Source organism: Panthera pardus, unplaced genomic scaffold (assembly GCF_024362965.1).
Source record: "Panthera pardus isolate Hobbes unplaced genomic scaffold, ASM2436296v1 HiC_scaffold_16, whole genome shotgun sequence".
Classification (NCBI taxonomy): domain Eukaryota; kingdom Metazoa; phylum Chordata; class Mammalia; order Carnivora; family Felidae; genus Panthera; species Panthera pardus.
Genome location: NW_026526721.1, coordinates 154,980,778 through 155,124,956, shown reverse-complemented (window position 1 = coordinate 155,124,956; position 144,179 = coordinate 154,980,778). Strand labels below are relative to the sequence as shown.

The window sequence follows — 144,179 nt, the reverse complement described above, 5'->3', positions numbered from 1 at the left end:
TATACAGTTTGGGCAAGAAGACCATAAAATGACTTTTGTCCTTCTCAGTGTGACATATTTAGAGTTTATGACATTGTTGCATTGTTACATGCTAACCTCGACCATTTGGTTAAACCTGTGAAGTTTCTCCAGGTAAAATACTGTCTTCCTCTCCTGTTCAGAACTATCTTGGAGTAGATACTGCAAGATTATCTAAATATCCTTTTTCTCCTCAAATTTTGCCTGCTAATTTTACCATCCACCTTGTCTGCAAGGAATTAATACAGTGGTACTTGCCTACTATTGAGTTTTCTATTTCCCTCTTCTTTCTACATCCATCAAGTGGATTTTTCTGTAAGAATTTTTTCTCATTTATTTATGTCAGTCTAGATTCGTAATAGTTATGTTATGGGTTATAATCCAGCACCATCATTTATTTATTTTAATGCTCAAATTGTTCTAGCTTTGGCCATTCAGAACTTGTTCTGTTTGGTTCCTGCGTCTTCTTGAGAATTCCCTTCCAGTTTTCAGCCCTTCCTTACTTCTGGCACCACAAAATATTCCAGATTCATCTTATTTTTTCCCTGCCGCAAACCTTGAATCAACCACTCTCCAAGGAATCCTGGTCCTTTTACTGAAGAATGCTGTATAGAGACCGATATCTGCGTGCTAAGTGTGCTCATTGCTACTGGGATCTCATTGCTTCTAGGCTCTTTCCATGGGAAAAGATGTAGGAAATTCACGTATCTCTACTAACCCATGCATACATACATATCTGTATGACCCTATCTGTATATGTATTTTAAGAGGTGCCCGAGTGGCTTAGCTGGCTAAGCACCTGACTTTGGCTCAGGTCATGATCTCACGAATTTCAGAGTTTGAGCCCCACATCTGGCTGTCTGCTGTCAGTGTGGAGCCTGCTTGGGATTCTGTCTCCCTCTCTCTCTGCCCATCCCCCACTTGTGTTTTCTCTCTCTCTCTCTCTCTCTCTCAAAAATAAATAAACGTTAAAAAAAACCCACATGATTTTATGCTGATACTTCTGATTCCAATCCAAAACTAGAGGGTTTCTTATTTGTAACTTTTTTTTTCCCAGTGGTGGGAAACCAGGCTCTCCATTGTATACAATATTCTTACTTATTTACTCATAAAGTACACATAAAGTTGTGTCAGAATTGTTAACCCACCTTTGGAAAGCACATTTATTATCTAGATGACAGCATTTATGTAGTTCTTTCTTGTCTTTAACCTTGTATTATGCAGACAAGATCCTGTTTTCCAAGGTTCTTTTCTTCCTCCCCCCTTCAGTGGGATTTTGTGTTTTATTTACAATACAGGTTCATGCGTTACTGTTTGCATTACATCTTGGATTCCCACCACATCCTCATTATAACTTGTTTATTTTTTGGAGGGGAAAATGTGAAGGGCTTGTGAAGCATTACTATCGTTCTGTAACAAAAAGATATTCTCGAAGGAGTATAACTCTGTCCTCATCTGTATTACTCCATTCCTATTCTTCTCTCCTTTTTACCCCTTTCCAATCACCCCTTGTAGCCAATTTCTTTCTTTTTTTTCTTCATGCAGCTGTTTTTTAAAAAATAATATTTCTATTTTTAAAGTTTATTTATTTTGAGAGAGAGAGAGTGTGCAAGAGGGAAGGGACAGAGAGAGAGAGAGGGAGGGAGGGAGAGAGAGAATCCCAAGCAGGCTCTGCACTGTTAGCACAGACCCCAATGTGGGGCTCAAACTCACGAACCCTGAGACTGTGACCTGAGCCGAGATCCAGCATCAGACGCTTAGCTGACTGAGCTCCCGAGGTGCCCCTAATTTCTTAAATTTCTACACATTCCCTCCCGTTTAAATAGTGTAATATGGGAATGTGTCTGAGGTAGACTGTTAGCCACCTCTCCCAACTTGTCTTCATCTTCCAAAGTCATATAATTTCTGATTTTAGCTTATCATAAAACTGCTTGGATCAAACATTCCCATTTTCCCAGTCTCCCATGCAGCTAGATACAGTCACATGACTGAGTTCTTGCCAATGAGATGCAAGGAGTTAAAGTCATATGGCAGTTTTTGGAAAACTGCTTTAAAAGACTGATATATGTTTCTCTCTCTCCCTCTCTCTTTTCACCCAGTATTTTATCCTTGTGCCCAGAATGTCAATGTGATGGCTGGAACTCCAACAGCCATCTTATACCATGAAGACAAAAGTCTTGGGATGGAGGAGTGAAAAGTTTGAAGAGCCTCTGTTCCTGATGATATCTTAGAGTCTCTAGACTGCATTTGTGTATAGATGTATATGTTCGATGATGAAACCTTATCACATGCAAGGCTTATGATTCATTTTTTTAAAGCATTTATTTTTTTATTAAATTTTTTTTAATGTTTATTTATTTTTGAGAGAGAGACAGAGCACGAGCGGGGGAGGGGTAGAGACAGAGGTAGACACAGAATCCGATGCAGGCTCCAGGCTCTGAGCCGTCAGCACAGAGCCCGACGTGGGGCTCAAACTCACAAGCTGTGAGATCGTGACCTCAGCCGAAGTTGGACGCCTAACCTACTGAGCCACCCAGGTGCCCCGGTTATGTTCCTGCACAATCAATGATAGTTGAGAAGTTCCGTGAACCTTCCACAACAAAGCAGGCTGTTCTGCCCACCGTACACATGAGTTCTGGGGCCTCATTTTCTCACCCACTGCTTGTCAGGTATATTGGTGAATGTCAATAGTTGGTTCCAAATGAAGGAAGCCAATCATCCCACTAGGCAAATCCAACAGTTTTTTTTTTTTTTTTAAACATATCCAGGGGGTCCAGAAGGATATGAGTTGAGTCTGGAAATAGCACATTGATCAGCAGCATTCTTTGGGATAGAGTGAGGTGCTAGCTTCAGAACCTAAAAAATCTGAGGATAGATGCGTGTGCTGGTGGGTTGCCAATGGAAAAGTGCCGGTAAGCCAAGGTCACATTAGGCCTTCCAGAAGCTCCACTGCCCCTCCTAGGCCCATGCCTCCTGTGTGTATATATCAGCCTGGATATGTGCAGGGCCAGGTGACCCTCATTAAACCTGGGGTTAAACAATATACACTAGGGCTCTGGGGCACTCCTCAAGTACCCTCAGCACAAATAGTCTTCATTCATGACCCTCTCTGACTTCAGGTCAATACAGCTGGTCCAAAACATTCTTGAATTAAGAGCTGGGGGCCCAGAATAAGGCTCAGTGCCTGTGGCCTCTGGATCATCCAACAGATTCTTAGGCCAGAAGAATGGCCTGGTTGCAGGGATGCGGGGTCAAACCTAGAATCATCACTCATGATCTCTATTCTCAAGACATGCCTCCCACAACCTTTGTCCATTTCTACAGAAACTGCTAACACCCGCATGGTCCTCAGCTGTCTACATACTTCCCACATATGTGGCTCTCGTTGCAGATGCATTGGATGGTACCAGTGTAGACCTTTGACTTTGCCTACCCACCCCTAACTTGAAAACATAAATTTACCATCGACCACTAGGTGGCACCCTATCCCAAACTACCGGATACCACACCAAGGGTAGGCATTTTAAGACCCCATTCTTTGAGAATGCCTGATCTGACCTCCCTCTGGAGTGTCAAGGTTAAACAATGTGAATCCAGTCTCAATATGAATTTAAAGAGCCTTATAACAAGTAACCATCTAGTGAAACTGGTTGTGGTCTCTCACTCTGTTCCTCCCTTATTCGTTCTGTATCGTTTACTATATGACTTTTTTTTTTTCCTTATGACTTACTTCTATCTGGACTCATCCACACCAATCTCATGTGTGTCCTCCTTAGTTCAGCTGGTTTAGTGTCAGAACTTGGCCAACTGGGAGTGGCCTTCTACCTTTTGCCCTTTCGTTTGTCAGTAAAACAGAAGAAAGAACAACAGGACCACAAATCTTTTCCCTTAGGCAAGTATAGGGAGGCCAAAGCCATACTATTTAGAGCAAGCAATGCCAACCGAAATGAATCAAGGTACTTTCTCTTGTAGGTAACTTTGTATATATATATATTTTTAATTTTTTTTAACGTTTATTTATTTTTGAGACAGAGAGAGACACAGCATGAACGGGGGAGGGGTAGAGAGAGAGGGAGACACAGAGTCGGAAGCAAGCTCCAGGCTCTGAGCCATCAGCCCAGAGCTGGACGCGGGGCTCGAACCGTGAGATCGTGACCTGAGCTGAAGTCGGACGCTTAACCGACTGAGCCACCCAGGCGCCCCCTTTTTTTTTTTTTTTATATGTATATATTTTTTTCTTGTAGGTAACTTTGAATGTTCTGGTTCCTTGTTACTTTTACCTTCCTTGGATGATTGTCACCATGTTTCCTAAGCCCTACACGCAGCTGGACCTTGCTCAGGTGCACCGTAGGCTGGGAAATCTGACCCACTGGTCCTCCATCTTGTCCCATCGCACTTGCAGACTGAGAAGCCTTGCCGTCTGATTTCCTGTTTGTTTCATGTCCCTGTCATTCTTGACTCAAGGCATTTTCAGCCCACGGTATATATCAAGACCCCTGTTTGAACTGTACACTCTGGGAAGGCAGACTTCTTTTTTTTTAATATTTTAAATGTTTTTATTTGTTTTTGAGAGAGAGAGAGAGCACGCGCATGAGCCAGGGAGGGATAGAGAGAGAGAGAGAGGGAGAACCAGAATGTGAAGCAGCTGTCAGCACAGAGCCCGACATGAGGCTCAAACCCAAGAACTGTGAGATGACAACCTGAGCCAAAGTAAGATGCTCAACCGACTGAACCACCCAGATGCCCCTTTAAAAAATTTTTTTAACGTTTGTTTATTGTTAGACAGAGAGTGTGTGCAAGTCAGGGAGGAGCAGAGAGAAAGGGAGACACAGAATCTGAAGCATGTTCCAGGCTCTGAGCTGTTATGACAGCATAGAGCCTGACACGGGGCTCAAACCCACGAACTGTGAGGTCATGACCTGAGAAGTCGGAAGCTTAACCGACTGAGCCACCCAGGCGCCCCTCTCTTTAGCTCTTTTGAGAGAAAACTGAAACTGAGAAACCAACAAGCTAATGAAAAGATACTTAAGGTTCATCTACTTTTGGTTTGTGGGATTCAAAGCAATTCTTGTTTTCTGATCGCAAACCTCAGGTTTAGCTGTAGATAGTCATTGGTACCCACGATGCAGGAACAACATAAGGCTCTGCTTTATTCAAAGTTTGGCAAATAAAATGACAGTGGCTGAGGTCAGGTATGTGAAGTCACTAGGCAAGCTAGCCTGTCACCTTGACCCAGGGCAAGAATAAGGTTGGCCCAGTGATGATATTAGGAAATGAAAAGCAACAGGTCAATTAAAGGAACTGTGGAAATAAAACAACAAAGGGAATGCAGGAAGATTGGGAAGTAACGGCCAGAAGGACACGTCCAGAGGCGCCTGGGTGGCTCAGTCGGTTAACCGTCCTACTTGGGCTCAGGTCACGATCTCACTGTTCGTGGGACGGAGCCCTGTGTTGGGCTCTGTGCTGACAGTGTGAAGCCTGCTTCAGATTCTCTCTCCCTGTCTTTGACCCTCCCCCATTCATGCTCACTCTCTCTCTCTCTCTCTCTCTCTCATAAATAAATAAACATTAAAAAAAACCAAAAAAGTACAGGTTCAGCATAGTCCCGGAGAAGCAAATGTCCCAGATCCTCTGATGTGGTTGCCCTTCTTTGTGGCTGATACATTATTATGGCTGCTATTTTCACCTAGGCCTCCTTTTCTTTATCTGTGAAATAAGGGGGTTAAACCGGACAGTGTAGGGAGAAATGTGAAAGACGGTTGAACCAGAGCAAAATGATTACTGGGCGCGTTCAATGGAAAAACAGGCAGGTGGGGTCTAACCCCCCTTCTGGGTTATCCAATTCTGTGAAGCGTCTGTGCTTTTCATTGTCCTTGAGCTGTTTTGTGTCTGTGAATTGTAGATGGCTGGGAATAGCGCCAATGGCTCTTGTCCACACACACGCAGATACATTTTGATACGTGGAAATACCATAGAATTCCCTTTCGCTTTGAGTTTTTCCAACTTTGCACCATCTGTAAGTCCCTCTCAGCGTTATTTATATGTGTGTGGATCTTTGAATTTGAACCACCCGTAATGTCTTAGTCGTCCAACTTGTCAATGAGTTCACTATCATCTCTGACCTATTCTAGTCTGTCTGCATGACAGCCATGAATTTATCCTGTTTAAAAAACGATCCATTGGGGCGCCTGGGCGGCTCGGTCAGTTAAGCGCCTGACTCCTGATCTCGGCTCAGATCACGGTCTCACGGCTACTGAGTGCGAGCCCCGCGTCAGGCTCTGCACTGGTGATGCAGAGCCTGCTCGGGATTCTGTCTCTCCCTCTCCTCCCTGCCCCTTCCTCACGTGTGTGCTTTCTCTGTCTCTCAAAATAAATACATAAACAAACTTCAAAAAAGAGATAGATGAAAAACTATCCGTGAACAACTGCCCAGAAGTCCAATGATCGCAAGTTATTTGGTCAAGAAACCACACATCCACTTTGCGCACGGTTACAAATACAACTATAAGTATAATTATCGCCGGGAATATAGACACAAAAGATTAAGTGCCACAGAGCAGTGGGTTTGCCAGATACTTTAGGTGTCTGCCTTGCGTTGTGTACAAGCTCGTGGTTCAAGGTGCTTTCCAAACCGAAGTTTTTTAGGCCCGGCTTGTACCTGAGGTTATTCAGGGTGAAGAGCCTCTTCCATCACAGAAACTCTTTGCCTCAGCCACGCTTTCGTAAGATGCCTTTGTCACGTGCCATACGTGTCCGCTTGGGGCTTTCTGCAGAGAGAAGTGACTGTGGCTTACTGCCCGGAGCGGGCTCAACCAAGAAACCATGGTGGAGTGGGATTTGGGGTGGGCGGGCTGGACAGGACGTGTACACGTGGGAGAAGGAATTCTGACAGGAGTCTTCACAAATCTGGAACAAATCTTAACTCCGTAGCTGATTCTATGATCTGAAGCGAAAGAATTTTTATAGACGCTGGGTATCTCAGCCTGATTCCCCTGAAGTCAGGCTTCGTCATTAAAACTTATGTGTAAGTCACTTATCTGGGAATGTGATCCTAGGCGAGGGATGGAGGAAAAGCCAATACCTGTGCTCATTTGTGCACGTTAGGGCTTGGAACTGGACAGATGGGACCGTTCTGTGCAAGGCCCCCCCACTCCCAGCCCTAGCAAGACAGCTGAGATTTCTCCAGCTTTCTCTTCAGAGGGAATATGTGCATTTGTGTGGCTCATGGCTTGAATGAGGCAGGTGCTCAGTTGTGGGCCCAATAGCCCATTCTGCAACTAAGCCTCTCCCTGTAGCTGGCCTACTTCAGATGCTTGGCCCACCCTGCCACCATGCGTGCCCGGTCACGTGCATGCCCAGCTAGCCTTGGGCTCTCAGGGCCCTCCAGGCATCTGGGGCTCAGACAGTCCTCCAAAACCACCTAGCTTCTGGGGAGGTGGGTGCTCCCACCCAGAGAATATTTCTGAGGCAGCAGCTTTAAGTGGTGATCGTCAGTCCCCATTTGGACTCCCGCTCCCAAGCTTCCCCAGGCATCGAAGCTCCCCGATGTCTGTTACTAGAGGGTACTTGAGTATCTCTCCTGCCCAGCCTTGAAAGGCAGTCCAGACTCCTCCAGCTATGTCTGCAGGGGAATATACACACGTGGGTAGGTTAAGGCATGAAGCCAGGTACCCCTAACAGCCCCCTCCGTTAGCTGGCCTCAAGATACACGGTCCTGTTCCAGGACCCTGGCCGCCCTAACCTGTGCAGCCTGTACATGCACAGTATGTGTTCCATTAGTCTGGCCAGGGAGCTAGGACCCTCCAGACCTGTGCACCTCGTGTCAGTCGAGAATCGCCTGCACACCTCCAGGGCGAAGAAAATGGGTATTAAGCTATTTTGTTTGGATGGTTCTATATATATCACGTGGGTCCATCTGGTCTCGTGTGTCATTCAGGGCCAAGGTGTCCTCATTGATTTTCTGTCTGCACGATCTATCCACTGATGTGAGTGGGGTGTTAAAGCCCCTACTATTATTGTGTTAATGTCGACCTCTCCCTATATGCCTGTTAATATTTGTTACAAATTTATGTAATTACACGCTCCTGTATTTGGTACATTGATCCTTAAATTGTTATATCCTCATGTTGGCTCGACCTCTTTGTCATTAGGTACTGCCCCTCTTCATCTCTTGTCTTTATCTCCAAGTCTATTCTGTCTGATAGAAGTACTGCTACTCTGGCTTTTTTTTTTTTTTTTTTTTTTTTTTTTTTTTTTACTTCCATTTCCAGGGACTGTCTTTTTCTGTCCCTTTACTTTCAGTCGGTATGTGTCTTTACGTCTGAAGTGAGTCTCTTACAAGCATCGTACGGATGGGTCTTGGTTTTTATTTTTTAATCCATTCGGTTACCCTCTGTTCTTCATTGGAATATTTAGACCATTCGCATTTAAAGTGACTATCGAGGGGCGCCTGGGTGGCTCAGTCGGTTAAGCGTCCGACTTCGGCTCAGGTCATGATCTCGTGGTCCATGAGTTCGAGCCCCGCGTCGGGCTCTGGGCTGATGGCTCAGAGCCTGGAGCCTGCTTCCGATTCTGTGTTTCCCTCTCTCTCTGCCCCTCCCCCGTTCATGCTGTGTCTCTCTCTGTCTCAAAAATAAATAAACGTTAAAAAAAAAAATAAAGTGACTATCGATAGGTATGTACTTATTGCCATTTGGTAATTTTTTTCCTGGTTGGTTTTGTCGTTCTCCTCTGTTTCTTCCCTTGTGATTGACGACGTTCTCTAGTGTTATGCTCAGATTTCTTTCTCTTTTTTTGTGTGTGTATCCACTATGGGTTTTTGACTTGTGTTCCCTTGAAGTTTATATATAACATCCTTACTATATAGCAGGCTAAATTAAGTTGACAGTTGCTTACATTCAAACACATTCTGAAACCACTACATTTTTACTGCCCCCTTCCATGTTTTATGTTTATGATGTCATGTCTTATATTATTTTGTGAATCCCCTAATATTTTAGACATAACTGATTTTACTACTTTTGTCTTTTTATCCTTATATTAGTTTTGTATGTTTTTGATCTACTACTTAACTGTTTGCTTTTACTCATGCAGTTTTTTTCATTTCACAATTTTCTTCTAATTATGGCCTTTTCCTCTTAAAAAAAACTCTCTCTGACATTTCTTGTAAGGCTGGTTTAGTGGTGATGAACTCTAACATTTACTTGTCTGGGAAACTCTTTCCTTCAATTCTTTTTTTTTTTTTTTTTTTTAAGTTTATTTTTAAGTAACCTCTACTCCCAACGTGGGGCTCAAACTCATGACACTGAGATCAAGAGTCGCACACTCCCCACACTGAGCCACCCCGGCAGTCCTCCCCTTCAATTCTGAATAATTTTGAGGTGTGTGGGTGGCTCAGTTGCTTGAACTTCTGACTTCGGCTCAGGTCGTGATCTCATGGCTTGTGAGTTTGAGCCCCGCGTCGGGGGTCTGTGCCATCAGCGCAGAACCCGCTTTGGGTCTTCACTCTCCCTCTCTTTCTGTACCCCCCCCCCACTTGTTCTCTCTCTCTCTCAAAAAATAAACTTAAAAAAAAAAAAAACCTCTCAATTCTGAATAACCTTGCCAAGAAGATTATTCTTGGTTCTATTTTTGTTTTTGTTTTCCCATTCAGCACTTTGTCTTATCTTTTTTTTTTTTTTCAAGTAGGCTCTACGCCCAACGTGGGGCTCAAACTCATGACCCCAAGATCAAGAGTTGCAGGCTCTACCAACTGAGCCAACCAGGCGCTCCCTCCCCCACCCCATTCCGCACATTGAATATATCATGCTACTCATTTCTGGCCTCCAAAGTTTCCGCTTAAAAATTAGCTAATAGCTTTATGGGGTTTTTCTTGTACATAAGTAGCTGCTTTTCTTTGGCTGCTTTAAAGATCCCCTATCTCGAATCTTTGACATTTTAATTATTACGTGTTGTGGTGTGGTCCTCCTTGGATTCATCTTGTTTGGGGTTCTCTGTGCTTCCTGGACCTGGATGTCTGTTTCCTTCTGCAGGTTAGGGAAGTTTTCAGCTATTATTTCTTCAAGTAAGTTTTCTGTCCCTTTGTCTCTTTTTTCTCCTTCTGGGACCCCTATAATTACAAATGTTAACATACTTGATGTTGTCTCATTTAAAAATTATTATTTATTATTCTTTGCTGTGTACCTTGATACTTTCCATTACCCTGTCTTTCAGATTGTTGGTCCACTTTTCTTCATCCTTTCATCTGCTGCTGATTCGTCTAATGTATTTTTCATTTTAGTGATTGTACTCTTCAACTCTGGTTGAGCCTGCTTGGGATTCTCTCTCTCCCTTTCTCTTTGCCTATCTCCTGCTCACACACTCTCTCTCTTTCAAAATAAATAAATAAACATTAAAAAAACCCTGTTATGCTAATATGACAATTGAGATCTTTCTACAAATAATATAACCAATTTAAAAGATCCATCATCTGGCCATTGACAAGTAGGACCTTATTAATCTCATTAGTGACTCAAAGTAATAAGCTTTTTTTTTTTTTTTTTATGGGAATGCCCAGATGCAAATTTCCAGGCTTAGACCATTGCTACAAGAGGTGTCTCTGGAGAGGGCATAGGGGATGCAACCCTCATGATCCAAAAGTTTACTCCCCCAAAGAGCATAAAAAAATGAAGGCCTTTGGGGCACCTGGGTGGCCCAGTCCATTAAGCATCCAACTCTTGATTTTGACTGAGTCATGATCTCACAGTTTATGGGTTTGAGCCCCATGTCAGGCTCTGTGCCGACAGCACGGAGCCTGCTTGGGATTCTCTCTCTCTCCCTCTCTCTCTGCCCCTCCCCTGCTCATGCTTGAAAATCTCTCTCCCTCCCCTGCTCATCTCTTGCAAAAATAAATAAATAAACCTAAAAAAAAGATAACGAAGGTCTTCATTACAAAGGCAGTAAGGGTGATGCATTGAAAATGGTGTCTCTGGTCGCCCATGAAAATGTGAGACACCTCCAGTCACAGACCTGCTAATATGTGTCACTGAGCAGGTGCGACTGGAATGGGACTTTCCAGTACTAACAAGCAACAAATGCTGAAACGACAAAGGTCCCTTATGGGCTGGGACCTCTTATGACAGACTCCCCTGAGAGTTGGCACAGCCGGGCAAAGACAGTGCTGTGTTTAACTGCACATCTTGGAACCCTAGTCTATTGACAGGCCACTAAGGTGCATGCCACTAAGTGCACCCCACTAAATACCCCCCACAGATGGTAGAGACAAGCGGGAATATTTTCACCGGTCACAAAGCCAAGCTTTTAGGACATGAAACAAGATGACAGGAGATACCTCATCTGATTTTCACATAGAGGAGCCGCTGCAATGTTTACCTAAACAGATGCTGCTCTGATGAGAACTGTAAATGCACCTGTGTGTGAAGCCAGCTTGAACATCAGGTTTATAGGTCACACGCCTATGTTTTCCCCCTATGGTAGTTCCTTCTCATGACAAACATACACAAGACAAAAACAAAGAAAAATGGTGACCGTTGCTGGGAGGGAATGGGTTAAGTTAAACCAAGAGTAGTCTCCCAAACTTAGCAGAGTCACTAAGCCCAAGGAACTAGTTATGCAATTATTTTTCCCTACTAATCTAAATTCAGAAATTGAGGGGGGAAAAGTCTCTCACCAATCTTGCCCCATTAGACCCTCAGGCTGACATCTGGGAGGCTGACACGATAAGGATTCTTACCTTCTGCTGGCTTTTGTCAGATGTCCTGGGTCTCTCAGCTACAGCAGTGTTAAATTCATCCTGCTGACTATGCCATCTGTTGGGGAAGAAAATTTGTCTCTACTCTTCTAGATCCTTCTAGCTGATCTATGAATCAAATTGACATAAGACAAATTAAGAGGAGAAAAAAAAAACCACATTTAAATACCTGTGCACGGAAGCGCAATATTAAAATTGAGACCTAAAGAAATGACCAAGGCAGGCAAAATTCCTACTTTTAGACAAAGAACCGATAGAACTGTGAGTAATTAACAGGACAAAGAAAAGTTACTTCAAGAGCTCAATTAGTAAGGGAATCAAGGGAGGTGCCTGGATGGCTTAGTCAGTTAAGCATTTGGCTTTGGGTCGGGTCATGGTCTCCCAGTTCATGAGACTGAGCCCCACATCAGGCTCTGTACCATCAGCACAGAGCCCCACATGTGCGGAGCCTGCTTTGGATCCTCTGTCTCCCTCTCTCTGCCCCTTCACCCCCCTCAAAGATAAGTAAGCATTAAAAAAAATAAGGGAGTCTAGGGGGGCCTGGTGGCTCGGTAGGTTAAGCCTCCAACTCTTGATTTTTGGCTCAGGCCATGATCACACAGTCGTGAGACCGAGCGCTGTGTCGGGCTCCACACTAGCCATGGATCCTGCCTAGGATCCTCTCTCACTCCCTCTGCCCCTCCCCGACTCATGCTCGCTTGCTCATGCGCGTGCATGCTCTCTCTTTCTCTCTCGCAAAAAAGAAAGGGAATCTAAACTGGGTTTGGGCTGGGGTAATAAATTAGTAAAAGTAATAAGGTTTATCTAGCCTTCTCAGCTCTGAGTGCTCTATCTCTGGAAATAAGGATGTGTCTTTACCTCTTGGTACAGGAAGGGTACGTTTCACAGGGGAGATTCATTTCCTGCTTTCTAGAGAAAAGGGGGGCGGAGCGTATTCTTGCATTGACTGTGTGAGTAACTTTAATTCAAAATAATATGCCATCGTGGCATATTCTAGGGTGCCCTGCCATCGGCCCCCACATAGGCATTTGTGGAGGTTAGGGCTTGGAATTATCCAGATTCCTTGGACCCACAATACACCACTCCTGTGTCTGGTTCTCTCAGCACTGGCCCTGTTTCAGGTCCCTTGCTGAACCAATCCAAGTGGCCCATGCTTACACAATATACATCAGCCACCCTTGGCAGTGTGGACACTCCAGGCCTCTGGAGCTCAGGCTGGCTCCCACCAACTGCATAGCCTCCAACCGGGAGGGAGCCCAATTCCAGAAAAATCTTTTTAAGGCAGAAGCTTTATTTATTTATTTAATTAAAAAAATTTATTTATTTTTGAGAGACAGAGAGAGAGAGAGAGAGAGAAAGACAGAGTGTGAGTGGGGGAGGGGTGGAGAAAGAGGGAGACACAGAATCCGAAGCAGGTTGCAGGCTCTGAGCTGTCAGCACAGAGGCCGACTCGGGGCTCGAACTCACGAACCGCGAGATCATGACCTGAGCCGAAGTCGGATGCTCAACTGACTGAGTGAACCAGGCACCTCAAGGCAGAAGCTTTAAACTGGCAACAGTCCGTATTTGGAGTGGCTTCCTAATGAGGTCTGTGGCTTCTCCAGCAATCAAGGCTCCCAAGTGTCTCTTGGTGAAGGGTACCCGAGTTAGCCAGCCCAGCTTCATCTTAGCAAGGCAGCAGTTTCTTCCAGCTGTGCCTTCATGGGGAACAGGCACATGTGTGGGGGTTTGGGCTTGAAATTGGCAGGTTCTTTGTACTGTCAACAGCCTGCTCACATGACCTGGCTTCTACTGAGACTTTCACTGTAAGAGGTCGTGGCCACCCTGAACTATTTTTTTTTTTCTTTTTAAAAAAAAATTTTTTTTAACATTTATTTATTTTTGAGACAGAGAGAGAGAGCATGAATGGGGGTGGGTCAGAGAAAGAGGGAGACACAGAATCCGAAGCAGGCTCCAGGCTCTGAGCTGTCAGTACAGAGCCCGTCGCGGGGCTCGAACCCACGGACTGTGAGATCATGACCTGAGCCGAAGTCGGACACTGGACCGACTGAGCCACCCAGGCACCCCTTTTTTTTTCTTTTTTAAAAAAAATTTTAGGGGTGCCTGGGTGGCTCAATCAGTTGAACGTCTGATTCTTGATTTTGGCTCAGGTCATGATCCTGGAGTCATGGGATTGAGCCCTGCATCAGGCTCTGCACTGAGTGTGGAGCCCGTTTGGGATTCATTCTCTCTCTCTCCCCCTCTAAAATAAAATGGAAAATTTAAAAACAATTAAAAATTGTTTTTAAAGCTCTCTGCCCAGCATGGGGTTTGAACTCGTGACCCTGAGATCAGGAGTTACATGCTGTATGGCCTGAGCCAGCCAGGTGCCCCTACCCTGAACTATTGATGCACACATGTGAAGAATGTACCCCATCAGCCAACCTTAGGTAACCAGGACACGACAGACCCGTGGAGTTCAGACTGGTCCTCATCTGCCTGCCTAGCCTCCAGGGGAGAGAGAGCACAACCCCCAAACCTTTCAGAGGCGTTAGCTTTAAACTAGCAACAGTAGAATCATTTTGCCGGGTACCTGATGAATTCCTGTGCTAAGCAGTCATCAAGGTTCCCAGGTGTCTCTTAGTGAAGGATACCCCAGCAGCTAGAGAGGCCCCATCTGAGCAAGGCAGTCCAGACTCTTAAGCTTTACCTTCAGGTACAACGTACATATTTGTGTAGGTTAGGGTTTGGAATGGGCATATGTCTTGTATCCCCGATTACGACCAACTGTGACCTAGTCTCTTCCGACACTTGCCCTGTTTCTGGGCAACAGATGCAGGAAAAACATTTGATAAAATTCCACATCAATTATGATAAAAACTCAGCAACCTAGGAATAGAGGGGAACTTGCTCAATTTAAGAGCATCTGCAAGAAATGTACAAATGTTATTATACTTAAGTGGTGAGACACTCAGAGTTTTCTTACTATGATCAGGAATGAGGCAAAGATGTCCTCCATCATCATACTTTTCAACATCATCATGGGAGATGTCAACAACATTTTGGAAGATGGAAAGTGGATAAGCAATGATAACTGACTTAGAGAGGAAATCCAAGGTAATACACTTAGAGAAGAAACAAATCTCAGTTACATCCCAGCAAGTTCTTATGTGGATATCAACAAAGTGATTCCTAAATTTACACGGAGGGCAAAAGATCCAGAATAGCCCACTCAATATTAAAGGGGAAGAATGACGTTAGAATACAGACACTACCCAACAACTTCAAGACTTAATGTAAGTCTACAGTGATCAAGACAGTACGGTATTGGTGAAAGAACAGATCGGTGGAACAGAATAGAGAGCCCAGAAAATGACCCACATAGTCAGTTGATCTTTGACAAAGGAGGAAAGACAATACAACAGAGGAAAGAGTGTCTCCTCCATAAATGGTGCTGGAACAGCAGGGTATCTATGTGCAGAAAAATATGTCTAGACACGGACCTTACACACTTCACACAATTAATCAAAAAATGGAACATGGAACTAAATGTAACTATAGGCATACCTCATTGTATTGCTCATTGCTTTATTGTGCTTGGTAGACATTGCATTTAAAAAAATTTTTTTTTTCATGCTTTTGTTTATTTTGGAGACAGAGAGAGACAGAGCATGAGCAGGGGAGGGGCAGAGAGAGAGGGAGACACAGAATCCAAAGCAGGCTCCAGGCTCCGAGCTGTCAGCACAGAGCCCGACGCGGGGCTCGAACTCACGGACTGTGCGATCACGACCTGAGCTCAGGAGTCGGACGCTCAACCGACTGAGCCACCCAGGCACCCCAACACTGCATTTTTTATAGATTGAAAATTTGTGGCAACGTTGCCTAACCAAGTCTATCAGTACTTTTTCCCCAAAGCGTTTGCTCACTTTGTGTCTCTGTGTCACATTTTAGTAATTCTCACGATATTACAATCTCTTCTGTTGTTAGTATATCTGTTACGGTGATCTGTTATCAGTGATATTTGATGTTACTATTTTAATTGTTCTGGGGACCAGAATATAAGAAGGTGAACTTAATAAATGTTGTGTGTGTCGTGACTGCTCCATCAGCCAGCCACTCCTCATTTCCCTCTCTCTCTCTCTCTCTCTCTCTCTCTCTCTTGCCCCTCAGGTCTCCTATTCCTCCAGGCACAACAGTTTGGAAATGAGGCCAATTAATAACCCTACAGTGGCCTCTAAGTGTTCAAGTAAGAGGAAGAGTTGCTGTCTCTCACTTGAACTCAAAAGCTAGCAATGATTAAGCTTAGTGAGGAAGGCATCTCAAAAGCTGAGAACGAACAAAAGCCAGGCCTCTTGCACTGGCTAGCCAAGCCACGACTGCAAGGGAAAAGTTCTTGAGAGAAATTAAAAGTGCTACTCCAGTGAACACACACGCTAAGAAAGTGAGACAGCCGAATTGCTGATCGGAGAGAAATTGGTAGTGGTCTGGACAAAATATCAAAGCAGCCACAACCTTCCCTTAAGCCAAAGCCTCATCCGGAGCAAGGCTTCAACTCTCTTCGATTCTAGGAAGGCTGAGAGAGGTGAGGAAGCTGCAGAAGAGAAGTCTGCAGCCAGCAGAGGGAGGTCCATGAGGTTTAAGGAAGGGAGTGGAGTCCATAACCTCAGGGTGCAAGGAGGGAAGCAGCAGGTGCTGACGTGGAGCTGTAGCAAGGGACCCAGAGATCTAGCAGGCAGGGCTGCGCTTCACAGCCTCAGAGGACGCGCTGACTCTCCCGTCAGGGGCTAATGCAGCCGGTGACTGTAAGCGGAAGGCAGTGCCCGCTCACCATCCTGAAAATTCTACGGCCCTGGAGGATTATGCTCAACCACACTGCCTGTGCTGTAGAAATGGGGCAACGAAGCCTAGATGGCAGTACATCTGTGTACAATCTGATTGGTTGGAGATTTGAAGCCTACTGTTGAGAACTGCTCTGCAGGAAGGATTTATTTCATCATGCTCCTTGACAGTGTACCTGGTCACCCAAGAGTTCTGATGGAGGCATAGCAAGAGATTTTAATTTTTTTCTTGCCTGCTAGCTAACACAACATCCCTTCTGCAGGCCATGGAAAAAGGAGTAATTCTGACTTTCAAGTTTTCTTATTTAAGTAATACATGTTGGGGCGCCTGGGTGGCTCAGTCGGTTGAGCGTCCGACTTCGGCTCAGGTCATGATCTCGCGGTTTGTGAGTTCGAGCCCCGTGTCGGGCTCTGTGCTGACGGCTCAGAGCCTGGAACCTGCTTCGGATTCTGTGTCTCCTCCTCTCTCTGCCCCTCCCCTGCTCATGGTCTGTCTCTCTCCATCTGTCAATAATAAATAAACATTAAAGAAATAAAAAAAAAAAAAGTAATACATGTTGTAGCTTGCCAGAGTCGCCATAGTGATTCCTCTGATGGACCAGGGTAAAGTAAACTGGAAAGGATTCACCGTTTTTTTTTTGTTGTTGTTTTGTTTTGTTTTAAAGTAAGCTCTAGGCCCAACATGGGGCTTGAACTCATGGCCCTGAGATCAGGAGTCACGTGCTCTACAGACTGAGCCAGCCAGGTGCCCCAGGATTCACCATTTTTTTTTTTTTAATGCCATTAAGAACATTCGTGATTCGTGGGAAGAGGTCAAAATATCAACATTAACAAAGAGTTTGGAAGAAGTTGATTCTAACCCTCAGGGGTGACTTTGAGGAATTCAAGACTTCAGCGGAGGACATGACTGCAGATGTGGTGGAAACAGCAAAAGAACTAGAATTAGAACTGGAGCCTGAGAGGAACCCTTTTGCACTGCTGGTGGGAATGCAAGCTGGTGGGAATGCAAGCCAGTGGGAATGCAAGCCGGTGGGAATGAAGCTGGTGGGAATGCAAGCTGGTGCAGCCACTCTGGAAAACAGCATGGAAGTTCCTCAAACAGCTAAAAATAGAACTACCCTAGGACCCAGCAATTGTACTACTAGGCATTTATCCAAGGGATACAGGTGTGCTGTTTCGAAGGGACACATGCACCCCCACATTGATAGCAGCACTATCGACAACAGCCAAAGTATGGCAAGAGCCCAAATGTCCATCGAGGGATGAACGGATAAAGAAGATGTGGTCTATATATACAGTGGAGTGTTACTCGGCAACCAAAAAGGATGAAATCTTGCCATTTGCAACAGCATGGATGGAACTAGAGTGTATTATGCTAAGCGAAATTAGCCAGTCTGAGAAAGACAAATATCATATGACTTCACTCATACGTGGAATTTAAGATACAAAACAGATGAACATTAAGGGAAAGGAAGCAAAAATCACATAAAAACAGGGAGGGGGACAAAACATAAAAGACTCTTAAATACAGAGAATAAACTGAGGGTTGCTGGAGGGGTTTTTGGTGGGGGTATGGGCTAAATGGGCAAGGGGCATTAAGGAAGACACTTGTTGGTAGGGCACATGGGTGGCTCAGTGGGTTAAGCATCCGACTTCAGCTCAGGTGATGATCTTGCGGTTTGTGAGTTCACGTCCCACGTCAGGCTCTGTGCTGACAGCTTGGAGCCTGGAGCCTGCTTCGGATTCTGTGTCTCCCTCTCTGCCTCTCCTCAACTCATACTGTCTCTCTCTCAAGAATAAATAAACTTAAAAAAATTTTTTTTTAATAAAAAAGAAAAGAGGAGGACACTTGTTGGGATGAGCACTGGGTGTTATAGGTAGGGGATGAATCATTGGATTCTACTCCTGAAATCATTATTGCACTATACGCTGACTAACATGGATGTAAATTACAAAAAAAAGAAAAAGAACGAGAAGAAAGAAAGGGAGCCTGAAGACAGGACCGACTTCCTGCCTGCAATCTCATGATAAAACCTGAGCCGATGAGGCGTTGCTTCTGATGGATGAGCCAAGAAAGCGGTTTCTCGAGATGGGATCCTCTCCTGGTGAAGATGCTGTGAAGACTGTTGAAATGACAGCAAGGGATTGAGACTATCACAGAGGCTGGGTTGATAAAGCAGTGACAGGGTTTGGGGGGACTGACTCCAGTTTTGAAAGGAGTTCAAAATGGTGGGTAAAATGCTATCAAGCAGCGTCCCGTGCTATGGAGAAGTCATTTGTGAAAGGTCGCGGCACACTTCCCTGTTGTCTTAGTTTAAGAAGTTGCCACAGCCTCCCCGGCCTTCGGCGAGCACCACCCCGATCGGTCAGCAGCCATCAGCACTGAGACGGGATCCTCCACCAGCAAAAAGATTGTGACTCACTGGGAACTCAGAGGCTCTGCGGCATTTTTCTTGTTTTTTGGCAATAAAGGTATGTAGACTGTTTCTTTGAATATCATGCTATTGCATAGGCCGCAATATAGCGTAAACAAATCTGTTATATGCACTGGGAAACCATAAATTCTTTTGACTACCTTTACTGTGCTATTTGCTTTATTGCAGTGGTATGGAACGGAACCCACGCTATCTCTAAGGTATGCCTGTAGATAAAACTGTATCTAGTCAGTCCCCAAAGTGAGAACTTACGCCAGCCCAGAAATGACAGAAAATTCGAACAGAATTCCAGCAAACTGATCTGGACACAGAAACCCCAAGCCTGTTAGATTTATGGACCAAAGGAGGAGAGAATTTGATCCTCCAGAAGCAGAAACTGTACATCTTGGGCCCCTTACCGCTGATGTTAAAACTTAACACCTTAGATCATCTGGAGAAAATAATACTAATTTCAAAGGGTTTCATTTGACCAATAGCAACAATGTGGACAGGAAGATGGCCTACACTTCACATATCATACCTTAAAATATCTCCATGGAAAACACCAGGAGGAGTAGTAATATAATAATGAAATTAGGACTATTAACTATTATGACAGGGACAGACACATTCACCGCTACCCGCAGAAGGGACGGAACAGTTTTTGAAAGGCAGTCTGAATGTACTGCAGTCTTATGTACTGTATTTACAGGCCATAGAAACATAGAAGTGACTGATACGAACAGCTGAGGAAATAAGTCAAGATTCCATTTGTGTACATAAAGATAACAGGCCTCCACCGAATGTAAATAGACCGTGGCGATCACCTTAGACCACACAGACCTGAGGCTACAAGGTGCTACCGTCAGTCAAAACCATTTAGGACTCCACCTTGCGAAACAAATTATGAAAAGACAAACCCAGTAGAAACCCCAGAAACTACTTACAGTGGCAGAGAAATAGAAACAACCGATCTTTTAATGTAAATAGGCCTAAAGAAAAAAGAAACACCTGTCAACCCAGCAATCCATTTACTGTAAATACTAACCCCTTTATAAAGCCAAATCCCACTAACAGATAAGTCACCAATAACTGAAGGAGAGAAAACCCCAGGGGACCCTCAGAGGGACTCAGCAGTCTCTGTCTCCTGGCTAAAGCCAGAAACATCCGTCCATGTTACAGTAACCGTATCAATAGAAAACCCTCTTGTAAATAAAAATACTACTTATACCACTATGCTGCTAGATACGGGGCCCAAGTAACAATGATACAAGATATCCTACTGATTTAGAACATTTTACCAATAAAAATGAAATACCTAAAGGACTGAGAGGTATTTAGTGACAGATTCGATTCCTAACAATTGATGACAGACCCCCCATGAAGGCTAAACGCCTTAGAGGTCCCAATTTAGGAAACATCCTTGGAAAGCATGTAATAGGACATATTTAAATTAAGGAAAAAATTAGTGTGCCTACAATTTCACCATAGAACAACCCGGCTGGCCTGTGAAAAAGCCAGATGGGTCCTATTGGTTTACAGTAGCTTATATGATTTTAAACAAATGCTCTCCCCAAATTGGAGGAGTACCCCCGGATACAGGTGCTATCATAACCAAGATCACCACTGGATCTGGAACTTACTACATACAGGGTGATATGATAGGAAAAGATAGGATAAATTAGAGAGGGAAGGGATAGGACCTGAGGTCCTGGGTGGGGAAAAACACCTATTTTGGAACAATGCTGGGAGTAGGTCTGAACACAGTAAACCCCCTCAGGCTTAAGGTTCCTCTTCAGAATGTAACAGGCCCCACCTACTCCCCCTGAGGCTTCCCTCAGGAATTTGACAAAAGACCTAAGTGTGGTCTTAGGCCACCTCTCATAATGGAATTGAGCCAATCAGGGATGGACCAGCCAGCACCTCGAGCTACCAGGCCAATAAGGGTAGGACCTGAGAGGGAAGGGGGGGGGGGGGGTGGTTAAGGGGTGAGGGGTGAGGGGTGGGCTACCCAAAACCTTATAAAACATGGACCCTTGCTTAATGTCCTGGGCATTCAAAAGAGCTTTCCTACTATTCTTGCTTTTTTAAAAAAAAATTTTTTTTTTGTTAATATTTATTCATTTTTGAGAGATGGAGGGAGACAGAGCATGAGTGGGGGAGTGGCAGAGAGAGAGGCAGACACAGAATCCAAAGCAGGCTCTAGGCTCCGAGCTGTCAGCACAGAGCCCGATGTGGGGCTTGAACTCACGAACTGTGAGATCATGACCTGAGCTGAAGTCTGACACCCAACCGACTGAGCCACCCAGGCGCCCCTATTCTTACTTTCTAATCTTACACCCTAATAAACTTCTGCCTGCTGCTCATTTTATGTCCACCTTTTCATTCTTCGAAGGAGCGAGACAATGAATCCCAAGTATCATGGCAAAAATGATCCTGCAACAGTGATAGACTTCTCTGACATGCTGTTTGCTGTTGTAGTTGATGAGAAGAGCCAACCCATGACTAATCACATGGGAAGGCAGACAACGTGGGTTTACGAGGTTGCCTCAAGGACACCTTAACAGCCCAGTAATATAAGCCACAATTTCTAACACGACATCCTACGGTTCTCCTAAAAATACAACACACACACACACACACCAATATTTCCTATTTGATGATATTCCTATTTATGGTGATAACTTGGAAGAACAGACTAGGGTCAAAACCGTTAATTGAATTTCTTACGGTAGCAAGATGGACCATCGAGCCAGGTAGGTACAAGGACCCCACACTAGAGTAAAATTTCTAGGTATAATTTAGTCCTCTGAAGGCAGAAAAATATCAGTTCAATCATAGGCCCAAATGATAGGAACATTTGGATATTGGAAACAGCACACACTACATATGAGGGTAATATTAGAACACAGTTATGAAAAAACTAGGAAAGGTAGGGTATTTAGGGGAATATTCAAGAGCCAGACTTGCTTTTCAAATGATAGCATTTGAAAAATGCTATCACACCTTTAACACACCCACCCCAGCTAATGAGGATTCTAAACATCCACTGGAGTGCCTATACTCTTACTTGGGGGGGGGGGGGAGGAGGAGGAGGAGGAGGAGGAGGAGGAGGAGGAGGAGGAAGAGGAGGAGAGAGAGAGAGAGAGAAGAGAGAGAGAGAGAGAGAGAGATTCTCTCTGGGATTCTAGGCATTCTTATCCACTGGATAATGCCTCAAGTAAGTAAACAAACTTAAAACAGTATGTGTGGGAAAATCCCATTTTGTTTGTGTTTTTTTGTTAGTAGGATCTTTTTTTTTTTTTAATTTTTTTTTTTTTAACGTTTATTTTTGAGATGGAGAGAGACAGAGCATGAACAGGGGAGGGGCAGAGAGAGAGAGAGAGAGGGAGACACAGAATCTGAAACAGGCTCCAGGCTCTGAGCTGTCAGCACAGAGCCTGACGCGGGGCTCGAACTCACGGAGTGTGAGATCATGACCCGAGCTGAAGTCAGACGCTTAACCGACCGAGCCACCCAGGCGCCCCAAGGATCTTTTTTATTCAGGAAAAACAAAACAAAACAGTTTTCCAACCACACGGAGGAGGGGTATGGGTAGAGGGAGGTGTCTGTCCATCCAGCCCCAGCCCCCAGCTCATGTGGGGTAATGGCCCCCCAAATAACAACGGTGCGTGTGTATGGGAAGGAGAGGGGTGAAAAAGCAGTAGGGAGAGGTGGGGGAAGGAGACGGACGGACGAGGTCAGTACCGGGAATGCTGCCGGGCGGGAGGCCATTTCGTAACATTTCTTGTCGATCGCACCACCCTGGACACCCTTGCCCCTCAGCAGGATGGGCGTCTTGGAAGTCACGTGACAGTGGTGTTGAAAGTGGAGTTGTGCAGGTGCTGCTGGTATGAAAACCCACGGGAAATCCCCTGTCCTGCAGCAGCGAGTCCAGATTGAAAGAACATTTCTGGCTCCCGGGTGTCAGCCTATTCACGAAAGAACCGGACTGGTCCTGGCCGACCGGGACACCAGTCTCAGCTGGCATGATGTTGACGGATGTTTGGTTTTCCCAGGACGGTGGCCCAGACCGAGGGCGACTCCTCATAGCCCACGACGGCCTTGTCCTGACTGGTGCCGCCTGCGGTGAGGTCGTGGATGTGGGTGTTCACCCACCTTGGTGCTGCTGCTGGGGCCCCCCGGGCGGGGCTCTCGCTGGGCTGGGGGGCTCCGGCTGGCAGCGGGGGGGGGGGGGGAGGCTCAGAGTTAGGGACTGCCCTACGTCTACAGACCGGCTCTGCTCATTGAGCCACAGCCCTCGCACTGCCCCTGAAATCCCATTTTTGTATATAATAAGCCGCTCAGCAAGGTAGAATTTTGTTTTAATTAGTAGAGAAACTACCATTTAAAATTAATAGCCGTGGGGCACCTGGCGGGCTCAGTCGGTAGAGCCTGCAACTTGTGATCTCTGGGTTGTGGGTTCGAGCCCCTCTACATTTTGTGCAGGGACTACTAAAAACAATAAATACGTAAACTTGAAAAACAAACGGACAGCTGCATCTCTGTTAGTCGGGGTCTCCCACTACTCCTTTGTTCTGGAAGGGGGATTCCTTTCAATTAGGTGGAGTCAGGGAAGCAGGGGAAAGGTGGAGCTGGCACCCTGGGGGGTGGTCGAGGCTGCTCCTCTTGTCCTGTTCTTTGGTACAAGAGTTTGCTGGGAGAAGGTTTGCAAAGTTTCCCGAAGACTTCTGGAGGCTTCTGGGAGGTGTTCAATGTGACACTTTATACGTTGTGAAAGGATCCCCACCTTCCGTCGCTTTTGTGTCGGTGTGAGAACACCTAAGTTGTCTCAGCAGATTTCAACTACGTAATACGGAAGTTTAAACCATAGGCATCATGCCGTCGCTACATCCTCGGACCTTGTTCCTCTCCTAAGGGAAAGTTTGTGCCCTTTGCCAAGCTGCCCTTATCTCCCCCCTTCCCAGCCTCTGGCAGCCACTATTCTACTATGTTTCTACGAGTTTTGCCTTTTAATTCTTTTCCTGAGTCCACACATAAGTGATACAATGCAGTGTTTGTCCTCCTCTGTCTGGTTTATTTCACTTAGGGTAATGCCGTCCATGTTCACTCATGTTGTTGCATGTGGCAGGGTTATCTTCTTTTTATGGCTGAATATATATATATATATACACATATATATATAATTAAATATATTATAGATTATCTTATTTAAATATATAATATATATTTATTTTATAAATATAAAATATACATAGAAAAAGGTATTTATAAACATTATAGGCATAAGATACTAGACACTTAGGTTGTTTCCATACCATGCTGCGATGACTATTGGGGTACAGATACCTCTTTGAGCTGATGATTTTGTTACTTCGCATACATGCCCAAAAGTAGGATTGCTGGGTCACAGGGTAGTTCTATTTCTAACTTCTTGCTGAAACTTTGTTTGGTTTTCCAGAGTGGCTGTACCAGTCTACACCTCCAACGAATGTGCAAGGGTTGCCTTTTCTCTACATCCTTCTAGCATTCAGTATTTCTCGTCTTTTTGACAATAGCTGTTCTAACAGGTATGGGACGATATCTCACTGTAGTTTTGATTTGCATTTCCCTGATGATTAGTGAGCATCTTTACATATACCCATTGGCCATTTGTATGTTTTCTTTGGGAAAATGTCTATTCAGGTCTTCTGCCTGTTTTTTTTTTTTTTTTTTTTTATTGAGTTATCTGTTTTGCTTGTTTGTTTTTGCCATTGAGTTGATGAGTTCCTTATATATTTTGATATTAGCCCTTATTGGACATATGGTTTGTAAATATTTTCTCCCATTCCAAAGGTTGCCTTTTAGTTTTGTTGATGGTTTCTTATTCTGTGCTTTTAGTTTGATATAGTCTCACTTCTTTATTTTTGCTTCTGTTGCCTTTGCTCTTGGTGTCCTGTCCAAAAAATGATCACCAAGACCAATATCAAGGAACTTATCTCCTATGTTTTCTTCTAACAGTTTTATGGTTTCCAGTCTTTTTTTTTTTTTTTTTTAATGTTTATTTATTTTTGAAACAGACAGGGACAGAGCATAAACGGGGGAGGGGGAGACACAGAATCTGAAGCAGGCTCCAGGCTCTGAGCCGTCAGCACAGAGCCCGACGTAGGGCTCAAACCCACAAACCGCGAGATCATGACCTGAACTGAAGTCGGATGCCCAACCGACTGAGCCACCCAGGCGCCCCCTATGGTTTCCGGTCTTAAATTCAAGTCTTTAATCTGTTTTGAGTTGATGTTTTTGTATAGTCTAAGATAGGGATCTAGTTTCATTCTTTTGCAGGTGGATATATGATTTTCCCAACACCATTTATTGATGGGACTATCCTTTCCTCATTGTATATTCTTGGCTCCTTTGTCAAAAATTAATTGACCAAATGCAAACAGATTTATTTCTGTGCTCTCTATTATGTTCCATTGATCTATGTATCTGGTATTTATGCCAATACCACACAGATTTGATTGCTATAGTTTTGTAATATAGCTTTAAATCAGAAACAGTGATGCCTCCAGGGGCGCCTGGGTGGCTCAGTTGGTTAAGCTACTAACTCTTGATTTCAGCTCAGGTCATGATCTCATGGTCTGGAGATCAAGACCCTGTAACTGGGCACGGAGGTGGAGCTTTCTAAGGATTCTCTCTCTCCCTCCCCCTATCTCTCTTAAAAGAAAAGAAAAGAGGGGCGCCTGGGTGGCTCAGTCGGTTGAGCATCCAGCTTCGGCTCAGGTCATGATCTCACAGTTTGTGGGTTCGAGCCCCACATCGGGCTCTGTGCTGACAGCTTAGAGCCTGGAGCCTGCTTTGAATTCTGTGTCTCCCTCTCTCTCTGCTCCTCCCCCACTCATGCTCTGTCTCTCTGTCTCCTTCAAAAATAAATAAAAACATTTAAAAAAAGAAAAAGAAAAGAGAGAAAGAAAGAAAGAAAAGAAAGAAAGAAAGCCTCCAGCTTTGTTCCTTCTCCAGATTTTGGGGGTTATTTGGAGTCTTTTGTAATTTCATATGAATTTTAGGATTATTTTTTCTATTTCTGTAAAAAATGCCATTGGAATTTTGATAGATTGCATTAAATCTATAGATGGCTCTGGGCATTATGGATATTTTAATGATACAACGCTTCTAATCCGTGAACACAGGCTAGCTTTACATTCTTGCATGTCTTCTTTACTGTCTTTCATCGGTGTTTTATAGTTTTGAGTGTGTAGCTTTTTCATCTCCTTGGTTAAATTTATTCCTAAGTATTTTATTATTTTTGATACTATTGTAAATGAGATTGCTTTCTTAATTTCTCCCCAGTAGTTCCAATAGTGTATAGGAATGCAATTGATTTTTATACATTTTGTATCTTGCAACTTTATTAAATTGTCCATGTTTCATTCTTTTTTTATTATTTTTTTTAATGTTTATTCATTTTTTGATAGAGAGAGACAGAGCGTGAGTGGGGGGGGGGGTGGGCAGAGACAGAGGGAGACACAGAATCCAAAGCAGGCTCCAGGCTCCGAGCTGTCAGCACAGAGCCCCACGGGGGGTTCCAACTCACAAACTGTGAGATCGTGACCTGAGCCGAAGTTGGACGCTTAACCGACTGAGCCACCCAGGCGCCCCTCCATGTTTCATTCTTAAAGCCAACTATAAGCAAGGCTAATCCTTTGGGTTGTCTTCCTGAGCCTACCATGGAAGGACAGAAACATACAGTACATATGATGTACTGTGTATACCTGTTAAATACATACGTAGTAGAACCTATAGTGTATATATATATATATATGTATATACACACACACACACACACACACACACACACACACACACTATATATATATACACTATGAGCACTTACAAGTCAATAAGAAATGAGTAACCCAATAGAAAAATGGCAAAAGGCTAAAAACAAGCAGCTAACAGAAACAACAGAAATAACTAACACTTAAAAAGAGTTTTTATTTCATTCATAAACAATTTAATAAACATGACGATTAAAAACATAGAGAGATGCTACTTTTCATCTAACAGGTTAATAAACAGCAGGATAAAATTGTCAAGACTGCTAAAAATTCATGAACGTTTTCCAATTATTTTTTGTTTATATATTATTTAGTTTAAGGTGGATTCATTTGTGGGTAATACAAAACCCAACTCAAACAGGTTCAAACAACGGGGATTTGCTGGGTGGTGGACCGGATCCCAGAGACAGGACGGGCTTCAGCTCTGGTTTGATTCAGCAGCGCCGTGACGTCATCGGTTTCTTTAGAATTCTCCTCTCTGACTTCTGGCATGTCAGTTTCATCCAAAGGCTGATTCCCCATCAGGGTCCCAAGATGGTTACCAAAAACTCCCCAAGTACGGTCGACACGTGCATTCTTTATGCCATCGGGCAACTTTGAAAACCTTTCTACAGGGAGTTCTCCTTGATCGGCAAATCCTTAATTCACCAATACGGAGTCCAGAAATTCTGTTTCCCAGCCTCCCTCGCAGCTCTGCCGATGCCCTTCTGGACATTCACGTGCAACTTAGTGACACGAGGCTGCAAGAACCATGCAGAAATCCTCCAGGTAAGGGTGGCAGCACTAGCTGCACAGGCTACGGTTGCAGAGGCTCGGCAGGGGGGGGACCCTAGGGCCCAGCACCCCTTGCCAGTGTGGTACTTGTGCTCAGTGGGCCAGCAGTTTCTCCAAAACTCTGGAACAGTTATGCAGTAGGATGTAGTCTGCTGTATCCCCCTGAAGCCTGATTCTCGGGCCTTCCCAGGGACTCTCTCAACTCCCTGAAATCCTTTAACAAATTCCTTTTCTGTTTAAACTACCCACAGTTCATTTCTACTGTGCAAGAGGAAGAACTCTGACATACAGAGAAATGTTCCCTCATCACGTCTGGGGAAAGGAAGGTCAGAAATTCTCTCGAAGGAGCCAGATGTGGGGCACCCGGCTGGCCGAGTTGGTTAAGTGTCCAATTCTGGCTTAGGTCACGATCTGGCGGTTCCTGTGTTAGGCTGCCAGGTGGGGCTCTGCCATGTGGGGCTGGCTGCACGGAGCCTGCTTCAGATTCTCTGTCTCCCTCTCTCCGCCCTCCCCTGCTTGCACTCTCTCTTTCAAAACTAAATAAACATTAAAAAAAAAAAAAAGAGCAAAATGTTTCCTTCTCTGATGCCTCTGGCAAACCTTTTTTCTCAAAAGCCAGAATTGTGTTTTGTTTTGTTTTTTTTCCCTGGATTACTGGGGCTCGAGGATGGGATTGCACTTATGATGTAAGGCTCAAGCCACGTATCTATCCCTTAAGGCTTAAGACGAAGGACAAAGAGAGACGAGTGAGAACAGCCAGGTGACGATCAGAATATTAAAGAAGGATGGAAAAGTGAAGGCATATGGGAGGGAGGCGGGCCTTGAGGTCTACCAGAAAAAGCTGATCTTAAACCCCTTAGTTGTATCCGTACCCGGCTCTTCACACATATATTCCTCTTGGGTGCTCCCATCTCTGCATGAACACTTGTCATGTTGCTGGTCACCACTTGGCACTTCTGGAAACAGTCACCAGGACAGAATGCAGCTTCCTCTTTCTGTGGTCCGAAGAGGTGTGAGTGAGGGGCCAGTTCCTTGTTTCCTCAATCTCCCTTTGGTAAGAGTTGGGGCAACGAAAAGAATGACAATGCCTTTCTCCTTAGTTTAACGGAAAAGTCCTTATGAAATTCAATGCTCATTGTTGTACTCTATTTCCCGATTCTTGTCCCCTATTTTTAGGCACCCACCTCTCTCAACAATGCTTCTTTCTCCCCTCTCAAAGCCGGTCTTCGTTCATTCTTTGAAACAGCCCACCCCTTCCGACGGATTGGACTGTATTCCCGGCAGTGTCCTCACAATTCGGAGCCTGTTCTGAACAGTACCTTTCCCAAGAGTGAATCTCACCCTTGGTACTACTGACATTTTAGGCTGGGTCGGTTTTGGCTGTGGGGCCCAGTACTGTGCATGTAGGTAGCATCACTGGCTTCTACTCTCCCCTCCGGATGCCAGCAGCATCCCTCCCCCGTCATCCTCCGCCCCCTCGAGTTGTTAAAACCCAAAACGTCCCAGACACTGCTGAATGTTCTCGGGGGGACAGAATTACTTCTCCCTGAGAACTATACACAAATGCCCTGGGGAGTAAGAGCAGTGAAGTCCTCTCATAGTCCGAGTGACCGTGGGGAACTGGGACTAGCCAGGCCCCACACAAACTACAAAGTGGGTGAAAGAACTCACTTCTGGGACTTGTGGATGAGTCACTTTGTTCTCTTAAAGGTGCTGGAGGTTACTGTTGAATCATCAACTCCCAAAGACGAATATTAATTTTCATAGAGTACAGCCTGACATCAAAGTGGAGTATACTTTTTCATCTGCCCTAGAATTTGCAATGCCATGTCGCTTTTTTTTTTTTTAATTTTTTTTAACGTTTATTTATTTTTGAGACAGAGAGAGACAGAGCATGAACGGGGGAGGGTCAAAGAGAGAGGGAGACACAGAATCTGAAACAGGCTCCAGGCTCCGAGCTGTCAGCACAGAGCCCGACGCGGGGCTTGAACTCACTGACCACGAGATCACGACCTGAGCCAAAGTCGGCTGGTTAACCGACTGAGCCACCCAGGCGCCCCAAGGCCACATCTCTCTTAATGAGGCATTCCACATTATTACTTTTAATCGACCTACCTTGCTTCCAAATGTATCTTCTTCGGATCATTCCTGGGCAAAATTCCTTTTAATTCCCTTAGATTTGGCCCAAAGAGTCGAAATTACTTGGAAATTTAATCTTGTAGGTTTTTTTTTTTTTTTTTTTTTGATGGTGGTTGTTATTTGGCGTATGGTACATATGTATTGGCACATGAATTTTAGGTTGTCTTATACACAGTTATTAAAAACTTTTAATTGTAGCCTTTATTTATTTATTTTTTTTTCTGGAAAACGTCATCCTTTAGTATGATGAAGTGTCCTCCATTGTGTTTAAGTCTTTTTGGCTTGCATCGTCCGACATCAAGATAACCACCTTTGCATTCTTATTGTTTCACTTGTCTTGTGTATCTTTGTCTGGTCTTATTTATCCTTTCTGAATCACTTCGTTTAAGTGTATCGCTTCGAGGTGACTTTTGAGGCATCATAAACCATACCAGAACTTAGTGGCTTAAATCAAGAGCCATTCAGCTCATAATTCTGTTGTTTGGTTGGCGCGTGTTATCTGGGCTGGCTCGGCTAATCTCTGCTGGGCTTGCTCATGTGTTTGAGGTCAGCAAGGGGGCTGGCCGGTGGCTGGATTCTCTGAGATAGCTTTGCTCACACGTCTAACAGCTAGCTGGTTGTCGGCTAGGCCTGGGAGAGTGACTGGGCCATGTGTCTTTCATAATCCAGCAGGCTAAACTGCACACTCAGAAGTCACAGGGTTTCAAGTGTAGCACGAAGGGACCAGCCCTGATGACCGAAGGGTCACTTGCATTCCAACTGCTGATGCCCACTGGCCAAAGCAATTCACAGCAACAACCCAGACTTAAGGGATGGAGGAAAAGACTCCACGGCTTGATGGGAAAGATTTCGCACACGGCAAAGTCACAGATGAAGGGAGGGTAAGAATTTGTGGCCAATTTTATCATCTATCATATCTAGGTTTTCCTTTGCGAGTCAACATAAAAGTCTTCTCCTTTCAATGGTTGATTTAAACCCAATTACATTTATGATTGTTATGTTCAATGTCAATTTTGTCACACTTTTCAGTGCTTTACTTGTTAAGTGTATCATTATTTTTACTGTTTTTCCCCATTTGGCCTATTTGCTCTTTTTAATTTTCTTCCTCCTTCCTTCCTTCCTTCCTTCCTTCCTTCCTTCCTTCCTTCCTTCCTTCCTTCCTTTTCTTTTTCTTTCTTTCTTTCTTTTCTCTTTTCTTTCTTTCCTTTCTTCCTTCCTTTTCTTTCCTTTTTCTTTCTTTCCTTTCTTTCCTTTTCTTTTCTTCCTTCCTTTTCTTTCCTTTTTCTTTCTTTCTTTCCTTTCTTCTTCCTTCCTTCCTTCCTTCCTTCCTCCCTCTCTCTCTCTCTCTCTCTCTCTCTCTTTGAGAGACAGAATCTTAAGCAGGCTCCACATCCAGCCTGGGACCTGCTGTGGGGCTTGATCTCATACCATGCATGCAATCATGACTTGAGCAGAAATCAACAGTTGGATGCCCAAATGGCTAAGCCACCCAAGTGCCCCTTCTTTTGGTGTTTATGCATATATTTTACCTTATTTATTTATTTTGTATTACTTGATTTTATTTTACACTAGGTGGTGGGCACAAAGCAATCCTCTTAATAAAGTTGACAATTAGCTTCACTCAGAACATTTTTCATAATGCACATTAAAAAAAAAGTATTCATCTAACAAATTGTTCTGCAATCCAAATATACAATAGCTTGGAAAACAACATTTAGAAAACAAAAGCCAATGTAAAAAGACAGATGAAAACAACTAGAGCAGTACAGGTTTTATATGGCTCTGATCTTACAGTTTCCTTGCTGCATCGTCAATGTCAGAAATCTGTTCCTTCAGCTGGCTCCATTGCTCAGGATTTAAAGAAATACCTTTTCTTCCTGGTTTCATTTCACCTTCCGGATCCACCCAATATTCTCTCACATCAATTAGGACTTTCCCTTTAAAGTCTGGAACACTGACATACCTCGTTTTCCCAATCTGAAACTAGTTATCATCTCTGCTGCTGCTCTGCTTAGAGGATGACAGGGCTCTTCACGTCTCACCAGTCTTTGGCTTTACAGGTTTTTCTGGAGTAACTTGCTTTTTCTGCTTTAACTTTCTGTCAACCTCACTGTCAGAATCAGTGCCAGAAAAGCTTGCAGAAACAAGTTCCTTTGGTTTAGGTATCGCCCCGCTCTTGCGGCCGAACAGCCTTCTGCTCACTTGCTTGTAAGTCTCTTTTAGGTAAGCTTTAGATCAGCATGGAGCCCAACGTGGGGGTTTGGGGGTTGAGCTCACGACCCTGAGATCAAGATCTGAGATCACGACCCTGAGATCAAGTGTGTATACACACTTGAAGGTTTACCTTTTTACTAATGCCTTTTTCTTAATTATTTGGTCTCCTTTTTCCTTACTTCCTTCTGCTATTTGGTTTGTCAGGTTTAAATGACATTTGATGGTATCATTTAAATATTTTTTGATTTCCATCACCCACTCACCAATCAGATTACGTATTCTACTTTTCCTTTCTGATATTTGCAATGTACTATGAAATAGGTCCAAAAACTAAGATAGATTAATGGACAGATGGACAGAGGGATGATTAGATAGATGTGTGATAAAGACAGATACATGTCATAATAAGATGTTAACGTTAGAATCTTGTGGTGGATATGTAGGTGTTCTCTTTAAAATTCTATACTGTTTGGGGCGCCTGGGTGGCTCAGTTGGTTGAGCGTCTGACTTCGGCTCAGGTCATGATCTCACGGTCCGTGAGTTCGAGCCCCGCGTTGGGCTCTGTGCTGACAGCTCAGAGCCTGGAGCCTGCACCAGATTTTGTGTCTCCCTCTCTCTCTGACCCTCCCCCATTCATGCTCTGTCTCTGTCTCAAAATAAATAAACATTAAAAAAAAATAAATAGGGGCGCCTGGGTGGCTCAGTCGGTTAAGCATCCGACTTCGGCTCAGGTCACGATCTCACTGTCCGTGGGTTCAAGCCCCGCGTCGGGCTCTGGGCTGATGGCTCAGAGCCTGGAGCCTGCTTCCGATTCTGTGTCTCCCTCTCCCTCTGACCCTCCCCTGTTCATGCTGTCTCTCTCTGTCTCAAAAATAAATAAACGTTAAAAAAAAAATTAAAAAAAAATAAAATTCTATACTGTTTGAAAATTTAAAAATTAAAGCGTAGGGGTAAAAGAACCTAGGAGCCAGCCTGATGGTGTTTCCATTGGCCAAATCATTTTTTTTTTTTCTGTACCAGTAATAATTTATTTTTTTCTTTTTTATTTTTTTCCAATATATGAAGTTTATTGTCAAATTGGTTTCCATACAACACTCAGTGCTCCTCCCAAAAGGTGCCCTCCTCAATACCCATCACCCACCCTCCCCTCCCTCCCACTCCCCCTCAACCCTCAGTTTGTTCTCAGTTTGTTTTTTTTTTAATTTTTTTTTTAACGTTTATTTATTTTTGAGACAGAGAGAGACAGAGCATGAACCGGGGAGGAGCAGAGAGAGAGGGAGACACAGAATCGGAAGCAGGCTCCAGGCTCCGGGCCATCAGCCCAGAGCCCGACGCGGGGCTTGAACTCACCAGCCGTGAGATCGTGACCTGAGCTGAAGTCGGACGCTTAACTGACTGAGCCACCCAGGTGCCCCTGTTCTCAGTTTTTAAGAGTCTCTTATACTTTGGCTCTCTCCCACTCTAATCTCCTTTTTCCATTGGCCAAATCTTAAACAAAATACAGTATCAAAATACATAATGATAGGAATAGAATAGATTATAATCTATGAGTCCATGATGATATGAACAAATTTATAACTGAATGAATAAGTAAATAAATGGGAAAAAAAAGAAAACTCTCCTGTAAACTTACTTACAGAATAATGCCAACTAATAAATATGGGAGGAATGAGGGATAAGAAAATTTCCATTTTGCAATCATCATAGCAACAATAGGTTCAGGGAAGAATCATCAAAGCAAGAAAAAAAATCAGTGGAAAAATGTTTAAGGAGGAACAATATATTTATACAGTCTCAAAGTATAGTCCCACAAATTACTTGTTAATTACAAAGAGAAAATGACTTTTCCAGGAAGAAAAATGGTGGACATCACCTTCAAAAATTAGCATTTAGGGGTACCTGGCTGGCTCAGTCGGTAGAGCGTGCAAGTGTTGATCTTGGGGTTGTTAAGTTTGAGCCCCATGTTGGGTGTAGAGATTTCTTACGAATAAAATCTTAAACAAATTAGGGTTTATTACGACTGTAAAATTTGTTAATAGCATACAAAGCTATGCACTATGATGTATTTCCTTACTTGCTCAGTCTTTTTTCTTAGAGTATCACTGCCATTCTTTTCTTCTTCCTGATATACTTTTTTCTGAAAGCTCCATCATATCAGGTATTGTATCTAATCCCACCAATCTTTCTTTTTTTTTCTCTTTGGGACCTTCCTTCTGGAGGCCTTCATCCTCCTGCTTCAATCTGGCCTGGCTACTCTTTAGGTCTGTTGCACCACTGCCCTTTTAGGCCTTCCCTTAACTGTTCTCTTCTTATAAGCCATCCTCTGTGAGAGTAGAATCAAGACCTCTGTAAATATATACAATGCATTGATCGATTGGCTGCAGAATGCTCTTGATTTAAATTTTGCTTGGCATACAGTAGGAACTCAGAGATACTTGCTGAATGACTTAGTAGGATCATCCAAACGTTACAAATGCTTTGTATCATGAAATTTACAGGTTTGTTTTTTAACACATGGTCATAAATATTAAATAAGCAAAGACAAGAGAAATTATGCATACTTTGCGTATATGCATAATTTTCTTACAAGGAACTCAAGTTTGTTTAGTATGAAGAGGTCCTAGTAACACTTACTGATTGCTCTCTGAATCTGAAACAGAGCTAATGAACGCTGCAGGGAACAGACGAGACACACATTCTTGTGTAGCTGTAAAAGCAAATTCACAGCAAAAGTCAGGGTGACGGGGTGATGGTGTTCCTTGCTCAAGTTGAAATGCTTAAACAAAGATTGGATTTTAGTGAAAGTAGGAGTCTTGAAACATGCCCTCAGTGTTCAGATACTCATAATTTTCAGCTTTCCCAAAATACTTACTTCTATTCATTTTTTTCAAAATAATTCTGATACTTTATCCTTAGAAGTTATCTTACCCACGTAAAGTGACTCTCGTCTAGGAGAGACACTAGTGGCAAGAGGCAGTAGTTATTTAAATAGCTGTGAATGGTATCAGAGAACTGGCAACTGATGGAAACACGAACAGCAGTATTTGGGATGAGAGAGAGGGCTTACCTAGGGAGTAACTGGAGATAAAAGGTTTAATAGTTTCCCTATTTCTCTTTAAAAATTTTGCTGCTATGTGGACAAAATTTACATACCCATATGTGACACATGAGTAATTTTCTTTTTTTGCATACGTGTTGCATTTTTTGGAAAGTTAAATATGCAGATTAAAGAGACAAATATTCTCTATTACATGTTGCAAAAAAACCAGTGCTCCTGCCCCACACCATTTTCTGCTTTCCATTCCTTACACAGGAGACGTAACGTGACATCCTTGCTGCTCTTGATTTCGTCTGTTTGTTTCTACTTCTATCCTATCCTTGAGGCCCCTGTCCCTTACCTACGCAACACTCTAGAGTGTGGAGTAAGGAAGTAATGACATCTCGTTTACCTTCTGCCCTTTACCCTCTCACTCTTCCTCTCAGCCCCCAAAGCGCTTCTCTTTCTTGCAGTGCACGAACTTTCCTTACACCAAACCCTTGTCCTATTTACCCTTTCATTCATTCATTGTAAACACTCTCTTTTGTGGCCTTATGGGCTTGGTTTATATCAGCCTCTTTCCTCCCAAACAAAGCTGGACTCCTCCCAAAATAACAAGTGCTTACCTTCCGGCTATTGTCTCAATATGGACTTCAAAAACTCTTATTTTGAAATTCAAACCTGTTTTCATCGGGTTTGCTCCTTCCAAAGATGCAAGTATTTCCACTGGTTCAATCGGTGGGGTGACGATGGGCCCACCAGAACTATAGATTATCAGGGAGAAAAATCTACTGATTTAACATCCCCCCAAAACATTACACTGAGGCTACTATACTCTAATAATGCATTTTATGAAGTTTCATTACACAGATGGAATATCAATATTGCCACTAGCAAGTTCAGAAGCAGTGAAACTCATCCTTGGAATGCATCACCAGTGCTCCTTAACATCCAGCCCTCCCTTCCTTCCTGGGCACCAAGAAGACTATCCTTCCCAGTCCCACTGCATTTTGATGGGGCCAGGTGAGAGGGTCTAGCCAGTGAAATGTGAGTGGAAGTGACGGCTGAGGCAGTGAAAAACTGCTGTGTGATGCCGTAGATTTCCTCTTCCCCTCTGAAAGTGGTGTCTCATGTTGAGATAATTGAGTTACAAGATCAAAGTAGTCTGGATCACTAAGACGCTTCTTGGAGGACAGCGACCCTGGAGAGTTTACGATGTTAAGATACTGAGATTCTGGAATTGTTTTTCAGTGTTTACAAAGCAACTTTATTGATGTGTGAACATGCTTGACAGAATATGAAGAAAAGAAAAAAATAATGAGATACAAAATTGCACACACAGAGACATGAGAATTATCCAAAGAAAATATATGTGCAGAGAAGGAAGTGCAAAGAATTTTGCTTAAAGAAAACATCCAGCTTGTGGAATCGCAGCGTTTTATTTTACATGTGATTCTTCAAATGTGCCAAATTTTCTAGAGAAGGCATGTTATGCTCTGAAGACAGAAAAGAGAAATGTTTTGAAATGACACTAGAAGAGCAGGGGGGAGGGGGAGGAAAAGAAATGGATGAAAGCTGGAAAAGAGGCATGGAGGAGTATACTGGAAAGGGAGAAATTCAGGCCACTTCCCCGAACACTGCACTCACCGCAGGCTCTGTGCCAGGCACAGCACAGGCCCCGTGGCAAACAGAAAATAAGAGTATGAGGACCACCACCACCCCTGGAGCTTTGGTCTGGGGAGAGGCTGGGAAATAGCAGCCTTCCGAGTACCTATGCTGTGTGCCCGAGCCAAAGGGAAATCGGGGGCTGTGGGGAGGTGGGGTGTAGGGAGATGCAGGAAGGCTTCCTGTAGGAGGCAACTTGAGCTGTCTTGAATGAGCTCTAGAAGATCGCCTGGTACAGGGAGGATGATGAGAAGGAGTGAATGAGAGGAGACAGACATCCCCGAGGAGGCTAGTTGTTGAATTTTGTCACAAGAGACAGTTATGAAATTCGTTATTATCAGAACACAAGCATATGCCATCCTTCCTTGGCCACTGGCCTACTGCTTAATTAATGATTCTTGCCTAACTAACTACGCTGGCTTATTATCAAATTAATGAGGGTACCTCTTATTGAGAAAGGTTGTCATTTTGATAGTAGAAATCTAAATTTTTTTTTTACAAGCCGTGAAACTTTAATTTACTCATTCAAAAATATTTACTGAGTGCCTACCACGTGCCTAGTGCTGGATATAACAGTACTTAAAAAACAAAACAAAACATTTTTGCCCTTACAGAGCTTATATTCTAGTGGGGAAGTCAGACAAATATTAAATCAACAGCAACAAAAATACTTCCTAGTTAGGTAAGTGTTTTGAAGGAAATAAACAATGGCTGAGTTAGACAGTAACAAGGGGGGAGTAATGGGGAGGAGACATTTCAACCTACACATGAAGAAAGTGGGGAGGAAGTTGTAAGTCATATGAGGAAAGACAGATCTTAGTGATTTTGAGAACTGAAATAAGACCAACGTGACCGGGCAGTAATAAATGAGGAACAAGTGGCAACATATGAAGTTGAAGAGATACGCAGAAATAGATCATGCTGTGGTAAGGAGTTTAGATTTTATTCTAAGTTCCATCAGACAGGATCGCCTTATCTTCCCTTGACCAATGCTGCGCAGTTAACTACATCTGTGTTCATTTCCCACCTGCCTCAACAAATGATTTATCCCACATCTTTCTGATGGTTAATCGCCCCCTTCCACCCTCCGTGTTATGGTTGCCCTTTCCTCTCCTCTTTTCATGCACTTTGCTTCTCGGGCTCTTCTGAATCCCCAGTGCATCAGTTCTGTGACCCAACCTATAGGATAATCTATCATCTTCAGTCTTAAAAATACACCTAATCTGATACTATCCTTCCTAATTGATAGCTTCTGACCTATTTCTATTTCTTCGTGTTCCTTTATAGTCCCAGGGTTTTAAAAATCAGCTGACTGCTGATTCCCAAACAAGACCTCTCCCACAAGCTCTAATCCCATATACCCAGTTGCCAATTTATTGACTCCACTTGAACGGCTGGGTACAAACACTCCCGATCCCCTCCCCCATCAGTGGATTATACATCAGTTCTCCTTGTATCAGTAAATGATTCTACTGACCACTCAGAAGTTCAGGCACCAAAACCAGGTGTCATCCTTGATCACTCCCTTCTCTTCACCTTCCTATCCTGTTTATCAGTAAATTCTTCAATTTGTAACTCAAAAACACATCAACTTAGCTCATTCCTGCTAATGTTACCTTTCGTGATCTCGTTTGGATTTCTGAAACCATCTCATGATTTACTTCTCTGCTTTCACCTTGCCTTTCTTTAATGCATTGTCTACATAGCAAAGTGGTTGTTTTATTTTAACCTAGAATCTTTTACTAAAAAGATGAAAATTGTAGGGGCGCCTGGGTGACCTTTGGCTCAGGTCATGATCTCACGGTTTGTGGGTTCTAGCCCCTTATTGGGCTCTGTGCTGACAGCTCGGAGCCAGGAACCTGTTTCTGATTCTGCCTCTTTCTGCCCATCCCCCATTTGTGCTCTGTCTCTTCCTGCCTCTCAAAAATAAATAAATGTTAAAAAACAATAAATGAAAATTGTGGTAAAATAAACTTTTATAACAAAAGTAGTATGTATGATGGGCAAAACCCATAAATATAGAGAGCTGATGGGGGGGATGGGGAAAATGGGTGAAGGGCCATGGGAGGAGAGGAGACATAGGCTTCCAGTTATGGAATGAATAAGTCACAGGTATAAAAGGTACAGCATAGGGGACAGAGTCAACGGTATGATCATCGCACTGTATGGTGACAAGCTAGCGACACTTGTGGTGAGCACAGCATAATTTGCAGACTTGTCAAAATCACTATATTGTACACCTGAAACGAATGTAACATTGTGTGTAAGCTATACTCCAATATAAAAATTAATTTAAAAAGCTTCGCAAAACTCAACCATTATAAAAAAAGGTACACAATAAAGAAAACAAAAATATACATTTCTACTTCTAAAGATTAAACTGCTAAAACCTTCCAGCATAATCCTAGATATTTTTTGTAGTACACAAATACACATATATGCATTTTGTAACCAAAGTGAGATACCGTAACATACATACTGTTCCGTGACTTGCTCTTTTCAGTTAATAATCTCCATCTTTCCATGGCAATACATTTGCATCTTATATTCAGTCCCTCGATATCGAAATTTCTTCAACCGTCCTGAAAATGCATTTTGTAGGGAGCCTCTTCGTACTAGGATTCAATCTGCTCTTATGTACCCTAAATTTTTTTGTTTTTTCATACAGCAGTGGCTTTTTTCATAACGATCCATCGTTGAAGAGATGGAGCCGGTTGTCCTGCAGAATATTCCACCTCTTGGATGTTTGGTTACTTCCTATGGATCATTTCGTTTGCTCCCGTATCCCCTGTATTTCTAATAAGCTGTTTGTTAGGTGCAAAGGCTTGATAGACTCAAGTTACACATTTTTGCCTGGAATATATCATAGATGATATTGTATACTTCATGCTACATCCCATCAAGAGATACGACATCAGATTGATGCACAGGGTGGCCTTTTTAAAACGTAAACCGTATCATGTCGATATCGCCTAAATCCCACTTATGGCTTCCTTGGCATTTATTCCGTAATACAAATTCTGTAACTTGGCCTACAGGTTCTGAATGACTGATGCTTGCTTACTCTTCTAACTTTATTTTATCCCATTCCCTGTGTGGTTTTTAAGTTTTTGCCACCGTTTACTTCAACTTCCCGAACAAGGGAAGTGTTTGCTTCCTGGGGACTTGGCACTTGCAACCCCATCGGTGTGCGAGATTCTCCTTTGCCACTCTTCCCCTCTTCTAATGTCAAGCATCATCTCAAAGTGCAGGTCGTTTTCAGTTGACCCCAGAGAAGCCTACTCTGATCGTCTTGTTTAAATGAGGTTCTTCCAAGGGACCCTAACACCCTACGCTCCGAGCACCCTGTTTTTCCTACCATACTCGGGACACTTTGTACACCTTAGTTTCTGTGTCCTTACCTGCCTGTAAGTTGCATTGCACCGTGGCAGGGACCTTGCCTATAAGGCTCACTGTGCCCTCAGTCCTGGTGTATAGCAATGCGTGGCGTGAACTACCATAGGTCACAACTACCCCGAGGCTGCAACGTCTCGGACAGGTCGCCGCAAACTCTCGTAGGGGCCAGTAACAACACTTCACCGACAAGTTGCTCGAGTGGAGGCATCGTGGCTTTTCCGTGAAGGCGCCGCAAGCAGCGCGCTGGAAGGAGAGGCTTCCGCTTGCGAAAGAAAAATCCAGCCCCCCGCGGAGACGCGGGCGCGGCTCCGCGGCCCCGCCCGCCTCACGTGACTGCGGGCGGCGCGCCCCACTGCGCCTGCGCGGGAGCTCCCGGAAGTGGCCGGACCCACAGCTCGGGCGGAGAACCCGTCCGTCGGTTCGTCGGTCCGCCGGTCCGCCAGCCGGGTCGTCCGCGCGCCTCGGCCCTCGTCGGCGTCCCGCGCGGCCTGTGCGGCCCGAACCGCGGCCGAGGTGCCCGCCATGGCGACGTTCATCTCGGTCCAGCTGAAGAAGACCTCGGAGGTGGACCTGGCCAAGCCGCTGGTGAAGTTCATCCAGCAGACGTACCCGAGCGGCGGCGAGGAGCAGGCCCAGTACTGCCGCGCGGCGGAGGAGCTCAGCAAGCTGCGCCGCGCCGCGCTCGGCCGCCCGCTGGACAAGCACGAGGGCGCTCTCGAGACGCTCCTGAGGTGGGCCCGGGGGCGAGCGGTCGGGGGGTGGTCCGCGGCCCGCCGCCCCCGCGTCCCCCTCCCCCGCGTCCCCCTCCGCCCGTGCGGGGCCCCTCCCCCGCCCGCACGGCCCGGCCCGGCCGCCGCGCCCAGGCTGGGCCGGGCGCGTAGGTGTGGCCCGCATTCCTCCTCGGTGAGCTGGAAGCGGCCCCGCGGGCCGCCGCTCGCCCTGCCCTCCCGTCCGGCCCGCCCGCCCGCGCCGGCCCCGGCCCCGGCCCCGGCCCCGGCTCTGCTGGGACTCGGGCCATCGGATGCCCGGCGCGAACGGGGTTGCCCGCGTGCCGCGCGCTCTCGCCGCATTTTCCCACGAGTAATTGCCCCCACTTTTTGGGGGGTCTCCGAGACACCGCCCTTCCCCCCATTTTTGCGTCGCCGCGCAACTTTCCGGCCGGGTTAGGATTTCCTAACCGTAGTCGTTTGAGGGAAGTGGGAGAATTGGGACACTGGGTCGGACGTCTAGGACTGACCGCGTTATTGTCACTCGGCCTGAGCCACCTTTTTGAGTTCGTTATAATCGCACGGCGGAGAATTCCCAGCGTTAGGAGCTGCGGTTATTTGAAATTAAACTCGAGAGGTTGTTGAAAATCAGTTTTTTTTTTTTCTTCCCCGAGCAGGTAGGCGCCCAAGGGAGTGAATTTGTTATGCTAACAAATGCTTGTGCAGCTCATGCTGTATTTAATGAGGGTTCCGTTTGCGGTACTTTTTCGGATCGGATGACAACGTTTTCATGTAACTTAGCGGTTCAAAATGTGCTTTTGCCTACCTTTGAACAGCCTCGTTTCTTACGTGTTACATATTCTCCTTGTCTCACCGGACAGACACAGCTGTATTAGGATGCAAGGAGAAGCCCTGGTTAAACTAGTTTATTTATTTGTTCTGGTATCTGAAAAGTGTAGGGATAGTGCTTCTTTAGGTTTAAGAACCACTTAAGCCTAAAGAATCTTGCACCCATGATGATTCCCTTTTAGGTGAATTTTGTTTCTGTATTGGGAGACATGCCCCCCGCCCCCCCCAGCTCTAACTGTGGTTACAATGGTCCGTAATACATAAATAAGAGAGTGCTTTTCTCCTTCTCTCTGGCGAAGTCCATGGCAGGCCTCTGATTGGGTTGGCTCTTGCCCACTTATGAGTGGAAATGTACTAATTTGCTTGCCCTTGTGTGAGTCACCCTCTGCTATAACTTTTCCATCCCACATGGATCAAAAGAGGTAGTAATAGGGACTGGGGGAGGGCTGGTTCCTCCAAGGGAGGATACTGAATAGATTGCCCAGAGAGATTAGGACCCTTTGGTGTCCTTTTTTTTTTGTTTGTTTTTGTTTATTTTGAGCGAGCACAAGTCGGGGAGGAAGAGAGAGAGAGAGACAGAGAGACAGAGAGAGAATCCCAAGCAGGCTCTGCACTGTCAGTGGCAGAGCCAGATGCGGGGCTCAAAGTTAGGAACGGTGAGATCATGACCCCAGCCGCAACGTAGAATTGGATGCTTATCTGACTGAGCCACCCAGTGGCTCAGTATCATTTTTAAAGATAGGACTGTCGGGTTGCCAAGATCATTAGTTTGAGACTTAGTAGGAGCTTTTTGTTAAGGTAACCTAGGAATTCTTAGTCATTGTTTTTAGAACTAACTTACTTAAAAAAAAAATGCAAAGTGAGTTTTTAAAAAGGGCATTTGTTTTGAGAGGCAGAGGAGGGGCAGAGAGGGAGAGAGAGAATCCCAAGCAGGCTCTGTGCTGTCAGATCAGAGCCTGAATTCAGGGCTTGATCTCCTCCCACACTGTGAAATCATTACCTGGGTGGAAACCAAGAGTTAGGTGCTTAACTGACTGAGCCACTCAGGTTCCCCTCCAAAGTGATTTTTATGTAGACCAGAATAGTATTTAGTGAGGATTTTCCATTAGTAGTATTAAGAAAGCAAGGGATGTGGCGTAACAAACACTGTGATAACAGATTTGTTAAATAGATTGTTTGGTCCCAGCTCTTAAGGAGCTTAGAGCTTTCAGAGGCAATTGGTGCACAATTTCAAGACTAACAGACAAGAGGGGGGGCCTGGGTGGCTCAGTCAGTTAAGCATCCAACTGTTGATTTCAGTTCAGGTCATGGTCTCATGATTTCTGAGTTGAAGCCCTGCATCGGGCTCCTCACAGACAGAGCAGATGCTTGGGATTCTCTCTCTCTCCCTCTCTCTCTGCCCCTCCCCTGTTTCTACTCTCTTTTTCAAAAAACTTAAAAAAGACTAACATACAAGAGGGAGTAGTGGATAGTGGTTGTGATAGAGTTCTGCTGTGAACTTTTAAAACTTCATTCATTTGTTCAATCCTTATTTTTTTAGGCATAAATGTGAGAACTATTCCTAGGTACTAAGGTCGTTGCAGAGATCGTGTCTTTGAAACTAACCGTGTTTCATCATCATCTCTATATTATTCTCTCCTAGCCCTTTCATTCAACAACTATATTTTTTTCACTTGCCCTTCTAGTGTGCTAGGATAGGCTAATAGATATATACTACAGTCTATTAAATTTTATGATGCAGGTGTATATAAAAGTTCCTTGGGTATATATGCTGTAAAAATCAAACAGTTGTGACATGTTCGTTCAATCAAGCAAGCAGAATATCTTTATTTTTTAAAAAAATGTTATTATTATTTTTAAGTAGGCTCCACACTCCACATGGGGCTTGAACTCATGACCCCGAGATCAAGACTCACATGCTCTACCAACTGAGCCGGCCAGGTGTCCCTGGAATATCTTACTTTGTTTGTTTTTAAAGTTCTTCTATTTTGGTAGAGACAGCGCAAGTGGGGGAGGGGGCAGAGGTCAAGGGAGAGAGAGCATCCCAAGCAGGCTCCGTGCTGCCTGTGCAGAGCCCAACGTGGAGCTCAAACTCAGGAACCTCGAGGGGGAGGAGGGAAACTTCAGATCTCAGTGTGTGTGTCTTTTTGCGGCAGTCAGTTTTTTTTTTTTTAAAGAGAGAAAGCTTCCGGTCTCCTTCCATGAAAAAGCCTGGTTGTCAGCTTTCTGAAATTTGACCAAGGGGAAACGGAGGTTGGGGATTTCAGCAGTCATACATGCAGTCTTTTATGTCATCTGGTTTAGGGTGACACCTGTATTAGGCTTGGATTCAGCTGCATGTAGTAGATCCCAAGTTATCAGTTCAATTATGATTTTCTTCCGGTGAAGAGTTGGTAGATAGGTAGTTCTGGTCATCCGAGGCTGGTGTAGTGCTTCTGTGAAGTTCATCAGGCTCCGGCGGCGTCCGGCCGTCTGCTCTGTAAAGCCTAGAGTCTTCGTTCTCAAGGCCCAGATAGGAGTCATACCCAAGTTTCAGATCGTAGGAAAGACGGGAGAAAGGCAGAGGGCTCAGTTTCCAGAATATTTCCTGGAAGCTGCCCCCTAGCACCTTGCTCATGTTACTGGCTTTTAGCGTGTGTCCACATCACAGAAGGGTAGGATAGAAAAAGGGAGCTTTATTAAGGGCAGCCACATACCCAGCTGAAATGTGGGGTTCTATTAGTAAGGAAGAAGGAGACAGAGTGATGCAGGCATTTAGCACTGCCAGCCATGGCCTCTCAGTCCCCATCCTCCCCACTTACTTGTGCTTGATCCCCCAGCTTCGCTGTGTTTGACATCCTTAACATTTTCCTCAGTCGAGGAGTTGGGAGCCTGATGGTTTCTTTCAAAGATTTTCAACCATTCCTTCTCTTCCCAGACTCATACTGGATTCCTTTTTTGAGTGGTGCCTCCTGTTTCTTAATTTAGATCCTTTCTGGCTTCTCCGGCATGATTTGGCTTCTACTTTGTTAGCTCCCTCTCCTCTAGGCAATTAGAGTTTCAGCTTTCTCTCTCTGCTTCATTCCTTCACTCCTCATATTTTAGAAAATTTCCTGAAACCTCTTGTATGCTATTGGGCCGTTTCCCGTTGTCTTTGTCCTTGTGCATTGACATCTTGAAAATTTTTTATTCTTTTTTTTAGTGGAATTTTGGGAGGGAACAGAGAAGGGTGTTGATTCAGATCTCCGGTTAACTGGGAGAGGGTTGTTTATATTTTCATCTCTCCACAGTGGTTTTATTAATTTACCTTCCCAGGGCGCTGGGTGCCTCAGTTGGTTAAATGTCTTACTTCAGCTCAAATCATGATCTCACGGTTCATGGGTTCAAGCCTCGCATCAGGCTCTGTGCTGACAGCTTGGAGCCTGGAGCCTGTTTCAGATTCCGTTTCCCTCTCTCTCTGCCCCTGCCCCATTCATGCTCGCTCTCTCTCTCTCTGTCAAAAATAAATAAACATTTAAAAAAAAAACTTGACATAATTTACATTCCCATCAACACCTATGTGTGAGTTTTTTATTCCTCTGCATTCTGGCTGATACTTGCAGGTTAATTATTTTTATTTTTTTATTTTTTAGGGAGAGAGAGCAAGAGAGAGCACGAGTGGGGGAGAGAGCACGAGTGGGGGAGAGGGGCAGAGAGAGAGAGAGAGACAGAGAGACTATCTTAAGCAGGTTCCATGCTCAGCGCAGAGCCTGATGTAGGGCTTAATCCCACAACCTTAGAATCATGACCTGAGCCAAAATCAAGAGTCAGATGCTCAACCAACTGAACCACTGGGTGCCCTGTTAGTAACTTAAATTATTGCTTTTTGCTAAACAATGGATGAGAGATAGTACCTTGTTTTCCACTGTATTGCCCTGATTTCTCTGAGGTAGAGCATCTTACATTTACTGGTGTCACTTAATTTCTTTTTCTGTGAATGGCCTGTTCTTTTTCTTTGCCCATTTTCTGGGTTGCTTGTTTTTTTCCTTACCTGATTTTTAGGAGTTTTTTTTACATTTTCTGGTTGTTTATTCTTTTTCCATTATGTGTCTGTGTCTTATTTCTTAATTGTGTTTATGATACCTTTTGTCAAACGGAAGTTCTTGCAAAATGTTTTTTTCATAATTGATAGTTGCAATTTTTTCTTACTCTTAATGTGCATATGTTATGTGTGATTCCCCCCTTGATCAGATTTGCTAAGGGTTTGAAGCTACCATTTTTTTTTTTTAAAACCAAGTCTGTTTTCTTAATTTCTTTTTTGTGTTTTGGTTTCTTCACTGCCTTTGTCATTCACTTTTGTTTTCTCTTTCTTATTGTATTGAATGATTAGTTTCTCATCATTTTTGTTTTTCTCATACATTTATTTTAGGAGTGTATGCTTTTTCTCAGTCTACTTTGGCTGCATCAGTTGGTTTTGATATTAATATTTTCATTGACATTTATTTTTAAATAGTTTGTAATTTTAGTTTTGTTTTCCCTAACTTGAGTCATTTATGTACATTTCTGTAAAAATTCTAACTGTTATTCTCTTGTGGGTTAGTGTTTAGTTTGTTGCGTTATGGTAGTATTTTCATTTGTAGTAAATAAAGTTGATGGAACTAGTCTCATAGTTTCTGAATTTTTTTCAAGCGCTAATGTTTTTTATAGATCAGGAAAAGAAAATGTTGCTGTTCCACTTTACTTCACAGCTGTTGCTAACATTCTGATTGTTGGTTTGGGAGTGAGGATATTAAGATAATTTTAGCACTAATGACACTCCTACAGATTTGTTATTCAAATAGTGTGGAGGAAGTAAAGATATGTAATAGTTGGCCCTTGGTCTCAAGGAATATCTGTACTTGGCAGACCTTGATTTGGCTCAGTAATTTTATTCTGCGTAGATGAATAAACATAATTTAAAGGAAGATTTAAAATCCGATTTGTTTTTCTGTATTCTCACTTCTAATGTTTCCTAAATAGGAAAGCTTGTCAGGACAGTCTTCATTCTGTGTAACCTTAAGGAGAATCTTGTGCACACAGAAGGTTTAAGCCCGCACAGTTGACTCTGTGGCAGAATTAAGCTAAGATCCAGACCTCTTGACTCCCTGACTAGTTTTTACTATACTCTGCTGCAAAATGCTTCATTAATGAGTCTCCATGTGATAAATTGGGTGAAGAAAGAAGTGTGAAATAAGGTTCTGGAAGGATCTATGAACTCTGACCAATACGCGGTCCAACTCTTCGCATTCTCTTGTTTCTCTTTCTGGTTGGCGGTTGGGGGTTGCACAGCCCTAAGTACTGACTGGAGCCGTACAGGTCATGAGAATTTGCACTGCACTGTCACTTTGGCTAGTGTGGACTGGTTCTCAATCTCCATGTGTTCCCCCTAAACTTCTTTCTTTTAATTATTTTTTTAGTGTTTTCTTTTTGAGAGAGAGACACACAGAGGTGAGCGGAGGAGGGACTGAGAGAGAGGGCGACACAGTCTGAAGCAGGCTTCAGGGTCCGAGCTGTCAGCACAGGGCCCGACGTGGGGCTTGAACGCACCAAGCGTGAGGTCATGACCTGAGCAGAAGTCGGACGCTTAACTGACTGAGCCACCCAGGTGCCCTGTCCCACCCACCCCTGAACCTTAAAACTACAGTTTCCAATCGAGTCTGTCTTTGGTATGTTCAAAGAAATGAATTCATTTCCTAGGTTTTTTTTTCCCCCATGAGATTTGAGAAATTGAGCTATTGGATATTTGCTGTAGGTGACTGGGTTTTATAAAATACCGAAGAACGTATAAAGGCAGTTCTGAATAGTTGCAAAATAATGATCTGCAGCCACCGTTTGTGTCACATGTACTATGTATCAACACTATCCTAAGAATCTAGTACGGTATCTTTTTCTCATGCTTAAATGAGATATTACCTGACATCAGGAAGGGTTTGGAGAGGTTATTCATAACTTGCACACAGTCACACAGGGGCGAGTTGGCGGACTTGGGTTTCAAACTCAGGATTGTCGGACTTGCAAGCTTGAGATACGCCCACTGTGACATTATACCTCTTAAATGTGTTTGAAATTTTATAGTTGATTAAAACATTACTTCTTTCTTTCTTTTTTAATGTTTATTTATTTTTGAGAGAGAGACAGAAAGTGAGTAGGGGAGGGGCAGAGAGAAAGAGGGAGACACGGACTCGGAAACAGGCTCCAGGTTCTGAGCTGTCAGCACAGAGCCTGACGTGGGGATCGAACTCACAAACCGTGAGATCGTGACCTGAGCCGAAGTCGGATGCGTACCCGACTGAGCCACCCAGGCGCCCCAAAACATTACTTCTTTCTTTTTTTTTTTTTAATTTTTTTGTTAACGTTTATTCATTTTTGAGGCAGAGAGAGACAGAGCATGAACAGGGGAGGAGCAGAGAGAGAGGGAGACACAGAATCTGAAACAGGCTTCAGGCTCTGAGCTGTCAGCACAGAGCCCGACGCGGGGCTCGAACTCACGGACCGTGAGATCATGACCTGAGCCGAAGTCGGACGCTTAACCGACCGAGCCACCCAGGCGCCCCTACTTATTTCTAAAATATTAAAAGTACATACGGATTCTTTGCAGCATTATTTCCCATAATGCTCTTTCTGTCTGTCTGTCTGTCTGTCTGTCTTTCACCAACTTTGTAGCATACTGGCGTTCCTTCTTCCTACTTGTGGAAAACTCGCAGCAGAGGTCTACTTGTTAGAGGTATATCCTAAGCTAGAATCTGCTGATACAGTAAAGCATATTTAAGTGATAGAGAGGTGGGTAGATTTTCTTGTTTCTGCCCTTGTTCCCTCTGTAGAGAATTTTGAGACCTAAGATTTAGGCTGAATTACAAGGGATAGTGTGATGGAATTATGTAGAAGGAGTAGTTCGTTGTATTTCGTGTTGTAGGAATAAGTAGCATTTTGCCTGTGGTAACTACAGTTAGCGATGGCTGCTTTCTTTGAAAAGCATTAGTTGAGCGGCGCCTGGGTGGCTCAGTCGGTTAAGCGTTCGACTTTGTCTCAGGTCATGATCTCATGGTTCATGGGCTCAAGCCCCACGTCGGGATGTGTGCTGACAGCTCAGAGCCTGCTTTGGATTCTGCGTCTCGCCTTCTCTCTCTCTGACCCTCTCCTGCTTGCACTCTCTCTGTCTCTCAAAAATAAATAAATGTTAAAAACAATTAAGAAAAAAAAGCATTAGTTGGTTTCTGTTGGGGTTGACTCCATAGGAGTCAGATATTATTTCCAGTGACTGTCCTCCCATAGTACTTATTTTAAATTACATCACCTGTCCTGAGACAGCTATTTTACTTTGAGGATTCCATCGCGTAGCTTCTAGTGTTTCAATATATGATATAAATGTACTTTTTCCCTACACAGCTTAAGTTTTGAGAGTCGAGCCCAAAAGCTTTGAATAGAGATAGCTATAAACAATTCAGGACATTCTGTTTAGCCGCTCCCCGCTGATCCATTTGCAGAGGAAGTAGCTTTATCTCCTACTACTTCCTTTCTTGCTTACTGTAGAGGAGTCAGCAAACCAAGGCCTGGTCAGCTGCCTATTTTTGTATTGTTCATAGCCACCACTCTGAGTGGGTCGGGGCTGTGAGCCTTGGAGACCTAGCTGGCGTGCTCCCCTCTCTTCCATCGTCCCCTTTCTTCCCAGTGCCTGCCTCCCTGGCCATTCATTGGCTGCACCTCACTGCCGCCCAGGGTTAGCTCTGGGGCCACCTACACTTGGCAGTGAATGTACAGTCTCAGGCTGGGAGTTGGTGACTCAGCACATTGCTTGTCTCCAGCAGCTGAGCCAGCTGCTCAAGTTGAGATGGCCGGGCTTTCTGGGAGAAGAGGAGGGCGTGCTGGAACTTGGGTGTCACTGAGGCAGAGAGTGAAGGTGACTGTGTTGTGACTGCCCACCCCCTCCCCTGGGGCCCTCTCAGCCAGACCGGATACTCTTCCTTGGAGAATGAATCTAGCTAATGACAGTTGGGCGGCTGTGTACCTAGAGTGCCCTCCATCTGAGATGGCCCAGGTCAGGGAAGAAGCTTACAGGGCTGGCAGGAGTTTTCCTTCTTGTTGTGTCAAGACCTGCGTATTATCTTGACTTTGCCTTTTGCTTGGCGAAGCCGACAATAGCCCTTCTCAGAAACAGTTGCTCTGTCAGCCTTGTTGCTGGGCCTTGCGTGCTGTTGCCTTCTTTTGTCTCCAGTCCTTGGGACCTGGCTGGTGTCTCCTTGTGGGCTGCGCTTTGGTAGTTCCTGTTGGTTCACAAAACAGAGAGTCTTGGGTTTTACTTTCCAGAGATAAAAAAGGTTACTTTTTAAAAATTGGCAGCTTAGTGACATATCTGGGGCTAGCAATTAAATAGCAAACAGACGCATTCTCTGCTCTCATGGAGCTTAGAATGGTTTGAGAAAAAAGATACCATACATAATTCCGTAAGTAGGTATATTACAAACTGGTAAGTTCTATGGAGGACGAATTCAGAGGCCCGAGAGATTATAAAGGGAGAGTTTAAACTCCTGGTTTAAAACAGGAGTTAGGTTGACCGTCCTCCTCAGTTCTGCCACCACTGTGGAACAAACAGCCGAGTTACGCTCCCCCCATCTCCTGCCTGGGTTACTGTAGTAGCCTCCTGACCCACCTCTCGCCTTTGCTCTTGCACAGCTGCAAGCCCGTTTTCCACGCGGCGGCGTGGATGGTGACTGTGCAAACAGATGAGCTCGTGGTACTCTTCTGTCCAGACTCTGATAGGTTCCCCTCTTCCTCCGTATGGTAGAAACCGAAAGTCTTACGGTTCTGCTCAGAACATCATTACTTCTTTGATTGCATCTTCCACCATCTTCTGTGCTGGCCCTGTGACCATACTGGCCGCCTGGCCGTGGCTGGGTGTTTTCGGGCATATGCTCTTGTCCCAGTTTTTGGCACTTGATGGCCCCACGACTGCTAATCTTTTACCTCACTTACCTGCTGGCCTCATCACATCACCTCCTTCATACCTTCTCTATTATCTGTGGTTTTTGAAATTGTTTTATTTCTTCTGTGTGTCAAGTTATCACATGTTGTGATTGAAGACCACAGTCCTCACCCTGTGCAACACCTTATCCTTTTTACTTTTTTCTCCATAGCACTAATTACGGTCTCCTGTACTGTATTTTGACTTATCTATTTTGTCTCCCCCTCTACAAGTAAAGCTCTACAAGGGCTCAAAATTTTAAATGTTTGTTTACTGCTGAATTTCTATGTCCTAGAACTGTGTTTGGTACATGGTAAACTCTTAGTGTATATTTTTTGAATGAATGGGTGAACGAACAAATGAGGGAAGGCTTTTTTGATGGTACATCAGCCTAGATAAGAAAAGCAGGAAATCGTGATAGGAAAAGTGTCCAGAGAGGGGGAAAAAAAAACAACTGGTGGAGGCCCTGAGCCAGGAGAGAGCATAGACTAATGAATAGAACGTGTAGTGAATATTCTCAGATGAGGCTGGAGAGGTGGATGATGGCTGGATAATGCCAGACCTTGTCAAAAATTGTGGATGAAATTTTAAGTATGATAGGAATGAGTTAAAGCGTTTCAACATTTAATAATTCAGAGTTCATTTTTTTTTTTCAGAGTACGAGAATGTTTTAGGTACAAGAATATTCTACATGACCACGGTACAGCTTTCAAAATTGGGAAGTTAGCATTGATTGAATATTACCGTGTAACCCATAAAATGCATTCAAATTTTGCTAATTGTCCCAATGATATTTTTACGGGCTCAGGATCTCATCCAGGATCCTTTGGCATTTAATTGGTTCTTTAGTCTGCTTACGTCTGGGGCAGTTCCTCAGTTTCTCCTCGTTTTTCACAACCTTGACATCTTTAAAGAGTATAAGCTGCTTACTTTGTAGAATTCCCTCGGTAAGGGTTCGTCTTATTTTTTCTTAGGATTTATGCATTTTTGGGCAGCAGTACCACCAAAGTGCAGCTGGCTTTTGTTTTTGGTTTTGTGCATCTCAGGAAGAACTTGATGTTGTTTGGTGCCATGTGTTTAACTTTCATGATTTGATCAAGATGATGTCTGCTGGGTTTCTTGACCTTACAGTTGATGAGTATGTTGAACAAATTAGTAAGTACTTTGTGGGGAGATACTTTGAATCTTTGTAATACCCTGTTTCCATCAGACTTTCTTGTGTTAGCATCCATTGATATATCTTAACTGAAACAGATACTCTGAAAGGTGCCGTGGTGATTTTTCCAACTCTGTTATAGCTTCTAGTGTTACGAGCTGCCGTTGTACAGTAGGGCTTTCCCTATTCATCTCTTTATTTTGTTTGCTTCAAATTGGTGTTCTTATTTTTCTCAATGGGTTATGATTTGTTTATTTCATTTAATTTTTTCTGGACTTGGCTAGCAGGAGCCCCTTAAAGCTAGTTCTTACGTCTTTTTGACACGTCCTCGTTTTTTGAGTACTTCCTTGACTATCTGACATAGCAAGATGTTTTAGGTTTGATTCTTGAATTTTCTCCGTCTCCGCCATGGAATCTGTCGTTTCTTGAAGGAGTGTTGGCTCCTAAAGCAGAGAATTATTCATCTGGGCTCTAGATGTGCTTATGCCACCAAGGTGTTATTGCTTCTAGGCCCTCTGAGCATATATGTTTAGGAAATACACTCACACACACATTTATACCTGTTTTTGTATTTCTCCACTGTATATACATGTGTGTGTACGTGTGTGTATTTTTGTTGTTGTTTAGTTTATTTTTGAGAAAGAGAGAGACAGAGAGGGAAAGTGTGTGGGAGCCAGCAGGGTAGGGGTAGAGAGGCAGAGACAGAGGGAGACATAGGACCCGAAGCAGACTCTGCACTGACAGTGGGTCTCGAACCCATGAACCGTGAGATCATGACCTGAGCCGAAGTCAGACGTCCAGCAACTGAGCCACTCAGGCACCCCTGGATTTCTCTACCATATTAGAAAATCACACTGATACCTCCAATTCCAAGCAAAAACTACAGAACTTATTCTAGCCATTTCTCTTTCCGTATTTGTAACTCTTTTCTCTGACAGTTAGAAATTAGTGTCCATTATCTTCATTGTGTTTACTTAATTGCTCAGATCTTGTTGTTTGTAACCAAACCTGTGGCCATGTCAGCCAAAAACTTGGTCTCACACGTGTTGCCCCTCCCCCTGGAAGATTGGCCTCAGAAACAGTCATTGGAGTGATAGCCCTGAAGAAGGTGGGGAGGGGAGGGGAGGTAATAAGGGAAGGAGTAAGGGTTAGAGAGGCCAGTTAGAAGGCTTTGCCTTGGATATCCCCAATCTCTCATGTTAGCTCAAAGGTCAGCCTGATGAGGAAGAAGATTGCTTCTTGTTTGATGATTGTTCTGGCTGCTGTGTGGAGAGTAGACTGAGAAGAATGACAAATGACTCAAGGAGACTTTGTGATTAGTCTACTTTAAAGGGAGGGTAGAAGTTTTTTTTTTTTTTTTTTTAATCTAATTCCAGTTTAGTTAACATTCAGTGTTATATTAGTTTCAAGTGTACAATATAGTGATTCAGCATTTTTGTACATTACTCAGTGCTTATCAAGATAAATGTACTCTCAATGGGGAAAAACTGAGAACTTTTCCCCTAAGGTCAGGAACACAGCACGGATGGCGACTCTCACCACTTCTTTTCAACGTAGTACTGGAACCCTAGCCACTGCAGTCAGACAACAAAAAGATACAGAAGGCATCCAAATTGGTAAGGAAGAAGTAAAACTTTTAACTATTTGCAGGTGACATGATACCATATATAGAAAACCTGAAGGACTCCATCAAACAACTGCTAGAACTGATCAACGAGTCTAATAAAGTTGCAGAATACAAAATCAGCATACAGAAATCTGTTGCGTTCCTATACACCAGTAATGAAGCAGCAGAAAGAAATTAAGAAAGCAATCCCATTTACAATTGCACCAAAAATAATAAGATACCTAGGAATAAACCTAACCAAAGAGGTGTAAGACCTGTACTCTGAAAAGTATAAAACACTGATGAAAGAAACTGAAGATGACACAAATGGAGACATTCCATGTTCATGGATTAGAAGAGTAAATATTGTTAAAGTATCTATACTACCCAAAGCAATCTACACATTTAATGCAATTCTTATCAAAATACCAGCAGCATTTTTTATAGAACTGGAACAAATAATCCTAAAATTTGTATGGAACCAGAAAAGACCCTAAAAAGCCAAAGCAATCTTGAAAAAGAAAAGCAAAGCTAGAAGTATTACAATTCAAGTTATATTACAAAACTTAGTGATCAAAACAGTATGGTACTGGCATAAAAATAGACACATAGATGAATAGAACAGAATAGAAAACCCAGAAATGAACCTGCAGTACATATGACCAATTAATCTTTGGCAGAACAGGAAAGAATAATGGGAAAAAGTCTCTTCAACAAATGGTGTTGGGAAAACTGGACCACTTTCTTATACACAAAAATAAACTCAAAATGGATTAAGGACCTAAATGTGGACCTGAAACTATAAAAATCCTAGGAGAGAACACAAGCTGTAACTTCTCTGACATTGGCCGTGGCAGCTTTTGTCTAGATAGGTCTCTTGAGCCAAGCGAAACAAAAGCAAGGATAAACTATTGGGACTACCTTAAATAAAAAGGTTCCACACAGTGAAGGAGACAACAAAACCAAAAGGCAACTTACGGAATGGGAGAAGATACTTGGAAATGACATATCTGATGAAGGGTTAGTATCCAAATGTATAAAGAACTTCTGAATCTCAACACCCCAAAACAAATAACCCAGTTAAAAGATGGGCAGAAGACACGAACATTCTTCCAAACAAGACATGGTGATCAACAGATACATGAAAGATGATCAACGTCACTCATCATCAAGGAAATGCAAATCAAAACCACAATGGGATATCACCTCACACCTGCCAGAATGGCTAAAGTAAAAAACAAGAAATGGCAGGTAATGGCAAGGATGTGGAGAAAAAGGAAACCTTTGTGCACTGTTGGTGGGAATGCGAACTGGTGCAGCCACTGTGGAAGACAATATGGAGGTTCCTCAAAAAGTTAAAGATAGACCTACCATACGATTCTGTAATTCCACTACTGGGTATTTACCCAAATAAAACACTAATTTGAAAAGGTCTGTGCATTTTCTGTTTGTTTAAACATAATTTGGGGCGCCTGGGTGGCGCAGTCGGTTAAGCGTCCGACTTCAGCCAGGTCACGATCTCGCGGTCCGTGAGTTCGAGCCCCGCGTCGGGCTCTGGGCTGATGGCTCGGAGCCTGGAGCCTGTTTCCGATTCTGTGTCTCCCTCTCTCTCTGCCCCTCCCCCGTTCATGCTCTGTCTCTCTCTGTCCCAAAAATAAAAAAATAAAAAAAAAAACAAAAAAAAAACCATAATTTACAATGGCCAAATTACAGAAGCAGTCCAAGTGTCCATCAATAGATGAATGGATAAAGACGTGGTGTGTGTGTATATATTGCCCAGCCATACAGAAGAATGAAATCTTGCCATTTACAATGACATGGATGGAGCTAGAGTGTACAATGGTAAACGAAAGAAGTCCAAGAAAGACAAATACCATGTAATTTCACTCATGTGCGGAATTTAAGAAACAAAACAAATGAGCAAAGGAAAAAAGAGAAACCAAGAGACAGACTCTTAATTGTAGAGAATAAACTGATGGTTACGGGGCGGGGGTGAGGGGGGATGTGGGGGGTGGGTGAAACAGGTCACGGGGATTAAGGAGTGCTCTTGTGACGAGCACTGGCTGATGTATAGAATTAGCGAATCACTATATTGTACGCCTCAAACTAACACAACACTGTATGTTAACTGGAATTAAAATAAGAATAAAAAAAATCAAATGTACTCTTTTTTAATCCCCTTCACCTACTTCACCCATTTTCTCACCCACTTCGCCTCTGGTAACCATCAGTTCTCTATAGTTAAGAGTGTGCCTTTTGATTTGTCTCTTTTTTTCTTTTTCATTTATTATTATTATTATTTCATGTTTATTTTTGACAGAGTGAGCAGGGGAGGAGCAGAGATAGAGGGGGACAGGGGATCTGAGGCAGGCTCTGCACTGACAGCAGAGAGCCCGTTGTGGGGCTCAAACTCACAAACTGTGAGATCATGACCTGAGCCAAAGTCGGACACTTAACTGAGCCACCCAGGCGTCCCTCGTTTATTTTGTTTCTTAAATTCTGTTATTCTGTTTTGTAAATTTCTTAAATTACTGCCCATGCTCTCTTCTAGGATTTTTATGGTTTCAGGTCTCACATTTATTTAGGTCCTTAATCCATTTTGAGTTTATTTTTGTGTGTGGTATAAGAAAGTGGTCCAGTTTCATTCTTTTGCATGTTGTTGTCCAGTTTTCCCAACACCATTTGTTGAAGAGATTGCCTTTTTCCCATTGCATATTCTTGCCTCCCTTGTTGAAATTAATTGACCATATAATCGTGAGTGTATTTCTGGGTAGGGTGGAAGCTTTGATGAAGGGTGTGACAGTGGAGATGGGCAGAAGTGGAGATGTCCAAGGCATATGTGAAAGTTAGTAAACCTGTTTTTAAATAGCAGTTTATCAGAGATGTTAATTTGCTCAATGGATATAAACAGTTGCCTTAATAAGAAGTAGTATTTTAAGAAATACTTTGGTTCTGGGCAGATGTTAGTTTCCTTTTAGCCAATACACTTGGTATGTATTTTTCTTTAGTGGTGAGTATGAGTTTTTTGTTCACAAATTTTTTTATTGCATGCATTTCACATTCTCATTTACACATTAAAAGATTATGTTTATTAACTTTAAAATGGCTGATTGAATTTGATTTGTGGGCTGCTCAAAGTAAGAGTGAATAATTTTTGTGTACTCATAAACTAGTTGTGTATATGTAAATGTATATAATATTTAGCTTTGGTAATTATAAATTTTCCTTTTTTTCTTCTTTTTTTAGATATTATGATCAAATTTGTTCCATTGAACCCAAATTCCCATTCTCTGAAAATCAGGTAAGTTATTAATTTTAATTTGTTTTGAAGTTATATGATAATAATGGCAAACACCCATTTCTTCCGACACATGGTATCATTTAAAAAAAAAATTTTTTTTAACATTTATTCATTTTTGAAAGACAGAGACAGAGCGCGAATGGGGGAGGGCTAGAGAGAGAGGGAGACAGAATCCGAAGCAGTCTCCAGGCTCTGAGCGGTCAGCACAGAGCCTGACGCGGGGCTCGAACTCATGGACCCCGAGATCATGACCTGAGCCGAAGCCGGCTGCTTAACTGACTAAGCCACCCAGGCGCCCCATGGTATCACTTTTTAAAATAAATGGTGCTTCTTCCCTATTTTATCTTTCTGTAAGACCTTTTGATACAAATTAGAAGCTTGTAAGCCCATCTGATGAGAATCTATATCTTTTGGAAGAGTCTCTTGGAATTCTGTTCCTGTTCATGTCATTCCTTAGTAACTTTTGGGTTTATGTGGAGCATTGGACTGCATTTTTTCCCCCTGTATTTTATATCAATAGGATCTGTTGACTGATTAACATAGTCTGTGATGTCCTTCCCTTTGTGTTACACAGAATAAAAAAGGAAACTGAAGTATTAGTCTCAGTGTCTGTGTTTTAAAAATTGACACAAATTATATTTGCATATAAAGTTGCAAGTGCTGTTATGATTAGATGTTATACTACAAGAATATTTGCTTTCGTTTAAAGGCTAGATACTAAAAATGCTGATGATTTCTCACAGTTTTGTTTGAGAGACTTGTTAAAAGTTTTCAATTTGTGTGACATTTTAAGTTTCAAAATACGTAGTTTATGGAAAATGCTTTAAACATTCTTGTAAAATTTTTACAGGTGATGTAATATGTTGAAATTTGCTTTAAAATACTCAAGGAGGAAAAAGTATGTGTGTAGGTTTGGGAGGGGACATGGAAAGTGGGAGTAGGTGAATCAAGACATTCAAAAGGCTAAAACTGTGATGGCTGTATGGTGTTCATTCTGTTATTCTCTCTAGTTTTGTGTGTATTGAAAATTTCTCTAATCCAGAGTTAACAAAATTTTTGCTTGGGATTGCAATACATAATTTAAAAGAGGTAAGTTGTTTTTAACCTTTATATGTGGAATACATTAGAATCAGAGTGAAATCGCTTTTTTTTTATTAAGTAGACTTTTAATTTATGTATAGCATACGTACAAAAGTGAATATCATGTTTATAGCTTGAATCTTTATAAAGCGAATACACATGTATAAGTACAACCCAAATCAAGAAATAACATATTATCTCATTCCCCCAAAGGTAACCCTTCTCCTTTTGTCATCAGGGAGTACTTTTTAATTTTATATTCAAGGAAACCTTTGCTTCTCTTGGCTTATTTGACAATCATTTATTAAGTGCCTGTTCTGTTCATGCCGTTGTGTGTTGTAAAGATGAGTAAGGTAGTGTTTTCTGGAGAGGACAATATATGCACAATTACTGAGGCAGAATGACCACTGGAAATATCATAGTGCTAGTATTTTACTTTTAAAAAAGAAAACTCTGTGGTCCAGGAAAAGGGAAAGGAGTTAGTTGTCTACAGAAGATAATGTTTTGACAAGCTTTAGTCCTTTTCCTCATTGTGGATTTTTCTTCAAGATAGACCTAATATTTAATGAGAAGCAAGAAGGTGAGATAATTTTCTCTTTGCTCTTTTTCTATCAAGATCTGCTTGACATTTACCTGGAAGGATGCTTTTGATAAAGGTTCACTTTTTGGAGGATCTGTAAAATTGGGTATGTAATGACTTTTTAAAAAATGATAAGACACTTGGGCTAAACACGTTGTATTATTTTAGGCTTTAAAAATTGCTCTCCTGACAGCTTTTTGTAAATAATAAAAATGTTTACATTTTTTTTTTAAATTTCAACTTTTAATGTAATTTCCAAATACTTGTAGAGAGCCTGTGCCTTGCCAGGCACTGTCCTAGTTATAAGAACAAATGAGACAGTTGTATTCAGTCTGTTTAGGAAAACAACTGATCATTCCAAAATATAACGGATAGTCTATGAGGATATGCACAAAGTAGTGAGCCCGTAAATGAGGAAGACAGGAATTCTGCTTGTTGAAAGTAAGCTGTGTTCAGGTTAAGCTCTGAAGGATGAATTTGGTTTTCCCAGCTAAAAAGTAATGTTACGGGTAGACCATTATAACCAAAGGTCAGAAGAACGAAGGCGGGTTGGCAGGTTAACCACCGTGTGCATTAATTTTCTTGTTTTTGAAACGGGGAATACATAGTACTGTGAAATACTGTTTATCTCATTTGGGCTCTTGTGTGGATTAAATGGGTGGATACGTGCAGAGTCCTTAGGAGAGTGTGCAGTGAATATTAGCTGCAGTAAGTGATAGGAATGTATTTTATTGTAAATAAGTACACGTAACACATGTTTTATGGTACATATGCATTATAGAGAATACGTAATATAACATATAGTATATGGTACAAATTATGTATGATGCATACTAATAAAATTATCGTTAAGGCTTGAAACCATAGGTTGAATTGAGGATTATGGAGGGTGAAGACATTGGAAAGCAGATTGTGAAGAGGTGCGAATATACTATGCATGTGTACTCTTCTCTCTTACGTGTTAATAGCTAGAATTTATTGAGTACTTACTCCACCTAGGCACTGTGGAAAGGGCTTCACATATATTATCTTCCTGAATTCCCCAAAAGCCCAATGAAGAAAGGCACTGTTATTACCAGTTGAACACACTTGTTTAGAAAGATGAAGGGACTTTCTAAGTCATAAGGGAAGGATTTGGTGAAGTGGGATGTGATTCCAGAAAGCCTGACTCCAGGTCCTAGAGACGAACAGACCAGTGAGGAGACTGGTGACAGATGAGATGAGAGAGGGTGGTAGGTGTGGGTCAGAGGAGAAGGAGGGGATTTGAGCGACGTTTCAGAGTTGAAACTGACTGGATCTGCCGAATGTCTCTCAGAAGGAAGAGGAGTAGTTGAGGGTTGACTCTAAGATTTATAACTCAGTTTGACTTGTTGGATATTCCTTCCAGAAGGCAATTTGAGTTTGACTTTTGTATGCTGTGTGTGGGTAGAATTTTTTTCTTTTTTTTTTTTTTTTTTGGCATTTGGAAACGAGATTTAAAAGTCCAGAGTGGTAGAGATGTAGATTTGGGAACAGTTATCGTTAAATGATAATAATAAATCTATTTCCTCTGGTAGTCCGTAGATCGGGAAAAGTGTGAAGGCCAGAGCTAGGTGATAATAACGTTCAAAGGAAACAGGAACAGGTTCCTGGGAATGAGGATGAGAAAAAGCTTTCAGATCTCAGAGGAACCAGAGAAGAATAGAGGCACGGCATTGAGTGCCAGAAGGGTTGCCAAGGTCACATAGTCCGGTGGTTCCTGAACCTGGCCGCATGTTAGAATTACCTGAGGAAAATGTGAAAGGTACACATGTAAAGATACAGAATGCCAGATGTGATAGGAAGAATTTCCGGGGTGGACCACTGGAATTGGTACCCTTGAAAATACCTCCAGGTGATTTTAGTATCTATCCAGGTTGGAACCTCACTGACAGAATCGTTGTGGCAGAGGTCAAGTCACATAAAGTTGGAGAAGTCAGTGGATTTGGTAATGAAAGAAGTTTCACTAGGGGCATGCCCCTACATCAGGTTGAGGGGTGGACCAGAGGTGAGGAGATGGGAACTGCAAATGCGGATTGCTCATCTTAAAAGATTTTCAGTAAGGGTTTAAGGACAAGGCATTATGCTGAGAGGGAGACCAGGTCAAGAAAAGGATTTTTCTTTTTCTTTGGCATTTGCAATGCCACGTTGCTGGGCTGAGAGCAAGGAGCAGGTGCCAGAACTAGAAGATACTTAAGTGAGATAGGTTCTTCCTGGCAGACGTGGGAAGCAAAGGACTTAACATAAATAGAGCAGGACATAGTTCATCAAGGCACTCCGGTAGCAGATATTGGGAATTAAATGTCCTTCAGTTGGGAATGCAAGCTGGTGCAGCCACTCTGGAAAACGGTATGGAGCTCCTCAAAAAACTAAAAATAGAACTACCTACGACCCAGCAGTTGCACTACTAGGCATTTATCCACGGGATACAGCTGTGCTGTTTCAGAGGGGTACGTGCACCCCAATGTTGATAGCACTGTCAACAATAGCCAAAGTATGGAAAGAGCCCAAATGTCCATCGATGGATGAATGGATAAAGAAGATGTGGTCTGTATACAGTGGAATATTACTCGGCAATCAAAAAGAATGAAATCTTGCCATTTGCAGCTACGTGGATGGAACTGGAGGGTAGTATGCTCAGTGAAATTAGAGAAAGACAAAAATCGCATGACTTCACTCATATGAGGACTTGAAGAGGCAAAACAGATGAACATAAGGGAAGGGAAACAAAAATAACATAAAAACAGGGAGGGGGACAAAACAGAAGAGACTCTTAAATATGAGAACAAACAGAGGGTTACTGGAGGGGTGCTGGGAGGGGGGATGGGCTAAATGGGTCAGGGGCACTAAGGAATCTACTCCTGAAATCATTGTCGCACTGTATGCTAACTAATTTGGATGTAAATTTTAAAAAATAAAAAATAAAATAAAAAAAATGTCCTTCAGTAATGTCTTGGCTAAATAAAGCATGGGCTACCCACTCATTAGAACATTGTGTAATTTTAGGATACCAAGAACGAGAGTGCAAGTATATTTTTGTTCAAGTGTAAAGCTTTGTCCTGTTTCTCGGTGCATATGAAAGTGATGTTTATGGTATATTGTAGTCTGTTCAGAGTGTGCAATAGCATTATGTGTGGGAAACAATGTATATAACTTAATTTAAAATTTTGTTGCTAAAAGATGCTGTCATCTGAACTTTCAGGGACTTGTGATCAGTGGTCACAGATCACCATAACATATGTAATAATGATGATGCAAAAGGTTTAAGTCCTGTGAGCGTTACCAGAATGTCGCACAGAGATGCCAAGTGAACACATGCTGTTGGACAAAGTGGTGCTGGCCGATTTGCTTGGTGCGGTTGCCACTGCCTCTCATAAACGAATGCGGTTGTCTGCAAAGTTCAGTAGAGTGAAGCACAGTAAAATGAGGCGTGCCTCGATTTGCCTTTTGAGATCTGCGTATTTATTTCACTTAGCACAGTGCCCTTCGGGTTCGTCCGTGGCGTAGCATGTGACAGGAAGTCGTCCTTTTTGAGGCCGAATGATACTCCGTTACGTGTTTCCCCATCAGCGGACACTTGGGTTTCTCCCAGCTTTTGGCTACGAACGTGGGTGTGAACATACCTTTCTGTGACTGCTCTCAGTTCTTTTTGGAACATACCCAGAAGTGGAATTGTTGGATCCAGTGGGAGTTTTATTTCCGAGTGTTTGAGGAACGGCCATACTGCTTTCCACAGGACTGCAGCGTTTCACCTTCCCAGCAACAGCTCACAGTGGTTCCGGTTTCTCCACATGCTTGCCAACAGTTGTTATTTTTTGTCGTTTCTGTTCCTGATGGTAGCTGTCCCAGTGGATGTGAGCTGTGTGGTTTCCTGATCAGAGCTGTATTTTAACTACTTGCACAATCTAGCCTTCTGATGGATGTCTCGGGATAAGGGTGTGAGACTTGGAGGTGCCTGCCTTGGGTTAGGTTTGTCACAGGGAAGAACTGACTTACTGGCTTGAATGTGGTGAGAAGATATATGTGTGTGTACACACACACACACACACACACACCAATCTTCTGTAAAATTTTGAGAGGTGATGGGAAAACAATTTATTTGACTTTCAGTGAGAGTTGACATGAGAATGACTTTTCATTTGGAACCTAGTAGCATTGTGGACGGAAAGGAGAGGAAAGAATAACTCCTTGATCTTTTGAATTTTAGATGATGGGATTATCGTTGTGGAAATAAATAAATTGCTGCCTGGCCGGGCAGCATTGGAAATATGGGTACTATTATGGGTGAGAAAACAGGTCTGGAAACTTGTTTTTGTGAGAGCCGGTGGGAGAGATTTCATAGTATCTATCTTTGAAACATTTATTTCCTTTAGAGAAAATAATCTGATAAATTTTTCCTTCTTAATTTTTTACAGCTCTTGCAAGCTTAGGATATGAAAAGAGCTGTGTGTTATTCAATTGTGCAGCATTAGCTAGCCAGATTGCAGCAGAACAGAACCTGGATAATGATGAAGGATTGAAAGTCGCTGCTAAGCATTACCAGGTATGCAGAACAGTAACCACATAATCAACACTAACTTGGATTAAATTGCAACTAACTTGTACTTAGGCTTATAGATGTCTCTTTATACACAGATACGTCCTTGAAAAGTAATGTACTTTTTAATGAATTGATTCACACTTTTGAAATCCCTAAACTATTTACCTATAGACCAGCTCTGTTTTTCCTCACTGTTGTATACCTAGCACCTAGGACAGTGCCTGGCACATAATAAAGGCTCAGTAAATGTTGGGAGAATAAATGATTGAATGTTTGAGATGAAGTTCTTGGTTAAGTCCCTTTTAAATAATTGATCTCATTAAAAAATTTTGTACAGTTGACCCTTGAACAGCGTGAGGGTTAGGGGTGGTGACCCCTTGCATAGTCAAAAATACACTGTAACATTTGACTCCCCTGGAACGCAACTACTAATAGCCCACTGTTGACTGGATGCCTTACTGATAACATAAACAGTTTAATAACATGTATTGTCTGTGGACGCCTGGGTGGCTCAGTCAGTTAAGCATCTAACTCGTGATTTTGGCTCAGGTCATGATCTCAAGGTTCGTGAGATCAGGCCCCGTGTTGGGCTCTGTGCTGACAGCATGGAGCCTGCTTGGGATTCTCTCTCTCTCTCTCTCTCTCTCTCTCTCTCTCTCTTTCTCTCTCTCTCTCTTTCTCTGCCCCTCCCCTGCTCACACTTTCTCTCTCTCTCTCTCTCTCTCTCTCAGAATAAATACACTTAAAAAATTAAAAAAACCTGTATTGTGTACATTTTATGTATTTTATATTGTATTCTTACAGTAAATATGTAAGAGAAAATACTTTTACAGTACTGTGCTGTATTTATTGAAAAAAAAATCCATGTATAAGTGGATCTGCGCAGTTCAAACCTCTGTTGTTCAAGGGTCAGATGTACGTTATTTAAATATATTTTTTCTTAAGAGACACAGCTAATATTTTACCATTGTCACCAAAGTTAAGGCCTCTTAGTAAGAAACTTCTAACTCTGGCTTGTGGAGAGGGCATATTTACATGTGGTCAGATATGTCATGTTCTCAAGCTAGCTAAATTTGGATTTTGGGTACTGTCACTAATACGGCGTCTTATTTGGTGGCAGTGTATTATTTACTCAGCTTTTCTTTTTCTTTTAACGTAAAGAATAAATGATTGCTGTCGAATGATCTAGTTCATGCTTTAGATTGTGTTACAATTTACAGATGTGCTCACATACAGTATTTGACTCTCAGATGAACCTCGTGATGCGTGTTGTATGTGTAATGCCTCCCCATTTGACACACAAGGGACTCAAAGGCCAGCGTGTTAATAAAGTGGTCCGTTGAGGTTTCAGGTTCTGATTCTAAATTTTATGGAATTCCAGAGGTGCTTCCTGTCTTCCATGGCTGTGGAATTTGCTTGTCCCAGAGGTGGAGTCTGATTTTTCCTGTTGTTTCAGTTTACAAGTGAGATTAAGAATGCTCTTCTAAGAAAGTGAGAGGAAGATGCATTTTAAGCAAACAACGCTCCAAATTGTGGCTTGCCGCGCAGTTTTCAGTGGGCATGGATGACAGACATACTTTTCTTTTTGAGCCTCTAAAGGGCCAATATTTTAAAATGTGAAAATGAAGTCAACTTTTCTGTTAACTGTAACTCAGCTAATTGGCATGTGATGATAAATTCCATTCTGTGAGTCGCCTTTGCGATTCGCAGCAGGCCACCTAGTGTGGTGGAAAGGGGGTGGTGATAGCAGAAGACTTAGATAGGCTTGTCTAGGCCGTTTGCCACCAGGAAGCTGTGTACCCTTGGCCGTGTTCTTCAGTGACCTTTGCCGGCCTCTCGTTCCACGTTTGGGACAGAGGCTGGGTCCCTTGCCGTTCCGGTCTGTGATTCTCTCGGTGCATTTAAGCAAGGTCGGCTCGTCGCTCCGTGCAGATACTCCAGTTTCATGCTACCTCGTGACTGCAGAAAACACGGCGTTCACTCTAACACACGATCTTCAGTAATCTCGACGCAGCTCCTCCGTATAACCCACATCTTCTAATCCCAGACGGATTTCTTTCTTTTTCCCAGGATCATGTGTTCCATAAAAGCAGTTATTATGGGTGAACCTCAGCAAAATACATTTCGGAATAAAAAAATCTGATGGGGATCACTTCACCAGGGACCTTTGAAAGCCAAATAGAAATCGTTATCAATGGATAGTAAGTGCTGTTCCTCAGATCACCTGTGCTATTTGAGGTTTCCCCTAAGTACAGCGTGTTTAATTGTGGGACAGATGGAATTGTTTGGGACCAAAGCAAGATCATTTCGGTACTAAAAGCTCCTTAATAATATTTCATCCCGACCTCTATTCTCATATTAGCCTTGGGGAAATATATCTAAAAATAAGTTTAATTTGTCCCATGAAGTTGCTGTATGTTTTGCTGCGGTTTACTCTTAATCTTAGTTAAATCTGTTCCTGTATAGTATTTTGGAAAAATACCCTTATTGTTTGTAGGTCATATGTTTTAGATCTGTAACAATATAAAAATTTAAGTATAGTAACTGTTCAACTGAATTAACATTTGAAATGATTTGTGTGTAACAGTAGAAAGTTAAGTCTTGCTGAGTTTACATAGATTTTAAAGAAGTTCTTTTTCTCCCCCTCTAGTTTGCTAGTGGTGCCTTTTTACATATTAAAGAGACAGTTTTATCTGCCTTAAGTCGAGAGCCTACGGTGGACCTGTCTCCAGATACTGTTGGGACCCTCAGTCTTATTATGCTGGCACAGGCCCAAGAAGTCTTTTTTTTAAAAGCCACAAGAGGTAATTCCGGTTTTTTCTCTATTTTGTTGCGTGTGAAGAGAAGCGATCAGCTTTTAAAATAGGAAGACAAGTGTACAAACTTGTGATCTCAGAGTTCATACTAAGTTATGATGTGTCGGATTATTTTATATATATTTTTTAATTACAATGGCCAATGTCCTATTTTATTCCAGATAAAATGAAAGATGCCATCATAGCCAAATTGGCTAATCAGGCCGCAGATTACTTTGGTGATGCTTTTAAACAGTGTCAGTACAAAGATACTCTTCCCAAGGTCAGTTATTGTTTTTGCAAATACTTGGTTATTTTGCATGTGGAAATACTTAGAGGTTTTTGTATAGAAGAAAAACGTTGCAAATTATGTTTTATAAAAAAGAAACTTGAAGTTTTAGGAGAGGCATTTGAAGAACATGTTGGTAGAAATAATTTTTTATTTAAGAAGCATGAAAAATTCTTTTGTATTTAAGGGGTGCCTCTGTCTCTACTCTTTACTGAACTTGTTTTTCCGAACTTCTTTCTGGAAATTTTTGAGCCTCTGCCTCCAGTAACTTTGTCACATCAAGGCACTGTGTGATTCTGGTTCATGGGCAGTCTGCCACAAGCATGGATACGCGTGCATGTTGAGTATTTGCACTTTTAATTATTGTCCTGTTTTCTTAGAGATGAGTCTTAAAGCACAAAACAGACATAAAGACAAAAGGAAAAGAAAGCAGGTTCGTCCAGGACTTTGCTTAGAATTAAGTTTTGCCAACAGAGATAGAAAATTGGGCTGCTGCTGTACAGCTAAGGAAAACAACCGCCTGCCTGCTGCCGCACATCAGAGAAAATATTAATTGTTTTACTGTAAGCTTTTCTGAAGTGGCATTTGAAAAGACTAGTCAGTGACGGTCAAACGCAAAGCATATGATTAGACTGACGCGTAAACTCAGAATGATTTAAAAGGAAACTTACAGATTGAGGGAAATGTAGTGCGTTTCAACTACTCTTTCAGAAACGTTCAGGTAATTCGTTTTGTCTGTATGATAATAGCATATGGTTTTTGTTACATGATCTTTTCTAGGAGAATTTATTGATTTATTTTATTGTTTTAAAGTTTATTTAAGTCATCTCTGCACCCACCATGGGGCTGGAACTCACGACCCTGAGATGAAGAGTCGCGTGCTCTTCTGACTGAGCCAGCCGGGCGCCCTGAATTTATTGATCTATAAGTCATTCAGGAAGCCTTGTAAATTATGAAATTGCAGACAGTTTTCGTGGTGAAGTAAAAAAGCATAAATACATCAACGGCACACACTAGTTTAGTCAGAGAATTAGGGATTGATGTGAGGGAATTGCTGGAGATTTAAAATACACCAAGAGGTTACTAGAAAGTTGCCCAGGACTCTTGGATGTTAATACTGTTACTCCTGAAAAGAGCCTTGGGATCTTCTCTCACCTTGTTTTCATCCGAGAGACTTCACGTTCGGCTGCACAGTGTCCCGTAACATCCTGTTGGGCCATTAGTTCAGTCGTGTCACCGAGAGAAGAATGGCACCTTCAAAGACTTGGAAACTCCCTCTGCAGCATTCCTGGTATTCCTGGAGAATCTCCGGTTAAAACACCAAGCTGCTCCAGCCTTACCTTGAGAACTGGCCTGAGTACAGTCTGAGATTTAGATGTCTTTTTGCCGTTTGACTAATAAAGCTCATAAGGTGTCTTCATATTCTAGTCGTAAAACTGGAATATCTGCAAGTAGTGATCCAGGAAGCTAGGAAGTGACTCCCTGGGAGCCAGGAAAGCGTACCAGGCGGTAATCCAGTGTTTGATTCTTTCCTATTTTTGTCTGGACAGCGATTGCCTAGTTTAAGTCTTGGATTTCCTGTGGCACGTACTCCTAAAGACAGTGAGGTTGCAGGCTGCGATTTGCCGTTTTGGAAGAGCATCTTCCGATATAAGTGCTTCTCGGTTCATATGTTTGGATCTTTTAAAATGAATTTTGACTGGAATCTTCTTCAAAACAAATTAGGGCAGAATAACACTTTATCGTATTAGATATTAACTTAGTGTGTTTGTTTGCTATGTGTTTCTGAGTATGTAATCTGAAATGTTAGTGTGTATACTAAATAGTCTCTCTGTGGCTAGAAATCATCTTTATTAAAAAGTCTCTTAGATATGAATTTAAGTGGGAACTTAATTTACTGTCTTTTGTCTTTTAAAAACACGATGAAACAGTCAGCTATAGAGCATTTTCATTAGTATATGTGAGTAATGGTGGTTTAGTTAACTCTAAGGGCTGGGTAAGGACTCCTAAGAAAGCTTCTAAAGCCTCGTGCTTGGTATTCCTCTGTGAATGTCTGTTCTCCTTCTCTTCCTAATGCATGCTTTCCTTTCTTCTTTGTAAACAAAATGTTGACTTCATGGCTTGATTGAAGACCTTATAAAAACTTAAATTGGCTTCACTTAACAGTGCAAAAAAAACCCCAAAAACAAAACCCCTTAATTTTAATTGGAAGAAAAAAATTGAATTCGTTGACTTCAGTTCCTGCAAAATCATGTTGTCTTCTCTGTTTACACCTAATGACTAACCTGTCTCTAAACCATTAATGGGGTGATTTCTAATTTCTGTCTCCTTTTCCTTTTTCTTCCTGCATCCCGTGTTGTCTGTGGTGGTTTGTGTGGTTGGACTCTCCCCTGGTCAGTATTTTTATTTCCAGGAGGTGTTCCCTGTCTTGGCTGCAAAGCACTGTATCATGCAGGCCAATGCTGAGTACCACCAGTCTATCCTGGCAAAACAGCAGAAGAAATTTGGAGAAGAGATTGCAAGGTTGCAGGTGAGTTTCTTGGAAATAAATACTTGAGTAACTTGGCTCTCTCTTTTTTTCCTTCGTGAGATTCCCAGGTTTGTTCATAAAAACCTTTTCTACTCATTGCCCCTATCAGCAGAGAAAAGTGATTGTTTTTATCCTTAAGTTTTACGTGCTGGGTGCTTTTTGAAGTCTTATGTTGTATCGAAAAAATTATGTAAGATTTTCATTCAGTTCTCTTATTTATCCATTTTTAAAATATTTATCTATTTTGAGAGAGAGCGTGTGAGCACACATGCGAGCGGGGGAGGGACAGAGAGAGGGGGAGGAAGAGATTCCCAAGCAGGATACGCACTGTCAGCACAGAGCCCGACGCGGGCCTCGATCCCACGAACTGTGAGATTATGACTGACCTGAAATCAAGAGTCAGACGCTTAACCGACTGAGCCACCCAGGTGCTCCTCCCTGTTTTAATATAGAATAGTCTAAATTAATTACCAAGCTGCTTAACTCGTGGCACACCCTTTGTCTGAATTGGCATATGCAGTTCCACCGCTAGGGGACGACAGTGTAATACAGCTGACCCTTGAACAGCCCCGGTTTAAACTGTGTGGATCCACTTATACACAGATTTTTTATAGAACTGTAAATCTGTCATCTCTTCTCCGTGGTTTTAGCATTTTCTTTTCTCTAGCTGACTTTATAAGAATACAGCATAAAAAGCACGTAACATACAAAATATATGTTATTTGTTTATTTTACAGGTAAGACTTCTGGTCACCGGTAGGCTGATAGTAATTAAGCTCTGGGGGAGCCCAGAGTTGTCGCAGATTTTCCATTGTGGGGGAGGGTGTGGGGCCACTAAGCCCTGCATTGCACAGGGTCAGCTGTATCTGTGAACAGATCCTGTAAACAGCAGAGGTTGGTGTTTTGTCCGTCTGTGCGGTTGTCCGTCCTCTCAGCATCGAGGTTGGCAGAAACCTGCTGTGAACCTGGGTCAATGTCATGAGAGGGGCAAGGGCTGTTCACAGGAGTCGTTTGTATTTTGAGTATTGGTAAGCAGGGGGTAGGGAGAGGACTGTTAGGGAATTGTAAATATGGCCTGGATATTAGAAGATACTCTGCAAGTATTATTTGGGAAGTCCAGATTAATTTGTCTTTTTATGAGAGAAGAACCCCAAGTCTTGTAAAAAAGAAAATGTGTGCTTACACTTCACAACGGACGAAATCAAAGAAAGGCATACTTTTTATTTATTTTTTGAAAAGCATATTTTTTTTTAATAAAACACAGATATTCCAACATATCTCATTTGTCCAGAGTTCACTTTGATTATGGTAGCTTAGATTCTTACATAAAAATGCTTCTGAAAAAGGGGTTTCCATGGGAAGGATTTTTTTCAGTCTAGCAAATTTAAAGTATTAGAAATTTAGTTTCTTTATTTTCTAGAATTCTAGGACTATTAGTTTCAAGTAAGCTCTTACTTAGTGTCTGTCTATTAAACCAGTCACGTAAGAGTTCTTTTTGAAATTTTGATATTTAAAGTCCCATGTGGAAAAAGGAAACTGTTTCAACCTTGAGCAGTGAGAGATAAAGACTTTTTCCAGTTACAGACGCGTAAGCGTTTGTAGCTTCAGTTTTATAGCGTTAGTCATAGGTCAGAAGTTAGCACAAAAGGGCCGTGCCTCTTTCTAGGCCTGAGATTTTGTTGTCGTTGCTTGATTTGAACTCAGAAATAGGCAAACAGAACAAATAGACAAAAAAAAAAAAAGATGACCAAGAAACCCTAATCTCTGTAGTCTGTGGCTCAAAGTACCCCATGAACCTGATAAAGATCATTACATGGTCCTACCGAGAAACCAGCTTTTCAGTCGTTGCTGTGAGCAGTGGGGAAAAAAAAAACATTGGAAATGTCAGGGAAATACAACACAGCAGATAAAATAACAGCAAAGTTAAGACTGTTGCTTGGAATTTACATCTGGGGCCAAGACAAATTGTGGCTGGCCGTGTAGGGCTCATGAGATGCCCTACCAGGATAGTGCCCTTTATTTGGCTACAGAAGCCTGTATACTTGATCATCTTGGTGGAATCCCTAACACTGACGAAGTGTGGCTTTGAAAAAGGCGTACAGATATATGGATACAAAAATGTGTCTCAATAGAATGGATGTGTGTCCGATTTATTTAATTCATTAATGAGGGACCAAGTAAGATGGTGAAACTGGTTTTGCAAAAGTATTGTTTTTTCTTAGTTGTGACAGCAGTTTGTAGGTTTTAAGGAGACTCTTCTTACCAGGAGATATGTGCTGAAGTACTTGGGGATGAAGGCTCATGGTGTCCGAACTTCAGTTCCAAATGATTCTGCAAAAAAGCCCCCTCCCATGTGAAAATGGTAAAGCAAATATGGCAAATTGGTAACAATTGTTGAACCTAAGCATGAGTCTTCTGTTATTCATGGTTGTTTTTCATTTCTCTTCTGTTTATATATTATCATTTTAAATTTTATTGTCAAGTTAGCTAACATACAGACTAGTCATGTCTTCAGAAGTAGATTCCTTGATTCATCAGTTACATAGACACCCAGTGCTCATCCCAACAAGTGCCCTCCTCAATGCCCATCACCCATTTTCCTCACCCTCATCAACCCTCAGTTTGTTTTGTGTATTTAAGAGTTTCTTCTGGTTTGCCTCGCTGTCTGTAACTTACCTTTCCTTCCCTTCCCCTATGGTCTTTTGTTAAGTTTCTCAAATTCCACCTATGAGTGAAATCATAGATCTTTCTTTGACTGACTTACTTCATTTAGCATAATACCCTCCAGTTTTATCCACATTGTTGCAAATGGCAAGATTTCACTCTTTTTCATCGCTGAGTGGTATTCCATTTGTGTGTGTGTGTGTGTGTGTGTGTGTGTGTGTATGTGTATGACTTCCAACAGTTATGATGGACATATGGACTCTTTCCATATTTGGCTCTTGTTGAAAGTGCTGCTATAAACGTTGGGGTATATATGCCCCTACAAATCAGCACTCCTGTATCCTTTGGATAAATTCCCAGTAGTGCTATTGCTGGTTCATAGGGTAATTCTATTTTTAATTTTTTGAGGAATCTCAACACTTTTTCAGAGTGGCTGCACCAGTTTGCATTCCCACCAACAGAGCTTAGAGGGTTCCCCTTTCTCCACATCCTCACCAACATCTGTTGTTTCCTGAGTTGTTAATTTTAGCCACTCTGGCTGGTGTGAGGTGGTATCTCTGTGTGATTTTAATTTATATTTCCCTGATGATAGCGATGTTAAGCATGTTTTCATGTGTCTGTCTGTCATCTGGATGTCTTCTTTGGAAAAGTATCTATTCATGTCTTTTGCCCATTTCTTCGTTGGATTATTTGTTTTTCAGGTGTTGAGTTTGGTAAGTTTTTTATAGATTTTTTGATACCATTTATTACATATGTCATTTGCAGATCTCTTCTCCCATTCCATTGGTTGCATTTTAGTTTCATCGATTGTTTCCTTTGCTGTGCATAAGCTTTTTATCTTGAGGAGGTCCCAGTAGTTCAATTTTGCTTTTATTTCTCAGCTTCCAGAAACATGTCAAATAAGAAATTGCTGTGGCTGAGGTCAAAGAAGTTGCTGCCTGTTTTCTCCTGTAGGATTTTGATGGTTTTCTATCTCACATTTAGGTCTTTTATCCATTTTGAGTTTATTTTTGTGTATAGTGTAAGTGGTCCAGTTTCATTCTTCTGCATGTTGCTTTCCAGTTCTGCCAGCACCATGTGCTAAAGAGACTATTTTTTTTTTCCATTGGATGCTCTTTCCTGCTTTGTCAAAGATTAGTTGGCCATATGTTTGTGGGTCCGTTTCTGGGTTCTCTATTCTATTCCATTGGTCTGTTTGTCTGTTTTTGTGCCAGACTGTCTTGATGATTGCAGCTTTGTAATACAGGCTAAAGTCTAGGATTGTAACGCCTTCAGCTTTGGTTTTCTTTTTCAACATTACTTGGGCTCTTTGGGGTCTTGTGTGATTCCATACAAATTTTGGGATTTGTGAATATGGAACCACGTTGATTGATTTGCGAATATTGAACCAGCCCTGGCAGCCTGGGAATGAATTCCACTTGATCATGGTGAATAACTCTTTTAATGTACTGTTGAATTTAATTTGCTAGTATCTTGTTGAGAATATTTGCATCCATGTTCATCAGGGTCTGTAATTTTCCTTTTTAGTGGGGTCTTTGTCTGGTTTTGGAATCAAGGTAATGCTGGCTTCATAGAATGAGTCTGGAAGCTTTCCTTCCATTTCTATTTTTTGGAACAGCTTGAGAAGAGTAGGTATTAACTCTGCTTTAAATGTCTGGTAGAATTTCCCTGGGAAGCCATCTGGCCCAGGACTTTTATTTGTTGAGAGATTTTTGATAACTGATTGAATTTCTTCACTGGTTATGGGTCTGTTCAAATTTTCTATGTCTTTCCTTTTGAGTTTTGGTAGTGTGTGGGTATCTAGGAATTTGTCCATTTCTTCCAGATTGTCCAGTTTGTTGGCATATAATTTGCATAGTATTCTCTAAAATACAAAATTCTGGGGGCACCTGGGTGGCTCAGTTGGTTAAGCGTCCGACTTCGGCTCAGGTCACGATCTCGCGGCCCCGTGAGTTCGAGCCCCGCGTCGGGCTCTGTGCTGACTGCTCAGAGCCTGGAGCCTGTTTCAGATTCTGTGTCTCCCTCTCTCTCTGCCCCTCCCCCGTTCATGCTCTGTCTCTCTCTGTCTCAAAAATAAATAAACATTAAAAAAAATTTAAAAAAGGAAAAAAAATGAAATACAAAATTCTGTTTGTATTTCTGTGGTGTTGGTTGTGATCTTTTTCATTCATGATTTTATCTATTTGGGTCCTCTCTTTCTTTTTGAGAAGTCTGGCTAGGAGTTTACGAATTTTGTTTATTCTTTCAAGAAACCAGCTCTTAGGTTCACTAATCTGTTCTGCTGTTTTTTTTAAATTCTATATGGTTAATCTCTGCTCTAATCTTTATTATTTCTCTTCTTCTGCTGGCTTTGGGCTTTCTTTGCTGCTGTATTTCTAGCTCCTTTAGGTGTAAGGTTAGGTTGTGCAGTTGGAACCTTTCTTGCTTCTTGAGATAGGCCTGGATTACAGTGTATTTTCCTCTTAGGACTGCCTTTGCTGGATCCCAAAGGGTTTGGACTGTCATGTTTTCATTTTCATTTGCTTCCATGTATTTTTAAATTTCTTCTTTAATTTCTGGTTGACTCATTCATTCTTTAGTAGGATGCTCTTTAACCTCCATGTATTTGGGGCCTTTCCCAATTTTTTCTTGTGGTTGATTTCAACTTTCGTAGTGTTGTGATCTCAAAGTATGCATGGTATGATCTCAGTCCTTTTATTTTTGCTGAGGGCTGTTTGTGACCTAGTGTGTGATCACTTTTGGGGAATGTTCTCTGTACGCTCAAGAGGAATGTGTATTCTGCTGCTTTGCGATGAAAAGTTCTGAATATATCTGTTGAGTCTGTCTGGTCCAGTGTGTCATTCAGAGCCATTGTCTCCTTATTTATTTTCTGCTTAGATGATCTGTCCATTGTTTTAAGGGGAGTATTGAAGTCACCTACAACTACAGTATTATCATCAATATGTTTACGTTTGCGATTACTTGATATATTTGGGTGCCTTCACATTGGGGGCATAAATATTTACAATTATTGGCTCTTCTTGATGGATTAACCCCTTAATTATGACATAATGCCCTTCTTCATCTCTTGCTACAGTCTTTGTTTTAAAATCTAGTTTGATCAGGGGCGCCTGAGTGGCTCAGTCAGTTAAGCCTCTGACTTTCAGCTCAGGTCATGATCTCACTGTTCGTGAGTTCAAGCCCCATGTCGGGCTCTGTGCTGACAGCTCAGAGCCTGGAGCTGGCTTCAAATTCTGTGTCTCCCCCTCTCTCTGCCCCTCCCCTGCTTGTGTGCTCTCTCTCTCTCTCTCTCTCAAAAATGAATAAATAACATTAAAAAATTAAAAAAAAAATAAAATCCAGTTTGTCTGACATAGGTGTGGCTGCTCCAGCTTTCTTTTGACATCCGTCTCCTCACTTTCAGTCTGCAGGTGTCGTCCGGTCTAAAATGAATCTTTTGTAGGCAGCATATAGATGGATCTTGTTTTTTTTATCCATTCTGATACCCTGTGTCTTTTGTTTGGGGCATTTAGTCTGTTCACATTCAGTGTTGTTATTGAAAGATATGGATTTAGTGCCATTGTGTTACCTGTAGGTTTCATGCTTGTGGTGATGTCTCTGGTCCTTTGTAGTCTTTGCTGCTTTCCACTCACAGAGTCCCCCTTAGGATCTCCTGCAGGGCTGGTTTAGTGGTCATGAATTCCTTTGGTTTTTGTTTGTCTTGGAAAGCCTTTACCTTTCTTATTCTCAGTGACAGCCTTGCCGAATAAAGGATTCTGGGCTGCATATTTTTCCTGTTCAGCACATTGACTATTTCCTGCCACTCCCTTCTGGCCTGCTAGGTTTCAGTGGACAAGTCTGCTACTATGCTTATGTGTCTCCCCTTGTAGGTTAAGGCCCGTTTGTCCCGAGCTGCTTTCAGAATTCTCTCTTTATCTTTGTATTTGGCCAGTTTCATTATAATATGTCACGGTGTAGGTCTGATTTTGATTTTGAGGGGAGTTCTCTGTGCCTCTTGGAGTTGGATGTCTGTTTCCTTCCCCAGATTAGGGAAGTGCTCAGCTATAATTGGTTCAAATAAACCTTCTGCCCTTTTCTCTCTCTTATTCTTCTTCTTCTGGAACTCTTAGGATACAGATATTATTTCGTTTCCTTGAGTCACTTAGGTCTCTAATTCTCCTCTTGTGATCTAGTAATTTCTTTTCCCTCTTTTTTCCCAGCTTCATCATTTTTCATAATTTTATTTTCTATTTTACACATTCTCTCCTCCGCTTCTTCCATGCTTGCTGTCACTGCATCTAGTTTATTTTGCACCTGATTTATAGCATTTCTTCATTTATTGTGACAATACCTTAGATCTTTGCTCTCTGCAGCAATAGATTCTCTGCTGTCTTCCATGCTTTTTTCAAGCCCAGCTATTAGTCTTAAGACTATTAATCTAAATTCTTGTTCAGATATGTTGTTTTGAGCGGTTCTCTGGCTGTCATTTCTTCCTGGATTTTCTTTTGAGGAGAATTTTTCCGTTTCATCTATTTGGCTAGGTTTCTGTCTTTTACGGGTTCTAATCGCTTGTTAAGTGTCCTGCACCTGTGAGTACTACCGTATTTTAAAAGGGGTCATACGCTGTGCAGGGCCTGGCACTTCAGAAGGTGTCTTTTGACTGTGTTGCCTGCGCTCTGTTGCTGCATCTTTGGCTGTTCTGTCCCGCTGCTTTAGTGGTGGATTGTTCGGACCTTCCACCAGGTGTGCGTGGCTGTGTCCGTTGAAGCAACCCTGGACAAAAGGAAAATGAAGTGAAGGCGGGGGAACCTTAGCCTGTACAAAGAAATGAAAGGGGTGGAAAAAAAACACCAGGCAGAGAATCAAAGAAACTATAAGGCTTAATCCAGAGAGAGAAGAAAATAGGAAGGAGATATAAAATATAAAATAAAAAGGGGCGCCTGGGTGTCTCAGTCGGTTGTGCGTCCCGCTTTGGTTCAGGTCACGATCTCACGGGATCGGGCTCTGTGCTGACAGCTTAGAGCCTGGAGCCTGCTTTGAGCTCTGTGTCTCCTTCTCTCTCTGCTCCTCCCCCACTCATGCTCTGTCTCTCTCTCCTTCAAAAATAAACAAAAACATTAAAAAAAATTTAAAAAAGAAAAGGTATATAAAGAATAGATTTAAATGCCTGATCAAACAAGCAGAATAAGAATTGACCAAAAATCAAATCAGAAACTACGAGCTAGATTCCAAAGGGAAGAAAAAACAAGAGGAGGGTAGAAAGAAAAAGAAGGGAAAAGAGTGAAGAGAAGGAAACAAAAGAGAAAAAAAATCAAAATTAAAAATTAAAAAAAACAAAACCAAGTCATATCTCTGATAGATAAGACTTAAAAAAAAGCCCTAAAACTATAATGTCTGCCCACCTGCCAAAGTTAATACTGATTAATAATTAATACTAGTAATGTAATATTACTGAAACCTAGTTTAGTTTTCCAAGACGTTTTCTGTAGTGTTCTTTCACAGCTGGTCTGTGCAGAACAAGGTCCTCACGTGGCATCTGGCAGCTGTGTCTTACCAATCTTTAGTTGGTAACCACCTCCCTCTCCTTGCCTGCCATATTGAGTTGTGTGTTTCTTACATGATGTCTGTTACCCCTTTTTTGTTACTTGTGTAAATATTCAATCTTTTTATATTTTTTATTAAACATTTTCTTAATGTTTATTTTTGAAGGAGAGTGTGTGAGTGGGGGAGGGGCAGAGAGAGAGAGAGAGACAGACAGACAGACAGACAGACAGAATCTGAAGCAGGCTCCAGGCTCTGAGCTGTCAGTGCAGAGCCCGACATGGGGCTCGAATTCACAAACTGTGAGATCATGACCTGAGAGGAAGTCAGACGCTCAACGGACTGAGCCACCCAGGCGCCCCCATATTTCAATCTTTTTAAAAATGATTTTGGGTTTTTCTTCACTTTCTTGCCTGAGTTCTGTCAGTTCCTGTTCCACATTTCTCTTGCTGTCTGCTCTCACCTGCTGTTGTCTAGGCCATCTGGTCCTCTGTTCGCGTTTTGTGTTCTTTTGATACTATGATTATATGCTTAAGTTTTTAGTTTATTTTAGCTTTTTCAGCATGCTGTTTTCATCTGCTTTGTGACAATATTTCCTTGGTGAATTTTCATTACCTATTGGAAAGTTACATGCTCATTTTCATCCTTTTCCTTCTGGTTTCTTTGTGTTGAAGCAGATGGGATGCCTTTTCCGTTACTTGTGTTTGGATGAGATTGATTTTAGGTAGAGGAGTCGCAAGAGGCTCCTGAGTGGGGGCATGCCCCCCTCCGGTCGTGTGGTAGCGTTCTGAGCCTCTTTGTGTCGGGGCTCCCTCCTCGGCTTCACTTCTTTGGCTCTCAAAGCCTAGCCTGCTTGAGGAAGGACTCTTCCTCCGTACCTGTGTTTCCCTGAATCCCTCACGGCCTTTCCTTTGCGAGGTGCTGTGTCCGCTCTGAGAGTCTGTTATTTTGCGGACCTGTTGGAGTGCTTGCCCCCTTTCTTCTTTTTCCCTGGTTTCACTCCTCCTATCTGCTTCCCCCGGCCTCCCTGCCCTCGATTAACCTGCCTCTTGCTCTCAGCAGTTCCCTCTCGGGATGAGGCCTCTCAGCACTCCATTTTTCCTGCGACCTTTTGGTGGCTGATGAGGACCAGTTGGCTTTGCCTTTATCATCTGTTGGCACTTGTTTCCTTATTCCGTTTCATTGTTTTCAAATTTGCTTCAAGTCCTTTTCACTCACGGGGGTGGGCCCTTAGCAATCCCTTTTTTTCCCCAGTGTACTTGGTGTATCTTATCATTCTAGTACCAACTTTGCTATTTGAGGGGAGTGTTTGACCACATATTTAAGAATCACATTTGAAAAGCGATTTAAATTTGTGCCCTTTCTCATCTCCTAGTATAACTAAAGATGTAGCTTTTGTTTTGCTCTGTTGATTTTGCATGTGAGCTGCCTCTTATTTAGAATAGTTCAGTTGACTTTTTTAGGTTTTCCTGGTGTATAAAACATCATCTGTAGATGATCATTTTTTCCTTTTCTTTATACCTTCTTTATACCTCTTAATTTCATTTTTTTTATCTAGATGTTTTGACACATTCTAAGGTTGTTGATGATACTGTTTCATTTTGGCTACAGGAATATTTTCTACTAAGTATGTTAGCAGGTTTGGGGGTTGAGATTTTATCATGTTAATGAATTGGATATCTATTTTGATTTTACTAAGATTTTCAAAAAGATCAGTGATGAATATTGAATATTATCAAATGCTTTTCAGTATCTGTGGAAATAATTTGATTTTTAAAAATTTAAATCTATTATTTGGATAATACATAAATAGGTTTTCTTAAACCATTCTTGTATTTCTATAACTTTGCTGTTTCATATTTGCTTTCTCTCCTGTGGTTACTCTCTATAGATGTTTTTTATATGCCTGAGAATACTTTATATTCTCTAGTTGTGGTGTCCAGGGTTCTGAATGTCTGGTAGGTCAGACTCATTAATTATGTTATTCACATCTTCTATAGTCTTACAGTTTTTTTGTTTACTTGGTCTGTCATGCTGAGACAGGAGTGTTAAAATCTTCCCCTCTGATGAGGGGTAAGTTTATCAATTTCTCATTGTAACTTTATATACATAGAGTCTTGTTAAATGCAAAATTTAAGAAGTTTTAGGTCTTTCTGGCAGATTGGCAGATCTCAAGCATTAAGCACTGAATTTGTCCCTGATGATGCCTTTGGCTTCATTGCCTCTGTTATCTGCTGTTATTATATTTGAAACCACCTAAGTAATGTAATTTAAGCTCTAAATTTATGTGAGGCATATGCTCATCTTATGAATTATGAAGGTAGACCTTTTATTTTTGTTTTTAAATGTTTATTTAGAGAAAGAGCGTGAGCGGGGGAGGGGCAGAGAGAGAGGGAGAGAGAAAATCTCAAGCAGGCTCTGCACTGTGAGTGCAGAGCCCGACACGGGGCTCAGTGTCTGAACCGTGAGATCATTACCTTAGCTGAAATCAAGAAGTCAGATGCTTTAACCACCTGAGCCACCAGGTGCCTGAGAGTAGACCTTTTTAAAAAAATCTATTCCTTTTTTTTTTTTTTAAGTTTATTTATTTTGAGAGAGACTGCACAAATGGGGGAGGGGCAGAGAGAGGAGGACAGAGGATCTGAAGTGGGCTCTGTGCTGACAGCAAACAGCCCGACGCAGGGCTTGAACTCACAAACTGTGAGATCACGACCTGAGCTGAAGTTGGGTACTTAACCGACTGAGCCATCCAGGCGCCCCTAAAAAAATACGTTCCCGTCAATGCTGAGGTAACATGCTTCTTTGTTGACTTCTTGTGTTGGCTGGGTACTTTTTTTCTGACCCAGCCTTTCACTGTTGGAGTAGACATTTGAGGTTCCTGCCTCCATGTGGGGCAGTGAGACGAATGTTTCCGTAGATGGAGATGTGTTTGTTTTAAGACCCCTGTTTCAGGTCTTCATGAGAGCTTGTAAGACGTTTTAATTGCTAGTCCTTTGGGTTATAGAAATACTCGACAGCCAGCCTTCCTCAATGCTGGTTTATACTTACTGGCCTCACTTACTATACTTACTGGATTTTTTTTTTTTTTTTTTTTTACTTGGTAATTCACACATGTGTTGGGACGGATGCCTACTATGTTTATTCTTCATTTTTGATATTTTGGAATTTTGGGATGGGATAATTTTTAGGTTATTCTGTTGACCACATTGCTGGAAATGCATGTCCTCAAAGAAATTTTTTAAAAACCATTGCTTAGATCATTGGTTGAGAAAAACAAAACTTTTTTTTAACATTTTTTTTTTTTTTTTAGCACGCAGCAGAATTGATTAAAACAGTGGCATCTCGCTATGATGAATATGTCAATGTGAAAGACTTTTCTGACAAAATCAGCCGTGCCCTTTCTGCAGCAAAGAAGGATAATGACTTCATCTATCATGATCGAGTTCCAGACCTTAAAGATCTGGACCCAATTGGCAAAGCCACACTTGTGAAATCTACCCCAGTCAGTGTCCCCATCAGCCAGAAATTCACTGGTATGTCAAGTACTCAGATACGCTTTAATCTTACTCATCTTTTCCCCAGTTTAATCTGTTGTTTTTGGTAGTGAAAATCACATAACTGCTATTGTATGTTTTGAATATGATTTGCATTCATGTTCAAGATGAATATGAGAATCAAAATGAAGTGTTGTATCTATAGTGAAAATTCAAGATGGAAAGTAAATGGTAATAAACCATGCAGTCATAAAATTTGAAAGTACATTTGAGTAATGATTGAGACTTTAAGCATTTGTCATTTTAACATTTGTTATATTATTTAGGAGTCTGCTATTAAAAATAAACATTCATAAATATGACTTTAAATGTATAAACTTACAGAGTCATGGTTGTATGGGATAAATGTTATAATATCCTTGGATTTTGTAGATGTATTCAGTGTATAGTAGTTTCTAGCTGAGATCCCAAGGATAGTATTGTACGTTATTGGGAAAGGCTGATTATTTTATTTATTTCTGTTTAGCAAACAAGATGTGTTTACCATGTGCCAGGGACTCTTAAGTACAGATAACTAGCTCATAATTAATATTCTCACGGTAGTCTCATGAGATGGGTACTATTGTTATCCATAACCCTTTGAGTGATGAGGATATTGACGCACAGAGTGCTTGAATAATTTGCCCGATGTTGCAGAGCTAGAAAGTGGTGGAAGGAGCTGGAAATTAAACCCAGGCAATGTGGACTGCTTAACCAGTATAATCAACTAATAAAGAGTGTAGATCTTCTTCACCAAAGAAGTCAATGACAAACACATCTTGAAACGTTAAGAAAATTAAGTTCAAAGAAAAAGCTCTCATTGTTCGTGAATATAGTGCTCTAAAAATTCTCTCCATCGTTGTACTTTCAGTAGTGATTTAGTTTTGATTTTTAAATATTTGTAGACTTTTTATGTGACTATAGGAAAGGGAATATGAGCATTCACTTTACAGATGGACTTTGTGTCTTGAAATTTTGTTGAAATTCACATTGCTCATTTTAGATTTGTTTGAAAGTATGGTTCCTGTGTCAGTGCAGCAGTCGTTGGCCGCCTATAATCAGAGGAAAGCTGACTTAGTTAACAGATCAATTGCTCAAATGAGAGAAGCCACCACTTTGGCAAATGGGTAGGTACAGCTTTAACTTCCATAAATATATCTGTGAAGTTGTAATGTTTTCTGTTTGATTGTTACCCTAACTAAATAGTTTATGAGCGTTTGGTTTTCTGAGCTTGGAAGTAGCAAATACACATTCCTGTGCACTCTGGGTGGATGCTCTATCTGCGAAGTCCTAGGAAATAGACTTGCAAGAAACTCGGTTACTGAAACTAGTGAGAGTGTTTGACCACTAATTTACATGGTAGGAGATACTTATTTGAGGGAAGTGAGAAGTAGAAACGAACTTGTAAGTTAAGATAGATAGCATGGTACATGGTTCAGCATTCTGAACTAATTTTTGTTAATGGTGGATTGAAGAGTAACAAAATAATTCATTGGCTTTTAAAGTGTCTTCAGTATAATTTTCAATGAAGTACAACAGATAGACCCACTTGAAGTGTATAGTTCAGTTCTTTCTGATCAGCTTACACCATGTAACCACCACCACCGCGATCAAGGTAGAGAACATTTACATCACCCTGAACAGTTGCTTTGTGCCACTTCAGTCCTTCTTCCCCTGGCCCTTAGCCACTGCTCATCTGCTCCCTGTCACCCTAGGTCGGTGTCACTTTTTACACAGGTTAATACAAACATTATAGCGTGTGCATCACATTACATGTACATTACGGTATACAGCATGTTAGGGTGTTGCCGCAGTATGTACGGATGGAACCCTTGCGGTATGTTCAGCGCACGTAGCGTGTACTCAGAATGTGTTCGGCTTCTTTCACTTTGCGTAATGTTTCTGAGATTCATCTGTGTGGTATGTATCAGTTTGGTCCTTTTTATTAGTGAGCAGTATTTCATTTTATGGTTAAATAGCAGTTTATTCTACATTTGCCTGTTGGTGGACATTCCACGTGCTGTGAGCACCGATGTGCAAAGCTTTGTGTGCACAGGTTTTATTTCCTTCGGGTAAATACCTAGGATGACAGTTGCTGAATCGTCCGGTTGCTGTAGGCCTGACTTCATGCAGAACAGCCGGATTGTTTTCCAGCGTGGTGGCTCCAGTTCATATTCCCGCCTGCACTTTTTGGGAACCCTGCATCCGTGGCAGCACTTTGTATCGTCAGTCTTTTTAATAGTTTTAGCCGTTTTAGTATGTGTGTAGCAGAATCTAATTGTGGTTCAGTTTACATTCCTGTGATTACTAATGACGTTGAGTGACTCTTCGTGTGCTTACTAGCCATTCGTCTGTCTTTTGTAACGTATCTGTTGATATTTTATGCTCGTTTGTTAAAATCGAGTTTTTCTTGTTCTTAGTATATTTTAGAGCAAGTCCTTTGTCAGGTATATGAAATTGAGAATTTTTTTTTCCTAGTTAGTTTAATTTTTCAGGTTTTTAATTTTGATGGATGCATGGATTTTGACCTGACTTTTCTTTTTCTAGCAAGAAAACATAAGTTTACCTTAATAACCCCTCCGTTATGTAAATGAAATAATACTTGATACTGTGCTACAAAACTGAGAACAGATGAAGATTCTGTGATTAATACCTAGATCAATTTTGTAGTCTTGACGTTCTGCTTAGATGACATGAAATTACAACTATTTTGTGTATTATTTCTGACTCACCAGTGACAGTATAACAACAGAAGTATGGTAAAAGTTTGTATTTTTTAAGATAGAATTTTTGATTTTTAATTTCTTAGACTAAAAGAAGTTAAGTTTGAGCTTGAGCTCAAGGTAGCTCATGTTTTTTAATGTATATTTCTTACTTTTTGGCTTTTAATTCTGAACTGTGATCTTAATTCTTTAACAATTTTGTTTTAATTTTATCAATCACTGATTTCATTTTTTTAGTCCTGTATCTTTGCTTTATTTTTCCATTGATGAGGGTTGTCAATTATTTTGGGGTGTGAACTCCATTGCTATTGATTAGGATATACAGGAGATTAATGTTAAAAATTTTTTTTAATGTTTATTTTTGAGAGAGAGAGAGAGAGAGCGAGCGAGCGAGCATGAGTGGGGGAGGGGCAGAGAGAGAGGGAGACACAGAATCTGAAGGGGGCTCCAGGCTCTGAGTTGTCAGCACAGACCCCGATGCGGGGCTCGAACTCACAGACTGAGAGATCATGACCTAAGCCGAAGTCGGACGCTCAACCGACTGAGCCACCCAGGTGCCCCTTTTTTAATTTTTTTTTTTTAACGAGGAGATTAATGCTTTAAAGATGGTTTAGACCTCAAGATGACACAGTATCTCATTTTTTCAGGGTGTTAGCTTCCCTTAATCTTCCAGCAGCAATTGAAGATGTGTCTGGAGATACTGTACCTCAGTCTATATTGACTAAATCCACATCTGTGATTGAACAGGGAGGCATCCAGACTGTTGATCAATTGATCAAAGAGCTACCTGAACTACTACAAAGAAATAGAGAAATCCTAGATGAGGTATGTTTTAAGAGATTTGTTTTTCAAGTAAAAACTGCTCTACGCCTTGGTGTCCAGTGGGGATGAGGACTGGTTGCTTTCTTTTGTTGGGTTTCGTAGGGTAATACTCACCATCTTGATGAATTTACTGTGGCCGAGGGCCTGCCTTTCAACTTCAAGAGGAGTTCTGATGGAGGGAGAATGAATTCATACATGCCTTAAGGGTGTATAAATGCGCACTAATGAAACTCATGTGACCACGATATAGTATTGATATACTGTGAGAAATTACTGGCACACAAACTGTTCAGACTCTTCATAATTAATGGCTTCTTTTCTATGAAAGATTAGATTTCTTGGTAAATGTAGAATCAGACTGAGGAGGTTAGGCCATCAAATGTTTTATAAGCCCACTGTATCCATCTTCCAGTAAGAGAGGGCATTTTATCAATGGGTATGGAACAGTAAAGTTTTTTGGCCAAAGTCAGCTGTTTGACAGTGTTAATTCTCCGTTTACAATGCCTTCACCTCTTTCTCCTCATTGATTCACTTCTTTCTTTAGTGATAAATATATTCAAAATGGTTATATAGGCTTTTGCCACTTGAGGAGTCACGTCTTTCAGGTGACTTCTGTTAATCAGTGCTTTAGTCCATGGTGTTTAGTTTTCAGCTGACTTGCAGAGAATTTTGTATTTACATCATTTCCAAGTACTTTGGGACAGGGATAGAGGACTTAAGTAGCGTTGACCCTCGCACAGCATGGGGTGCTGACCCTCCCTCCCCCATGCAGTCAGAGATCTGAGTGTAACTTTGGACTCAGACATAACTACTCACAACCTACTGTTGACTGGAAGCCTTACTGGTGACATTAATAGTTAATTCACCCATATTTTGCATGTTATATATATTATATTCTGCATTCTTAAACTAAGAAATGTTACTAAAATCGTAAAGAAAATCATAAAATCCTAAGAATCCTACATTCATAATATTGTACTGTAAAAAATCCGCATGTAAGTGGACCTACAAAATTCAAAGCTATGTCATTCAAGGAGCATCTGTACAGTGTGAACCATGGGGAGGAGAGTATTTACCTCCTGGGTTTTGTTTGTTTGTTTGTTTGTTTTCTTTTTAAGGGTTTTCTAAAGTAAAAGAGTGAAACCTGTAACCTATGGAACATAGTACGTGCTTAATAAATGATAGCTGTTATTACTATTACCACCATATTACTATGATGATGAGAGTATAGTCACTATACTAACTGATGCAGAAGTGGTTGTGGTGGCATATTAGCTACTGAAAAAGGTTAGAAAACTTACATGAAAACTTACTGCAGTATTGGCCTGGGGAATCTGATTCATGAGCGGTTCTACATTAATTATACCATCAATGTTACCAACCTCATCTATGTAGAGGTAGTCAGTGATCAGATAATTGAAAGCAAACAGAATTGATGGTACAGAGTTCAGTGCCAAAACCTTGCTGTACCGAGCTTGTTAGAAGTGCAGCATCTCAGACCCCATCTCAGACCTTCTGAATCAGGATTTGCATTTAACAAGATCGCAGGGTCATTTGTGTGTACGCGAATATTTAACAGACACTGCTCTTGAGGTCATAGACTTGGTTGATTTTTATGTCAAGCAAGCTTTTATCTGGTGTTGCAATTGAAAGGGCGTTACAATAGTAGAGAGCCATGGGGAGAACAAGGGGGAGAGTGCTATTTAAGGTCACACGAAAGTGGAAGCAGCAGGAAGTAATTGACAGGGAGGGAGAAGACAGATGCTGGAAAATGCAGGTATCGCAAGGCAAATATCAGTCTGGGGACATTTAGTCAGTGGAAGTTACAGTCGTAAACCGTTCTTCAATGTTGGAGTTGGAGTTGGATTTGATTCCCGGGTTTTGTTCTTAGCTGTGACCCTGGGCAGATTACTTAACAATCCTGTCTCATTTGACTTACCCCCCAAAATGGGAGAATAGTGTGTATCACGTAAGATAGCTACCAAGTGGGATCTTGCGTGTACCTGCTAGTTGGTAGTTACTAAATATCACTGTATTTCCTTGACTGTAAGATGTCATTGACTGGAAGATGCATATTTGATCTTGAAACGAGTTCTATGGACAAAGAACACTGCCTATTGAGATGCTGTATTTCAGTGTAGTTGTGAGGAGCATTTGGTAGAAATACTAGTGTGTGAAGAGCTTCCCTTCTAATTACGGTCAGACTGGCATTCTGAGTGTGTGTGGTACGTGTCTGTTGCCTGCCTGTCTTAACATGAGGGACTTTCACTTGCCTCATTTGATGTTTCTAACAGCCTTCCGGAGTAGTCACTCTTACCTGGTCAGCGGTACTTGGAGAGTCTCCTCTGGAGTAAGTTGTGAGTAAGTTGTGGAGTCAGGTTGGGAAGCCGGTGTTCTTTGGTGGCTTTTAGAAATTTAGTTTAGTCTTGATTTTCAGAATTTTGAAGTGTCCAATTAGTTTAATTTTTAGATAATCAATTTATCATTGCCAGGGATCTGTTGGGTCTTTTAATCTTCACTCCCTGTCCGTGGATTCTGTTTCTTCAGTTATTTCTTTTCCGTTATCTCCTAACGAATTTCTTCTAGTGAATGATGGTTCTTTTGATGATGATCAGTTTTCATATCTCTTAACATTTCTTTGACTTTTTCTCTTTGCGCCTCTGGCCCGCCTTCGGCTCATTAATTGGTTATTAGCCGTGCTTTTTGTGCTTTTCAGCCATTCTGTTGAGTTTTTGTTTTTCATTTTATTGATACCTTTTGTTTTCATCATATCTGATTCTTAAAAAACAATCTCCTGTGTTTATTTCACAACTGCATGTCTGTTTGTTTTTGAGGTAAAATTTGCATAACATAAAAGTCCTCATTTTAACCTTAAAGTGTACAAGATGGTGGCATTTAGTGCATTCGTCTTGTTGTGCAAGCGTGCACTGTCCAATTTCAGAGTGCTTCTATCACCCCCGGAAGAAACCCCCATCCTCATTAGCAGTCACTCCTCATGACCCCTTGCCCCGTCTCTAGGCGGCTGCTAATCTGATTTCTCCCTCTGGATTTGCTTCTTCTGGACATTTCATGTGAATGGAATCGTAGACGGCATGTGCACCTTCTGCCTCTGTCACTGAGCACGATGTTTTCAGGTTCATCCGTGTTATAGTGTCAGCACTTAATTTCTTTTTATGGATGAATAATACTTCGATCGTATGGAGGCATCACCTACTGTTTATCCATTTATCAGTAATAGATATTTGGGATGTTTCGCTTTTTTGGTTATTAATAATGTTACTTGGGAACGTGTTTTAAGCACCTGTTTTAAATTCTCTCAGGTATATACAGAGGAGTGGAGTTGCTGGGTCATATAGGAATTCTATGTGCAACTTTTTTAGGAACCGTCGAACTATTTTCCAGAGCAGCTGCACCATTTTACATTCTTACCAGCAGTGTGTGAAGGCTCCAGTTTCTCTACATCCTTGCCAACCCTTACAATTGTTCTGTTTTTCAATTCTAGCCAGCCTTGTGGGTATGGAGTGGCATCTCATTGTGGTTTTGACTTAACCTTTATACAGAAAATCCTAAAGTTAGTGGTTTAATAGGGATTGCACTGAACGTTTTGAGCAATTTGGGGAGTATTGCCAATCTTTACAATATTAAACCTTCTGTGAATACGGAAGGGATGTCTTTCCATTTATTTAGGTCTTCTTTAGGTTCTTTCAACAGTGTTTAGTAACTTTTAGGGTATAAGTCTTGCACCTCCTTGGTTAAATTTATTCCTAAGTGTTTTATTCTTTTGATGCTATTTAAATGCAATCGTTGTCTTAATTTCCTTTTTGGATTGTTCATTGCTACACTATAGAAATGCAACTGATTTTGTATGTTTCTCTTGTATTCTGTAACTTTACTGAATTTGTTTATTATTTCTCATGGTTATTTTGTGGATTCCTAAGGATTTTCTTTATGTAAGGTCATGTAATCTGCAAGTAGAGGTAGTTTTACTTCTTCCTTTTTGGAATCTTTGTTTAAAGTAGTTTTGGTGTATGGGTATACATGTTCTCTTAGTTACTCTTCCCTTTTAATTTACTGAATAAGGTAATGGCTAAATGCAGCCCTGCATCTTATAAGACTTTGTGTTAAATATGTCGTAAGTTGGATATGTGCAACAGAACTGTTGTACCAGTTGGTACCCCAGCCAGTAACGTAGGGGCACTCAGTCCCATCTCACTAATTCTCACCTGTCTTGAGTCTGATCATTTAAAAAGTGTTTTAAATTTTTTATTATCAGAAATGATATTTCATTGTTGCTTTGCCCCCTTTTTAAAAGTCATTAAGATTGTTGGATGAAGAAGAAGCAACTGACAATGATTTAAGAGCAAAATTCAAGGAACGCTGGCAAAGGACACCATCTAATGATCTCTATAAGCCTTTAAGAGCAGGTAAAAATGTGCATAAATGGCTTTCGCTTGCATAAGTTCCCCATTTTTTTAAAGGTGTTATTTTTAAGTAATCTCTATATCCAGCGCGGGGCTCAAAGTCACAACACTGAGATCAAGAGTCATGTGCTCTTCTGACTAAGCCAGCCAGGTGCGCAGTAAATTCCCGATTTGGACCCACATTTTTGATTGATTAAATTCGGGTCATTTGTAAACCAGTAGTTACTAAAACTACTATTATGAAAACACAGGTGTTTTTCTCAGTTCATTGTAAGATAAAAACTAAGTAACAGAGGTAGTCCATGTTCATTTCATTGTAAGAAGTTCGGATTCTTAAAAATGGTATAAAGTAAAAATTAAAATGATTCTGGGGGCGCCTGAGTGGCTCAGTCGGTTAAACCTCCGACTTCGGCTCAGGTCATGATCTCACGGCTGATGGGTTCGAGCGCTGCATCAGGCTCTGTGCTGACAGCTCAGAGCCTGGAGCCTGCTTCGGATTCTGTGTTCCCCTCCTTCTCTCTGCCCGTTCCCCACTCACACTCTGTCTCTCTGTCTCTTAAAAAAAATAAATAAACATTAAAAAAATTAAAAAAAAAAAAGATTCTGTAACTCTCTTTTCCTATTCCAGGGCCTGTGCATCTTTTTTGTTTTTTTTTTAAATAGCTTCCCCATGGGAAGCATATTTGTAAAAAATAAATGAGATCATATTATATACATATGGTTTTGTAATTTAATTTCATTTAGTAGTGGGTGGAAAATAGGAATTTTATCAGTTAATTAAAAAAATATTTTTTTAAACGTTTATCTTTCGAGAGAGAGAGAGAGAGAGAGAGAGGGAGAGAGAGAGAGAGAGAGAGAGAATGGTGGGGGAGGGGCAGAGAGCTAGGGAGACACAGAATCCACAGCAGGCTCCAGGCTCAGGGCTGGAACTCATGAACCGTGAGATCATGACTTGAGCCGAAGTTGAACACTTAACCAGCTGAGCCACCCAGGTGCCCCACCAGTTAATTTGAAGTCAAATTATTATTTTTTAAGACTTTAATTATTAAGATTTGTGTTTGTTAGATAAATGTTACGGTTGCTAGAGACTTGTTTTACTTCTCTGTAAAAGGAATTAATACAGTTGATTTTTTCTGAAAATATATTTGCTGTTCTTTAAAGTCAAGTTGAAACTGATCTTTTGAGAATAAGTTGTAACAATTTTTGGAGTGTTTCTATCTTAATGAGTTGGAGGAATACATTAAACTGATGTCAGCTTTTTTTTGGTGGACAATAACCATAAATGTATTTTAAGGTTTAACTGCAATTTTCCAGAAATAAAAAATGCCAAGAGTGACAGGAGCTCAGTTTCTGTTATGTAGTGAAATGGAACCCATAGAAGAGGGGGAAAAGGTAAATTTGGAGCGCAGAACTAAAAGTATAACCGACCCATAGATGTTACTGTTCAAATCAGTGCTGTGCTCAAGTGACATTTTTTTTCCCCGACAGAGGGAACCAACTTCAGAACAGTTTTGGATAAAGCTGTGCAAGCAGATGGGCAGGTGAAAGAACGTTACCAGTCTCACCGAGACACCATTGCCCTTTTGTGTAAGCCGGAGCCTGAGCTGAACGCTGCCATCCCTTCTGCTAACCCAGCGAGGACCATGCAGGGCAGCGAGGTAAGAAGATGCATTGTCATGTGGGTGGTCATCTGCTTATGAAAACGACGTTCAAGCCATTATGAGCACAATGAATTGCCAGTTTCATAGTGTCATCTTTTAAAAAATGCAGACACAAATTGAGGTTCGTATGTATAAAGTAGAACATATACATTGTGTAGTATGTAACTACATTGGTGATATTACTATCCTATAATAATAATTTCCATTTATTGAGTGTTTCCTACGAGCTTAGTACTGTATTCTGGATACTCAGTATGTAGTTCAGGTTTTATAAAAGGAAGAGGCTTGGAGGCGTAGAAACTTCCCTGAAGTAGAAGGACTGGGTTTGGCCAGATGTTTTTCTGACCACACCTTTTTTTGTTTTTAGTTCCATCATTCCCTGCTTCCTTCCACTGTATTCCACTGGGACTGTCTCTAAAGGAAAAATCAACCAGCTGTGCGTGTTAACCCGTGGGTAACGTCATCGTGGCATTTCTACCTGTGACAGGAAGGGGAAGACCAATAGTAGGGCATGTGAGTCAGAAAGTCCTAAGAGGAGAAGGTGCAAATATGCCTTAGTGGCTGATTACTGTGCCGAGATGTAGTAGAATAAGATAGAGGCCCTGAAGTGCATAGGAAAATAAGCCAAAGGGCAAGAAACGTTTGCTGAAAACTTCTTGAAATAGGTGAATTTCCTGGGGTAGTAGGTCTCAAAAGTTATCAGTGTTGTGCGTTGTCTTTCCACAGAAACATTTCATGTATTTATTCAACCAAGACTTCTTGGATACGTAAGGCACTATGCTAGGTACTTGGAAAAATCAGCAATGAATCATACACAACCTTTACCCTCAATTTTCAGTCCAGTGTGGAAGATTAGCCATATACAAGGAGAACTGTAATACAGGGTAGAAATGCAGAAGTGTTGTGACTATAGAAAGTGTGCTGGGGCACCTGGGTGGCTCAGTTGGTTGAGCATCCGACTTCGGTCCAGGTCATGATCTCGAGGCTGACAGGTTCGAGCCCCGCGTCAGGCTCTGTGCTTATGGCTCGGAGCCTGGAGCCTGCTTTGGGTTCTGTGTCTTCCTCTCTCTCTCTGCCCCTCCCCCGCTCATGCTGTGTCTCTGTGTGTCTCAAAAATAAATATAAACATTAAAAAAAAAAAGAAAGTATGCTGTGAGGATTTAGATGACTAAGCACTTAAATGCTAGCATTTCTTAAGAAGCTTCTTAAGAAATTGGCACATGGTGAGAACAGAGTTGACAGGCAGACGGAGTGAACACATAAACTCCGAGGAAGACTGAGTGGGTATGTCCAGAGACGCTGTCAGAGAGATTCAGTGGAAATGAGCCCCCACGGTGAAGATTGCATGGTTGAATGTGCACAGAACCCAAATCTCTCAAGGTGGGCGGAACCTGACGGAACAAAGAATATCCATTAGATGCTTTAAGGAAGTGGGAGGAAGGAAGAAGGAAGGTGGTTAGATTGCTTTGTGAGGAACAGAGACTGCCGACCCACAGAAGAGCAACAAAATCTGGCCCTGTTTTTATTTTTGGGAAAGAGAAAAATCCCTGCTTAGTATCCTCTTGTCTCCTTTCTTCCTTCCTTCCTTCCTTCCTTCCTTCCTTCCTTCCTTCCTTCCTTCCTTCCTTCCATTTTATTTTTAACTAATCTCTACCCCCAACACGGGGCTCGAACTTACAACCTCAGGATCAAGAGTCGCATGCTCTATTAACTGAGCTGGTCAGGTCTCCCCTCTGCTTTTCCTTTTCGGCGTCTTGTCTGTGACTTAGAACTTAGCACGGCTTCTGTCCTTTGATTCTCCTGCTTGCGGTAGAAAAGCAAAAATGGTCTATGCGGAGGACAGTTGGAATTAGCACGCAGTAATGTGTTATTATATGCAGTTGTTGATTCGTAGTGGTGTTACATAGGGGAAGAAGATTTGTATGGTCAATACGAAGTTACTCTACTGAAGCTAGATTCTCTGGATGGAAGCAACAGAAAACCTCAGTGCTCTGTATATTCGTTCATCATGTGCCTTTATCAAAGCTATTTCAGGTAGGTGTCGTGGTTGATGATGCATTTTAGCCGGAGTTTTTTTATGATAAAAACATAGTCATTTGAATTCTGGTATTAAAGTGATAGAAAGTACACACTTTATTAAGGCAGCTCCGATCTTAATGGTAGGCTCTTTCTTCTTTTATTGTGAAGGGGTCTTGGTCACAAGACCATCTTGGTCTCTTTGGCCATTTGTTTTTACGTATTGAGTTGCTCTGAAAAATTTTGCCAGCTGTGGGTAATTTGTGTTGAAAAATCCTTTTTTAAATACCTAGGACTGCTGCTGTGATAGTGCACCTCCGAGCAGCTAGGGTGCAGAATCTAGTCCATATCTGGGCAGCCAAGCCTTGACCCTCCAGTAGGGCTGAGTCTGCCCAGAGGAAGGGGTGTGTTTTGTTTTGTTTTTTGGTTTTTTTGTAGAAAAGTGATATCCACTAATACTCACAGTGCTGTATCTGCCTCAGGTGATGGAGGGGTGCTTTGGGGGAAAAAAGCTCCCATCTCCTCAGAGATAGTTCATAAAGTAGCACTGTCCAGAGCCGTGTGTCCCTCTAGGGCTTTTTTCTGGCTCCCACAAAGTCATCTTCCAGACTACTGGGTGATCTGCAAATACGGCTTTTATTTACTCTTAGTTTTTCATAACAAAATATATAGACAGGTGTCCAGATTGACTGGCATCTCTTCATTCATTTGCTCACCAAACATTTGTTGAAGACTTACTATATGCCAGAAACTATGGCATGGTGGTTCCTGAGAGAGAGAGATGGAAAACCCTAGATTAGCTTTAGTGTAGGGTAAGTGTGGTCAGCTTCCTGCTGTTCTGTTACCGAGGTAGTCTCATGTCTCCCTTTTCTGAAACTAAATTGGCAGGGTCTGAAAAGTAAAGCTGATACCTCACTGAGAGTATTTGGTGTGTGTGTGCCTGCCTGTGTTTGGTGATGTTAGATGCCACAGAGAGTTTGGTCATCCACATGGGGCCGGTACGCAGTGGGCTACGGGCTAAATCCAGACTGCCTCCTGTTTTTGTATGGCCTGTGAGCCAAGAATGCTTCTTACATTTTTAAATGGTTGAAAAGAAGTCAATGATGTTTTAGGATATGAACATTATATGAAATTCAAATTTTAGTATCCATAAATAAATTTTTGTTGGAGCGTAGTTATACTCATTCCTTTGCATTTCGTCTGTGGCTGCTTTCACACTAGAAAGGCAGAATTGAATAGTTGTAATAGTTGTAACAGAGACTATGGCTCACAAAGCCAAAAAAAATTTTTTTTCTTTTTTCCCTTCTGTCTGGTTCTTTACAGGAAAACTTTGCAACAGCCATGGGTCTTAAAGGTGAAATGGCTTCGGTGATCTCATTTCTGCCTTCCTGCTTTTACTGTGTTTCAGCCATACTGGCCTTTTTTTTTTTTTTTTTTTTGGTCCTTTGATCATGTGAAGCTTGTTCCTGCTTCAGGACTTTAACATTTGCCTTCCTTCTGTTGGGGTCTTTCTTCCATTTTGCTTGGTCGCTGCTTCTTTTTCATTAAAGCTCCACATGTCACCCCTTCCCTTTCTTGGTCATTGTCTACCATACCGCTCTATTTTGTGTAGTTGTTTAATCCTCCGCTCCCTTCTTCTGTCCCCCACATGAAGGGAAGACTCTGCTTTTGCTAGTAGTTGTATTTTAGAACCTAGAACAGTGCCCAACATGTAAGGATTCAAAAAGTGTTGATGGAATGATAGCTACTGGTAACCTAACGCTATAAAGGGATGTAGTTAATTGCAGTTGAAAGCTAATTGGAGCTGTTTATAAAACACAGAAATAAATACAACAGGGTTGTAATTATTACTAAAAATTTTTTTTGTCGAGGTGTAATTGACATACAGCATTATATTTCAGGTACATACCATAAAGATTCGGTATTTGTTTATATTGTGAAATGATCATTATAAATCTGGTTAGCATCAGTCCAAGAAGTAGTTACAGGATTGTTTTTCTTGTGTTGAGAACTTTTAAGACCTACTCTCAGCAACTTTCAAATATGTAATATGGTATAACTAACTGTAGTTACCATGCTTTCCATTATATCCACATGACTGACTTATTTAATTAATGGAAGTTTGTACCTTTGGACTCCCTTCATCTACTTTGTCCATCCCCATGTCCCACTTCAGGCAGCTATCAGTCTGTTCTCTGTATCTGTGAGCTTGGTTTTCTTTTAGATTCCACATATAAATGACATCATGGGGTGTTTGTCTTTCTCTGGCTGACTTAATTTCATGTAGCATAATGCCCTCAAGGTATATTCAAGTCACAAGTGGCAAGATTTCATTTTTATTTAAGTGAATATTTATTTTAAGAGAGAGAGGGACAGCGTGAGTGGGGAAGGGGCAGAGAGTGGGAGAGAGAGAGTCCCAAGCAGGCTCCGTGCTGTCAGCACAGAGCCCGACACAGGCCTCCATCTCACGAACTGTGAGATCATGACCTGAGCCGAAATCAAGAGTCCAACACTTAACCAACTGACCCACCTTAGCAGTCCTTCATTTTTTTACAGCTGATGTTCCTCTGTGTGTGTGTGTGTGTGTGTGTGTGTGTGTGTGTGTGTGTGTATGTATACACCACATCTTTATTCACTTATCCATTGATGGACATTTAGGTTTCCATATGTCAGCTGTTGTAAATAACACTGCATTAAACATGGAGGTGTGTAGGTATTCTAATTACTTATATGCTTTAACTTGATAACACGTTAGGCCCTGAGTGTATAAGAAATGTAGACCGTGGTTTACTTTTCTTAACTATTCTGGTCATTTGTGGAAGCAGTTAAATTTCATTTTCTCCTGTATTCATTCTGTTAAAATGAGGCCAATATCATACAGGCTAAAATAGGGTTAAACTAGTATGTATGATAGTTTGAAAAAAAAAAAAAAGAATGTCATACAAGGACTCTCCTTCTGTCTTTGTGTGGTGGTCTAAAAGTTCATTTATAAATTGGTTGTTCCAAATAGCATTTTTTTCCAGAGAGTTAGAATCCTAGCATTTTGGAATAGAATAGGACTTACTAAATAGATCTTTGGCCCTTTTTTATCACGGATTAGAAAACTGACCACCGTAAAAGTTAGGATTAGCTTTTCTTCATAGTGGAGCTGGGATTAGAACTTGGGGCTCTCCACATTCTGCTGGGGTCCTCTTCCCACATGACTCTGTTGCCTGTGAATGCTTAGCTCTTCACTGAACACGAGGCTATATCCCCGTGGACCATGTCTGTCTCCTCATATGACTTGTTGGCTAACTTGGGCTACCACCACTGCAGTGGTGACCCATTATTTGATGAGAGGATCTTAGTTGCCTACTATGAAAGAGACATCCAGTCTCTTTCTAGATAATGTGTTATGGTATCCCTGACTTTCAGCTTTGTTTAGTAGACTTTTTTTTTTTTTTTTTTTGAACGGGTTTTGCATATTCCTGTTTCTCCCCCAGCTTTATTTTACTTGACTGTTATATTATTTTCTTTCTGGCTTTTTTTGGACATAACTGAGAGAAAGATAAGTGGCATTTTTCTAATAGTTAAACAACCTTCACATAGAGCCACAGTCATGGTTGAGGTTCCATTATCTGTTTAAAATAAGACAATAGATAATACTGCCCCAGCCTTTTAAAATTATATCCTATTGCACCCCCCCCCCCAAAATGTGTCCCATAGTTACAGCAGAATAAATACTTTAATTCTTTTTAAAAAGAATTTTTTTAAAGTCTTTATTTATGTTCAGAGAGAGACAGAGTGTGAGCAGGGGCGTAGCTGAGGGGAGGGAGACACAGAATCCCAAGCAGGCTCCAGGCTCCGAGCTGTCAGCACAGAGCCCGACAGGGGGCTCGAACCCACAAACCGTGAGATCATGACCTGAGCCGAAGTCGGATGCTTAACCGACTGAGCCACCCAGGCGCCCCTAAATATTTTAATTCTTAATCTATTCCTCATTGTTCCTCTCTTCTTATTGCGTAGATGCCTAAGCCTCTTTATTCTACAGTGTACCCAAAGTATAGCGTTAAACTGTAACACCTAACTACCAGTTAATAATAATGGCTGCTACTGATTGAGTGCTTACCCTGTGTTACAAATTTCGTTGAGCACTTGATATGATTTCAGTCTTCACAACAGTTCTGGGATAAGTACTCTTATTCTTGCTTTGCAGATAACGAGATTGAGTTTTCCAGGAGGTACAGTATCCTTGGTTACACAGGACCTAAGTCATAATATGTCCATTAAGGGAATGTAGTCAGGGTTGAAATAGTTTTTTCTATGTAATTACGTTTCACTTTGATGGATAACTAGGTACTTGTGTTCCTATATTCAAGTTGTGATTTAATTTTGTGTTTTGAATGTGTAAAAAATGTTCATAATTCCAAAGGTGCATGCAGAGAAATCTCATCTCTGTTCTTTCCACCTTGTTCCCATCCTTTCTCTGTAAACAACCTTTTTTGTTACTTTCTGGTTTGTCCTGTTTTTCTTTTTTTTTAAAATTACATGTGCACACACATATACATACTATATTATGTGTGTATATGTCTGTTTTTTTTTAAAGCTTATTTAGAGAGAATGAGTGCGTATGAGTGGGGGAGGGACAGAGAAAAAGGGGGAGAGAGAGAATCCCAAGCAGGCTCCGTGCTGTCAGCACAGAGCCCAACGCGGGGCTTGATCTCAGGAACCTTGAGATCATGGCCTGAGCCAAAACCAAGAATCAGATGCTTAACTGACTGAGCCACCCAGGAGCCCCTATTTCTGATTTCCCTCCTCTTTACTCAGGGTGTAATATGCTGTATGTATGCTCTGGTGCCTTTGATTTTCATGTGACAATATATCCCGGAAGTCATCTGGAAACAAGATTTCTTATGCACATGGTCTAACATCAGATTCCACCAGATCCCCAAAACAAGATTCTTATGCACATCGTCTAACATCAGATTCCACCAGATCCCTGAAACAGACTTGCCATCTCCATGTAGGTGTGATTATTTGTCCTCTTCCTTCCATCGAGAGTATCTGTGGTTTGAGGCTTCTTGGACCTCCCGGAGTCACAGTTCTCTCCACTACTCTGAGTGTTTAAAAGACTCTGCATTTAAGATAGGACACGTAAGAGGTGTAGATGGTGAACAGAGGCCAAAATTTAGAAGAAATTATAGATTTTTCCTCAGATTTTTAGTCTTCACAAAGGAAGGTTATTTTGGACACTTGCCAAGGAGCTAATGAGGGCTGTGTCATGAAGAGTAGGACAGAAATGCTTAGACACCGGCAGTAGGTGGGAGAGCCATTGGGGTTGGAAATGCCATGGTAAGAAGACAGACAGGGATATAGATGGGGTCCTGGGTGTCCCCTTCTTCCTTTGTCTTTGCCCCAGCTTACTTTCTCTGAGCAGCATGGGGGCAAGCGCAATGGGGGCTTTACGGTTGGTTTTCTCCCTGGTGGTCTTCGCAAGAGTGCGGAGAGATGTGAGTGAAAAGGGACAGTTTGTAAGTGGCATCAGCGGGGCGCTTGGGCACTGTAACACAGACTCCAAAGGGCTGTTTATGAATCATGTGGGTGTTCGAGATGCCTGGGCCGAATCAGAGATAGAACTCTTAGTGGAATGAAGAGATGTACAAGAGGCCTCTCTCCTTTCTCTCTACCAGTATATAACATAAACGTGTAGTTTATAGCTTTGTATCTACCTCTTTGGCTCTCTTCTTTCTCTATCTAAGATGCTCTCTCCATATAGATCTGTATCTCTGTTTCTATCTCCATGTCTCTCTCTGTATATCTCTGTCTCTCCATGTCAGCAAAATAGAGTATCTGCTTACTTGGCAAGAACATCTCTCCCTCTACCTCGGAACCATGACAGGGAGATAGTGTAGTGTAGAGTGGTTACGAGATTGATTGTGGAGTTAGGCAGACTGAGGTCTCAAATTTTACCTGTGTTCCTTTAGTAGCTGTGTAACTTTAGGCAAGTTACTTAATTTTTCTGAGGCTTAATTTCTCTATTTGTGGAAGAGAAGTAATAAATATATACCTTATGGGATATTGTAAGGGTAATACTAGATTTGTGAAGTGTTTAGGACAGTCCCTGGCACATAATAAATGTTCATGTAAATCATCATGCTTGCTGGTGTTATCATTATTGCCGCTGCTCTTATAATCTGAGTCCACTAAGGGTACAGTGTAAATAAACCTGATGTGCAATTTATGCTTGGCTGTCTGAGAAATCGTCTCAAAGGAGTGAACCTTTGTGTGTATAATTCCCTTCTTGAAATTGGCTTCTGGTTTTTTTGGCAGTTTAAACTAAGGGGTTTTGTTTGTTTCGTTTTGTTTTAATTGTTTAGGTTGTAAATGTCTTAAAATCCTTATTGACCAATCTTGATGAAGTAAAGAAGGAAAGAGAAGGGCTAGAGAATGACTTGAAATCAGTGAATTTTGACATGACAAGCAAGTTTTTGACTGCTTTGGCTCAAGATGGTGTAATAAATGAAGAAGCTCTTTCTGTCACTGAGCTGGATCGAATCTATGGAGGTCTTACGACGAAAGTCCAAGAATCTCTAAGGAAACAGGAAGAACTTCTTAAAAATATTCAGGTAAAGCTTATATGCTTTAGTAAGATTTGTGTTGAAGAAAATCACAGAAAGGATAAACCTGGACTAAATCTATGTCAGGATTGTGTTTTGCAAGTACTACATACTGATAGAAATCTGTAATCGTTATTGGTTGTATTTTGATAACCACTGAATTTGTGATATTTTTACTTTAAGAACTAAAGTACTGTGTTATTCCAAAATAAATATTCTATTAGGTAAATTTCTAGTGATTCCTGCATGTAATCACATATGATCTTCATATATAGTTGGGAAAGTATCAGTAAAAGTGTTACAGGCTATATTAATTTGATAAGTAAATGTAAATACATCAATCTTTCTTTTAACAAGGTCTCACACCAGGAGTTTTCAAAAATGAAGCAATCTAATAATGAAGCTAACTTAAGAGAAGAAGTTTTGAAGAATTTAGCTACTGCATATGACAACTTTGTTGAGCTTGTGGCTAATTTGAAGGAGGGCACAAAGGTATGAAGTCCAAAAGAAACAGTAGTTCACCAGTACAGAGTGAAAATATAGTTTGAGAAGTTAATAGTTTTTCCAGTTGGACCTTACTATCATGCTTTGTCTCGAACTTCCTAGCTTTAATGATTTTTTCCTCTGAGAGGCTTCATAAGGGAAGGAAAGCCTTAACAAAGGTGGCAATATTTCATGAGAATGTTGAAGAATGAATTGTGTATTTCACCAGACAGAAAGAGGGTGTAGGAATTTCAGGTAAAAGAAATTAGCACAGAGATGTCAAAAGCCAGTGACGCTTTTTTGGGGGACAGGAAGTTGACCAATTTGAGTGAATTATGCGGGAACAGGAGTAGTCGAAGCTGAACCGTGGTGGGGAAGGGACGGGAGGATATGGCTTTTATATTCTGTGCTGATGGTTTGGATAACGATGGACTTGTTATCTGCCCGAGTCTCAGGATGCTTACTAAATATGTTAAGTATTTTCTTGCCTTTCCTTTAAATAGCTTAGGGAAATGATTATATTTGTTTTTAACATTTACTTCGCTTCTGAGGGAACAGGTGATCGTTAGTTTTTCAGATACACAATACCTTGTGGTATTTTAACTCCATGGCGATTATTGAATAAAGTTATTTTGATACAAATACCTTGGATGTAAGGTAAAAACCTCAGAAGAGGTAGAAATACGACGGAGCCTTGGAAATAGGATAGGAAGATCCCGTTTTAATTTGGTTTAAAATGCTTTGTTGAAATATAGATAAGCTGAGGAAATTCTTCAGAGAGCCTTTGGAAATGCCTCTAAGAGTTTCTGAAGTGATGTCTCTATTTCTGAAGTGAATGTGCAATCTAATCCTTCCACTGAAATAGGTTTCCTATCTTTTTTAAGTACTTGCCTTTTCTCCAGGAATTGGGAACATACTCATGATCATGAAACTTATAGTTTGTTTCATTTAATTTTTGGTGACAGGTGTTCTCCAAGAATGAGTTTATTTCATTTTCTTTAGGAATGTTATTAGGTCATATTCAACATTAAGTTGTTGAACCTTAGTGGTATGACTGTGCCGTCGGAGGAGTTTGGTTGTTTAGGTTTAACCGTGATTGACAAACGAGCTTTAGACTGTGTTCCTCTTCAGATTAAAATATCATTCTGGCTTATGACTTGTATTTCTTTACTTACAGTTTTACAATGAGCTGACCGAAATCCTGGTCAGGTTCCAGAACAAGTGCAGTGACATCGTGTTTGCACGGAAGACAGAAAGAGATGAACTCTTAAAGTAAGTTTATTTTGTGTATCAAATTTTAGAGGATTTTTCTTTTGAAAAGTTACACGTGGAAGCTTTGGGGTGAACTGGGCAGTATGAGATGGCAGTTTCCTTTCTTTCCTCCTGGACATTTACAGGCAGCTAGCAAGCTGCATGACCTGAGAATAAAGGAGAAGAGCAGAAACTCTCGGTGTCAGAAGCACACTGTGCCACAGAAGTGACAATGCAACAAGTCAGGGTGACGGGTCTCAGGAATGCCAATAAACATACACAATTTACCTGGAAATGGCCAGCAGGTTCCTTACACATAAAACTAGAGGTACAGAATATGGGGAGGACAGGATGAATGGCTTAGAAAAGATCAGCAGACTTCCCTTCTGAAGGAACCTGCTGAGGAGGTCAAACCAGTACCATAGGACTCGTTCTGTGCCGAGTGACCAGTAGAGTTGACACAGCATTGGTGCAAAGATACAGTATTTTTTTTTAATGGTGAGAAAAATGAACCGAATTTAATTTTTTTTTTTTTACATTTATTTATTTTTGAGAGAGAGAAACAGAGCACGAGTCGGGGAGGGGCAGAGAGCGAGGGAGACACAGAGTCTGAAGCAGGCTCCGAGCTGTCAGCACAGAGCCCGACGTGGGCCTCGAACCCACAGACCGGGAGATCATGACCTCAGCTGAAGTCGGACGCTTAGCTGACTGAGCCACCCAGGCGCCCCCAAAATGAACTGAATTTAGTAAAACCTAATACATGGAGAATATTCACCAGAATAGTATTGTCCTAGAACAGATGAAAATTCTGGATGAACATTCATCATGAATTTAGAAAAAGAAAAAAAAGGAGAAAAGGATTAGGAAGCAGTGACTCTGAGGAACCCCACGTGAGGAAGTACCAGAATCAAGGAAGGTGGTGAGAAGAAAGGAGGTGATAAAACGTGAGGGGCTGGATTCAGGAAGCAAGTGGAGGAGAGAAGAACAAGATGAGCACGGATGTAAGATGAAGTGGGACTAGACCGTGAAGAAGACGTCGGCCCCCAGAGCAAACCGAAGTCAAAGAAGATGAAGCCAAAGTAAAACCAGAAGAAGGGTTAGAAGACAGGCGAAGAAGATCCGAACGTGCAGAAGTGAATTTCCACAAAGAAGACAAAGCAAAACAATGTTCGTTGTTCAACGTTCTGTTCAGAACAAATATTTAACGGTATTACCTAAGAATACGTTCCTTTAGGAAAATAAAGGAAGGCGTGTCGAAAAGGTGTATCTCACGGTTAAGAAAAATGAACAAGAACCGTCAACACCAAGGGATATAAATCATTAGCTCATTAAAAGATGATGGCAGAATCCTTTAGGCAGTTGGGCAAAAAGATCAAGACAGTTTATAAAAAGGTGAAAAAACGTTTAGGCTCACAGCACTGCCTGCTAGAAGGGGGTGGGGTGGGGGTGGGGGGCAGTGATGGCCACTGGAACTCCAGGAAGGCAGGTATGAGCCAGGGGTCTGATACCCGGTGAAACTGCCTTGCAGGGGCTTACCCGGAACGGTACATTCATTGGTGATACACCAAGAGAACTCACAGACTGTTCTGCTCCTGAGTCTGTCTTGAGCCCTGCAGCCAGCCTGACCATCATTCACCCCCGTCCATATTGAAACTGTTTTTCATAGAAGCTGTTGGAGAACTTGCTAAGAGCTACCTCCCTGCACCACCCACCCCCGCCCCCCAAGAAAGAGCAGTGTTGTTTTTACAGTTTTTCTACTAAACCTTTAAAAAGCAAATAATTAAAATGCCTTTTATTTTTATTAAAAAAATTTGTTTTAATGTTTGTTTTTGGGAGAGAGGGACAGAGCGCAAGCAGGGGAGGGGCAGAGAGAGAGGGAGACCCAGAATCGGAAGCAGGCTCCAGGCTCTGAGCTGTCAGCACAGAGCCCGACGCAGGGCTCGAACTCACAAACTGTGAGATCGTGACCTGAGCCGAAGTTGGACGCTTAACTGACTGAGCCACCCAGGCGCCCTTAGAATGCTTTGTAATGGTTTCAGAAGTTTAAAAAAAAACAAAAACAAAAGAGTTTATGTAATATAATAACACCAAATTAGTGTTATTGATAAGAAAATCTGACAAAGATTAAGACAAAAACAGTCTTCAGACCAGCTTTACTTGTGGTTATGGATGCAGAAGTCCTAAATAAAATACTTACCATTGATACTCACCAGTATCTTAGAAAAAGAGCCATGATCAAGCGGGATGGAGGTGGTTATTCCAGTAATGTAGTGATTGGTTCAGTATTTTTATATTAAGGAGAAAAAGATTCTCTTCATGGGTGAGGAAAAGCAATTGAGAAAATAACTGTTCTGGTATTCAGTAAAATAGGAGTGTGTGTGTGTGTGTGTGTGTGTGTGTGTGTGTGTGGAGAGAGACACACACACACACACACTCTTGTTTATATCTGCACAGAACTCAGCATCATGGTTAATGGAGAAACAATGTAAACATTCCTTCTAAAAGCAAGGACAAAATGAACACCGTCCACCCTATTATTTAATACTATTTTGGCAGTACGAACCAGCACAATTAGACAATAGAATAAAATTAGAAAGATAAACACTGAAAAGGAGGAGGTAAAATTTTCACTACTTTAGACTTTATGATCATACAACTTGAAAACCCAAGAGAATCAGCCCCCAAACTCAGCAAACAACAGAAGAATCTTTACTGAAGACAATTGATTGTAAAGATTTGTAGAAATCAGTAGCTTTCATATAAATAATCATATAGGAAATATAATGGAGGAAAGACCCTACTTACAATAGCAGCAGCAAAGATAAACTACATCAGAATAAGTTTGTTGTGTATGAGACCAGTATGTAGAAAACACTGTTGAAGGGTACAAAAGGGGACTGGAATTTGAAAGATGTGTCATGTTTTTGGGTAGGATGATGCACAAAGAAATCAGTTCTTAAGCATTCAACATAATTTGATTTAAAATAAATACATAGATTTTCATTTACAACTAGATGAGTTGATCCTAACGCTCATCTAAAAAAACTGTCCAATTATTAGCCAGGAAAAAATAAAAATAGTAATGGAAAGCAATTCTACCAGACACTGAAATATGTATTATTGTGTCTAATTAAAACATAGTGGTCCTGGTACATGATTAGACAGACCAAAGGCAAAATAGAAATAAATTCAAATACATTGTGAATTTAATGTAAAAAGATCCTAAGCCAATCAGAAGAAGTTAGCCGCCTAGCCATTTAGAAAACAAAAGTTATTTTTATACCAGAATAAATTTCAAGTGGATCAGACTTGAAATGTGTAAAATGAAATGTAAAGTTCACAAGAGAATATGAGAGAATTCCTTTATAGAGCTGAAAAGGGAAGAGTATTTCTTATTCTGACTTAAATCTAGAAGCCATTTTAAAAAAAGGATAAGTGCATCATAACATAAAGCAGAGTTATTATGTAATAAGCTGGGGGGAAAATATTTGAAACCTCACGAAGGCAAAAAGCAAATTTATTAATTTATCAAGAGGGGCGCCTGGGTGGCTCAGTTGGTTAAGCATCCAACTTAGGCTCAGGTTATGATCTCAGGGTTCATGAGTTCAAGCCCCGCATCAGGCTGTGTGCTGACAGCTCGGAGCCTGGAGCCTGCTTTGGATTCTGTGTCTCTCTCTCTCTCTCTCTCTCTCTCTCTCTCTCTCTGCCCCTCCCCTTGCCCCCCCCCCCCCCCCCCGCTCTTTCTCTCTCAAAAAGAAATAAACATTAAAAAAAATAATTTATGAAGAACTCCTAGATATTACTGAGGAGGAGAAAAACCCACTAGGAAAAGTTGGCAAAGGCTGTAAACAGAGATTTTGCGTATGAGGAAATGTAAGTGGTTGGTTCTTAAGCGTATGAAAAAATACCTTTCTGGGGTGCCTTGCCGGCTCGGTGGGTGAAGCACGCAGCTCTTGATCTTGGGGTCGTGAGTTTGAGCCCCTCGTTGTGCCTATACTTAAGAAAACAAAAAACAACAAAAATCTGCCCTCATTCAGTATAATGTAAATATAAATTACAACTACTCCAGAATGACATTTCTCAGAAGGGCAAAAATCTGGAAGTTTGAGAACATGCCTTGTTGGCATATGTAGGGGAACAGGTCTCATCCACGGCTATGAATGTGTGTGGGTGCATCCTTGTGTGGGGGCAGTTCTGCTCTAAAGGCCTGGATGACGAATCCGTACATCCTTAATCCAGCTAGTCTGGTTTTGGGAATTTATTCTGAGTATGTGTTAGCATATGGTAGGGAGGGAGCCTGCAGATGGGGGCCTTCGACTCCCTTTTTATTGTGAGTCAAGTGAACAACACATTACCTGTTCAGAAAATTATATGAAAGTAATCTTAATAATTAATGGGACTTCATATGTTTTTATAGCCACATTCAAGTAGTCTGATTTTTATTTTTCAGACTGTACAGCTAAATTATCAGATTCATTCCTTACTGCCTCCTTTTTTTTTTTTTTTTTTTTTTTAAACTGCAGAACCCTTTGCTCAAGCTTAGTGTTACAGAGAAGCCCAGTTTGTAAAACAGATAACAATGAATCTGGCTCAGATGTAAGCAGGGTGGGGGGCTTGGAACAGGACCTTTTTGCCCCTCTTTTCTTCCCTTCATGCAAGCAGCAGCCATTGAGGTGACTGTATAGAACCCTTAAAATCTGTAGCTCAGGACCAAGAAAGAGCCAAACAACGGTTTCTGGGTTTAAGTTGGCAAACTGCAGCACCCAGGTTGAGTCTGCTGCTTATTTTTCTAAGTTGTGTATTGTCTGTGTCTGACTTTGTACTAACAACAGAGTATTACTAATTATTTGTGACAGAGACCCTGTATCCTGCAAAGCCTAGAATATTTCCTATTTGGAAAAAAGGAAAAAGTTTTGCCCACCCCTGCTTGAAATAATTTTTTGTCCATGATAATTTGCTTTCTAGTTGTACTCTCAGTTTCTCCACTTCAACCTTCAGTGTAAAATGGGCTAACGTAACTATTTTTAGAATTGTGTAGTGTAATAGAAGTTCACAGCTTAGGAAGAAATTTGGGGATATTCTCATTTTCAGATATTTCCTATTTCAAATCTCTAGGTTGAGAATTAGGTTTGTGGGGTGCCTGGGTGGCTCAGTCAGTTAAGTGTCTAACTCTTGATCTTGGCTCAGGTCATGATATCATGGTTTGTGGAATTGCACCCCACGTCGGGCTCTGTGCTGACGACGTGGAGCCTACTTGGGATTCTCTCTCTCTCTCTCTCTCTCTCTCTCTCTCTCTCTGCCCCTCTCCCGTTGTCTCTCTGTCTCTCTCTTTCAAAATAAATACATAAACTTAAAAGAGAAGATTAGGTTTGTTACTATTTGCATGTATATTTCTATATTTGTACTATAAACAGAATAGGCATCAACTTGTCACATGGTTTTATCTCAGTGATTAAAAGGTAAATGAAGAATGGAAAAGTAGACCAAATAGATACAACATTAGCTTTTAAAAATCCGAGGGTTTATTTTGTTAAAATCACTCTTAATACTGAGGGCCTAAATTCCTTGAAACATGTTTACTGACTATAAAATAAAAACATAAGAAAAGTCCACGTAATTCTTACTGAATTTTACAAACTGAACATTCCACGTATCGAGCACTTAGGTCAGTTCACAGAACATTCTCAGCACCCCAGAAGCATCGTCCCTGTGTCTCCCCAGTCGTTACCCACCTCGCCAGGGCGACCACCGTCCTTTCTGTGAGAGGGTTGAGGGGCTTCTCCTGTTTCGTGCTGGACTCAGTGGGATCGCATGTGCTGTCCTGTGGTTACAGTCGGTACCGTCAGACTCATCCATACGGTTGTGTGTGGTTATAGGTCTTTGATTTTCATATTTGTGCAGCTTTCAGTGTGTGACTGTGCTGGAAGCGGTGTGTATAGTCCGCTGTTGTCCAGTATTTGAGTAGCGTGTGGTTTTGGCTGCTGTGTTACGAACAGTGAGCGTGAGCGTTCGAAAACCTGACTCTCCGGTTTTGCTGGAAGCAAAGAATGGAAACAAACGAGATGTGCAGGGCTGGTGACATAAAGCGAGCTTCGCCTCTATGGCAAAAGTACTGTCAGCCACACACAAGTTACAGTTTCTTTTGTTTTTTTTTTAACGTTATTTATTTTTGAGACAGAGACAGAGACAGAGACAGAGCATGAACGGGGGAGGGTCAGAGAGAGAGGAAGACACAAAATCGGAAGCAGGCTCCAGGCTCTGAGCGGTCAGCACAGAGCCCGACGCGGGGCCCGAACTCACACGAGATCCACGCGAGATCATGACCTGAGCCGGAGTCGGCCGCTCAACCGACCGAGCCACCCAGGCGCCCCTACAACTTACAGTTTCTAGCAGCCACGTTTTAAAAAGTAAACATGAAGTTAATTTCAAAAATATATTTTACTTCGGCTAGTGTATCCAAAGTATTACAGTTTAAACATATAATCATGCAAATCATGTATGGGATGTTTTACTTTTTGTCCACACTGAGTCTTAGCGATTTGGTGTGTAATTTCCACTCGCAGCCCTTCTCAGTTCATACTAGGCACATTTCGGGTGTTCGATGGCCACCTGGGCAGCTCTAGATCATGCTTTTGGTGAGCAGATGTGTGCGGTGCTGTTGGGGGTGTATCTGAGAGTGGCATTGCTGGGTCGGAAGGTGTGTGTGTATTGAGCTTTAGTTGACGTTGATAGTTTTCCAAAGTGGTTGTACTTGTATTCCACTAGCAGTGTCTGAGAGTTTGCCACCAGCTCCTCTGGTGGGTATCTAGTTATTTCATTGTGGTTTCAATGTTCATTTTCCTGATGATAGTGTGTCCTCTCATAAGTGTGCAGAAAGAATAAATATTTTACTGTGATCTCTGCCTTCTTTACACTAGTGATTTGAAACTAATGTTAGTAATGGTAGTTGTTGGCATTGAAACACTGGTGGGATTTTAGTTCATGTATTCTTGCTTTGTTATGAGTCTCATGATTTAATAGCTTTGAATTATATAATTAGTGAGTAGCTAGGACATTCTTATTTGTCTTGTGTGTTATTTATTGTGACCATCTCGAGTTTATCAAAGGAAAATAAAAGTATTATGTTAAGGCTTTATAATTACATACATTAGGTATTATATTTGTGGTATACTCCAATATCTAACTGTAACTACATAAATAAGAAAACAAAATACTAAATATTAAGTATGTTTAGTACATATATGAGCTACATAACAAAATGTTTCAAAAATTTCAAAATTTTAATATTGATTAAAATCGTCTAGTTTGTGTTGTAAGCATTTATTAAGCTTACAAACATTAAGAAGTATTTTTGGTTCCTTGATGAATGTATTAACTTTCTTAATACGGGGAGTGACTAATTTCCAACTGGGACCCTTTGTGAGAGTGAAAGTATGGTCTGGGGGACTGCGGGGTTGCAGTTAATTGTTATATCAGGACAATAGGTGCTGTTGTTCACGCTTTGGGACATACTGTATTTCCTTCATGGGTATAGGAATCAGTGCTGGGGGGAAGTTGATCAATATCATGTTGTTTCACAGAGTACATTTTGCCTTAGGGTTTTGGTTAGTGAGATTTGGGGATGGATTCCAATTTTGCTAACTTTTAATTCCGTTTTAATGGTCCTTTCAACAATCTATCCTGCATTTACCTTAATTACAGATTATGAGGTATCTTTTAACATAAAACAGCTCAGTGCTGCATTTCTTTGAATAATTTCAGAAAGTTTTTATTAAGAAATTTGCATCATGGTTTGGGTTGGCTTTCTTCGTTTTCTGGAAACGCTGGTATGACGCAGTGATGAAGCGCCCGTGTGACACAGCTGGCAGACTGTGAGCAGTTGGTCTTCTGAAACCTTCTAGAGACGCTGCTGTGTTAGGAGTGGCCCAGCCAGGGGACGGCTTCTTACCAGAGAGTGGGCGCTCTTTTAGGGCCGTCCGTCCGCCCAGGTTGACTTGTTCCTTACTCCAGCTGTAACTGTGACCTCAGAAAAAGTTTACCTTTCCTCCTAGGAGGGAAAATCGTAGGAAAAAAGATTCAAGTTCATTGTAGTCAAGAGCAGAAGTGTAGTGTATTTTAAAATACCGTCATCGTTTTGAGTCTGTTTTCCATGTTTCATATACGCAGAGAAGAAAGCTTTTAAAGACCTGGCATTTCAGACGTGCGGTTTTTTTGAATTGTGTTAATTCCTAACACCTTTGTCTTAAAGGGATCTGCAGCAAAGCATTGCCAGGGAACCCAGTGCTCCTTCAATCCCTACGCCTGCGTATCAGTCTTCTCCCGCAGGGGGCCATGCTCCCGCTGTGCCAACGCCCGCGCCGAGAACCATGCTGGTCAGTAAGCAACCTCATTTTTTAAATGGGCCTTTTGCATTAGTGACTGCTTGCCTGCTTGCCGTAAAGGAGAAAACACCCTTGACATTGTAGAGATCTGGTGGGCACCAGTTTTCATGAGGTGACCAACCTTCTCATGTTCTGCGGTATAAAGAATACAGCATCACTCGCGAATTCTTGCCAGAAAACATTTAACTTGAATCTAATCAAGTCTTTAGAACCGCCTTTCGGTTTATCGCAAGTACAGTGATAAAACAAGAAGTTAAATTGTGCCATTAGGAAACAGTTGGACAAATCTAGAACTGGGACATTCTAGGAGACCCTTGGCTTTGTCTTTTCTAAAAGTGAATGTCATAGAGAGAAAAAACACATAGATGTGAGGCATTCTGGTTTAAATGAGAGGGAAAGATTCATAATAATCCTGCAGTACGTGAACCTCGGTTGGATCTTGGTTCATAGAACCTCTTCTCTGAGAGTTTTTTTTTGTGATAGAGAAACTTGAATGTGGCATGGATACTCGATGGTATTAGGAAATAATTACTCACTTCCTTAGGACGAAATGGTATGTGATTATTAGAACTTATGTGCTGCAGTCTTTAGGGCCGGTGTCCTGAAGTTTGCAACTTACTTTCAAATGGTTCCGCAAATATGTCGATACATAAATGTATGGGTACAGCTACAGCTACAGTGAATATGGTCTCGAGTCAGTAATTATTGAATTTAACTGATAAATACGCGATTGTTTATTGTACTAGTCTTTTAAGTTGTCTGGTGTTTGAAAATATGCACATAAAGAATCTCGTGGCCAGGGGGAGATTCCAGTGATGACCTGTCTGTGCCCGACTCGCTCCTTCCTCCCGTCTCAAATGTCTAACCACGGATGGGAGCAGTAATGGGCAGTAAGTGGCTAAATATTAGGCCTCAGCAACAGGGCAGTGGCTGTGGAGTGTTAACAGGTTGGAGAATCATTCCTCCGCTGTGATACGTTTCTAGAGTATTCAGTCAACATTTAAGAATGGGAATTAGAAATACACTTGGGTGGGTTCTAGAGCTTCTCTTACGCCCTCCGTTATTTTAACGACGGTCATTTGACGGAAACGTGAGCCATGTTGCAGTCAGTGCCGACTCTCTTACAGCCCGCCAAGCCCCAGCCCCCGGCCCGGCCTCCACCGCCTGTGCTTCCAGCAAATCGAGCTCCTCCCGCTCCGGCTCCCGCTCCCGCTCCCGCTCCGGCTCCGGCTCCCGCGGGGACGGGCACTGCTCCACCGGCACCGGCACCGGCACCCACTCCTGGTTCAGCAGCGCCCCCTCCACAGGCCCAGGGACCCCCCTACCCCACCTATCCAGGATATCCCGGGTAAGGCTGAAACTGGATGAATGGGCTGAGGTTTCTAGCTCTGGTTAACCTTTGAGAAACAGTCCCCCCTTCTACGAATGGAGGCGTCATGAACGAGCGAGCTCCATTGTCAGCTTACGCAGAAATGGAACCAATGTCAGAGTCCCTTATTTGAGTAATTGAACGGCCGTTTCCCGGGCTTGTTGACGTTTTAGTTTTTACGCGCTGGCCTCACGGGAAATCCGCCTCTTCTGTACGGAACGCAGACTGTGTTTCCTTGGTTGTCCTTATTTTGGCGAAGAACGGAGAGGCGCCTTTCCGGAGCTGAGCGTGGCAAGACCGATAGGCCTTGTTCACGCACCCGTACTTTGAAGAATTGCCATTCTGACACACTGTTTAACACGACTCTAATTTTGGCGTGTGCTTTCTTAAAGAACGACTTTCTGTGTGATAAGTTTTTAATCTTAAAAGTCCAGACCCTTGACTACCTCCTAAGATGTGCTCCAAACTTTACTTGTTAGTAAGTACGTTCTGTCTTCTAAATATTGAAACTTTGTAAACAGGGGCGCCCGGGTGGCTCAGTCGGTTAAGCGTCCGACTTCGGCCGAGGTCACGATCTCACGGTTTGTGAGTTTGAGCCCCGCGTCGGGCTTGCTGCTGTCAGACCCTCTGTCCCCCCCTCTCTCTGCTCCTCCCCCACGCCTCACAAATTAATAAACATTAAAAAAACTTCTGTAAACAGTAAATTTATGTACATCACAGTGAATATTGAATCTTGTGAGTTAGGAATGTACTTAGGCTGTCATGTTAAAATGAAGGGTCTCCATTTTTATTCTTTGTTAACAGTTGAATATTTCGGCTTATTTCTGTCAACGGTATTATTTTCTGGATGGTATTAAGCACCTGATATTCTTTCATCTCAATTATTAACGGGATATTAACCTTGAAACTGCTGCTTTTTCTTTCCACTGTCTTCTACTAGACTGAGAAATAGAGAAAAATGACTTTCTTGAAAAACCTTGGTTTCAGAGTAATTATTACACGTCTCATTTTCTAGTGTGTGATTTACCAACCCATTTTTTCTGTCTGTTTTCTTTCCATCAGGTATTGCCACATGCCCATGCCCATGGGCTATAATCCTTACGCATACGGTCAGTATAGTATGCCGTACCCGCCAGTGTATCACCAGAGCCCCGGACAGGCTCCATACCCAGGGCCCCCGCAGCCTTCATACCCCTTCCCTCAGCCCCCGCAGCAGTCTTACTACCCACAGCAGTAACATGCCAGCCCAGAAGTTCGACCGGTTCAGTTCAGAGGGAAGGAAACACCAGCCCTGCAATAAGCGTACTAAACTCTGTGCTCTGGTTACTGTAACATCCTCTGTTGTACGAACGCGGTGTGCAATTTCTGTCCGCGGCTGCGAGCTGAGACTGTGCCCAGTTCCACACTCGATCGCACACCGAGAGATGCTGCTGTTGCAGTGTAAACACTATAATAGGTATAATAGAATTTGAAATAAATTACATTTCAGTTCATCAAAGTTGAAAAATGAGAAGTTAAACCCACAAGTCAAACGTTTGAAACTATTCTACTTCTGTCTACATAAGACATGGTTGGGACGTCAGATACTTACAATGATGGTTTAAGTACTGATATTCAAGAAAGCTACGTTTTCTTTCTCTTTTGGTTTATCAGTTTGGTTTAATTTCCATTACGCTATTTTGCATAATCAAAGCATTGTAAATCTTATAATTTAAAAATAAATTACTTGAGAACAGTTGTCATTGTTATGTTTTGTCATTGATTCTCATTACTGTCTAATTTCTTTCTGGTGTTAGTCTCTCATTTTATATGTACGTAAGTTAAACAGATAACTGTGTTTAAGTGCATGATTAGTTCAAGTTAATAGTCAGGTTTATAGGAAAACCAAAAAAACAGTACCATAATTCATCTTTCATATGCTGATTAGTATGTTAATTTTGGCATTTATTTTGAAAAGTCCTATAATGTGGAAGAAACACAGTTGCTACCAAAGATTCTTCAAATAAATATGTGTATTTAAAGTTTTATTAGCTTCTCCAAGAAATTGATACAAATTCTGGTAATAGTTCTTTCCCTTTTTTTCCCATAACCTGGTTAAAATAAATACATATCATTGACAGGACTGTCTAATGTAATGGGATTGTTTAAAGAAAGCTTACTGTACCCCTTCCGTTCCTTTTTTCCACCTTACTGTCTTAACTTAATAACATTTAATGCACAATGTATACGAATAGATCTAAGCCCTTTGGTTTTTATGCTCCTAAAAGATTAGACTATTTGATAATTCAGGGAGCATAGTAAACAATTGCTGGGAACATATGCCAATTCTGAATAGGCATGAATATTTAATACTAGTCTCTGCTGTTAGGATAACTAATCACTGTATAAACCTCAGTAAAAGTAGTGAGACATGCATCATGGAGTGAGTAAATGAGAAAGGAAGGAGTTGTTGAATAGCGGGGACTGTTCTGTGTGAGGTTCATTTCTGAACACATCAGGCGTGTGAGCAGATTTCCAGTGAGTCTGTTGATGTTTATTTTCTAAGTCTTAATGCTCACCTTTTCTGGCGTTATTGTTTCCATTGAAATGATGCTGTCATTTGGGCCACTGTTATATTTTCATCGACAGTTTGGGTTTATGTTTTAAATGTCAGACTGAAGGTATGATTGTAAAAGGGAGTGAATCGGTTTAAAAATATATGTACATTTAAAAAATATCACTTTGTTGTACGTAGAAAACATGAAGGCGCGTTGCTTTAATATAAATGACCTTTCCGTGGAATATTGAAATTGGTTTAAAGTGCAGTAGTTAAAACCTTGGCAAAAGTAGTTTTTTTTACATATCATAGCTACGTTTTATTGATGTGGAACCATCAAAGTATGACCTAGGCTTGTTTGACTCTTATGTAAAAGGCATTCAAGTTCTGCGTTCGTACTGTTATTCAAGGTGTCATATACTGAGGTGAGACACTCAATGGGAATTAAGCGTTTTCCAAACTGCTAGTTTACTATTCTTACTAATGCAGAAAGAAACAAAAACGAATTGGCCTGAATATTCTCTTGGGGAAAGAAGTCACTAAGAAAAGAGGAAGTGCATCAGAGGGCCGGAAGAGGTTATAAGGCCCCTTAGCCGGTTCCATGTGCTAAGTAGGCCAGCTCCCAGAGAGCCACGGGAAGATCGTTCAGAAACTTCTGGAAAGGAGGCTCCACAGCCCCAAGTGGCAGCCTCTTGCAGCCTGCCCGAGTTGCTCAAAGCCTCTTTTTATGCAGTAACCTGGCCCCATTCCCCCCCCCCCCCCCGTCAGATCACTCGTTTTTCAGGTAATTGAGGACGGTTTCTTTTGGTCACCTGTGGATGGGTACAGATGACCAAATTTCTGCAGCCTTTCGTTGCTGGGTTAGTCTCCATAGCCCTTCTGATTTCAGTAGGGTGGCTCATGGAAAGAAGTTTCTCCTCCCATCTGTTTCGCCTTCTAGCAAACAAGGAAGCCCTCGCTGGCATGAGCTTTGTTACCAAAGGTTTTTGTCCTTTGCTCACTCAGCTTCTTATCTGTAGTCCACAAAAATACCCTAAAAAGTCGTTACGGACGGTGCTGTTCGATCGTAGTTGCAAGTGTGCCTCTGGTTCAGAGATCTTGTTACCTCTGTTTTTAATTAGGCTTTCTGATGATTTTCCTAAAGAAACCATTCCCAGACCATTTACGTTCGGGTTTGGAATACCGTTTTTAAATGGACTGACTGCATGGCAGAGCTGGTCGGCAGTGGGGGGAAAAGCCTCACTTCTCCCATTTCTTGTTCCCAGTTGGAGGCACACGGCTTGACTTCTCAGTCTGCTGTGAAATACTGGTCTTTATTCTCCGTTGAGACAAAACACAGGTCACTGCAAATCAGTCCGTCTTTGGGAGATATTCCTGTCCCCGTGCCCCCAACTTGTTTGCAACTTAACAGTCTCTCCCTCCCTAAATGGAAGTAGTTAAAAGATTTCACAGAACCTTCACGTCGTTTTATCCCCAGTCAGCAGCCTTTCTGGTCAAACCATGTAAAAAATGTTTCTCCTTAGAGCTTTACAAAGTTTGCAAAAGCGCTTCATACCCATCTTCTGATTTTCCAGACACGATGAGATGCAATTTATTAAGTAGGTTTCAGTTTGCCAATGGGTTTTTTTTTTCCTTTTAATGATCAATACATCTTGAAGAATCTTGCTACAGCCTAGTGGCATCTCTCTCTCTTTTAAACACTTCTGCAGCTATTAGTTGATTCACAGCACAGAACAGGATACAAAGTAGGAAAAAAAAATGCTGTAGTGTTACAATGACTAGTTTAAAAATAGACTTTAGAATTAAATGGTTGATTATAAGGTTTACATGGAAGAGCTAAGAAGGAAAAATTATATTTTTAAAGAAAAAGAGAATATTCAGGCTTTATTTCTGGTATGAAGTTTATATTTTTAAAAAAAAAATCCTATATTATCACACCAGAGATTTTAGATTCTTTTCTGGTTACAGACATTGCTGGTAGTTGGATTATATTTTTATTGTATTCATTTCTCTTAGGGGGAAAATTGTAAAGCAACAAAAAGGTTCCCGATGAATGTATCCTAGAAATAAAAGTTGAAAGATTCTTACTTCCTTGGAGTATGAATTCTTATTTGAAGTGTTTATCCTTTAGCTTTATACTTTCTGCAGTTTATTTGACAAATGGTGGTCGGGGAAATAAGAAAATATCCACTTGGACTAAATGCATGAGACCGTGTTTAAATGTTTTCTTACAGCTGCCAGCCACGTACTTGACCGTGGCTGGACCGTGTTTTTCATTACTTACGACTTTCCCCGGTTCTTTAAGATGAGAAATCTCTTCAAGTGTTACTTTTTGGGGGTTGATTTTTGGAAATGTTTGGCATGTTATCATATTCAGTTGGTTAAGGAAAGGAGATGGTGAGTTGTGTTCATCTTTTATTTTTAAATCTTTTGAAATGCTTTCATCTTTTAAAATGTCTATTTTCTTCCTACTTCTCCCATGTTTTAAAGTCAGATGCAACTGTTTTATTATGTAGCTCACAATACACAGTTTTATCAGAAAATGTGTTGATCTTGTAGGTCTTCCAAATTTGTTGAAGTTGAACAAGCTAGCTCCAGGGGTGCGTCGATAGTCTGGGTCCTTGTTACGTCAATATATCACGAATGGGCGCAGTTAAATCTTGTTTTTGTTGTCACTCACGTGGCACCTGGGTCGGAGAATACAGAGTTCACCGTAGGGGCTTGGACACCTAGATGTGTGTGGGGAGGGATCGACGGGGCTGTCCGGGCCCCTGCCTGGAGCGTGGTTCTGCCGCAGCCTGAAGGGACGTGACCAGCCCCCTGTGCTTGCGTGACTTTAGCATTCACTGCTGCAGCCGGGGCTGGCTTGGGAGCTGCGGGGGAGCAGACTTGAACTTGTCCGGAGCCTGCGCGCTGGAGAGCCTCAGGCCACTGCCGACCAACGTCCTGTCGGCGGACGGGCCTGGCCTTTGTAGGTGATCAGTCCGGGCACCTGCAACGTGTCCGCCCACGAGGGGCCCTGGCTTCTGTCAGTTCTGGGGCTCCTGATGGGCCTTCCTTCCTGTTACAAGTTGCTAAAGTCCCTTTCAACTAACGAACCCCCAAGTGGGACAGGTGAATGAATAGGTTCAAGTCTATTACGGTTTAGGTCTTTTTAGGTTTTCCTGCATTTGTAACTCTCTTAATCTGTACACATCTGGGAGCCGTGTGATTCATATTCATGTCAACTGTGTCTGTTGTGAACATGAAATGACTTCTGTTCCTTTTTCACCCTGGAATGTATTTTGTTACTAACGTTGCCACCGTTGTTTTCTTTTCGGATGCGTTGGCAAAATTTCTAACTTGTGTGTGCTTGTTTTAATTTTAGGTGTTTAGATTTAGTTATTTGACCCAGTCAGATGATGATGATGATGATGATGATGATTCTTCTTCTTCTTCTTCTTCTTCTTCTTCTTCCTCCTTCCTCCTTCCTCCTTCCTCCTTCCTCCTTCCTCCTTCCTCCTTCCTCCTTCCTCCTTCCTCCTTCTTCTTTTTTTGGTAATCTAATAGGAAACTTTAGTTTGCAACTTTGTTACATTATATGATCTTTTGACATTTGTTTGGTGTAAGTGTTTTGTCCTTTCTATTTCCTTTTCCTGCCTTGCATCGCTTGAATTCTGTTTTCTCTCTTACAGTTATTTGGAACACTGATATTTTTATTTTCTCACTCTCCCCACCCACCCCTCCCCCCCATCCTCAGCCAAATCTTACCTTTTTTAAAAAAAATTATCTTTATAGGCAGGGTTTAGACTTACATTGCTGTTAATGCACCAGTATTCTTACATTACTCTTGATAATAGTTGGACTTTGCTTTCAGTTTGTTTTTGGTTTTCATTCAGTTTTACTCAATTTACAAAATAGGTAACCTTGATACAGCTGGTCTCCTCCCTTTTCCCTTCTTGGGATGGCCTGTGAGCCCTCCGGGCGTTTGTTCTCACTGTGTCTCTTACATCGAGTGTGCTAGTGCCTCCAGCCTTGGGGCTCCTCTGTGGCCAGTCAGCACCGTTTCCAGACAAGGGACCCTAAAGGGCGATGCCTTCCTTTTCTACCAGAACCTGAAAGAAGGGGGTGAAGAACCTTCACCCCTTCAACCTTCACCACCCGCCACAGCAGACTGGGCTGCATAGTATCTTCTTTTAGAAATCATTACGCTTTTTGGGGCGCCTGGGTGGCTCAGTCGGTTGAGCGACCGACTTCGGCTCAGGTCATGATCTCGCGGTCTGTGAGTTCGAGCCCCGCGTTGGGCTCTGTGCTGACAACTCGGAGCCTGGAGCCTGCTTCCGATTCTGTGTCTCCCTCTCTCTGTGCCCCTCCCCCGTTCATGCTCTGTCTCTGTCTCAGAAATTAGTATACTTTTTGAATAAGAATATATATACACGGTATACCTTTCAAAAGGCAAAAAGGAAGTTTCAAAAGTGTTTTTTCTCGTGTGGTGAGTCTCTCTTACCCGGTTCCCTTCCTCGGAGACTGTCTCTGCTACCAGTGCGTGCAGAGTTCGGACTCAGGTCTCCAGGTTTGTTCACTCCCAGAAGCAGGTGCTGTGTCACCTTCCGTGGAGGGGACGCAGTGGGTTGTGACAGTTGGATCTGAAACCAGAATCCGCCCTGGCTTTGCCTTCTTTCACAGAGACAGAAGACTGCATTTTTAGCTGGAAACTTGGAGACGGAAGTCGAAGGTCAGCCACACCTGGCATTGTTAACGCCAATGACAGGCGTTGAACGATCACTAATCTCGAATCCCACTCTTCCGGATGAGTTTTCATAATTACCCAGAGTGTGTCCATCCATAATTTCCTTTTAAATGTTTATTTTTGAAGGAGAGAGAGACAGGGTGTGAGCGGGGGAGAGGCAGAGAGAGAGGGAGACCCAGAATCAGAAATAGGCTCCAGGCTCTGAGCCGTCAGCACAGAGCCCGACGAGGGGCTCGAACTCACAGACCGCGAGATCGTGACCCGAGCCGAAGTCGGACACCCAACCGACCGAGCCACCCAGGCGCCCCTGTCCATCCATAATTTTTGACAATACTTACATTTCAGACTGATAATTTTTCGGCAAGAAAACTTTTAACATTGGGTCATGGAAAACAGCCACAGCTAAGAGAGAGAACAGAGCATAAGCACATTGAATTTTCTTTTTGCTTCACGGGAGGCAGAGCAACGGCCTCCCAGACTCCTCTGTGTCTTGCTCCCTGGGACCTGCAAGCACGTTGGGCTGCCCAGCAAGGGAGGATTACGGTTGTAGGTCGAGTTGAGGTTGCCACTTTGCTGACCTTAAAACAGGAAGTTTATCCTAAATTTTTCCGGTGGGCCCTTCAAAGTGGAAGAGGGAGACAGGACGGGGAGAAACCGATGGCTGCCTGAGAAGGAATCGGCTCCTTCGGCACTGCTGGCTTGGAAGACGGAGCCACCGGGCCCTGAGCCAAGGAGGGCTGCAGCCTCTAGACATGGAAAAAGTGTCGTGAGTTTTGCCGCCGGGAGCCCCACTGGCCCCACTGGTGGGGCTCCCGGCGGCAATACTCAGGACAGAGTGGGGTCCCTCTGAAACTGGGCCCCCAGAAGGCTTTGCCGCCCACGCTGGCCTGGAAACACCCTGTGTTTCCAGCGGTTTGTCCGTTGCGGTTTGTTTTCCTCCCAGATCGCGGCTCCAGTGGCTTCTACTCCTGGAGAGCTGCGGTTTTCCTGCCTTTTCCTGTTTCTCCAGTTTGGGGCACATCCGTTTCCCCTCTGACCTCAGTTTTCTGACGGCTCTAAAAAGAATTGTGGATTTTCAGTCTGTGCAGCCTTTTTCTTGTGCTTGGAGTGATGACTTCTGGGCTTTTCACATGTAGGGCAGAAACCAGGAGACCAAAAAACTCACGCCTTTCTTAAACTTAAGAGAATTGATTATTTTTCTCCCATGTGCTTTTTAAATTGTATTTTAATTTTTGTTTTTAGAGAGAGAGAGTGTGTGAGTGGGGGAGAGGGGCAGACCGAGAGAGAGAGAATCTTAGGCAGGCTCTGCACTCAGTGCAGAGCCGTCATGACTCAGGGTCCAATCCCACGACCCTGGGATCATGACCTGAGCCGAATCAAGAGTCAGACGTTCGACCGACTGAGCCCCCCAGGTGCCCCTTTCCATGTGCTTTTTAATCGTTCTCTGGAATTCTATTGTTACAACGCTCAATCCCCCCATATATTTTCTGTGTACCTAGCGTATAAATATTCAATAACATTAGCCGTTCTTTTTTCTTTTTATCAATTATTTTAATCTTCAAACTTTTTCTCAATTCTGGGAGAGTTTCTTGAAATGTTTTTTATATTAGTTGTAAGGAACTGACTCGCTTATTTATGGAGGCTGGACAGTTCCACGATCCGTAGTCTAAAGTCCTGAGAACCAGGAAAGCCAGTGATACGAATTCCAGGTCAGGAGAAGACACGCCTGGCTCTGACACCATCAGGCAGAGAGCGGATTCTCTCTCGCTCAGCCTTTTGTTCTATTCAGGCTTCCGGTGGGTTCCTCGAAGCCCGCCCACGTTTGGAGGGCAGTTGGCTTTACCCAGTCTACTGATTCAAGCGTTAATCTCACTCAGACAGTTAATCTCACCCTCAGCCACACCTAGAATGACGTCTGACCGGATTTCTGGGCACCCCTTGGCCCAGTCAGGTCAACGCGTAACGTCAATCATCACAGAATTCGTTTCTCCTACCGTGTTTCGTCTTCCACGCACCATCTCCGAAGCATCTCTACGTTTGGCCGTCACAGATACATTTTGTGACCATCTTTACCGACCTCCCGTTTCCCTCCACAGTCCACTGCTGCCGTGTTTCATCCCTGTCGTGGTGGTTACCCTGTTTCGTGGCGACTGGGTCGACATCAACGGCACACTTCAAGTTCTAGGCACTGCGTCTTCAAATGATTCATTTACGCTCTTTAAGAACCCCATGAAAGTGACATTAGTTTTATTCGCACTGCAAACAGAGGAGTCAACTGGTTGCAGATGAGTTGAGCCGCTTGTCCGCGGTCACGTGGCTGCCTAGTAGCTGAGCTGGGGCCGGGGTCTCTCTCACCTGCTGCCTCTGATCTCAACGACTCTACAAACAGCTCACATTTGTCGAGTGTCCGTCGTCTGGGCATTCGAAACCCATTAACCTATCTGAGCAGCCGCTTCTGAGGTGGCCACTGGTTTCACCCCCGTTTACAGGAGAGGGGGAAACAGGGCGCAGAGAGGTTGAGCACCGGGAGCTGGCACGTGAGGGACTGGGGTGTCCTCCGGAGGAGAAGTCAAAGAGTTTCTAAAATCCCTCCTGTTTCGTGGAGTGTTTGTTTTATGAGCGGGCAGTGGCTTCCATTCCTTACATCCATCCATCTATCCCTTTACCCGTCCATTCTCTTCTTTCTAGTAGTTCAAGGGTGTATGTCGAGAGACTGCTTACCGTTCTAGGCCCTGGGATGCGATGCGGTGCCCTTCAGGAATTTATATTCTAGGAAAGAGTAAAGTTGACCCGGGAACAAGGGTGGGTTTGAAAGGGGCCGTTACAGTAAGGTGCGAGTCCGCGTGAGGATGCTCTCTGTGTTTTTCTCCCTGTTTTGTGTGCCAGCCGGCGAGCTAGCTAAACCCTCTGCATGTTCCTGCCCCAGGGGTTGTTTGCTGCCTGGGGCACGGAGGCTGGAGTCTCCGGGACCGGGAGTTGAAGGAAGTGGCAAAATCTCAGAGGGGACCGCGTTTTGGTGTAGAGGGATCACGGCTCTCCCAGAGGGTGTCTCCCTCCAGACGGAGTGGAGCGTCCGCCTCTGAAGGGACCATGAGGCTGGGCAGCGTGGCATGGTGACCCCAGACCTGGCTCCACCTTGGGCATTTGTATGGGGAGCCCGGAGTGGCTGAGACTGAATTTCTCATCACCCCGTGGGATGGGCTTCAGCGGCAGAAACGGACCTCACTGAATAAAGGAGTGGATGTTTCCTGTGCACCCGGCTTGGTCAGCTGCCACTCACAGCCACCTACTGACTACTGCATTTGGTCCGTGTCTGGGGGCAAAGAGTGTTTACGCTGCGAGCATCCACACCCACGGCCCGATGGGAGCCCCGCGTGCGTTTTCATGGATCGGCCGAGGTATCTCCCGCTGGAGATTGGCGGGCAGAAATAAGGGCACAGAGCCTCTGTCGGGTGCAGGATGAGACTTGAGTTCAAAAGAGGAAATGCTGGGGTGCCTGGGGGTGCTCAGTGGGTTAAGCGTCTGACTTCGGCTCAGGTCACAATCTCATGGTTCGTGGGTTCGAGCCCCGCATCGGACTCTGTGCTGACAGCTCAGAGCATGGAGCCTGCTTCAGATTCTGTGTCTCCCTCTTTCTCTGCCCCTCCCCTGCTCTCTCTCTCTCTCTCTCAAAAATAAATAAACATTAAAAAAAATTTTTTTAAAAGGAAAGTGGTCCTGAGGACGCACTGCATGCTCAAGGGGGGACACATGGGGGTGTTTCACAGGGTTCTCAGCCGTAGAGAGAGATTGCAGTGGTGATAATGGCTGGGGAGACCGCGGAGTGGGACCCAGAGCAGACAAGAGTGTAGCCAGTGCAATACCAGTGATGTTCCTTCCGATTATGTGTAGATGAGCAAGAGAGACTTCCCTTCGTGTGTGTGTGTGTGTGTGTGCGTGTGGCCGGGGAGGGGGTGGTGGTGCTGGTTGGGCAAAGGCAATATGTGGAAAGTTCTAGAGGTGAGAAAGGGCAGCGTGTGAGAGACCTCAGCTGGCAGTCAAAGGCCCCGAGAGGGTTGTAGGCAGAGGAGTGACGTGGTCAGAGGAAGTTCAGACAGCCCAGGGGGGAGAAGGGACACGTTCGGACTTGCTGTGGGGTTGCCTGGTCGATTAGAGAGGCTTGTGGAAAGTGGGCCAGGCACTGTAGCCAGGGGGTCCTCGGTTGCCATGTTGTGTGGGTCATTCTCCCGGGCTGTGGGGCCCTCAGTGGACCTGTTATGTCCTGCTCATGTGTTGCCTTTCCCAGAAGCGCTGATGGGACCGAAGTTTGCCCCGTGTGCTGGCTTCCCCTTCAACTCATCCTTCTCAGGGGGAGCCACCACTGGGATCTTTTGGGGTAGGGGTCCCTTCCACTGAGGCGGCTGTTCAGGCAGCAAATCGACTGTACCGGCCCCTCCATCCGAGTGAGGACTCTACATGCCCCTTGGGGTGTGTGCACCCTGCAGCTCGACCGACCCAGGCTCTCCCCTGCCGCCATGTAAACCAGGCCACCGTTAAGGGGTTAAGGCCGCTGAGTACCATCGTTGATTAGATAGACAGTGACCGGGGGGAGGGGTTCACATTTCAAAAGTCGTGAAGGGCAAAGGAACACGACATCGAATGGAGGTCCCACCTTCCCTGTAACCCACAAGCAGCAGGGTTGGCAGAAGGGGAAAAAGTGGACTATGAAAGCGGCACGTTGAATTATGAACAGGTAAAGCCACCTTGGCCGGAAGGACGAAAGTGTGGCCCCAGGCTCTGATGCATTTGGAGGGTCAGCCAGGAGAGCCTGTCACCTCGTAGGCCACACTGGAGAGCCCCGCTGAGGCACCCAACACCGAGAAGGTATGGAAGCTGAGGGAGGCCGCCACTGCCCAGCTCTCGCCGGGGATCGACGGGCTGTGCTGCTGAGAAGCCCGGCTGCCTGCGCTCCTCGGAAGGAGGTAAACGCGGACTTTGCCGGGGGACGTCCTGCCGGGACGGCTGAATCACTCTGCGCCCTTGGGAGAGACGGAACAGCTGGGTCTCCCCGGGGATCCCAGTGTCTTGCTGTAACCGGACCGGTGAAACACGCTGTACCCGGAATGCACGCCCACATCGACGGGGGGAGGCGGTGCTCGTCTGGCACGGCCTGACCCCGGTGCGTCCTCCTCGCGCCTGTCGGTGTCGTCTCCTCTGGCCTCGTGGACGGTCTGCACAACCTGGTCGGGTTTCTAAAGCTGCCCGCCTCCCCCTCCCCGAGGCCAGGGGGGCGTTCTGTTTTCCACCGCTAACAACCATTTGGCCGCTGTCTTTGTTCCCTCCGTCGCCCTGGAAGGACTTCGCAGCGCAAATAGAAGCCCTTGCTCGCAGGCACCCAATAAGCCTTCGATGAGAGCCCACCCAACCTGTCCTTACTGAACCCTGAAATGTCTCCAACGAGAAAAGCCGTCCTCCAAAATATGGTGGCCCTGGACGTTATTGCTACCTGGTGAGGAGGCACCTGGGCCGTTACCTAAACAGAACGTTGTGTTCCGACCTGATGAATCTGCTAACGTATCTTCTTTATTAAGTCACGTGAGGACGCCAGTGAATGGCCTGACGGATCCGACCCCCTCTTACCCTTAGGAGACTTAATAAATCGGTGGTTTGGATCCTGGAGCTCTTGATGGAATAATCTTACTTATTTTGGGGGTCATTCTCTTACTCTGTGTTTTCTCTTACACGTGCCTATATTGTTGCTGTGGTATCTGCCTCCAGTGCCGCCAGAGAGCCAGCAAACAAGCCATTTCCATGCTAATAAAACTCCTTGCAACGGGCCAGGGCCCGTTGTAGAGGAGGGGGATTGTAGGATTGTGAGAACCAGGCACGCGGGGTCAAGTGTTGGAGGAGGTCATCGAGCGGATGTGACCGAAGATTGACCCAGGAGCCGGGCAGGGCAATCAGAAGCTCCTCATCTCCTCTTCTGTCCTCGAAGTGTACATTCCTCTCACTTTCCTCACCGTGGGAGCCATCTCTCAAGGATGCAGCCTTGAGAGAGCACTGTGTTTTTGAGACCCTCTGGATGCTATACACGGCTGACCCCTGTTAAGGTCTCTCTACAAGCCTTAAGATCCTGGATGAGTATGGAGATCTACTCATCCTGCAGCCGCCCGAGACAAGGCTCCTAAGTTCCCTTGCTGGTTAACCTGCCACCTGTCAATCCGGAGTGGCCTCCCTCTTTCTTCCGTCTCTCCTTGTCCTATGACTATAGGGGGCCAGTTTCAGATTTCACTCGGGGAAGCTCCTGACTTTACAAACCAACAGGGGTTGAAGAGTTTGTAGTTAGAAGCAGACTGACCTGGGCTCCAGTCCTGGACTTACCACTCCCCAGCCGTGTGATGCTGAGGGAGACACTTTTTTTTTTTAATGTTTATTTTTGAGAGAGAGAGAGAGACAGAGACAGAGCATGAGGGGGGAGGGGCAGAGAGAGAGGGAGACACAGAATCCAAAGCAGGCTCCAGGCTCCGAGCTGTCAACACGAAGCCTGACGTGGGGCTCGAACCCACGGACCGCGAGATCATGACCTGAGCCGAAGTCAGACGTTTACCCCACGGAGCTGCCAGGCACCCCATGAGCGAGACCCTTCTCGCCCTCAGCCTCCATTCCCTCGTTGGTGAAACCGAGGTAATAACCCCTTCCGCATAATGGCAGAATGCCTAGAAGACTGGCCCCGGGTCCACGTGCTCAAACGCTTGGCTGTTTTAGTTATTACTCGCACAGGGAAACTTTCCCCTTCCTTGTGGAGAATTAGGTGGGCTTTTGGCCTTTCCATGACTTCAGGCTTATCTGTACTTTATCCGGCTTCCGTTTCCTGTGTGTTCAGCCAGGACGGTCAGAAGCTAGGGCTCCTGCCTTTTAGATCACTGTCGTTTCTGTTACATTAAACGTGTTGGAATGGCCCTTTTATTATTTATTTATTTATTTATTTAAAAAAATTTTTTTAAATCTTTATTTATTTTTGATACAGAGAGAGACAGGGCATGAACAGGGGAGGGTCAGAGAGAGAGGGAGACACAGAATCTGAAACAGGCTCCAGGCTCTGAGCTGTCAGCACACAGCCCGATGCGGGGCTCGAACCCACAGACCATGAAATCACGACCCGAGCGGAAGTCGGAAGCTCAACCGACTGAGCCACGCAGGCGCCCCTGGAATGGGCCCTTTTATTCTGATCTTCTAGTTCACACACACCCTGGAGATAACAATAGCGTTTTTGTCCCTGGAATAGTACAGATTGGTAACCTGGCCTCAAATGGAGAACCTGTTCATTGAATAGACTAAGTTGGGTTAGAAAATCCACCCACCCCAAGGGGTCTATGGATGGATTCAGGAGACCATGTACTGGGATGGGGAAAGATTGGAGCTTGACCTCCAACTGAAATAAGAATTTCCTTTATAAATGGCAATAAAAGGTCAAATACTGACCTTTTTAGTATTATTGGAACCTGTGAGTTTGTCACTTCTGGAAATCCTAACTATTTCCATATTGCATTAGAGTTGCCCCTGATTTCTCATAATGTCTTTTATTCTCATCACTACTTTTTATTTATAGTAATAAGCCTCGCCACTAGGCCTTGTTTATTGTGTTAAACACATATATTCTCATGTATGTATGTACGTATTTATTTATTTTTAATGAATATAATTTATTGCCAAATTGGCTTACATACAACACCCAGTGCTCATCCCAAGTGCCCTCCTCAATGCCCATCACCCACTTCCCCCCTCCCCCACCCCCATCAACCCTTAGTTTGTTCTCAGTATTTAAGAGTCTCTTATGCTTTGCCTCCCTGTCTCTCTCTGTTTGAAACTATTTTTTCCCCTTCCCTTCCCCCATGGTCTTCTGTTAAGTTTCTCAGGATCCACATAAGAGTGAACACATATGGTCTCTGTCTTTCTCTGCCTGACTTATTTCACTTAGCATAATACTTTCCAGTTCCACGTTGCTACAAAAGGCCAGATTTCATTCTTTCTCATTGCCACATAGTATTCCATTGTGTATATAAACCACAATTTCTTTATCCATTCATCAGTGGATGGACATTTAGGCTCTTCTCATAATTTGGCTATTGTTGAAAGTGCTGCCATAAAGATTGGGGTACAAGTGCCCCTGTGCATCAGCACTCCTGTATCCCTTGGGTCAAATCCTAGCAGTGCTATTGCTGGGTCATAGGGTAGGTCTATTTTTAATTTTTTGAGGAACCTCCACACCGTTTTCCAGAGCGGCTGCACCAATTTGCATTCCCACCGACAGTGCAAGAGGGTTCCCGTGTCTCCACATCCTCTCCAGCCTCTAGAGTCTCCTGATTTGTCCATTTTGGCCACTCTGACTGGCGTGAGGTGATATCTGAGTGTGGTTTTGATTTGTATTTCCCTGATGAGTGATGTTGAGCATCTTTTCATGAAGAAACACATATATTCATATAGCCCCCCACTTATTTAATCATGGAGAATATAAATCTATCTCTCTATCCAATTTATAATTCTATGCATTTTGCCTAATGAATTTGGGTCCCTTGACTTTACCTGATTGCCGGTAGGGTGTGTGGCCCCAAAGCTTTTGCTAGTTTCAAGCCGTGGAAAACTTTCTAGGTAAGAGCAGCAATTTCCAGTTAGACCACAAGAGGGAAATATTTCCCCACTGATGTTTTAAAAGCGCCCAGCAGGGAATTTTCCGCATTCCCTTTTAACTCTAGTTCTAAAATTGCTTCGAGTTTTCTTCTTTACTGTTAGCAATGGAACAGGGGCCCTGTCATGAGGCTCTGCGGCAGATAGCCCGCCAAGAGCTGAAGCATTCTTGTACTGTGGACCCAGGAAGACGTGGTATGGAAAACTGAGTCTCCCAGGCCCTGGAGAAGACCAGAAGTTTAGTGCCCACATCCAGTGTGTTGTGTTTCCAGCCTCTCCACCCTCGGCATCCCCCAGAATACCCCCACCTTGTAAAGCGGACGGTATCCTTGGCCTGTTATTCCAGTAGGTACAGAGGCTCTATCAGAAATGTAGCATAAGGTTTCCCATGAAATCAACGGCTGTTGACAGAAGGTGCCTGTTAGTGTGTGGGAGGGAGGAGCCCACGGAACTCCACAGGCAGAGAAAGGCCACGATCCCGTAACACAAATCTGAGGACCTGGCCAGACCTGCCACCTGCTTATGCAGTGGCTGCCCCCGGGGCTGATTTTAATGGGAACCGTTTCACATGCTCCTTGTCCTCTGGCCACATCAGCGCACAGGTCACTGTATATATTTAAAGGCTCAGAATGGAGGTCCAGGGTGTCTAATTGCAAAGGGCAGCAGCCACTTTTACAAGTCAGCATCGAACCGGGGAGAGGCTCTGCAAACCCTCACGAGCACTGAACTGGGCTGGAGGAAATGTCCACGTGGGTGGAGTCACTACCGCTCTGTGGCTGAAGCCTCCGACCTCGGCAGCAACCCCGAAATTAACATTTGTTACATTCCCCGCTTCTCTGACCTTTAAGGCTTGTTGGCCGTTATTTTCGCGGTTTTAATTACGAGCAACACTGTTTCGTTCACTCCCCGCTGCGTGCATCCACGCAAGCATCTACTGAAGACTTCGTGTATCGAAAGCTGTCCTTTCAGGCTCCGTCGTCCTCGGTGCTCGGGCACAGGAGAGGCCCCCCGAACGCTGTGGATCTACGGGGTGCCCGGCACGTGCTGGGTACATGTGACCTTTCCGAATGGGGTCCTCTCCGATCCGTGTGCTGCGTGACCCTCAGGCAAGTCGTGGATCCGCTCTGAGCCTCGGTTTCCTCATCTGCAAAACGAGAGCGATACGATCTGCCCCTTGAGAGTCAGGAAAGCAGAGAACACCGTGAGCGCCGTGCCTGGCTGTTGCTCCCGAGGGTGCCTGAGCCTGGGGCGCGCGCGGGGCGGGTGTCAGCAGCCAGGACCGTGAGCCGTGGCGGCCTGACGCCTTGCCCGTGCCGTGGTACCTGCACGAAGCCGGTGCGCTTAAGGAACGCGCTTCCTCATTTGGTGAGGTGACAGTGTGACAAAGTGGCCAAGCGCGGTGGCCGGGGCTGAGGTCCCAGGGCTGCAAGTAGCCCAGCCCCTCGGTGCGTCAGTCTCCCCGTATTGAGAACAGGACCAGCGAGAACGCTTTCGGCGTCAGCTTCTTATGGATGCGTGTGTGAAGGGCACGCACGATGGTCCCCGGCAGGTAGCAAGGCTCACAATTAGGAGCCATTGGCACTGTTATTGCTCAAGGCAACTTGTTCCGTGTTTCCCGATGGCAGGTGTAAAGGGTCGTGAGAATCTACCGCGCAGCCTGGACCGGGTCTCTTTCCCTGGCCCCGGTTGCCTCAATATTCCACGGTGAGTGGCAGAAGGGGATGAGTGATGGTCGCGTGGTGTTGCAGGAGGTCACGGAGAGGACGTGACCGCAGCTTGGCCCGCGAGCTGCGCGTGGGCAGTCGGAGACGCCTCGCCTCCTCCCCGTCCCCGGAACATACAGTCCGGCCCCCTTGCCCACGGCGGGGCTGGGTGTTCGAGGACGCAGCCTTGAGGGAGCAACGTATTTCTGAGACCTTCTGGATGGCACACGTGGCCGAACCCCGCCAAGGCCTCCGGACAAACCTTAAGATTCAGGCGGCAGGTGTGGGGGTCCGCTCGCCTCGCGGCCGCCCGAGACACCCTCGTAAGTTTCCTCACTTGTCACCAGGGTCACCTGCCAATCTGGCGGAACCAGCCTCTTTCCTCAGTCTCTCCCTGCTTGGCCCGAGAGCCCTCGTGTGGGGTCGAGGGCCGGGCGTGATGGCGGATGGGTGTTGGAAGGGTGGTGGGGGGCAGTTGCTGGTCGTGGAGGTGGGGGTGACGGAGCAGTGGGGGTGCCAGGAAGAGTAGGGGCCGAGGCGGGAGGACGGACCCTTCTGTGGCTCCTCAGAGGCCGTCTGTGCTGTGACTGACGTCGGGAACGAGCTGTGTCCCTGGCAGCGCTCCCAGAGGGAACCCAGGGTGCCCTCGGCCAGGACCCGTCTCGGGGGTGCCGAAGCCCAAATGGCAAGACCGGTTCTGGCATGTGATCTAAGAACTTGTCTTCGTTCATTTTCCGATGCTTCATTTCAGAGTGTCGCTTTATCCACCATTTTTCCCCCCCTGAAAACCACAAACGCTTTAAAGATATTGCAGAAATGTCTTTTGTTAACTTTGATTGTTTATTTTGGTAGAGACAGAGAGTGAGCAGGGGAGGGGCAGAGAGAGGAGAGAAAGGATCCCAAGTGGGCTTCACGCTGTCAGCACAGAGCCCGGCGAGGGGCTCAAACTCGCGAACTGTGACATCATGACCTGAGCCGCAACCAAGAGTTGGATGCTTAACTGACTGAGCCCCCCCAGGCGCCCCTATAAATGTTCCTTTTAATAGCCCTTCGATGTTGGGGTCAGATGAAAGAACTCTGGCGGGGTGACCGAATCGCGGTGATTTTCCGGGTCCCGTGTTTCTTAAACGCTGAGAACTGGCATCTGGTCGACAGGCTTGCCTGCAGGATTACTTTTCGTTGCAAAAACGGGACCATTTTGTTTGCTTTCAGCCTCCCCTCAGCTATGGAAAAAGAGAGAAGGAAAGCTCTTTCTTTTCCTTCTCAGAGTCCTGCTGGGCACCTTGTCTCGTGCGTGCGTGTGTGTGTGTGAACCCAGGTCCTGCCCCACGGGAGCGAGGTCCTGGGCCGAGGACCGAGGCTGCCGCATGAGCGGGGACACACACGGGTGGACGTTAAACTGTCAGCTGAAACTCGGGTGAGCGAGGGGGGGTACGTGCGCCCCCCCTTGCCGTCCAGGGACCGTTTTGGAGAGGAAAGAGAGCAACGCCAAGCAAACCTGTTCTGCCGGGGCGCTTCAACGATGTGTTCCACGTTCAGGAAAGCGGAGAAGAATCGCATCTTCCTCGATGCGAGGAAGCTGCTGCCGTTGCTTCCAGAACGCCTTTGAGGACGGGCTGCGGCCTGGGTGCGGGGAGAGGGGTGCGCGGGGCGCGTGAGCCGGGGCCACGCAGCCTGCCCTCGGGCCGCCGGGTTCCGGCTGACACACGACGGAAGGGCACCTTGCAGGACGCACCTGCCTCCGAGAGGCTGCTTCCCCAAAGGCCGGTCGTGCGTGTCGAACAGGAACGGGCACCCGGTGGCCCCCCGATCCTCTTTGCCCGTGTTTTACGGAGGTGATTCCCACCTTCGGGCTCTCCCTTCCCTCCCTCTGGTGAGGGATCTGGGCGTGATCAGCTCATGAACTCGTGCTCCCGTGATTCGCCTGCCGATGCAGTCCTTGCTTCCCATCAAGGGGCGCGGCGCTGTTGGGGGATGCGAGAGTCCCAGGGGTGGCCTCTGTGCGATGGCCACTTGGCTAACTTAAGAACACGAGGCAGACGTTCTCGAGAAACGGCGTCTGAAGTGCCAGGAAGAGCAACTTTGGAACATTCCCGTCCTGGGGTTCCGCACGAGGTGGGGACCGAGGGGAGGAACAGCTCAGAGCAGGTGGGTGCTCAGTGCTGAGATTCCCGGGGGCCTATCCGTGCCGCTTTGGGGTGTCGGGGTCTCGGGATTTTTTTTAACGTTTATTTATTTTTGAGAGAGAGAGAGAGAGAGAGAGAGCGCATGAATGGGGAAGGGGCAGAGAGAGAGGGAGACACAGAATCCGAAGTGTCTGAGTAGTCAGCACAGAGCCCGACGTGGGGCCTGAACCCATGGACTGTGAGATCATGACCTGAGCCAAAGTCGGATGCTTAACTGACTGAGCCACCCAGGTGCCCCTCTGTTGAGGATTTTTGCGTCTATGTTCATCAGGCATATTGGCTTGTAGTTTTTGTTTCTTGTGGCATCCTTGTTTGGTTTTGGTATCAGGGTAACGCTGGCCTTGTAAAATGAGTTTGAAAGAGTTCCCTCGTCTTCCAGCTTTTGGAGGGAGGGAAGAGTTCGTAAAGGATTAGTATTAATTCTTATTTGAATATTTGGTAGAATTCACCAGTGAAGCCATCTGGTCCCGGACTTTTGTTTGTTTGGGAGTTTTTTGATTACTGATTCAATCTTCTTATGGTGATTGATTTGTTCAGATTATTCAATTTTGGTAGGTTGTTCAGTTCTCTTCTCTTCAGTTCTCTTAAATTTGTTAAGACTTGTTTTGGGACCTCACACCAGTATACAAATCATCTTGGAAAATTTTTTAGGTGCACTTGAGAAGAATATGTATTTTGTTGCTTTTGGGTGGAACGTTCTGTAAATGTCCGTTAAGTCCGTCTAGTCTAAGGTGCTACGTATGGCCAATGATTCCTTATTGATCTTCTATCTCAATGATCTGTCCACTGTTATTAAGTGGAGTATTTAAGTCCACTATTATTTCTCCCTTTAGGTTTGTTAATATTTGCTTTATATATTTAGGTGTTTCTATATTGGGTGCATAGCTCTTTACAAATGTTGTATCATCTTGTTGGATTGACCCCTTTGTCATTGTGTAACATCCTTCTTTGTCTTTTATGAAGTCTTTGTTTTAGTCTGTTTTATCTGATGTAAGTGTAGCCTCTCCAGCTTTCTTTTGGTTTCCATTTGCATGAATTATATTTTTCCATCCCTTCATTTTCAGTCTTTGTGTGTCTTTAAATTTTTTCTTAGTGTTGATTTGTTTTTATTTATTTTTAATTTTTTTTTTAGTGTTTATTTATTTTTGAGACAGAGAGAGACAGAGCATGAACGGGGGAGGGGCAGAGAGAGAGGGAGACACAGAATCAGAAGCAGGCTCCAGGCTCTGAGCCATCAGCCCAGAGCCCGACGCGGGGCTCGAACTCACGGACTGTGAGATCGTGACCTGAGCTGAAGTCGGAGGCTTAACCGACTGAGCCACCCAGGCGCTCCAGTGTCGATTTATTTTTGAGAGAGAAACAGTGAGCGGGAGAGGGGCAGAGAGAGAGGGAGACACAGAATCCAGAGCAGGCTCCAGGCTCTGAGCTGTCAGCACAGAGCCTGATGTGGGGCTCGAACTCACAAACCGTGATCAAGATCATGACCCCAGCCGAAGTAGGACATAACAGACTGAGCCACCCAGGTGCTCCCTTTGTGTGTCTTTAGATTTAAAGTGAATCCCTTGTAGGCAGCATAGATGGTTCTTGTTTTATTTTTTTACCCATTCAGCCACTATGTTTTTTGATTACATTTGAAGTAATTATTATTAAGTATGTGCTATTACCATTTTGTTCATTGTTTTCTGTTTTTGTAGTTGCTTCCTGTCCTTTTCACCTCTTGATGTCTTCCTTTGTAGTTTAATGTCTTTCTTTAGTGGTATGCTTATATTCCTTTCTCTTTATCATTGTGTATTTGCTATAGGTTTTTGTTTTGTGGTTCTCATGAGGCTTATATATATGATATCAAATATATCTATTAGAGTCTATTTTAAGTTGATAACAACTTAAGTTTAATACTACTGTAAAGCTAAACATTATTACTACCCCCCCCAAGTTTTATGTTTTTGAGGTCACATTTTACATCTTTTTACCTTGTGTATCCCTTAAGTAATTATTGTAATCATGGTTCCTTTTACCGCTTGTCTTTTAACCTTCATAATAGCTTGATAAGTGGTTAATTTACTACCTTTACTATGTATTTACCTTTTCAGTGAGATTTATTTTTTTTATATGTGTTCTTGTTATTAATTAGTGCCCTTCCTTTTCAGCTGAAAGAAGTCCCTTTAACATTATCGTGAAAGCAGTTTAGTGGTGCTGAACTCATTTAGCTTTTGCTTATCTGGAATACTGTCTCTCCTTCGATTCTGAATGAGCGTTTTTGCTGGGGTGACAGTTTTCTTTTTGTTTCTTTCGGCACTTTGAATGTATTGTGCCTCTCCTTTCCGGCCTGTAACATTTCAGCTGAAAAATCTGTTGGTAGTCTCATGGGGGTTCTCTTGTAGGTAACAAGGTATTTGTCTCTTTCTGCTCCGAACGTTCTCTCCTTGCCTTTAGCTTTAGACATTTTAATTATAATGTGTCTTGGCGTGGATCTTTTTGGGTTCATCTAATTTAGAATGTTCTGGGCTTCCTGGATCTGGATGTCTGTTTCTTTGCCAAGGTTAGGGGAGTTTTCAGCCACTGTTTCTTCAAGTAAGGTTTCTGCCCCCTTTTCTCTCTCTCCTACTCCTAGGAGTCTTTTGATGCAAATGCTATTCCATTTGATGTTGTCCTATCAGTCTTTTGAGCTATCTTCACTTTTTTCATCGGTTTTTAAATTTTTTGCTGCTCTGGTTGGGCGACTTTTACTGTCTTGTCTTCGAGTTGACGGAGCCTTTCTTCTGCTTTATCTAGAATGCCGTTGAGCCCACTAGTGTATTTTTCAATTCAGTTACTGTATTCCTCAGCCCTGTTCTTTTTGGTGGTTCCTTATATTTTCCATCTCTTTGTTGAAGTTCTCCCTGTGTTCATCCATTCTTCTCTCCAGTGTGGTAGACACCTTTATGCCATTACTTTGAACCTATTATCAGGTGAATTACTTATCTCTGTTCCATTAAGGCTTTTTCCCTGAGGTCTTATTTTTTCTGAGGTCTTATCTCGTTCTTTCGTTTGGAACATATTCTTCTCTTTCTTCATTTTGCTTGACTCTCTGTGTTGGTTTCTGTACAGCAGATGAAACAAACACCTCTCCTAGTCTTGATGGAATGGCTTTGTGTAGATGAATCTTGTTCAACGTTGCCTCAGCTCTTTGTCGCGTCTCAAACCTTTTGCTTGTCCACGCGGCTACTTTTAATAGTTCCCAGTACTGTATTAGTTGAGGGTGTGCTATGACCTGTTCGGTGTTTCAAAACGGAGGATCTCTGCACCTAGATTCATGCTGACGGGACGCCAGACCCTCAGGCAACAGCTTTTAAGAGTGCGACTATATACAATCCTGTGGGACTGAAGGTATAAGCTCCCCTGGCCACGTGACCTGGAGGTGGCCCCTGCCGGAAGTTACAGAAATCGGGGCTCCGGATGAGTTTGTAAGCTCTTTTCTGGGTGATATCAGTGAGCTGGGATGAGGCAGAGAGAGTGTTGCAATGACAGCCATAGCCTAAGTTTCTGGAGAGCCGCTCCATGGACCCCTGACGTGTGCCAACCTCGAAGCGTGTCCCTCAGGCCAGTGTTCCTGGACAGCGTTCCTCACAGAAGGACTGGGGACTGTGCCTTCTTCTGCTGTCTGCGCAGGGCCCTGGCATTCGAGCCTGCCGAGAACCATTTCTTTAGTTGCCACAGTCCTCAGGGACCTAGGAATGCAAGCGCTCCTTGGCCAGAGCCGAGCAATCCAGGGGTGCCCATGGGTGGTAGTCACAAGACGGGGTGCCAGACATGAAAACCAGGGCGGCAGGTATGTGTAAAGCTCTCCTCCAGGAGACGCTAGTGCTCTGGGGTGAGGCAGGTGGTCAGTGTAAAGACAGCACCCACCGTTTGAGGTTTCTGGAAAGGATTACAGTCAGCCCCTGGATATGTATGTAGTTAGAAGTCTATCCCTCAAACCGCATTCGTAATGATTAGCTAATGGATCTTCCTCACAGAAAGTCGGAACCCCTGAGTCCGTGGCTTCCTCTGTGCCCTGCCGGTGGGAGCTATTTAAGAACTCTTTCTTCAGGGCGCCTGGGTGGCTCGGTTGTTAAACATCCGACTCTTGATTTAGGCTCAGGTCATGATGTCACGGTTTGTGAGCTTGAGCCCTGCACTGGGCTCTGTGCTGACAAGCTGGAGTCTGCCTGGGATTCTCTCTCTCCCTTTCTCTCTGTCCTTCTCCCGCTCCCGCTCGCTCTCTGTCTCTCAAAATAAATAAACATTAAAGAAAGAAGAACTCTTTCTTCACTGGTGACGGTCCTGGGGGACCCACAAGCGTAAGCCCCATTGGCCACCAGAGCCACGTGATGTAGAGGTGTCTCCAGATGACAGCTGCAAAAATCAGGGTGCCAGACGGGTATGAGTGCTTTTCTGGGTAAAACCGATCGTTACAGTTTCATGGTACCAGGAATCCAGACTCCCTTGGCCTTCAGCGCTAGGCAATCAAGTGATGTCCCCTAGGTGGCAGCTGTGAAAATCAGGGCACCAGCTGCATAAAAAAGCTCCCTTCTGGGAGATACTGGTGCCCGGAACATCCTGGAACATGTCGAAGGAGCATGAAGATAGCACCTCCATCTTGAACTGCAACAAAAATATTACAAGGAATAGTCCAATGTCAGGACAGCCATATTTTCGGGAGTAAAAGCGAACCTCAGAACCAGACTCTGATAGGGCACACATGTTTGAACTACCACACAGGGAATTAATAACAATGCTTGCTCTGTTAAAGCCTTTAATGTAAAATGCAGACACCATGCAATATCAGAGAGGTAATTTTGACAGAGATATAAGAATAATAAGGAAGACACTCCGAAATCAAAAGCATAGAAATATAAAACAGAATGCCTTCAATAGGGTCATCCCTAGGCTGGACACAGTTGAAGAAAGAAATAGAGCTTGAACTGGCTAATGCAAATCAAAGTGAAATGCAAAGAGAAATATGTGAAGAAAAATAGAGAACATGATTTCCAGGAGTGGGGTCATAGCCAACACCGTAACACTCACATAATTGGAATCCCAGAAGAAGTAAGAGGGAAAGAGGCAGAAGAAATAATGGGTGAGAATTTTTTCAAAATAGTGGTAGATGTTAAGCAAATGATCAGTGAATCTCATAAAATACTTAGCAAAATAAATACACACACACACACACACACACACACACACACACAGACAGACATTTCACATACAAACTGCAGAAACCCAAGGCAAAGTTATGAATGAAGCCAGAGGGAGGTTAAAAAAAAGACCATGTTAACTAGAGAAGAAAAAATATGAGAATTACAGAAATCATTTCTCCAAAACCATGCAAGCAAAAAGGAAATGGAATAAAATGGTGTGACACATTTAAATTGTTGAAAGGAAAAAAACTTAAGCCAGAATTCTATTTCTAGCAAAAATAACAGTCGTACTAGTCAGAGTTCTCTAGAGAAGCAGAACCAACAGGTATGTGTGTGTGTGTGTGTGTGTGTGTGTGTGTGTGTGTATGCACAGGTGCACATGCATATATAGCACAGGATAGTCTCTTAAATAAATTGTGCTGGGAAAACTGGACGGGCACATGCAAAGGAATGAAATTGGAGCACTGTTTTACACCATAAAAAAATCAACTCGAAATGGATTGAAGACTTGAATATAAGACCTGAAGCCATAAGACTCCATAAGCAGGAAGATTCTTGATATCAGTCTTGGTGATGAGTTTTTGGATTTGACACCACAAGCAAAAATTGACAGTGGGACCATATCAGACTAAAAAGCTGAACACAACAAAGGAAACCATCCACACAATGAAAAGGTAGCCTACAGAATGGGTGAAAACGTTTTCAAATTATACATTTGATAAAGGGTTAATACCCAAAATATATAAAGAGCTCATACAATTCGATAGCAAAAGCAAACAAACAAATGAACAAACAGCCCGATTAAAAGGTAGGCAGAGGAACTGAAAAGAAAATTTTCCAAAGAAGACATCCGCGTGGCCAATAAGTTGCTGAAAATATGCTCACTAATCACTAGGGAAATGTAAATCAAAACCACAGTGAGATATGACCTCACACCTGTTAGAAGGGCTATCATCAAAAAGATAGGAGGTAACAGTGTTAACGAAGATGTGGAGAAAAGGACCCCCCTGTGCACCGTTGGTGGGAATGTAAACTGGTCCAACTATGGGGAACAGTGTGGAGATTCCTTAAAAAAATTTTTTTTTTAAATAGAGCTCCAATATGATCCTGGAATCCCGCCTCTGGATATATATCAAGAGGAAATGAAAGCAGGATCTGGAAGAGATACCTGCATTTTCGTGTTCATTGCAGCATTATTCACAATAGTCCAGATATGGAAACAACCTACGTTGCCATCAATGAATGGATGGAGAAAGAACACGTGGTATGTGGCTACAACGGAATATTGTTCCGCCACGAGAAAGAAGACATCCTACTCTTTGCAACAAATGGATGGACCTTGAGGGCATAAGCCAGACGGTGCAAGGCAAATATTGCATGGTATTGCTTACGTGTGAAATAAAAAACAAAGTCAAACTCATAGAGACAGGGAGTCGAGAAATAGTTGCCAGGGACGGGGGGAGATGAGGGAAATAAGGAGAGATTGGTAAACGGGTGCAGATTTTCAGCTATAAGATGATTAAGATCTGAGGGTACAATGTAAAACATGATGGTTATAGTTGATATCCCTGTATGGTAAACTTGAAATTTGCTAGAAGAGTAGAACTTAAATGTTCACACACACACAAAATGTGAGGTGATGGATGTGTTCATTAAGTAGGTGGAGGAATCCTTACACACACACACACACACACACACACGTACACACACATACACACACACATACACACACGCCAGCTTGATACCAGATCTGGGCTGGGTAACTCTTCTCACAGCACTGGCTGTGTAAGTGTTGAGGCTTGAGGAAGAGAACAGAGCTCTGACACATGTGCCTCGACCTATGACAGGTCTTCGGTTTCATGGGTCAACCCATGAATACAAGATATACAAGGTATTACTCTGTCAATCTTTAGGACACAGGGACATCCCAGCTGTCTGAAAGTTCTAATAGGAGCTCTAGGAGCAGAGCTGCTGGATGCTGACCCCTCTCCAAACGCTATTTATCCATACGAGGTCACAATTTCTATTCCTCTTACAATCCATCCACTTGAATTGTGAAGAAGACATAGAATTCTATAAACATCAGACCGAGATAAAAATGAGCCTGAAATGTTGAAGAAAACTCAAATGGTGGTCCATGAGATGGCTCAAGTTGAGGGGGAACAAAATTATGATGGGAAATGCCTCCTACACCCTAAAAATAAAAGTTTCTAGCCTTTAAAAACTTATTTCTCTCTTTAAGAGAATCTTCTTAAAAAAAAAAAAGACACGCAAGGCCTCCTTCTGGCACACTGAACTGCCCAAATCATGTCCCAAGGTCGGACTCAAGGACGAGGAGACAGACCCCACCTCCGGATGGAACGTGCTGCAAAATCACAATGAAAAGAGGTAACTCTACAGGGAAGAGAATAACGTGGGCCCTTTTTGCAGGAAAGCACCATGTTGTTGAATACCAGAATGACTGGCTCTGTGAAGCCTTCATGATTCGCATGTTTGGGGACATTATATGCCATCGCTATGACCATCACATTCCTCTTGATGATTTTACCATTCTTGGCGTTAGAAAAATGCTTAAAAATTGAGCAGGCTTGGGAGATCTTCGCTCATTGGGGAACCCTTTCTATGCGGCATCCCTCTGCCCTGGTTGGAGGGACGCAGCAGACACATTTGTTGGCAGTCCAGGAGAGGAGACCCACAACGGTGAACACGACTGGAATTTTCAGCTTCGGTAGTGGTGTGTGTGAAGGATCTGGGGCTCGGACTTGCGCCCCGGAGGGATGTGGGTGGGGGATGTGTGCTGTGTAAGGCAAGGCAGCCGAAAGGTGATGGCTGGGTCTAGATTTGAAAAATGAGTCAGCGGCACAACAGTTGTGAAGAGTGGATTCCCGTAAGCACAAGGCGTTTCATCCCAGATAATGGGGGTGCTGTGGGGCAGGGAGCGAGCCAAAGCAAGACCAGGGTGAAAAGCAGGGTGGGGTCCTGAGTGCCTTTGACCTTTGTTGTGGAGGCCACGCAGGACCACTGGTGACAGACAGCTCGTGTGAATCAGGGACAACTAACAGTTTCTAAAGGTTTGTAAGGCAGTAAGATGGTGTTACTGTATTGTAATCATTTTTATCTGAATGTTTTTGAGTTGTGGAATGAATCATCCGAGTTTCTGTTATTTCTTATGGGGAAATTCACTTTGATATACTAGTGCTTTGGATTACAAGCATGTTTGCAGAGCGAATTATGCTTGCAAACCAAAGTTTTGCTGTGTTTGTAACATGGCAGGCTGCTGTCTGGTTATTCAGTTTTCCCAACATTATTTTGTCGAAGAAACCTTTTTTCTTACCGATTCAAAACATCTTTATCCTATGTGAAGTGTTCACGTACACTCACGTTTCTTCATGGATCTCTATTTGGATTTGAAATTCTGTTCCTTTGATCTGTCTGTCCTTTCAGACACCAGTACCTTGTTATTTTAATTCCTATAGTATTGGAATATATCTTCATTTTTGGCTGTCTTCTTACAGTGCTTTCTTTTATTTATTTATTTTTTTAGTTTATTTATTTTGAGAGACACAGAGAAAACTTGAGCAGGGCGGGGGGGGCAGAGGGAGAGAGGGAGAGAGTAAGAATCCCAAGCAGGCTTGGAGCCCAACGCAGGGCTTGAACTCACGAATGCGTGATCATGACCTGAGCTGGGGTCAGATGCTTAGCTGACTGAGCCACCCAGGTGCTCCTTACAGTGCTTTTGAAAACAAGACTTTTCTGGAAGAATTTTGCTTCTTCTTCTTCTTCTTTTTTTTTTTGTATGTATGTGTGTGTGTGTGTGAGGCATTTTCTATTTAAGGATATAGTATACCTTTCCATATTAAGGTATTTGTTTGTGTCCCTCAGGGGTGATTTAAATTTTCTTCACGTAGACTTTTCACATATTGGGTTATTTCTATGTATTTTATCCTTTTTGGTTATTGCACATGAGATTTTTCTTTGTGGATCCCTTCTCACTGGCTATTATTAAATTCTCTGTATTATTTTGTACCTAGTCAACCTACTGGACTTCTTACTCGTAATAGATTTATACGGCATAAATCCATTCTCATTTCATAGATGTTTGCAATAGATTTTCGTTTAATTCTCTTGGACTTTTATTAGTTGCTAATCACACCAAGTCCAAATATTGATAACTTTGCCTCCATTAAAAAAATTTTTTTGTAAATATTTAAAACTATTTCTGTTTATTGTTGATTTGCATTGGTTAGTATTTCCAGAACTATGTTAATAATAAGAGTGATGGTGGACGTTTTTGTTTTGTCCTGGGCTTTAATAAGAGGTTTCTTGTTTTTTTCCATTAAACATGGGTCTGGTTTTAAAAAACTTGAGATAGATTTGTTACATTAGGGACACATCCATCATTAGTGGCTTCTGTGATAGCCAAGTATCTGCATGCCTTTTCCTTATGTAGAACCTACTTACCCATCCCCTGAAGAGAACAGAGTCCCATTTGAATCCTGCATCTGGGTCAAAGGCCGGGATCTCAGGATAATGCACAGTTCTGTCCATCAGATCACAACAGGCTTTCCTCGATCTGGTGGTCTTTAAACTAAAAAGAAAATGATCTAGTCACAACATGGCCAATATATATGACTCAGTGGACACAGGAGAATCACACAACCCAAACTCCATCTAGAAAAGGGAAAGTGGGAAATTCTGTAGACATTGGTCGATGACAGAGATAACACTGGGCTGTAATGGCAAATGTCCTCTTTTCTGGCCATAGAACACATTTTATGGTTGGTTCATTCGGATCACCTGCTTCTGTTCCCTGGGGAAAATGTCTCTGGTCATTGTCTCTTGAAGTCCCCAGGCCTGCCTGGACTTTCTTCCTTGTCTTTTATTCTTCAAGGTCATAAAAGTGCTCCTGGTGTCATCTGGGTGGCTTAGTTGGTTGAGCCTCTGACTCTTGATTTTGGCTAAGGTCATGAGCCCAAGGTCGTGAGATTGAGCCCCGAGTTGGGCTCCGTGCTGAGCATGGAGACTGCTTGAGATTCTCTCTTTCTCTCCCTCTTCCCATCTCCCCTGCTCATGCCCTTTGTCCATCTCTAAAGTAAAAAAAAAATTTTTAGAGGTACTAGACTCCCAATCAGATAGATTGCTGGCCACAGACAGAGAGTCCCTTTCTTAGCAGAATTATGTCCCTTCCCATCTCTGTGATTGTCTCTAGACTGAGTTCACCTCTCTTGTAACGTTGGGTGAAAGAAAAAGAAAGGCAGTTGATGCCCACCAAAATTTGGAAATTTCCCCAATGCGTCATCTCCACTGGCAGGCTGTTTGTCTTCCCCCGGTGACGGCCTACCCAAGAGCTTTGCGTGGAATGTCCAGAATCGTCAGATGACCAGCCCGTGGTACCATGTTGTACGTAAGATGTGAGTGATCGCTCTGCACATTTTATTCAACACGGTCACAACGTAGAAAATGGCCCATAGCAATTGTAATATGTTCTCAGCTGTGAGATGCAAATCAATTTCAGAGATGTTAAAATGGGGAAAATATGTGCATTTCAGATGTGCTGCAGTATCACGTCTGCATCCTTCCCATCCGCTGTTGTCCCAATCCCACTTGGACAGTGTTTCGTTTTACGTTTTGCTTGAGGCGCCCCACCTGCGGGTACAACGTTCTGTTTAACTTAGGATTAATTGCGGTTTCATAATCTTCAGGGTCCTTTTCCCACTTGTGGCCCAAGGCGGCTGCCCCCGCACCAGGAGCGGTGCCCGCTCTTCCACGAGCCGGAAGGAGGGAAGGGAATAAAATGGACACGGTCTTTGCCAAATGTCCCAGAAGTTGCTCAGACCATTTTTGCTTCTGTCGCATCGTGGAGAACTGAGTTACATACTCAAACCAGCGGAGAGAATGTGGTTGCTAGCCGAGGTAGCCAAGTACCCAGCTAATAATCAGGTGTTGAGTTACTGTAGAAGGAAAGGATGAATATCAGGGGCAACTAGAAGTTTCTAAGGCTTGTAAGATAGTAAGATGGTTCCTTTTTTTTAAATTTGTTTTAACGAGGATGAAAGCAGCCTAAGCATGTATATAATTTCATTAAGTGCCTTCTAAGCATCTCTGGACAAGAGGAACCCTTGTTCCTGACTCCGCGTGAGCCGCCTGCACCCGTCGCTCTGAGCCTGGAGCACCTTTGCGGAGCATCATTAAGCTCTCGCCGTTGTGACTCCTCGATTCAGATCCGGGCCCACCACCAGCATGGACCCCCGAGAGCGAACAGGGGCCGTGTCTGCTCAGCTCGCCGCTGGGGGTCCAGCACCCGATACAGAACGAGGCGTATAGTGAGTGCTCGGTAAACTTCCAAAGAGTGAGTGAGCGAAGGAGCCGTTGCCCTTCTGCTCCGGGTTTCCCAGGGAGAGAACAGCGAACACCTCTCTGCCCCCTCCCGCCCAGCTCATCCCTCCCGCCCACGGGCAGCCGTTCGACAAGACACTTAATAGGACAGGTGGGTGGCTTCTCGTGTCAGGCTGCAGCTTCCAGGCCTCCCTCCCGGGGCCTGCGTGGACATGAGGAACTTTGAATTAACGCTGGAGGAGAGCCTGGAGAGCCCTTGCAGACAGCACCGCGTAGAGTGCACGGAGCCGTTGCTGGTGCCGGGCTGTGAGGCCATTAGCACAGGGGACAGGGCCCACTTGGAGAGACCTGGCCAATTACCGGGTGTGCAGGTGGCAGGAAGGTGCGCTCGGGTTCACACGAGTCCGGGCCTGCTGGCGTGTTATCTACCACGGCAGGCCCCGCGCGACCCTCCTGCCTTGTGGAACGGAGAGATGCCATTTAGCCTTTTTTTTTTTTTTTTTTTTTTTAATTTGACTCTGGCAGGAGCGGCAAGCCAGGCTGAGAAATCTTTTCTTGCCAAGTCATTAAAGATTGGGCTGGAGCCTCAGGAAACCCGCAAACTTGGGCCACTTAGCAGGAGAGAAGAAGGCCCACTGGCATATCCACACCTGCAGGTCGTCTGGCTTTTTTATGGCTCCCCTCTTTCTGTCCCGGGGAGGCCCCAGGGGAGGCTGGAGGGAAGGGGGTGGGGGGGTGGCGGGGAGAAGAAGGTGTCTCAGGGTCTCTCCACCCTTGTCTCAGGGACCCACGTGTCCGGGGAGCGGTGCACCCTGCAGCTGTGGACCTGAGTCCAGGAGGTTCTCTGGGGTTGCTCGGTGTTGCCCATATTTACTGAACTCCTGCTCTGTTCCAGGCCCCGTGGGGGGCACTCATGGAAATTGGACATGCAAGCAGGTACCCCCCGTGTGGAGAGACACGGGCAGTGGTAAAGGCATACTCAAGACAGCAGGTGAACCCGAGAGGGGCTGGCGGGCCAAGCGGGGTGGGGATCGCGGAAGTTTCCAGGGGAATAGGGGCATGAGCGGGCACCACAAGATGAATGGACGGTTGGAAGACGGACACGGCCATTTTCTGTGACAGGAAAGTCACAAAGGTGCCGAATGGCACGGCCCAGCGTGGCCCATTGTGAATACCAGCACACCACTATGCTCCTCCTGGTTAAAACGTATTGCTCATTTACCTCGGTCCAGGGAACGTTCTAGGCATTTTCTCTGCTTCGTCACTTTCGGGCCTCACAGTATCCCTGAGATGTAAGACACAGTGTCCCCTTTCACAGTTCAGGAACTGGGGCCCAGAGAGGTTAAGTGACATATCCAAGATTCATAGCTACTAAGTAGTTGATAAGGAGTGGACTTGACAGGGCTGTTGGACTTTAAAGTCCCTGGTGACGATAATGATGTTAGCAGTAATCTAATGGTGGGACTTAACACTTCCTACTCGCCAAGTACCGGGCACTTTGCTAAGCATTGCTTCAGTCGATTCCCACCACATGCAAGTCTGTCTTGTTCTATTGCCCCCTCATAGACGAGGAGGCCAGGAATGGTTCGGTGACTTGCCCAGGGAGAGAAGCCCATAACCAGTGGGGCAGAGATGTGATTCCAGGCAGCCTTAAGGCAAAGGCCATGCTCTCTTAAGTGCTGCCTTTTCCCTGGTGTCCCTCCTTGGAAGGGTGGAGAAGGGACGGTGGGTCTAGAGTAGGCAGATAGGTCCCAGACCCCAAAGGGCCTTACATGTGGCACACAGGCCCATGGGCCGTTGGGCAGGACAGTCCTGGCATCAGGCTGCCCACAGCTGTGGTGGAAAGCTGCTTCGGAAGGGCAGCCCTAGGGTCTCCTTCATTGGTCCACTTGGGGTCCATTCTCCTTGTATTCCATTTTATTCCCTCTAATGAGATTTTCGAAGTCTGTCAGGGTGGGGGCTGTGCCACCTGCTTGTCCTTGGTCCCTTCTGTGGCTGCCGTGGTGTTAGGGTCACACCACGACCTAATGATGGAATGACTGTTGCAATGGAAGAAACCAACCCTCCCTGCTCAGGAGTCCCGGGGACCTTGGGCGTGACCAGGGTGCCCTCTGTCCACTGGGCCTTGTGCCTTCTGAACTCATCACCTTAGCCCACAAGCCCGCTTCTCCCAGCTTCCTCATCTCAGTAGCTGGTGGTGCCATTCTGGTGGTTAATTTATGTGCCAGCTTGACTGGGCCACGGGGTGCCCAGATATTTGGTCAACATTATTCTGGGGGTTTCTGCAAGGGTGTTTTAGATGGATTTACACTTCATTTATTTATTTAAAAAGTTTTAAAAAGTGTTTATTTATTTTTGAGAGAGAGAGAGAGAGAGCGCGCGTGCGCGAGTGAGTGGGGGAGGGGTGAGAGAGAGGGAGACGGGGGATCCCAAGTGGGCTTTGTGCTGACAGCAGAGACCCTGAAGTGGGGCTTGAACCCATGAACCATGAGATCATGACCTGAGCTGAAGTCAGATGCTCACCTGACTGAGCCACCCAGGTGCCCCTGCATTTACATTTTAATCGGTAGAGCAAAGCACCTTGCCCTCCATCGTCCTCCATAATATGGATGGACGGTATCCAATCAGTTAAAGGCCTGAGTCGAACAAAAAGACGGACTCTCCCCAGAGTAAAAACTCTCTCCAGCGGACTGCATTTGGACTTCATCCACACCATCGGCTCTCCTGGCCTCCAGCCTGCTGGCCCACCCCGCAGATTTATACTTGCCAGTGTCCGTTACCACACAAGCCATTTTCTTACAATAGATCTCTTTCTATGTATATCCACATTCTGGAGAACTCTGACTAATATAGCTATTCTCTCAGTTGCTCAAGCAGAAACTGAGGAGCCATTATTGACAACCCTCTCTCTACCCCAGCACCAAATCAGTCACCAAGGCCTCCTGACATCACTTCTGGTGGCGTTCTCGCGTCCCTCCG

General features: G+C 43.2%; 1 protein-coding gene and 2 pseudogenes across 2 annotated transcripts; 1 reads left to right on the top strand and 2 right to left on the bottom strand.

Annotated features, from left to right (window-relative positions):
• Nucleotides 1-20,927: 20,927 nt before the first annotated feature.
• Nucleotides 20,928-24,102, bottom strand: LOC109248838 (profilin-1-like; annotated as a pseudogene).
• A 7,242-nt stretch (nucleotides 24,103-31,344) lies between these two features.
• On the bottom strand, nucleotides 31,345-40,564 carry LOC109248840 (activated RNA polymerase II transcriptional coactivator p15-like; annotated as a pseudogene).
• Nucleotides 40,415-111,622, top strand: PDCD6IP (programmed cell death 6 interacting protein). 2 transcript variants are annotated; one of them, XM_019418603.2, is made up of 18 exons: nucleotides 40,415-40,771; nucleotides 56,561-56,615; nucleotides 58,312-58,381; nucleotides 62,709-62,836; nucleotides 65,484-65,637; nucleotides 65,811-65,911; nucleotides 68,331-68,447; nucleotides 79,942-80,164; nucleotides 81,168-81,291; nucleotides 83,535-83,712; nucleotides 88,022-88,133; nucleotides 89,619-89,788; nucleotides 98,164-98,412; nucleotides 98,761-98,895; nucleotides 100,064-100,158; nucleotides 108,386-108,509; nucleotides 109,646-109,866; nucleotides 110,950-111,622. In XM_019418603.2, the coding sequence occupies exons 1-18, from the start codon at nucleotides 40,563-40,565 to the stop codon at nucleotides 111,122-111,124; spliced, it is 2,640 nt and encodes an 879-aa protein (XP_019274148.2). In that variant the 5' UTR covers nucleotides 40,415-40,562; the 3' UTR covers nucleotides 111,125-111,622. The 2 variants fall into 2 exon arrangements, with proteins under 2 accessions (XP_019274148.2, XP_019274147.2); XM_019418602.2 differs by having other exon boundaries at nucleotides 68,316-68,447.
• The last annotated feature ends 32,557 nt before the right edge of the window (nucleotides 111,623-144,179 follow it).

Bases quoted from the DNA above. Each gene is read 5' to 3' on its own strand.
- PDCD6IP (XM_019418602.2), top strand. From the start codon at position 40,563: ATGGCGACGTTCATCTCGGTCCAGCTGAAGAAGACCTCGGAGGTGGAC. The intron at 40,772-56,560 runs GTGGGCCCGGGG...TTCTTTTTTTAG, and splicing joins GCTCTCGAGACGCTCCTGAG to ATATTATGATCAAATTTGTT. The intron at 68,448-79,941 runs GTGAGTTTCTTG...TTTTTTTTTTAG, and splicing joins AAGAGATTGCAAGGTTGCAG to CACGCAGCAGAATTGATTAA.